At 37.1% G+C, this 137500-nt stretch overlaps 4 protein-coding genes across 9 annotated transcripts in view; 2 read left to right on the top strand and 2 right to left on the bottom strand.

Moving 5' to 3' along the window:
• Window positions 1–48987: 48987 nt before the first annotated feature.
• On the bottom strand, window positions 48988–62271 carry LOC106873477 (transmembrane protein 161B). Its single transcript, XM_014920863.3, has 2 exons — window positions 62205–62271; window positions 48988–50768 (listed from the first exon to the last, which is right to left on the bottom strand). Exon 2 carries the CDS (start codon window positions 50719–50721, stop codon window positions 49264–49266), a length of 1458 nt encoding a protein of 485 aa, XP_014776349.1. The 5' UTR covers window positions 50722–50768; window positions 62205–62271; the 3' UTR covers window positions 48988–49263.
• A 3725-nt stretch (window positions 62272–65996) lies between these two features.
• Window positions 65997–116151, top strand: LOC106873476 (armadillo repeat-containing protein 2). Of its 6 annotated transcripts, none has more exons than XM_089347756.1 (21): window positions 65997–66828; window positions 67309–67406; window positions 75898–76101; window positions 79526–79598; window positions 83405–83537; window positions 85316–85391; window positions 87077–87141; window positions 87676–87762; window positions 88092–88267; window positions 89378–89480; window positions 92728–92909; window positions 98341–98394; window positions 100065–100210; window positions 103384–103483; window positions 105724–105864; window positions 106861–107035; window positions 107175–107294; window positions 109189–109302; window positions 111496–111628; window positions 113873–114033; window positions 115823–116151. In XM_089347756.1, the coding sequence occupies exons 2-21, from the start codon at window positions 67396–67398 to the stop codon at window positions 116047–116049; spliced, it is 2481 nt and encodes an 826-aa protein (XP_089203882.1). In that variant the 5' UTR covers window positions 65997–66828; window positions 67309–67395; the 3' UTR covers window positions 116050–116151. The 6 variants fall into 6 exon arrangements, with proteins under 6 accessions (XP_089203882.1, XP_089203884.1, XP_089203886.1 ...); XM_089347757.1 differs by having other exon boundaries at window positions 66389–66828; window positions 92728–92900; XM_089347758.1 differs by lacking the exon at window positions 67309–67406 and having other exon boundaries at window positions 66216–66828.
• Window positions 116152–121706: 5555 nt separating this feature from the next.
• On the bottom strand, window positions 121707–130040 carry LOC106873478 (peptidyl-prolyl cis-trans isomerase-like 3). The gene is made up of 6 exons (XM_089347762.1): window positions 129906–130040; window positions 127553–127627; window positions 125793–125886; window positions 124839–124906; window positions 123437–123555; window positions 121707–121879 (listed from the first exon to the last, which is right to left on the bottom strand). Exons 1-6 carry the CDS (start codon window positions 129906–129908, stop codon window positions 121753–121755), a joined length of 486 nt encoding a protein of 161 aa, XP_089203888.1. The 5' UTR covers window positions 129909–130040; the 3' UTR covers window positions 121707–121752.
• A 1697-nt stretch (window positions 130041–131737) lies between these two features.
• LOC106873491 (protein CIP2A) overlaps window positions 131738–137500 on the top strand; it is a 57654-nt gene continuing 51891 nt past the window's right edge. The window contains exons 1-3 of the mRNA XM_089347755.1: window positions 131738–131784; window positions 135356–135473; window positions 136755–136914. Of these exons, the coding sequence (XP_089203881.1) occupies window positions 135372–135473; window positions 136755–136914 (262 nt within the window). The 5' untranslated portion in view covers window positions 131738–131784; window positions 135356–135371. The remainder of the gene's footprint in view (window positions 131785–135355; window positions 135474–136754; window positions 136915–137500) is intronic.

Genomic DNA, 137500 nt, shown 5'->3' with positions numbered 1-137500 from the left:
TTTAACTCAATGCTGTTTCAAATGCGTACACCGAGGTACGTAGGTATGCATTTAAATATTTGTTATATATCTGTGTATGTAAATCATCGTGTAATATTTTCGTGTGTATGTATGTATACAAATAATAAATATTGATTTCCAATTTTGGTACAAGTTCAACTAGTATTTGCTTTATGAACCCCGAAAGGATGAAAGGTAAAGACGAGCACGGCTGAATTTGAACTCAGAACATAAATACAGAACAAAATGCCGGTAAGGATTTTGCCCGGTGTGCTAACGATTCTGCCCGGTGTGCTAACGATTCTGCCCTGTGTGCTAACGATTCTGCCCGGTGTGCTAACGATTCTGCCCGGTCGTAGCATTTATATTAATAATAAATATTCAGATATATTTCTGAATAACATGAATTAAGTTCTTGTTCCCGGGTTTTGCATTTTAATATAAAAGGAGATGAGTGAAATATCAATTTACCAATCATTTTCCTTTTGTAGACGGTGATCTGGTCTCAGTTACCAAACCGCGGGTGTGTCATGTGATTTGCTAACTTACACTCTTCTTCGCGAACTAAATAGATTTATCAGCCAACTAAATCTTTTTTTCTCTTTGCTGACGAATGCACGCCTACACGAAACCTGAGATTTCAATGTCCGAGTAGAAATATCTGTCTATATCAGCATATTATGTATCAATGGTTTTACACGTGCATTAAACGTATATCTTGCATGTCTATCAGCTTACTATATGATGCGCTCCACAGGCAAGTACTGAATCTCCTACATATCAGCTGCAAAATACTGTGTATGTGTGTGTGTGGGTGTCTGTGTGTGTGCATGTGTTTATGTAAGTGCATACTCAGGTTTTTACATGTATATATGCATATATATGTACATATGTGTGTGTTACATTCACGCATATATACACATATATACATACGTATATACATATATACATACATCCATACAAATATATACATATGTACATATATGTTTGTATATATGTATGTATGTACGTATGTATGTATGCATGTATGAACAGATTCAAGATAGAGCATTATGTGAATAATATACACACAGACATACACAATAGGGTCATATTTTCTATCTATTATACATGCATAGATAATAGAATCATATTTGTTATTCATTAACTCCATGCAATGTTCCTTATTGAAATATATCTATTCAATGCTATAACAATGAATAGAGCCGAGATGTTAATGGGATCAACGAACAGAATAAAAAGAAAACCCTGTCAAGTCATTATTAATAGTTAGTTTCATGGTTATTGTGACAATAAATATAAATACAACCACCGACAACAACACTACAGCCATCACCGTCTCCGCCATTATCTTCGTCATCAATAACAAATAAACCCAAAGCAACAACACCAATAATATTCTCAAATCTCGGCTCAAGTCTCGCAATTTTGGCGAGTACTTTATTTTATCGATCTCGAAGGAGTGATAGGCAAAGTTGACATACACTGGTTAGGGACTTAGAACGTAAACTGCTGGAAGAAACGTTGTAAGCACTTTTTCCGGCAATCTAATGATTCTGCTAATCCACCATTTTTTAAACTGTCAAGAAATAAACAGGTGAAGATAGTACCAATTATTGTTGGGTCTCTGGGGACAGTATCAGAAGGAATCGAGAGGAATATAAAGGAAATGGGAATAGAGTGCTCTGTAGAGCTGTTGAAAAATATTTACCTCCTTGGTACGAGCAGAATCATCAGAAAAGTATAAGAAAGTTGAAAAGAATAGCAACGCTGAAGTGTACTTTCCAGTTTTGCGCAGGCCTGGGCTAGATGTAAGAAAATCCTGGGTAGCCCAATCGTCAGGATTCCTCACTTGACCTTGCTGACGTAGTCCAAAGGAGTGCAGAGCATTACGTTAGACCTGCTTGGTTGCAGGAGCTGCCGGAAGAGTGTCGAGTCGAACACTAAACCGCCTACGGGGCTCCACTCCGGATTTCTTTGAAGGTTGTCTCCTTTCCGTAACCCTGGATAGGGGCCCATACCGGGTACTGCCAGCCGGAGCCAGTTGAGCCTGGGATTCGTGTCAGGCAGGGCCGTCACTCCCTGAAGTACTGACGAAAATCGCTACCCACTACCTGATGTGTATATGTATATGTATATGTATATATATATATATATATATATATATATATATATATATATATATATATATATACATATATATGTGTGTGTGTGTATGTGTGTGTGTGTGTGTGTGTGTGTGTGTGTGTATGTATATATATATGCATACATATACATATACTACATATGTATATGTTTGTATGTATGTATGTATGTATGTGTTTGTATGTATGTATGTGCGTGTGTATGTATATGTTCAAACAGTTTCATATATCGTTAGTAAAATCAATGACATAAAAGTAGCGAACTTGACGTGGGGAGTGGAAAATCCAACGTTTCGGACAGTGTCCTTCTTCAGGAAATTTTGAAATGAGAGAAATTAATGAAAAACATCAGAATTATACGTCCTCCACGTTAAAAAAAAAAAACTTGGTGGATGTAGAACTCTCATTAATTCAAAATTATCCTGAACAAGAACACTGTCCGAAACGTTCCACTTTTTCTGTCCTCACTGCAAGTTCACTGTAGTCTTTTTATCAATTTACTACATCATATATATATATATATATATATATATATATATATATATATATATATATATATATATATATATGCTATATATAAATATATATATATATATATATATATATATATATATATATATATATATATATATATATATATATATATATATATATATATATATATATGTACGTGTGTGTGTTATATGTTTTATGAATATATACATATATATACACACACACACACACACATACATATATATATATATATACAGTGAGGCTGCGTATGTATCTGATTACTCTTAACAAATCATTCGTGTAGGTCGTTCGGCAAAAACTGAACGCTCATGAGTCGTCTTCGACCGGAGAGTCCATCATATAATGTACGTGTGTGTGTGCGTGCGAACGGACGTATGTATGTGCGTACGAACGAAAGTACGTACGTACGTATATATGTATGTATTTATATATGTATGTATGTAAGTATGTGTGTATGTATGTTTGAGTGTATGCATATATATGTATATGTGTGTATGTGTTTGTGTTTGTCCTCTCAATCGTTTAACAACTGGCGTTGGTCTGCTTAATCCCGGTTCCCTAGCAGTTCGCCAAAAGACACCGATAGAATAAGCACCAAACATAAAACGATAAGTACTGGGGTTGGTTTGTTTGACCAAGCCTTTGAGAACGCTGCCTCAGCATGGCTGCAGTCCAATGAATTAAACAAGTAAAACGTAAAACACAATAAGACTCTGTGGCAAGGAATGAAACAGTGAAGGAATAGTAATTTAAAATTGAGATATATAAATTAAAATTTAAACATATATCAGCAGATATTTAGATAAGGTGTATATTATTGTTGCATCTCATTAGAAAAACAGTGATGTTTGTATGAGCTGATAAGCGCAGAAATGCAAAGAGAAATTGAATGTATTTCAATGGCTCTTACGTCTCCATGCCAACAAGTTGCGTGCATGGTGTATATGATTATTAGTGTTCTAAAACAAACAAGACAGTAAATCTAGAACAGATTCACATACTTATAAGTGTGTAAAATTAATGAAAAAATAAATACAAATGTTGTCTATACAGAAGTTTACATTGATTTCCAAGTCGAACTAATTGCAAGTATGAATATTTGCACGTGTGTGTTTAGCACAGAAGTAAATAAATTGATTGAAGAAATTACGTATCACAAATTGGTTGATAATAAAAAAAAATTCAGTGCAACATAGATAATTCAGAGAGAAAGATGTGTCAAAGTAACCAAACGATAATCTGCCAATCTTTATGCATTGTGAATATTTAGAGTTAGGTAGCGCCACCTATATTTTACTTAACCAGATGGGGATTACTTTCTCAGATTAATAAGAAAATAGAGCTCTGACTGCTGCTTAGATACAAATCACAGGCAAGGTCATTCAGGTCTTCCTGCTTGATTCAGTGGGGGCACATTGTCCCTTGCTCCTGAATAAGCAGAGACATTGTCTTCAGAAGACATCAATTTGGCAGGAGAGATCAACTTGACAGGAAGATCTGAGTGGGAAACAGGTCTCATAGCTGAGGGAAGGTTGAGATATTTCATCTTTTTTCTAGAAGAAGCATTGAAACCTGTTATATTTGTTAGGCAAAACTAACAATCATCTGCATGGATTCGTGGCTCTCTCCAGACCATCGGGACAGCAAAGTTGAAGGCTACTTTCTTACCGTTAAACCATGCAGTTAGTCTATTGCTTGCAGCAGGGTTTACAACAGATGTCTGGGGCCCAGGATTTGTCCTGATCTCCAATTTTACAGTCAAAATAATGGAAATAAGCAGTTCTCAGGAGGGAAGCAATTGTTTGACACTGTTCAACTGTCGGGAAATCCCCACACACATAGCAGAATGAATTTGCCTTGTTGATGCATTCTCGGTGTTTTGAAGTGCCTGAAGCCGTTGTAGAGATATGTATCATATGTATCACAAAAATCTGGAAAACAAAATGAAAATTGCTCATATATATGGTTACATGAATTGTCGCAAAAATGTGATAATGTATATCTCAAAAACTAGAAGTGATGAGTGAAAACTGGTTTTGTATCTGAAATCAGCGACCCAAAATAAGGCTAGAACAACTATTTTTATGTTTATCTCAATTTCTCTGTAAACCGGTGTATGTGTATGTGTATGTGTATGTGTTCTTGTACTGGATTTTCAAATGTATGTTTGTGTGTAACTTTTAATAAATTTCAGTCTGCTTTCATTGCTGAGTCTCCCCCATTACTAAATATCCTGTTGGACAGTAACTTACCAAATTAAGCTGTTGATCGTAATTGCAAGCGACACGTTAAATGAATAAGATATGAATGGAATAATAAAGGAAATTAGAAGCTGTTATAAATGTGTTGTGTTAAATATTTGCGTGCGTGCGTGCGTGTGTGTGTGTGTGTGTGTGTGTGTGTGTAGAAGACGCAATAAGGGAAATGTTTGGTGGTTGTGAAAGGACAAACGAAATTATAATATGTCTAAAATAAAAGAAAATATTGAGTTGATTCAGATAAAGTTACTATAATAATAGAAGTGTTTGTTCGGTTCAGTATAATTATATCTAAGTACTACATACACCTTTGTATGTCAAAATCAGGTAAATACCGAATTTGAATTGCAAATTAGTAATTTTAGAATAATTATCACCAAAGAGATGGCATTATGTGTTCCATTATATGAAATGTTATATAAAGTATTTATTTTTATGCGCCCTTTTAAAGCCTAGCCAAGCTCCTATGGCGTATGTGCTCTCCCCGCTCCCAGATGGACGGGACGCTCGTCCATCGCAGCTTTACTCAAGAAACAGGAAGAAAGAGTGAGAGAAAGTTGGAGCGAAAGAGTACAACAGGGGTCGCCACCTACCCCTGCCAGAACCTCGTGGAGCTTTAGATGTTTTCGCTCAATAGATACACACAACGCCCGGTCTGGGAATCGAAACCGCGATCCCCCGACCGCGAGTCCGCTGCCCTAACCACTGGGCCATTGCGCCTCTACTATATAAAGTATGACTTGTGCAAAATGTACTGTATATTACAAAGTTGTAGGCATTAGAATATGCCGCTACCTTGTTATGTTTTGGGACATGTTCAGTCTTTGCTATTATTTTGGTTTGGTTCAGGTTCAGTCTTATGCCTTGTAGGATTTATGTGGGTAAATGCTTACTGCCTGTAACCTTAGGTATACACAAGTTTTCAGCAGTTTTTGAAGTGCTTAGAACTCTTCTGATAATCCTTGCTGTCCCTATAAGAGACACACTTTCTTGTTTTGGGTGCTCTACCGGGCATTCTATTCCAGTCTCCAGATATTTGTCTATATCTTTGCTTACTGTTCCCAACGCACCAATTATTATAGGCACAACTTTCACTGTTCTCATACTTCAAATTCTTCCCATCTCAAATTTTAAGGGATTGTATTTCTATCTTCATCCTCTTTCTTTACGATCCTGGAATCAAACGGCCAATCGTTTTGTCTGTTCTGTTATTTTCTAACTTTTTGTCCATTTGAATAGGAAAGTCCCACAAAATCTTACATTTCTCCGGCACTTGTACTCTTTCAACTCCATGATTGTAACATGAGTTTCCAGCTTCAAATCCCCATTTCTGGCACAGTTTCCGGTGTAAAACTTTGCCTCCATTTCTTTAATTTTTCTGGTGCCAACTAGGAGCATTCTTCCACAATGTGTGTCACTGTCTCGCTCCATGTTCCACAGGCTCTACATTTTCTAACACATTCTCTCCCTATATATTTTTCTCAAGTTGTTTGTCTTTATCACTTGATCTTAGGCTGCTACAATTAGGTTGTCTGTTTCTTTTTTTAATTGTCCTTCTTTTAACCAAGCCCAGGATTGTGTTCTACGTACGTCTTCAGTGACTCTCCAAAATTGGCCATGCAGGGGTTTCTTTTCGATCTGTCTGGTGCGCTCTCTTTGTATTCCATTCTTGTCCTTTTCTCCCATTACGCGCTTGATCACTTGTTCCTTATTTGCAGTCGTTAGTAGTTTTTCTGTGCTGCTCTGTAAATACTCTACTAGGCTTTTTCTTTCCATACGCATATATTCTTGTACTGCTACTAAGCCTCTTCCACCCTGGTCTCTCCTCAAGTACAACCTGTTGAATGGAGCCCACCATCCAAAAGCTGATATCAACAGTGCTGGTAGCAGCTTTTGGATGATGGACTCCATACGTTGTCAACAACTTTCTAGTTTTCTGTCAAGTTTCTTTATATCGTTTTTGGTCCAGTCTATAGTTCCTACTTCATATCTGATTAAGGGTACTGTTCTTGAATTTATTGCGTCAATAAGACTTTTGAATTCAGCTTTGACTGCAATAATTTTCTTACTCTCCTTGTGTACTCCCGACTGGTAATTTGTTCCATTTCTTTTTATTTCGTCTACTTCCAGTATTCCGAAGTACTTATATCACTGCTCTCATTGTTTGCCCGTTGTTGTTGTTGTTGTTGTTGTTGTTGTTGCTTTACTTCTCAGAACGTTCGGCCATTTTTGCTCTGATAGATTCTGTGAGACCGGACAGAAGTTTGCTGTCAGAGGTCACACATGGTCTCTATCGGCACATTATAAGCTTTGATACTTGGTTGTTAATTATTGTTGGAGACATTCATTCAACATCTAAGTACTAATCTCAAAATCCTAGATGTCCCCAGCGGAGCAGTTTTGGGGGTTTGCTCTGCTCTCATGTCAATCCCGATTTCTTTGACATATTTCTCCAACTTGGTTGTTAGTGCTCCGAGTGCCCCTTATTATTATTATTATTATTATTATTATTATTATTATTATTATTATTATTATTATTATTATTATTATTATTACTATTATTTATAGTTTCCTTTCATTGTAACTTTATTTCCGCTGCCTTAGTACCGGGCATCCTCCGGAGGCCAAAAGTAGGAAGGGCACATTTGTTTTGCTATGCATGCTAAAATTATCCCCACATTTATTCCATTTTAAATGGATAGTGCTTTCCGTAGTATATAGGCTGTACCCATCAAGGTTATCTTTTGTAGTTCACGGAGATTGAAGTTACCAGGGAGTTGCTTAATATACTTGTTTATATTGCTTATTTGTATTATTATTATTATTATTATTATTATTATTATTATTATTATTATTATTATTATCATCATCATCATCATTATTGAGTAAGAGAGCAGCGCACACCACCAAAGTGACACTGAAGTACAAATATTCGAGGTCCAGTATATCCATCATGACTACCCGTCTGATAAGGGTACACCAGGCATATGTACGTGACATGCTGACATTATGTCCAGATAAACTACGCATAACCTTGCAGGTGGGGCCCGGTTAGAATTTTCTTCAGGCCGTGTAGCCCATCCTGCTCAGATAATCCCTGATTAAGGGTTGTTTAAGGATATTGAAAGAAATATCATGTTTCCAGAAGTGCATTATTCAAACCCCAAAGAATCCCTCTCAGCACATGGCTATAATATTCTCCCACTACTCCTGCTCCTGATCAGAGATGCACATACTGCCAGTCACTAAGGGACAAGTAACTGACAAGCAAACCTGTGGTATCGAACAGAATATTTGTTGTGGCTCATCTTTTGTACCGAGACAAAACATATACATGTTAACACTTCCGATCAGTTAAGATCAGAAGCCATGAGCGCAACTGCCTGATATTGCATCAGGCGAGCTGGCAAAATCGTTAGCACGCCAGGCGAAATGCTTAGGTCGACTTTGCCTTTCATCCCTTCGGCGTCGATAAATTAAGTACCAGTTATGCACTGCGTCAATAAATTTATGGTTACTGCTAGACTTTTTGGTGCCGTCAGAGATGGGAGAAACATGTACAGCAATAAGAAATGTGTTATATATAATGTTTAGGTGTATAATGGAAACGAGATATAACATTCATTGCTTAAGCAAAATATCAATTAACATGGAATTGTCTAATAATTAAAAAAGGTCTACTGTTTGTAATAATATTGTGCAGAATATATATGCAGATTAATAGTGGGGGAAATACTTTGAGTGGGAACAGAACAAACTAACATGTAATTAGTCAGGAATAAGATAGATATGTCCGTAAAATCACAGATTAATTAAAATTGGGTTATTGTAGTGGTATTTGCTTGTTCAGTGTAATTATATGTAAGTAGTATATAAACTTTGGTCTAGAATGGAAGTTGCTTACATGTCTGGGTAAATATCGAATTTAAAGTACGGATGAGTATAGTTTTTAATGCAAAATAAATAATGCCAGATGGTGTTTGACTATGTAATATAGCAGTTACATTAAGTATATAAAAAATACATATGTATTTGGCTCAACTTTGTGATCTACAATAGAGATTGCTGTTGTAATTTCGATTGAAATTAATTTCTTAATTATAAGAGTAAATGAAGTTTCTGTACATTGTTCAAAATGTACAATTGCAAATGGATTTGAAGACAGTTGGTTAAACAATTGAGGTGTGTACCAATATCAACAGCTTTTATATCGATTATCCTCTGCGAAGAATTGATGTCGGATGTAAAACAGATGTAGTGTTTGTAGAACTTAATGATTGCTCGACAGTTATAGATAACTAGCAGAAATACCCGGCTTTGCCCGGGTTAAAGAGAATAATGAAATCTAAAAACGCCGTCTAGACTACGCAACCCTCAACTGTTAGTAGCTACGATACCATATTTCTACATTAATAACTCTCCAATCCATGCCAGCATGGAACATAGACATTAAGTGGAATGCTAGAAGAAAGTTTTCAACTCATATGTATATAAAGTAAATACACGTAATTCAGAAACACGTTTTGTGTATTTTATTTCGTAACCAAACAAACAGGTACAGATTATAAACAATGAAAGGCCAGTTTTGGTGATTCATTTGACAGAGGTAGTAGAGAGACAATGCGATGATATATCTGAGGTTGGATCTTGAAAGTTTGGATGAATGCTGCCTCAGTTAAATCTCTTGTGGTTCCAAATGATGTCATCTGTAGTACAGCGTCGTATTGTCTAATTTTGTTTTGCAAATGTTAGGAATCTTGGTCAGTTGATGATAACAGTTTCTTCAATAGCTCTGGAGGTTGGGGATTGTGGAATTGTTGGGAATGTTTTTAACTTTGGAGTTATATGTATTGCTTGAATTTCTTTGACATATGAAATATATGTATTTTCCCTGGGTTTGTAAAAGAGAGTTGTGTAGTTCTCGAGTTTTAGGTATTCACACAGACACACAGACACACAGACAGACACACATTCTCATCTTTATATATAGAGATATATATACACACACACACGCACCCAAACACACGTATATATATATGTATATCAATATAAATATATGAAAGTCAATGAAGTTTCGTAAAAGAAGGTGATCATGTACATACTTTCTTGCTGTTGTGATTATAACACCTCGTTGTAAACAATGTTCCTTGTTTTCCCTTGTGGAGCATATGCAAATAGGTTTTTTTTTGCTGCCCACTCTTGAGCAGTCAACATACAGTTGTCCATGTGAGAAGCAGGGCTCTTCCAAGAGAAGACCAGCTACAGACAGTGCTCATCTGTTATGTTCGGGTTAAAATTTCATCAACATCAAAAATATATGAATTTTCATGGGAGTTATGGCCGTTATGCATAGAATATAATTTCCAAATTGCAGACAAAATTTACAATCGATAGATGTCTTAGAACAACCAGTCTCTCATCTGGGAAGGTCTTGAAATCAATGTTACCAACTGGGGACTATGTGTGTCGCAGTGATAATAAAAAGACTCAAAGGAGGTCTGCAACGAAATAATTTTACTCAACACTTTGCAAGTGAATCAGTGGAGGCAAAGATGCGTCTCATTTACTTGACAATTTATGCACCACATTGCAGAAATCACAATGTAAGTATATCTGAAATGGTAGTCTTACACTGTTGTACCGTTGAATTACAAATAATGCTCATCTGTTATGTTCGGGTTAAAATTTCATCAACATCAAAAATATATGAATTTTCATGGGAGTTATGGCCGTTATGCATAGAATATAATTTCCAAATTTCATAAAGATCCATTCAATACTTTTGACGTAGTTTTGGATAAGAAAACAAATGACTAATGTGTGTGTTTGTGTGCATGTATATGTGTGTGATGGGTGTATATATGTATAGATATCTGTATGTATGTATATATATGTATATATGTGTACATATTACATGTACATCTATATATATACATCTACACATACGTATACATATACATGTATGCATATAGATCTATATCTATATATATATCTATACGTGTACATATACATCTATATGTATACATATACATCTCTCTCTCTCTCTCTCTCTCTCTCTCTCTCTCTCTCTCTCTTTCTCTCTTTCTCTCTCTCTGAAAGTATCTGTCATTACAGTATCGAAATGTGATTGTTTCAGTTAGTGGAATAACGTGTACATATACATCTATATGTATACATATACATCTCTCTCTCTCTTTCTCTCTCTCTCTCTCTCTCTCTCTCTCTTTCTCTCTCTCTCTCTCTCTCTCCCCCCCTCTCTCTCTCTCTCTCTTTCTCTCTCTCTGAAAGTATCTGTCATTACAGTATCGAAATGTGATTGTTTCAGTTAGTGGAATAGTTTCATTTTTAAAGTGAAAGTATTTGACATGAGTGTTTTTGTTTCACTTTTGACATGTAATACTTAAATAGTGGAGGAGATATTATGTTGCCGTGGGCTCGAACCCTGCAAGAAGTTAAAAACTTTTTTTGACTAAAACACAACTGGAACCTTAAGTAAGGCATCTGTAAAATTTGAATGAAATTGGTTGCGTAGTTCTCGAGTTTTAGGGACTCACACACACACACACACACACACACAGACAGACACACATTCTCATTTTTATATATATAGATTAACGTTTGAATATTCTTTTCTTCTCTAGGCATAAGGCCCAAAATTTTAGGGGAGGGGACCAGTCGATTACATCGACCCCCCCCCCCCCAATACGCAACAAGTACTTAATTTATCGACCCCGAAAGAATGAAAGGCAAGGTCGACCGCAGCGGAATTTGAACTCAGAACGTAAAGGCAGACGAAATACCGCTAAGCATTTTGCCCGGCGTGCTAACGTTTCGTATTTCTTTATTGCCCACAAGGGGCTAAACATAAAGGGGACAAACAAAGACAGACAAAGTCGATTACACGTGTATGTATGTGTAAAGGTGGCGAGCTGGCAGAAGCGTTAGCACGCCGGGCGAAATGCTTAGCGGTATTTCGTCTGCCGCTACGCTCTGAATTCAAATTCCGCCGAGGTCGACTTTGCCTTTCATCCTTTCGGGGTCGATAAATTGAGCACCAGTGAAGCACTGGGGTCGATGTAATCGACTTAATCCCTTTGTCTGTCCTTGTTTGTCCCCTCTATGTTTAGCCCCTTGTGGGCAATAAAGAAATATATGTGTGTAACTCTGACTGTACAGTGTGCATGTGTATAGCGTATGTTTGTGGGCGAAAGTTATGTCTCTATGCGTGTTGCGCGTGTTTATGACATACATATTATACGTACGTACATACATATATACAGACAGACAGATAGGCAGACAGACAGACAGGCAGGCACGTTATCCTATTATATACCTTAATATATATTAAAAACAACGTTTGTTTCCGTACAGACTTCCTTCCGGTTTCTCAGCATATGTACAGAAGCGGAATGACTTCAATTTCACATACACACACGTACATGCATAAATACATGCTCACACACACACATACATACACACACACATATATGTACATACGTGTGTGTGTGTGTGTGTGTGTGTGTGTGTGTGTGTGTGTGTGTGTGTGTGTGTGTGTGTGTGCGTGTATGTGTATGTGTGTGCGTGTGTGTGTCTGTGTGTACATACGCACGTAATCACAAACACACACATGCTTATTAAATCATTTTGACTGTAATTATCATTCCGAAATTTGAACAAAGTAATTATACGTTTAGTAGAAGGCAATATAGACTTGTGTAAAACTTTTGTGCAACAAGAATACAGATAATATGACATACGAATAATTATTCCTTAGTATTTAAACTCTACAGACACTGTAACGCTACTGTAGCATACATGCGTAAACTAATAAACCAAGCAGTGCTTCAAACTCAATCTCTGTGTATTGTGTATTGCAGGGTAACTTAGTATGCAAGCACTGATGCAATTATAGAATTAAACAATAGTAAAGGAAATCAATTTCAAACTGAGAATAACTTTAAATTTAATCGTGACTAAAATTTTGTCGGAACTTTTAAGAAGACGTCGTATGTTTAAAATTAAATATAAATAAGATTATATAGGCAAAATCATCATGACTTTCTTTCTTTAGCTTCTTTTTGCTCTCCTCTTATCTCTCTCTCTCTCTCTCTCTCTCTCTCTCTCTCTCTCTCTCTCTCTCTCTCTCTCTCTCTCTCTCTCCTCTCTCTCTCTCTCTCTCTCGCCCTTCCGCTCCATCGTAAACATGTCTAACAGCTGGAGCAATTACACGACTACCCCCTACGATTCATCTTGCAAATTCGCTTGCACGACCGTGTCTTCAGCCCCAACGAACTGATAGAACCAACTCCACATACATCAAAGAGATGTTTTAGGCTCACCTCAGATGGGAAGGCTACATAATCAATCTAGACAAGCCCAGAATGGCCTCAAAGATATTTTGCAGACGTCTAGATCAAGGCAGTTAAGCTCAGAGTCACCAAAATAGCGGTATAGGAACAATTTTTGATTGCAGCTGAAATAGTTCTAATTCCAGCCATATGAACTTGAGGCGATGGCTGTGATCTGATGTGAGTGGCGCTACCGATTCTTAAAAGTAGCGCGCAACTTTGAGTCGATTAGTACCTGTATGCTTTAAGGCAAGCTATGAAAGACATCGAAAAGCGTCTCTTCCTGCACATAACACCACTGTTCCTATCTCACTTGCAGTCTTATCTGTGCGTCTGACGTTTCTGCTGACTATCTATATTCTGTAAAGCCAAACTATGGGTGTGATACACTATTGGAAAGATGTCAGTTGATTAACAGAACTCTTTATTGTATGAGTTATTCCAAGTTAATGGATAAAGTTTGCCAACCGTATCCCAGTTAATGTCACCTGGGATACGGTTGGCAAACTTTATCAATTCCCTTTTTTTATGAGTCCTGTTATTCCAATTGTATTATTCCGGTCTTCATCATGTTTTATTTCGATCTCCAAGTTCTTGTATTTATTCAGCTTTTTTGTGATTGTACTGGAAGTATTTCTTTCGGAATGCATTTCAATGTCGATAAGTATACACTTCCTGTCTTTATCGTCCTTGTTCACCATGTCAGGTTTATTGACTTTTATCTCTAACAAGTGTAGATAGATATATGCCAAAAGATGGTGACGATCATTGTCGTCGGTGACCATGTTTAGCTGATGTTCTTGCCTCTTCTCAATTATCTTGATTTTGTAATGGCTGAATATTTTTCTGTTGTTTGTGAATGTATTCAGTCTTCGCTTATTGTTCGAGTTAATTTAGGATTAGTCTTATTCTTGACACAATTTATGTTGGTAACCAATCCTGAGTCAACTCGAATAATAGCGAAGACCGAATTCATCCACAAACATAACAAGGCAGCGGCGTACACGCGCAGAAAAAATATTCAATTATTACCATTGTTTCTTTTGTTTTTGTTGTTGCTGCTGCTACTGCTACTATTGTTGTTGTTGCTGTTGTTTTGCTTTTATTATTATTGTTATCATTATTGTTCGAGCTTTTAAATGTTACATTAGTTGACAGGGACATATTGGGGTGTGCGGAACAAGTCTTCTCAAATCTCATGAATCTTTCTTGGGATTCTTGCAGAATACAGGATGGCACTTTTCTCTAAGTCAACAATACTTCACTTAATTCCAGTATCCTTCAGCCTCTCAGGTAACTATTTGGATGTTTTGCCAAGTATACCAGTTACCACAGGAACAATTGTCACCTTTGTCTTCCACAATCACTTCATTACTCCTGATAGTTCTAAATTTTCTTAATTTATTTGGTATCCGCTCAATGAGTTTACGCAGTCTATGATCTTACTCTGTTTATTTTGTTTTCTTTGCTCACATCTGGTCTCCTTATTTCAATAGTATGGTCAGTCTTTGTGGAGAAATCCTATAAAATCTTGTAATTATAATTCATACCATTTTTTTTTTTTGCTAGTTTCTGCTACTCACACTCAGCTAACAACACTGCACAATTTTTACCAATGCAGTTATGCTTACGCTTATACTCTTTTTGCGCCAGTTTACTGCACTCATTCAAGAGATGGTTAGTACTTTCGCCTCTTCTTCCACAGATTCTGTGTTTGCTCTCTCACTGAATTTTATTAATCTTATTTTTATCAAGTTCGTTCTAATAACTTGATTCTGGGTAGCTTTAATTAGAGATTTAGTGCCTCGTTTCAATTTTTCATCTGTCACTCACAATCAGCGTTCATTACATCAAAATTCTTCGGTTTATTGCATTAATTAACCATGTAATTCCTTCTCTTTCCAATTGTTCGTCCTATACTTCTTTGAAACAAAAGAAACCTTTTGGAAAAATTGATAAACCGTTTCCCCTGCCGTTGAGATATAAGCCCCTAGGTAGGAGAGATAAATAATTTCCCCTAAACAGAGCAATGTGTCCGAAAAACGAAAACTAAAAGAAAAATTTTTAATTTTGAAAAAAAAAAACTAAATAAACTTAACAGAAAGCAATACATTAATAATGGAATTGCTGATCATGGAAAAAATGGGAGAGGATAGAGAAAAGGAAGAAAGAATCAAAAAAGAATGAAAAATTAAGAAGAAAAAGGCATTGAAGCATGCACATATGCCAACATTAGTGCATGAATTTCTGTGTAGTTAGTCAAATGAAGATGGTATGACTTAGTTACGTAACTGGATTATTCAATTGCTTCGTGAGAGAATGTTAATTCTTCGAAAAGCTCAGAATAAGGAAAGTTCTTTTTATTCTATATGCTAACATAAATCCAATTTTGAGTGTAACATTTGAAACACCTGCAATATGTAAGCATTTCGTGCTTATTCACTTTTAGAGTGCTACACTTGATAGCATAAAAACTGCACGGTTATATTAAAAGCACCCGAATTTCAGCAGCGTATATTCAAAACAGCTTTTAATGCATACAATCTTATGTGAGACACACCTTCGCATATGCGACCAAGAGTTAATTGTTTTCTTTTTAGATATTACACTTTTTTAAAGTGTGTTTTGTATGTCTTCAAATCCAGTATTGCGTACCTTTCAATTAATAAATTGTTTTGTTTACTAACGAAGTCTTTCAAATGCTTCTTTGTTGAATTCGGGCCGCACGGATCGTGGTATGTTACCTACAGACCTTGATTTTTCACCCCTTTTTCATTCAACTGTTAATCAATCTCCAATGTGCCGGTATATTCGTGTATTGAGCATCGAATGTGCCTCTCGCAGTTGTTATGACTGTCATTCTTTCCAGAAAGACATCACCATGCAAAGCAAAATTTTCATTATCCTCTCATCATTCTCAATTATCTGTCAGTGCCGATACTGCAACGATGGGATAGCAACAGTCGACAACCCTATATCTGGATGTTAGGTTTTAGTACATGTAGAGTAGAAATCAAGATATGACAGAGTGGACCATTTTCTACACTAGATAATGTGTCGGCATTATAAAATCAAAACTGCAAACAAATGGTAGAAGCACCTCCCTGAGGCTGTAACTGAGGTAGAAAATGTAAATATTCTTTGGAACTTCCCAGTATGTACAGACCGGACCATCAAAGCAAACAAACGAAAACGAAAACAATAAAGTTTGTTTATTGATTGACATGAGCATACCCTGTGAGCATAATATCTCGGCAAAAGAATTTGATAAGCTCAGAAAATATAAAGACTTGCTCATAAAAATCGAAAAGATCTGGCATCTCAACACGGTTACAATACCAGTGATTGTAGGAGCACTTGGAATGATCAAAAAAGGAACTGAAAATTATTTTTAAATGATTCCTGGCTTACCATCCATGCAGGAAATGCAAAAAAATGCCTTGACTAGTACGTCAGACACACTGAGAATAGCATTGTCGCTGTGAATTTTCTTTCTCTTTTCCATTTTATTTTCTTTGATTACTTTTTCATTTCTTATTTATTTCTTTTTTCTCTCTTTCTTTCTTCTTCTTTTTGTCTGTCACATGACTTTGTAAATGGACAATCTGGTGTGTTTATTTAATGGCCTACCAATGTATACAGTGCGTTTCTCTGCCCTAGGTGATAGGAAAACACTCAGCAAGAAATGGAAGCAGAACTGAAAAAAGATGATAATAATAATAATAATAATAATAATAATAATAATAATAATAATAATAATAATAATAATAATAATCCTTTCTACAAAAGGCACAAGGCCTGAAATTTGGTGGGAGGGGACTAGTCGATTATATCGACTCCAGTTCATAACCGGTACTTTGTTTAGACCCCAAAATGATGAAAGGCAAACTCGACCTCGAAGCAATTTGAACTCAGAACGTAGCAACGGGTGAATAATAATGTTACGATTAGTTAACCTATTAACTTATGGTATTTAATCATTTCTTGTTTTATTCTAAAATAATGAGTGCCTTTGTCTGGTTTCCTTTTTGTTTTTGTTTATTTTTTTGCTTTGATCTTTAAACTATGCACTTCCGTTTCGTTTGCATGCACACACACACATACACACACACACACACACACACACACACACACACACATATATTATCCTGCCCATACTGCTCTGGTTTTAATATATGCAGCAAGTTCAAATAAGTTCAAACACACACGCACGCGCGCACACACACGCGCACACACACACACACACACACACACACACATATGTCTCTGTGTGTTTGTGTGTGTGTGCATGTATGTCTGTGTGCGGGATGGGTGTGGTATATATAAATATATATATATATATATATATATATATATACATATATATATATACACCCCACCCATCCCATATATATGTGTGTGTGTATATGAATATATATATATATGTATATATATATATATATATATATATATATATATATATATATATATATATATGTATATATACACACACACACACACACACACACGCACGCACACACACACATATATATATATATATATATATATATATATATATATATATATTACCCTGCCCATACTGATGCGGTTTAATGTGTAGTAAGTTCAAATAAGTTCAAAGCTAGCTTCCATATTGCCGTCGAGGTAAGCTCATTTCCTTGCTATTTTACGCATTGGATTGCAGCGGAAATCGCTAGCGGTGATCCATGGCAACGCTAATGCAACAGCATTCATTAATATTTAACACAACATCCACCACCTTATTCACAAAATGTTATGCTTTAAATAAAGTTAATAAATCTTTTATCGCATTGTCTCTCGTTTTCCCAATTTCTCGCTTTCTTTTTCTCTTCCTCACTCCCCCTCTCTCTCTCATTTTTCTATTTCTTTATTCCCCTTTCTTTCTCTCTCCTTTCTATCTATCTATCTATATTTTCTACAGTTATGCTTGAGGACAGTTGAAAATCCATGACTGTCTCTTATGTTCGTATGATATGTATGTGCGCGCGCGCACACACACACACACACACATATGTATATATATAGCCATAGATGTTAAACTATAATCAGTTCAGCATAACCGTTGTGAGAAAGAGGGGGAGGGAGAGAAGGAGAGAGAAAGCTGTGTAATAAACCCCACCAACAAGCACACGCATAACCATACATATGCATAAGTACTTATACGTTGGTATATATGTTGGTATATATGTTTGTATATAGATGCATTTCAATGTACAAATACGTGTGACTCTCTCACTCTCTCTCTCTCTCTATCTCTCCCTCTCTGTCTCTCTCTCTCTCTCTCTCTCTCTCTCTCTCTCTCTCTCTCTCTCTCTCTATCCATACTCACACACACACACATACATACCTACATATATAGGAGACCCCTCCACTCGGTCATGAATGACCATGGGATTGCACCTAGAAAGTTACCCTCTGAGGCACAAGTCCAGGCAAGGTGGTTTAAAGAAGACCAGCAGTCGCACATGCATACCACCCTCTCCTCTCCACACCACTGATGTTTTCCAAGGGAAAGGCAAAGGGGCCGATACAGCTTGGCACCAGTGATATCGCAATTCATTTCTACAGCTAAGTGAACTGGAGCAACGTGGAATAAAGTGTCTTGTTCAAGAACATAACACGCAGCCCGGTTCGAGAATCGAACTTGCAATCTCATGATCGTAAGATCGACGCTCTAACAACTGAGCCACACATATATTATAAGGAGCACCCCGTCGGGTATGACGACGAGGGTCCCAGCTGATACGACAACGGAACAGCTTGCTCGTGAAAAGAACGTGCAAGTGGCTGAGCACCCCACAGACACGTGTACCCTTAACGTAGTTCTCATGGAGATTCAGCGTTACACAGAGTGTGACAAGGCCGGCCCTTTGAAATACAGGTACTACTCATTTCTGCCAGCTGAGTGGACCGGGTCAACGTGAAATAAAGTGTCGCCGGGAATTGAACTCACGACATTACGATCGTGAGCCGAATACCCGAACCACTAAACCACGCGCTTTCACACACACACACACACACACACACACATATATATATATATATATATATATATATATATATATATGTGTGTGTGTGTGTATGTATGTATGTATGTATGTTTGTATGTATAGTTGGAATTTACAAAAAAAAAATAAACAAAAGACGAAGACGAGTGTGTAAACAACAAACAGATGTATCAGTTTAACGCTCGGGAAGTGAGAATGTCTTTTACGTTTCGAGCCTACGCTCTTCAACAGAAAGGAAGACATATATATATATATATATATTTATTCTTTTACTTGTTTCAGTCATTTGACTGCGGCCATACTGGAGCATCACCTTTAGTCCAATAAATCCACCCCAGGATTTATTCTTTGTAAGCCTAGTACTTATTCTTTCGGTCTCACACTAACATCTCGGTTGTCAAGCGATGGTGGGGGAACAAACACAGACACAAACAACAAACACATACATACATACATACATACATACATACACACACACATACACACACACACACACACACACACATATATATATATATATATATATATATATATATATATATATATATATATATATATATATATATATACAACAGGCTTCTTTCAGTTTCTGTCTACCAAATCCACTCACAAGGCCTTGGTCGGCCCTAGGCTATAGTAGAAGACGCTTGGCCAACGTGCTATGCAGTGTGACTGAACCCGGAACCATGTGATTGGGAAGCAAGCTTCTTACCACACAGCCACTATATATAATAAAGACATATATTTAAATGCATGATATACATGTGTAGGTTATATAATCTTATGCCCTTTTACTTTTTCACTCAATGGACGGCGACCATACTGGGTATCACTTCATATGTGGGTGTATGTGTGTACATATATATATACATACATATGAATATATACATGCATACATACACACACACAAACACCCACCTTTATATATGTATATATATATATATACACACACACAAATATATGCACATGTATGCATGTTTATCTATACAAGCATCCTTGTATACATACATTCATGTCACTATCATTTATTTGTACGTGCACCACATGTGCACAAACATGTAATTACATACGCACGTTCACAAACATACGTCTGTGCACGTGTATGGGGCTGTTTGTGCTTGTAGGCAGTGCCATTATACACCTCTCTCTCTCTCTATCTATTTTTATTTCTCCTCTCTTTCTCTCTCTCTCTCACTCTCACTCTCTCTCTCTCTCTCTCTCTCTCTCTCTCTCTCTCTCTCTCTCTCTCTCTCTTACGTCTGTTCTGTAATCATGCAAACACAATTCAGGTAACTCAGAAAACCCCCAAAGTCATTTCTATCCATATTTACTGATTAACTGAATATTTAATACCATAGAAGAAATGACGCGGATGATAAGAATAAGAACCAAACAGCCAGCTTTTACGAAGCCACTATTCGGTCCGCTAGAAATAGCAGCTAAATACCCTTAAACCAAATCTTAAACCATCTTTAAATTGAACAGATTGTATAATGAGGTTCTAGAGGTCGACTTTGCCTTTCATCCTTTCGAGGTCGATAAATTAAGTACCAGTTGCGTACTGGTGTCGATCTAATCGACTGGCCCCCTCCCGCAAAAAATTCTGGCCTTGTGCTTAGAGTAGAAAAGAATTTCTAAGGCGGCGAGCTAGCAGAAACGTTAGGACGCCGGGCGAAATGCTTAGCGGTATTTCGTCTTCCATTACGTTCTAAGTTCAAATTCCACCGAGGTCGACTTTGCCTTTCATCCTTTCGGGGTCGATAAATTAAATACCAGTTGCGTACTGGGGTTGATCTAATCGACTGCCTCGCCTCCCCAAAAAATGTCGGGCCTTGTGCTTAGAGTAGAAAAGAATTTCTAAGGTGGCGAGCTAGCAGAAACGTTAGCACGCCGAGCGAAATGCTTAGTGGTGTTTTGTCTTTCGCTACGTTCTGAGTTCGAATTCCGCCGAGGTCAACTCGCCTTTCATCATTTCAGGGTCGATTAAATAAGTAGCAGTTACGCACTAGGATCGATGTAATCGACTTAATCCCTTTCCCCTAACTTTGAGGCCTTGTGCTTCACGTAGAAAGAATTATATTATTGTTTTGTATTATTCTATTATATTATTATCCAATTATTTCAGGTTTATCGACCTCTTTTCATGGGTTCTAAACATACAGCAGGCTCCTTCACCTTTATTGAAAGATTTAATATTTCAATATTTCCCACCTTCTTTTAATTTTCCCAATATTTTCCGTTAAAAAATAGTTTTGAAAATATCTTCCTTTTGCTCCCTAGAAACGTTGTTAATGTCATATTTTCATTTGCTTCTATCTATTTTCTAACTTAATTCTCTTTTCATCACAAACCACTGCATAATTCCAACCCGCTTTCATGGGAACATTAACCAAATTCAACTACAGAAAGCGTGTATAAGAGCTTTCTGTAGTTGAATTCGTACTCACACTTTCTCTCTTTCTAACTTTCCTAAATCATTATTCTCTTCTTCCCACTATTTTATTCACTCGTCGACTACAAACTTCCTCAACTGAACGACTTTATTTGAACTTCGCTTCCTTCACAACCTGGACTTTTTTTCTATTTCACTTACAAAAAATTCAATTCTCATTTATTGTATACTAACTCCGCCTTAGTTTTCTTATCCGATATCATATCCATTTTTCTGATTTTTAAAACTAACCATTTATTTCCTTTACTGAATATGCAAAGTTCATTTTGACAAAAACATTATTGCAAAATATCACACAATATTTTTTCATAAGTATCTTCTCTTGACGGAGATGCAATGGCCCAGTGGTTAGGGCAGCGGACTCGCTGTTGGAGGATCGCGGTTTCGATTCCCAGACCGGGCGTTTTGTGTGTTTATTGAGCGAAAATGCCTAAAAGCTCCACGAGGTTCCGGCAGGGGGTGATGGCGACCCCTGTTGTATTCTTTCGCCCCAACTTTCTCTCACTCTTTCTTCCTGTTTCTTGAGTAACGCTGCGATGGGCTGGCGTCCCGTCCAGCTGGGGGGAACGCATACGCCATTGAAACCGGGAAACCGGGCCCATGAGCCTGGCTAGGCTTTAAAAGAGCGCATAAATAAAAAAAAATCTCTTGACACTAATTATTTTCAGTCCTTCATATTGACAGTGTCCTTCCTAGTTCCAGGTTTAGCACTTTTAAATGACGAACAAGCTGAAACTTTGAAGTCAAGTCACTGTAAAACTTGTATGAGTTTAATAAACATATAGGCGCAGACGTGGCTGCATGATAAGTTTTCTTCCCAACCACATGGTTCCAGGTTCAGTTTTACTAGGTGGCTGCTTGGACAGATGTTTTCTATTACAGCCACTGGCCGACCAAAGTCTTGTGAGCTGATTTGGAAGACGGAAACTGAAAGAAGCCTATCGTGTAAGTGTGTTTGTGTGTGTAGTTGATTATATCAAATCCAGCATTTGCTTAGTACTTTAATTAATCTCGGAAACATGGAATTTATAGTAAATCTGGGCAGTAATTAAATTCAGAATTAAAACTAGCGGTTCCGAATATCACAAAGTATGAATCTACTTACAAATGCTAGCATCTGCATACGAAGCTTTCGATCGTGTTTCACAATGTAAGGCTTCTGAAAATTAAAAAAAACTACGTTGCTGTAAGTTGCAGCCTTGTCTAATAGCATGAATCAGAAGCTGCCTGTTAGGATGTTTCATATCAGTAAGTGTCCACACTGTTCTCTCTTCAACCATTTTTCTGTCAACTTGAGTGTACTTCAGAGCTCACTTCTCTTTCGCCTTCTGCTTCTTCTCTAGATTAATGGTTTTGTAGCTGTCACCTCTAACCATGTGTACTCGCATGCACATGACATCTCTCTCTCTCTCCCCCTCTCTCCTCTCTCTCTCTCTATCTCTCTCTCCCTCTATTAATTTACTTTATACGCACTCACACACATAAACACACATTGGTTGATTTATTTGTCTACATAAAATCACACATACATACATACATATATATATTATATATATATATATATATATATATATATATATATATATACAGATAGATAGATAGATAGATAGATACATACATACATACATACATACATACATACATACATAAATACATGCACAGGGAGAGAGAGAGAATGGGAAACATGTCAGAGAAAGACATATAGAACGAGGTATATATACATATTTATGTGCGTGTATAATGTTGTACATTTCTGTCATTAATGTTTTATTCTTGATGGGGTTTTCTTTTTTTTCCTTTATATTTCCACGCTTTTCCAGGCACTTGTTTCCACTTGTGTATCATTTGTTTGTTTATCTCTCCTCATTGCCTTAGACTCTTGTTCGTGCAATTTGTGTGATTTTTATCTTTATGTTATTGTATGTGTGTATGTATATACGTATGCAAGTATGTATGCACATATGTATATATAAATGTATGCATACATAAATATGCACATACATACATATGTATATATATATATATATATATATATATATATATATATATATATGCTTCGTTTTTGTATTTGGTTTGCAGGATTCCTGATGTGAATTCGTATGTTGAAACATATATTGTTGTGTCTGAGGAAAACTAACAGCCGATTTATTGTTCAATTGACACATTAAGCAAACCATTGGATAGTTTGTTGATAAAATAGAAAAAAAAAGTTGTATTGAATCAGTGCGTGTGTTTTTTCTAATTCTTATAGGCCCTTAACATAACAAGATAGACAGACTGACAGACAAACAGGCAGGCAAGCAAACAGACAGGCAGATGGACAGGCGGACAGACAGATAGATAGATAGATAGATAGATAGATAGATAGATAGATAGATAGATAGATAGATAGATAGATAGAAAATGAAATGAACGATATTCTTTAATGAAAATCACTACAATTGTTTCGAAGTGCGTTGGTGGGATGTTGTGTAATCATTATCATATACCTAATGTGAAAATGATACATTGCTTAAAGTATGCATTCTCACACTGAGTGAAATGACAGTAGAATCTTAAGAAGGACTTATTCAAATAATCACCTGAGGTGGTGCTTTTGCACTTTGGATGGATAATAATGATTACACAACGTCTAACCAATGTACTACGAGTGCAAAAATATGTCGAAACAATTATAGTGATTTTTTAATAAAGAATGTCGTTCATTCCATTTTCATTTATTTATCGATATAAACTCTACTGGTACTATGGAATTCCTAATATATATCCTGTAGCAAGACCCTTTCCATTGCATGATGACATCAGGTAGCCTATAATTGTGGACGAGCTTTGCATAGCATACTACAAGGTTTTTTTTTACCAGAATCTTATTTAACTGTATATGTTTATAATAAACAGATTCACACGAAGCAACGTTGAAAATAATTATATTCGCGTACAATGATATCAGAACTATCGTTCTGGTAAGGCTGTAAACGTAGAGTTCTATATACGCCGCTAATGTTGCGTTACAATGCATAAACGCATGCGTCCTACGATTTGATGACGTTATTCATAACCCAAAGTGGTTTCACACGTTTACTAAGCGAAGAAATTTCTCCTGAGACTATTTCCGTAGCGAAAGATCCTCTCACGTTCGAGCACACGTGAATATGTTAAATATCATACATATATATGTGTATGATATGTGGAGTGGCTGTGTGGAGGCGCAGGAGTGGTTTTGTCGAGGTGCACGAGTGACTGTGTGGCAAAAAGCTTGCTTCCGAACCACATGGTTCCGAGTTCAGTCCCACTGTGTGGCACCTTGGGTAAGTGTCTCCTACTATAGCCTCGGGCCGACCACAGCCTTGCGAGTGGGTTTGGTAAACGGAAATTGTAAGAGGCTCGTCGTATATATATATATATATATATATATATATATATATATATATATATATATATATATATATATATATATATATATATATATATATATATGTATATATATATATATATATATATATATATATATATATATATATATATATATATATATATATATATATATATATATATATATATATATATAGGTGAGAAAGTTGGTATGTGAAAGCACGTGGTTGGATGTATAAAAGATAATAAGAGTGAAAAAACTGCAGATGGAGCGAACACGTTACAATGAAGTAGAGAAATTTGAAAAGACAACACGAAACCGGTTATTTCTCAAAATACAACGTTTATATACCAAAAAGATTTTATAACATTTTTATAACATTTTTCTGACATAATATAAATATATACTTTAACCATGTAACACAAGCCTTCTGTAGTTTTTTCACTCTTATTATCTTTTATATATATATATATATATATATATATATATATATATATATATATATATATATATACATACATACATACATACATACATACATACATACATACATACACACATACATACATACAAACATATACATACATACAAACATATATATGTGTGTATGTGTGTGTCTGTCTGTGTCTGTATTTGCTCCCCCACCATCGCTTGACGACCGCTGTTGATGTGTTTACGTCCCTGTAACTTAGCAGTTCGGCAAAATACACCGATAGAATAAATACTATGCTTACAAAGAATAAGTCCTGGGGTCGATTTGTTCGACTAGAGGCGGTGCTCCAACGTTGCCACAGTCAAATGACTGAAACAAGTAAAAGAATGAAAGAATATGTATATGTATATATATATATATATATATATATATATATATATATATATATATATATATATATATAATAACGAAAGCGGCTATACGCAATACAAAACCAAAAAGAAAAAATTCAGTTGTCACCAATTGTGACTAACGGTACAAGGTAGCACCTACATTGCTAGAAATAAGAGTTGCAGAACCCTTAGAGCCGCAAGGAAGCAGTTTCCATACACTGAGAGGGGAGACAACCGCCCTATAACGTGCGAGATCTGTATACTAATCTAGTTTCACTTAAAATTAAAACTCATCAGTAGTGACTGCTCCACCGCTAGATGGTTTGGCTAAATTCTCACTGTCAGTATATAGATTTACCATATGAATCTATGGCTGATGCAGCAAAATGGTTACGTGAAAATTATAAACTAACGAAGGTGGCTATACGTAATATAAAACCGAAAAAAAAAACAGGAAATATTCAATCGTCAATAATTGTGACTAAGGAAGCTTTTTACATATGGCCGCAATCCAATGACTGAGACAAATAAAGATAAAATAACAATCTTCTAAGATTAATCCATAAGATCGTGAATGAACATACGAATAGAATAACAGAATAACAATCAATAACTCACAATGGACAAACATTTCCTGTTTTGCATACAGTAACTGCTACCCTGAAAATGCCCCCCAAATAAAGGGCCTATATATTACACTTTCTAATTTTGTCGCTGTTTTCGTCTTTCTCTTTCTTTCTTTCTTTCTGTCTGTCTGTCTCTCTCTGTCTCTCTCTGTCTCTCTCTCTCTCTCTCTCTCTCTCTCTCTCTCTCTCGTTTCTTTCCCTCCCTCTCTCTTTTTTCCTTACCCTAATACAAAACAATAACAGCAACATCAACAACAAACATCGAGACTTCCATACGAACTCATCTTTTAGACTTCAAAAACATATTCATCTTCCGTGAACTAGGTGCAGGTGTGGCTGTGTGGTAAGAAGCTTGCTTCCCAACTACATGGTTCCGAGTTCAGTCCCACTGCATGGCACCTTGGGCTAGTGTCTTCTACTATAGCCGCGAGCCGACCAAAGCCTTGTGAATGGATTTTGTAGACGGAAACTGAAAGAAGCCTGTCGTATATATATATATATATATATATATATATATGTGTGTGTGTGTGTGTGTGTGTGTGTATGTGTGTGTATAAATGTTGGTGTGTCTGTGTTTGTCCCCCCAACATCGCTTGACAGCCGATGCTGATGTGTTTACATTCCCGTAACTTAGCGGTTCGGCAAAAGATGCTGATAGAATAAGTAGAATAAGTACTAGGCTTACAAAGAATAAGCCCTGGGGTCGATTTGCTCGACTAAAGGCGATACTCCAGCATGGCCGCAATCAAATGACTGAAACAAGTAAAAGATGACACGCAAATTCGTGGATATATATATATGTATATATATATATATATATATATATATATATATATATATATATATATATATATATATATTCGTATGTTCATTCACGATCTTATGGATTAATCTTAGAAGATTGTTATTTTATCTTTATTTGTCTCAGTCATTGGATTGCGGCCATATGTAAAAAGCTTCCTTAGTCACAATTATTGACGATTGAATATTTCCTGTTTTTTTTTCGGTTGTATATTACGTATAGCCACCTTCGTTAGTTTATAATTTTCACGTAACCATTTTGCTGCATCAGCCATAGATTCATATGGTAAATCTATATACTGACAGTGAGAATTTAGCCAAACCATCTAGCGGTGGAGCAGTCACTACTGTCACGTTGCTCCAGTTCAGTCAGCTATGGAAAGGATTTGCGACATCACTGGTGCCAAGGTGTATCGGCCTTTGCCTTTCCCTTGGATAATATCGGTGATGTGGAGAGAGGAGAGGCTGGTATGCGTGGGCGACTGCTGGTCTTCCATAAACAACCTTGCCCGGACTTGTGTCTTGGAGGGGAACTTTCTAGGTGCATTCATGACCGAAGGGGTTCTTTACCCTATATATACGACGGACTTCTTTCAGCTTATGTCTACAAAGTCCACTCACAAAGCTTTGGTTGGCTCGAGGATATTGTAGAAGATGCTTACTCAAGGTGCCACGCAGTTGGACTGAACCCAGAACCATTCGGCTGGAAAGCAAACTTCTTACCAACGCATCGGCCGATCCGATAATCGAAACCACGACCTTGCGATAAGTACAACACCCAAACTACCAGGCAACGCACTTCCACAGGTATTGTATTACATGTATGGCATACACTTGAATATAAGGGAAATTGTTTGTTTTTAGCTTGTATTTTTTCTTTTTTTCTTTTTGTTTTGCTTTTTGGTTATTTTGGTTTTGTTATGGAACCTCAATAAATAAGGATTACATATTCATTCGTATTATATAACAATATATAATGACTGGAATGAATAACATCTCCGTTTTGGGATTGTTTCCGTTTGTTATATTTCAGGGAATTTTTTTTTTAATGAGAAACAAAAACAGAACATGCATTATTATAACCAAACAATGTACACGATGTATGTAGGTATGTATGTATATGTTTACGCCAAGACAAATAATCACTTTGTGTCACAAATCAGACAGCCAATATTTTATCACCATATTTTACAAATTACTCCATTTTAAATAACGAATGCTACAGGTATTTTTATGATTGATGGGGAATATATGGCCAGTGGTGTTGTACAAAATAATGAACGTGATGTGCTAAGTTATAGATAATATAATTTTACAAAAGAAAATAAAAAATGGTAACAAAATTATTTCGGTGTTTTGCTTCGTACATGAAAAATATTCAATCTTTCCATAATGCATTAATAGTATTGCTGTTGTTGTTATAATTTAGAATTCTTGATTAGATAAGCCAGAACATATAGCCTCACACACACCAACATACGTATGCACTCAAACAGCAACAACAACAGCAACAGAATCAACAATAAAACAATCTCATCTCTAGGAACTTTTGCATCAATCGTAATATTTTTCGAGTTAACAAATGAATACAATGTGTGTGGGAGGAGGGTGTTGTTTCTGCATGATGTCATTTTCATTTCAAGTGTTTTCAACATAAAAAGAAGCTGTTATATCGATAGATTTCGAAAAGGTTATCCTCAATTACGAAGAACTCAAAGTTACGTAACAGAAGAAGGATTCTTGGTGTTTATTTTCTTCTTACAACATGGACAGGTGTTACGACTCACTTTATCTGAGAAAACTTTCGTTATTGTATAAATAAATTATTGTATAAATAAGTGAATCGGTAAATGAATATTTCCTTCCTGATGGCTGAAGGTCGGGACCTCAGATAGTCTCTCTGAAATGAATAGGTTCAGAGGGCCCCGAGTTTTCTTCGGACCTGATTTATTGTTGAGGGCTGACTCCCTTACCTTTCGCTACTTCACAAGCACTACCCTTTTATTTTGGTTATTTTCTATAGCTGCTAATCCCAGAATGCCCACCTAGTTATCCTGCTGATGAGGCTGTGGATTCAGAAATACCTTCTCTTAGAGACATGCTTTAACAAAAGCTAAGTGAAGTTTCACTCCCTTGGTTTTCCAACATGCCGGACACTCACCTGAAATTTCTAAATCCCGGCATTCTAGCAAGATTCTTGTTGACGTCGTCTGTACTTTTGGTAGATATGATTTTGACCTACAGAATATCTAGCAGCCATACTCGACAGGTTCGCCTGCCAGACAAGCCTAGTGGAGGAGCCGGTTTAATCGCCGACGGTTTAGTCGCCAACGATTTAGTTGCTGGAATAGTCACGTGTAATGAGTTGTGCTTGACGCCATGTTACCAGTAGCGTTCGTGAACACTCTAGAATGAGTCGTACACTGACAGTTAACGTTAACCTAGATAAGGACCACGATCTGTCATGAACAAGTGAATGGTATAATACCCCTTTTTAAATAACATATATTTACTGACCGATTCTCTTATGAATACAAAGTTTAAAATGTGACAATAAATAGCCAATGTTATGAAAAAAGCAACAATATTACAAAATTCACTCGTCAATGTTTAGTGTCTTATCGAGTTGAGGAGTTGTTATTTGTGTTTTAAAAATTCCACATTACATCAAGATCAGATAATTTCAGCAGATAAAATCGAGTACAAGAAACCAGACATATTTGTAAACTGAATTAAGATGAGCAAAGCTTCAGCCTTCTTAATACTATTGGTTACTATCTTTTGAATATAGAGTAGATCTATGCCAACATGTCTTCTGGAAAGAAAGCCTCTAGGCAATGTTCTGTTTATCGATATTGGCAAGAGATGCCTTATGGTGATTTTGAGTTTTGACGTTGGTTTGCAATTCTGGAATAAAATGGACGGGGGCGAAATCTCACTTCTTTGAATAAGAATTATTTAAGCAGACAATATGAATACATGTTCGTAATAATGGTATGTTATAACAATCAGTACGATGCAGTTTAAGAGATTACAAGAAGCAGATCAAATGCTGCACCAGTGCAAATCCAAGAATACAGCTAATACATTAGATTTGTGACTCCCACTGCATTAAGTATCTTAACACGAATTCGACAGGGTGGAGAGGCAATATGGTGGACTGAGGATTTGGAAGACGGTACTGGTGCGAAATATTAATAATCTGCTGGAAGACTTTCTGGTCTCTATGTCAGTGGTTCTCAGTCTGTTTCACTTCTTGTCACACAGGAGATCAATTATAAAGTTACTGGTGGTCGAATACAGAGATGAAATAAATATATTACATAGTGGATCGCTGTCGTTAGACGAGGGGTATTAAATAGTTCGGTCAACAGAATAAACTTCTGGATTAAACGTATAAGTCTCTCTCTCTCTCTCTCACACACACTCTCACGGCCCTTCCGCCCTTTGCCCAGCGAAACATTCAGTATATGACGGATGGAGAAAGAGAGAGAGAGCTGCACCAGATGTATCCGGTTGGTACTCATCTATAGCTGAAAAGACTGGAGCAACGCGAACTGAAATGCATTACTCAAGAACACAATGACTCCGCGCTCCAAGAATTGAACCAACGACCATATGATTATGAGCCCAAACACTAACCACTAAACCAAATGCCTTCATGCATACATACATTCATACATAGGTACGACATACATACGTACGTAAGAATTACATACATACAAACAGAAAGACAGACGTATATACACACAATGCATACATACAAACATACGTACTGCATACATACAGACAGGCAGACATACATGCAGGTTTAGATGCAGACACGCATGCATAAATACATACATTATTAAGTTATTTACTTCATCATACGTCTACTTACAACAAAAAGAAGTGAAAAGCAGCTAAAAAGGCAGAGAATATTTCCTGTGGCTAGTATTGTACATAATTTAGACGGTAATGTCACGTTCCATTTGGAGATAATATCGCTGTGGACATTTGATACGAAAATATGATAGTATTTTTCATACTTGAATTGCACAATAGTCACTATTTTTCTCATCGTGCTGGCCTGAAGACATTCTTGTGTCATTCCTTTATTGTATATTAGGTAGTTATCTCCTTCTGCTTCTCTGTGGGAAAAGCCTATCTAAGTGCTTAGTAATGTTTCCATTAGAAGTTACTCTTCCTACCAATTTCATTTAACCGTCACTTTCTATCTTGCGGTGTATTTATGCAATGGCGTAAGACCTTCTGTTGTTAAGCCAAAAATTTCTTCGTTACATTTTAATTCAGCTTAAGTGATAGAGCTGCTCTGGGACTGCATCGAATGTATGCATGTTTGGAATAATTATTAAGATTTTCTCTAAAATTTAGCTTAATAATTATTCCGAACATGAATATATTTGACGCAATTCCAGAGCAGTTCTAACACTTAAGCTGAACTAAGATGTAAAGAAGAAGTTTTTGGCTTAATGACAGGCCTTGCGCCATTACGTAAATATACCACAAGATAGAAGACTGTGGTGAAGAAGAATTTTTTTTTCTTTTTTCTTTTTGAAGCACACCCTTTCAAATGACGTGTGGGAGAAGCGTTTTATGAAAGAAAAGAATTTGGAAATTTATGATCACTCCCACCCATTTCCGGACTGAGTTTGTCCATTTTTTTTTTTTTTTTTTTGCATAACGTCCTTTAAAACAATAGAAGTCTATTCAGTTAAACAAAATTGAAAATTTATGATTTTTCAAACCCCCACCTCCTCCCTCACTCAGTACCGATTTTTCCCATTCTGTTTCTTTTCTTTTCTTTTTTTTTTTTTGCACTAGGCACTTAAAAGTGATGGGAGAAGCCCTTTGGCAAAATGAAAAAAATTTGGAAATCGGCGATCGCCATTACAATTCCCACTTCCTTTATTCTCAAGTAGAAAATGAAACGTAATTTAAAAGCAATAGTGAATTTTATTATAATTTTTCATTAACCCTCATAAATCCAAAAATTTTGGCTTTTTCTTTTTATTTTCTTTCGAAATATTTTTAATCATAGTTTTAAAATACAGACAGTCCGAATCGGTAATTTGTTTCTGTGTATAATTACATATAATTTTCAGACGCAGAAGTATGTGATTTAAGGGAGATTTAGATGTTTCTAGCATATCCCACGACCACCTGGTACCTTTCTCGGGTTTTTTGGGGTTTTTTTTTTTTTTGTCACTCTGACACATATTTATATGGAATGATGATGCGGAAATAACGGTTTTGTTTAGCTCAAAGATGGTCTATCACTGGGGTTTAAACAACAACAACAACAACAAATTTGTAATTTAAATTTTTAACCCCATCCCACTCCAAGCGAGGCCATGTGTGTGTGTGTTTGTATGTGGGAGGATTGTGTATTAGAAAAAACACAGTTACTAACAGAAAAATATGCAATTAAAATAAGCTATTTTTTATATACCTTTTTTTTAAAACACTCTGACTCCCTAATTAAATTCCTTATACATAGAGAGAGTTGGATAATTACAATGAGAATCACGAAAAATGAAAGAGATAGACAAATAGAGAATGAGGGATCTTTTCTGTTGCTGTCACAGATATTGAAATTTTAACATTAAGTGAAAATTTCCAAATTTGGGATATTGATGTACTGTTGTGATTCATTTATTCCAGGAAAATTTCAGAAAATTGTTGCCGGGTGGGGTTTAAAGCTCGATCATTTTTACCCAATCAGGAAGCAGGATTTGGAAGCTTGTATTTTGTGCGTGATAGCTGAGTATCATAAAATGACAGTCTCCTGAATGGAATAATACTACTGTTGGTTAGACCTAGAAAGCTGCATTGCTTCCTGTCGGCCTTGACACAGGGCAGCAACATCAAACTCACTCATTCGCCAAATGCTACACATCAGAGGAGGTTTAGTGGAAGTATAACAAAGCAAACGGCAGTGCCCTAGCATGGCCGCAGCCCACAGGCTGAGAGTGAAAAAAAGGAAGAAAAGAAAAAAGAACAGACGTGTGTGTGTGTGTGTGTGTGTGTGTGTGTGTGTGTGTGTGTGTGTGTGTGTGTGTGTGTGTGTGTGCGTGAGTGTGTACAACGGCTGTCAAACACTTCGTCTGTGTGAATTCCTATCAGTGAAAGTCCAATTTTTGGTTACCAATTTCGACTCCTTTTAAATGGTAAAAGTTTGTTTCGTTTCATTTTTTCCCCTGATTCTATGTTTTGCTATTGGAACACCAAACTTTTGCATCCTTCCTTGTTTGTTCATTAAATGTACTTAATTCGGGTTATTTTTCTCATAGAGCTGCTTCTTCCTTTATTTTTTACTTGTTTCAGTTATTAGACTGTGCCCATGCTGGGGCACCGCCTTAATGAATATTTGTCTGGCACTTATTCTATCGATATCTTTTCCGAACTGCTAAGTTATGGGGACGTAAACATATCAACATCGGCTGTCAAGCGATGGTAGAGAGACAAACACAAACACAAACACACACACGAATACATGGATATATTCATATATATTAATATATACATATATACAACGGGCTTCTTTTAGTTTCCATCTACCAAATCTACTCGCAAGCCTTGTGAGTCGGCCCGAGGTTACAGAAGACACTTGCCCAAGGTGCCACGCAGTGGGACTGAACCCAGAACCATGTGGTTAGGAACTAAGTTTCTTACGACACAGTCACGCCTACGCCAAGATTCACACTCACTTTCGAAACAAAATTATGACTGTGAAAATGCCAAACAGAGAAATCAAACTATATTCATTTCCTTATACTCGGAGAGACCAAACTTACAGACAACATATCGGTGGCTGCAACTTAAAAACTAACAGTCTTTCACACACACACACACACACACACACACACACACGACTTCAGACTATATCGTACACCGATTGGTAAGGAAGTAGTCTTGTAATAGAAAATCTTCTAATGGAACTTATTGAGTTACAATGTAACGGTATATTAACATTCAGATTTCATGCAAGGCGAATATCTCTACTAGTGTTCTACGACGAATATAATTTTGGACACAGACTTTATATCAATTTGACAGTTCATGGCATCGACGTTCGATGACACTTATATTTCTGAGCGACTACTTTCCAAAATGAAATACACGAAAAGCAAGTTAAAATTACGAATGACTGGTGGCCATTTGTAAAACGTTGTGCTTCTGGCTTCCTCCAGTTTTGTCACTTGATGTAAAAAATCGAGCGCTAGCAACATCAATTATCATATTAATAATTAATGAGTCCGTTACAACATAAGCTTCAACTTTAAATGAAAGAAATTTAATCTAGAATTCTGTTTTAACTATTATTGTTGTTAGATAAGAGAGCAGTGCATGCCATCAAAGTGACACTGGGGTAAAATATACGAAGCCCAATATACTCATCGTGACTACCTGTCTGATAAGGGTACACCAGGCACATGTATCACAACCATATGTGCGCAACATGGTGATCTCATATCAAGATAAACAACGCATGACCTTGCAGGTGGGACCCAGTTAGAATTTTCTTCAGGTCGAGAAGTCAATCTTGCTCAAAAGGTCCCTGAATGAGGGTTGTTTAAGGATGATGAACGAAGCACCCATGTTTCCAGAGGCAAATTATTCAAACCCCCAAAGAATTCCTCTCAACACATGGCTATGATGCTCCTCCACTACTTCTGCTCGTGATCAGAGACGCACATATCGTCACCCATTAAGGGACATGCTCGATTGGTTAAGGTCAAGCAACTGACAAGCAGATCTGTGGTATTGAGCAGAATATTTGCTGTAGCCCATCTTTTTATACCAAGACATGGTAACATTTCCAATTAGTCAAAATCAGAAGCCATGAGTCAGTGCCTATAGTAGGTAGGATTATTATCATCATCATCATCATCGTCATCATTATTACCTTCATTTATTCATTAGAGTTTAGCACCTACACACGCACGCACGCACACACACACGCACACACACACACACACACACACACACACACACACACACACACACACACACACACACACACACACACACACACACACATAAAAGGTAAAAGACCCTTCGGTCATGAATGACTATCGGATTGTACCTAGAAAGTTACCCTCCAAGGCACAAGTCTGGACAAGGTTGTTTATGGAAGGCCAGCAGTCGCCCACGCATACCAGCCTCCCCTCGCCACGCCACTGATGTTATCCAAAGGAAAGACAAAGGGCCGAAACAGCTTAGCACCAGTGATGTTGCAACTCCTTTCTACAGATGAGTGAACTGGAGCAACGTGAAATAAAGTGTCTTGCTCAAGAACAGAACACACAGCTCGTTCATCTACTGAATGCACACACACACACACACACACACACACACACACACACAAAAGATGTGGCAGCTTAAAGCGAGAACTGTTCCTGTTATTGTAGGTGCCCAAGGTGTGATAAAAGGGGATGTCAAAAACATCTAGATAATATCCCAGGAGAACCATGTCTCAGAGAAAACCAGTACCTCATGATTGTGAGCTCGACGACCTAACCACTGACTGAACCACGCGCCTTCACATGTGTGTGTGTGTGTGTGTGTGTGTGTGTGTGTGTGTGTGTGTGTGTGTGTGTGTGTGTGTGCATTCAGTAGATGAATGGGTCCACCACAGACTTTGCTTCTAGCTTGTGAGGGAAAGACGACAACCGCTCCCTTGTCTAGTCATTTCGTTACAGCGCCAATTTTTGTAAGGGCTGAGGGGTAATTCTTTCAGTAGATTCCAGAATATTTACTGGATGGAAAAAGAAAACGATTTCATCTTCATCAAAGCATGCATTTTGCAAGGCGATTTTCTAACACAATTGTTCGTTATCATCAGCCTCTACTACGTCCTTTGCTCTTCCATTGTCATAAGTATATAAATAACGTCGGCTTCAGTCTGACAACATCCACCACCCCTCGCTACTCAACTACAACAATAACAGATGTAGATCGTTGTAAGGATATTGCGCTGTTTGCATACACCATCTCCGAAGATACCACTTTATATAATCTTGAGAAGAACGCTCGAGATATTGGTCATTATCCCGAAACCTCAAAGCCTTCAATCATGCCTCAATAACGGCAAAGAAACGAACGCTTCTAAAAATCGATAGACACCTTCGTATAATTAGAAGCAACATGACGTCTACAAAAGAAAACATGTAAAAGTTTGTCCCTCGTGGGCCTGGGTAGTTTTTCACAGCATCGGTGTTATCTTGAAAATTATTATCAGATGAACTTAGAGTTTCTCCTATGCCGCGGAGAAATCAGTGCTAGTGTACGAATCTGTAGCTTGGACATTTACCAGACAACTGGCGACAAGAACTGATGATGGCTATACACTCATATTGCGGACTGTTCTAAACATCTTTTGGAAAAACTATCCAACCAAACAAAAACTGTACGGCAATCTTCTTTCTATAGTTGATACAATTAAAGAAAGAGACATGTATTTTGTGGGACATTACTGATAGGTTGAGTAAAAACTCATTAGTGACACGTATATATAGACACCACGCCCGTCGTGGGACTAGACATGTCCTAAAAAACTATAATTGGCTAGCTTTATGCAGGTATGGCTTGTTGGTCATCTAGTCGGGATTATGATGGATGGTGTGATCAAGTCAAGCAAATCCGAGCAGGCTCGACCAGGGAATAATCCTTTGGCCTGGAGTTTGTGGGGAAGAGAAGAGTCGATTACATCGACCCCAGTACTTTATTGATACTTATTTTATCGACCCCGAGAGGATGAAAGGCAAAGTCAACCTCGGCAGAATTTGAACTCAGAACGTAAAGACAAACGAAAGTTAAATCAACCCTGTCAGGACTTGAACTGAGAACGTAAAGATAGGAGATAAAATTCTGTAAATCATGTCTTTCGATATTTGTTCCATTTCTGGTGACTCACTGATTCATTTATAATTAAGTAGTATAAATGCAATTTTGTACATAATGACTGTTCAAAATTAGAGTAAGATCTAGTTGGTTCGAGTTTGCAAACTAAAGGTTATTTTAGGCTGGAGACATTAAAGGAAATAATCAGTTCGTTTAGTCTGGGCTTTCTTTCAAAACAATATTTCGCTTACGGCGGACACATCCCGTCCTTTCAGCCACATTAATGTTCAGTACAACTGCGTTCAAACAAAAGCTCTTATCTTCATCTTATAACAATAGAAACGAGATAATCTATTAAGTTTATTATTTCCATGGAAACCAACTGCAATTTTGATTGAGTTATTATCATCATCATCAACAACAACAGGTAGTGAAGCTGTTCTGTCCTACGATAGTCATCATAATGAATTCATGTCGTTTATGCATGCAATGGTTGTCTACATAAAACATAATTGGTTGAATAGATTAGTACTTCTTCAATGCTTGATATTTCTCTTTAAGCGTCTCGGAAGGAGAGCAAATGACTTATGGCAATCGTTATTCGTAATTACCGAAGTTATCGTCTTTTTCATTCAAGTACAAGAAATACCAGGTGTAACTGAAGCCATTGTTGTTCCCTGTTTCTTAATATTAAAATTTATGGCGGTCTTTAGTCGTTTGGAGACAGAGTTTATGAAGTTAACGTGTATTGCTAATACTATACGTTGTTTGTGAAGGCACAATGGCCCAGTGGTTAGGGTAGCCGACTCGCAGTCGGAGGATCGCGGTTTCGATTCCCAGACCGGGCGTTGTGTGTGTTTTTTGAGCGAAAACACCTAAGCTCCACGAGGCTCCGGCAGGGGCAGTGGCGATCCCTGTTGTACTAATTTGTCCCAACTTTCTCTCACTCTTTCTTCCTGTTTCTTGAGTAATGCTGCGATGGACTGGCGTCCCGTCCAGCTGGTGGGAAACACATACACCATAGAAACCGGGAAACCGGGCCTATGAGCCTGGCTAGGATTTGAAAGGGCGACGTTTTTTTTTTTATCGTATACGTTGTTTGGTTATATAATAGTAATATTATATTCTGCGTCAGAACTCACTTATATCGCTGTTAAACTAATCCACTCTCAACGTTAAAAAACCCTTTCAGTATCCAGGCTGACACTGCTCATGTGCAATGTCCAGAAAACTTCTTTATTATAACTACCCATGCCAGGTATATAAATGTGTGTGTGCGCGAGTAACAGTTCGCAGTTGATCCACTAAAACACCAGTTACTCAAGATGTTATTCAAGATTAAGATAAACAGTAGATTTCTATCCGACATTCTTCTATCGTCGCAATATTTCGCAAAGTTTTGGGGTAAATTTTAATTTTTTTAATGAGCGCAGTGTTGTGCCGAAGTTGTGATATAAACCGTCGAGGGTTCGAGCTGAAGGACTGTGTCTAATGATTCGGTTAATAACATCCTTTAATCAGTGGATCATTGGGTTTTTTATAATTGGTTATTACAACACGTGGTTGCTTAAATATTTTACCTTGAAAATAGGTTGCTCTAGGTACCAAGCAGGGGAATGGAACCTGAAACTGTATGGTTGGGAAGCAATGCCTGCACCTAGGGGTGGCAACTGGAACGCTTTTGATCAAAGCAACAACAACAACAATAACAGCAATTCTTATAGGATAGTTTAAACGCAACCAGCCCTGCTATGCCCCACCTTCATTGTCTTTAAAAGAACCATATTTCATAGCATATAAGACGCCAACCACATGGTTCCAAGTTCAGTCCCACTGCGTAGCTCTATGGGTAGGTGATTTCTACTATAGCCTCAGGCTGATCGAAGCCTTGTGAGTGGAGTCGCATACATATATCTATATATACAGATGTGTGTGTGTGTGTGTGTTTGTGTGTATGTGTGTGTGTGTGTGTGTCCGTGTGTGTCCCCAACACCGCTTGACAACTGGTGTTGGTGAGTTTATGTGCACGTGACATAGCAGTTCGGTAAAAGGAACCGATAGAATAAGTACCGTACTTAACAAAACTACGTCCTAGGGTCGATTCATTTGACTAAGAATTCTTCAAGGCTGTGCCCCAACTTGGCCGTGATCTAATGACTGAAACAGGTGAATAAAAAAATCGGTGCACCAGCGAAGGCAGTGCTCCAGCATGGCCCCAGCCTTTGGCTGAAATCATTAAAAGAATAAAAGAATTTTTTTAAAACTCCACCCCGGGTCTTATATGCGAAGTTGGGCCTATATTACATGTTTTGATGACACAACAAAAAAAAACATTTTTCCTGAATATGCGTTGTTTAAATTGGGATGCAGTGGCTGAGTGGTAAGTAGCTTGCTTACCAACCACATAGTTCTGGGTTCAGTCCCACTGCGTGACACCTTGGGCAAGTGTCTTCTACTATAGCCTCGGACCGACCAAAGCCTTGTGAGTGGATTTGGTAGACGGAAACTGAAAGAAGTCCGTCGTATATATATATATATATATATATATATATATATATATATATATATATGTGTGTGTGTGTGTGTGTGTGTGTGTGTGTGTGTGTATATATATGTGTGTGTGTTTGTGTGTCTATGTTTGTCCCACCAACATCGCTTGACAACCGATGCTGGTGTGTTTAGGTCCCCGTAACTTAGCTGTTCAGCAAAAGAGACCGATAGAATAAGTACTAGGCTTACAAAGAATAAGTCCTGGGGTCGATTTGCTCGACTAAAAAGGCGGTGCTCCAGCATGGCCGCAGTCAAATGACTGAAACAAGTAAAAGAGTACGCTTGTGTATTTTGATTTGTTTTCAAATATGGTGTATTTGAAAATGTGCGGTAATAAACGATCCACAGTTGATCGTTTATTACCGCTGTAGACTTCGTTTCCATGAAGTGCAATCTGTAAACGAATCATCTAGGAAACGGCAATATCTCCATTGAAGCAAATGGTTACTATGGGAATTAATACAATAATTCTTAAATGCATTGCTATGCCTAAGGCGCAAGAAATCCTGTGTTTCGTGACAGATTCAACAGGATTAGCGTTCAAGATAACTTAGCCGGTCACCCATCTGCATACGACCATCGTGTTTTCTGTTTTGTGGACTGAAATACGTAGAATTAAGAGTTGTGTATGAAGATACAATGAACTGCTTGCGGTGGTGGTGGGAGGAGGAAATAAATATTGTATAACTTCTCAAGAATCTGAGATTAATTCTTTCAACTTTGGCCGTTGTTTTGGTGAGAAAATATTGCAGTCTTAACAAAAAGAAAGTGTACAAAATTTTCACGAAAAATCTTACACTATCTATTGTTAGATAGGTAAATAGGAAGATGTGTGTATGTATGTAGGTAGATAGATAGATAGATAGATAGATAGATAGATAGATAGATAGATAGATAGATATAATACATACATACATCATATATACATACATACAGACATGTATGTATGTATGTATTATGTACATGTATGTATATATGTGTGTGTGTATGTACGAATGTATGTATGCATGCATGTATGTATGCATGCATGCGTGTATGTATTATATATGTATGTATGTATGTATGCATGCATGCATGCATGTATGTATGTATGTATGTATGTATGTATGTATGTATGTGTGTGTATGTATGTATTTATGTATGTATGTATGTATGTATGTATGTATGTATGATGTATCAATGTATGTATGTATCTATGTGTGTGTATGTATGTATGTATGTGTGTATGCATGTATGTGTGTATGTATGTGTGTGTGCGCGCGTTTCTGTTATTGTATTTACTTTCTGAATTCATTGAAGTGCGGCCGTGCTGGGGCACCGTCTTGAAGGATTTCTTCGTCGCAAAGGTGAACCCCAGTATTTATTTTTTAAATGTATGTATATGTATATGTATATATATATATACATTCATGATATATACATAAATATATATATATATATATATATATATATATATATATATATATATATATATATATATATATATACATATATATTTGTGTGTGTATAGATGTATACATACATATATATAAACATATATATACACAAATATATAAATATACAAACATGCATATATATATATATATATATATCTATATATATATATATATATATATATATATATATATATATATATATATATATATAAATAAATAAGTGGCTGTGTGGTAAGTAGCTTGCTTACCAACTACGTGGTTCCGGGTACAATCCCACTGCGTGGCATCTTTGGGCAAGTGTCTTCTACTATAGCCTCGGGCCGACTAAAGCTTTGTCAGTGGATTCGGCAGACGGAAACTGAAAGAAGCCCGTCGTATATATGTATATCTATGTGTGTGTGGCTGTGTTTGTCCTCCTAGCATTGGTTGACAACCGATGCTGGTGTGTTTATGTCCCCGTCTTCTAGCGGTTCGGCAAAAGAGACCGATAGAATAAGTACTAGGCTTACAAAGAATAAGTCCCGGGTCGATTTGCTCGACTAAAGGCGGTGCTCCAGCATGGCTGCAGTCAAGTGACTGAAACAAGTAAAAGAGTAAAGAGTATATATATATATATATACATGTAAGTGTGGGTGAGTGGGTGGTAAAAAGTTAGCTTCCATCCATATTGTTCCGGGTGCAGTTCCATTTCGTGTTACCTTGGGCAAACGTCTTCAACTGTAGACCCGATCCGATTTTGTAGACTGAAACTGAAAAGAGCCTTGCCATATATGTACATGTAGTTAAAATTTATAGAAAAACAAAAGACGAAGACAGGTGTGTGAACAACAAGGAGGTGTATCAGTTTTACGCGCGGGAAAATGAGAAAGTCTATTACGTTTCGAGCCTACGCTCTTCAACAGACTGAAACAAGTAAAATATATCTACGACCGTATGCCACTATCCAACCCACTAGATTGACAACCTAAGGACACACCTACTTTAAATTTCTTAAATTCTGATATTTTCGATTAGAAATTTCACTTGTTGAGAATCTGTTGAATAATCAACAAGTTACGGCTCACTTGTTTATTTGGTGGCCTGGTGAGTTGGGAGTTGAGCAACCTAATACACTATCTAATTAATTGCATTATACTCCTGTCGCAATGAAAACAGATTCCTAAAGAAGCAATTGTAGCGACACCAGATAACTCATTCGTCTGCTTCAGGCATGGCTCTGTGGTAAGAAGCCTGCTTCCCAGTTACATGGAAGGTGTGTAGCGTGTGATCGTCGCAATGATACCAGCTCAGGGGCCTAAGTTGCAGAAAGTGTATGAAGAGCGGGTGTATGAGCCGCACACAACTGTACGAGTGGTTCAGACATTTTCAAGATGGCCGAAAAAATGTCGATATTGACGAACGTTCTTGGAGACCCGCAACCAGCAGAATGGAGAAATACATCGCAAATGTACTTGCAGCTGTGTGAAGAAATCATCGAACCACCATCCGTGAGTTATCAGCGGATGTGCAAATTAGTTACGGTTCAGTTCAGTCTATGATCACTGAAGATTTGGATATGAGACGCGTGTTTGCCAAGTTTGCACCAAAACTGCTTTCAGCTGACCAAAAAGACACTCGGGTTTTAGTTGCACAAGATCTCCTGGATTGTATAAAGAACGATGAAAACTTTGAAAACTTTGCGTAGGCCTCTGAACAGGTATCGCCAAGCTTTTGGCAAAATTTTATGCAGGTTCTCTGCTCAACTTTCTCTGCCATGGTCAATGCGACGATCACACGCTACACACCTTCCTTCCAAGCACTGCTGTAGCCAGCAGAAGTGAGCTAGAACGTTAAAACTTAATACGCATGCACAGCAGAGTGCAAGGTCAATCTGTGCCAAGCGGCTTCACTGTGCGTGCTTTAACTTCGTTATTATGGCAACAGTCCGGATACTTATTGATCAGACCACGTAAATATGTATATATATCATCGTTTAACGTCTGTTTTCCATGCTGGCATGGGTTGGACGGTTTGACTGAGGACTGGCAAGCCAGTAGGCTGCACCAGGGTCCAATCTGATCTGGCAAGATTTCTACAGCTGGATGCCCTTCCCAATGTCAACCACTCCGAGAGTGTAGTGGGTGGGTTTTACGTGCCACCGGCACGGGAGCCAGTCAGGCGACACTGGCATCGGCTACGTTCGGATGGTTCTTTTTTACGTGCCACCGGCACGGGGAGCCAGTCGGTCTGCACTAGCATCGACCTACACTTGAATGGTGCTTATAACGGGCCACTAGCACGAGTGCCAGTCAGGCGGCACTGACATCGGCCACAACTACGATTTCCATTTTGATTGCAATTTTACTTGACTCAATAGGTCTTCTCAAGCACAGCGTGTTGCCAGACGATTCAAGGGTACTTTTAAATGGGCTGATTATGCGACACTTGTATCGGCCACGGCTGTGATCTCATTTTACTTGCCGAGTTTTCTCAATCACAGCATATCTCCAAAGGTCTCGGTCTCTTGTCATTGCCTCTGTGAGACCCAACGTCCGAAGGTCGTGCTTCACCACCTCGTCCCATGTCTTCCTGGGTCTCCTCTTCCACGAGTCCCTGTCACTTCCAGTTAGTGTGTGACACTTCTTCACACCTTTATCCATACGCAGCACATAACCATATCAGCGCAGTCGTCTCTCTTGCACACCACATCTGATGCTTCTTATGTCCAACATTTCTCTCGGGGCGCTTACACTCTGTCGTGTATGCCCACTGACATCCACTGACATTACACATCCAGCAGATCATACTAGCTTCATTTCTTTCAAGCCTGGGTATGTCCTCAAGCCTGGGTATGTCCTCAAGGAGAACATTTTCTTTCATCAGTTACCCCCGTTTTAACACCGGCGTTTCGAAGAGTTGGGCAGGACGCATCGTTAAAACGGCTCTTCCCATGGACCGCAAATTAAACCTGTGCCATGGAGGAATGTAGTGGCGGACAAAAAACAAGACAGGAAAACAAACGGAAAAGGCTATGCGGCCAGACGTGAAAAATTATGTGTATATGAACGCTGTGAGGCACGAACTGAAAGTAGGGACGAAGTAAGTTCGCGTGTTTGCTCGGCGATAGCCAAGGAAGAAAAGGATTAGTGACCGGAAGCATGTGACCAGGCAGGGGTAAGGAAGAGAGAGAGTGAGAGAGTGGTAGAGGGAGAAACAAAGGGAGGAAGTAGAAGAATAGGTGAGCAACGAGAGAAAGAGAGGAAGAGAGGAATATAGTAGTAACAGAAGGAAGAACGAGAGAGATATGGTAGTAACAGAAGGAAGAACGAGAGATACGTAGTAGTAACAGAAGAACGAGAGGGGGAAAAAGTGATATATATATATATATATATATATATATATATATATATATATATAATTAATTCAATAATAGGATGAATTCTTTTATAAGAATTTATCAAGTAGCTAGCGTGAAAAAAACCTCATAAGGGAAAAATCCATCATTTATTCCCCAAAATATATTTATTTATATAAGGGCATTACTATACATGAATGCGTCACGCTAAAAGGGACTCCAAAGTCAAACTACCATAATAAACACATTTTTACCGAACGCGAGGAAATGCAACTCTCAAAGCTAACCCCTCAAGACACATGTGTCTTGACCATATTATACTGACGAGTAGAAGCTGCATAATACTGCAATAACTACGAAATCATGATCTATAATTTAGTCTGTTATATATATATATATATATTCCAGGCGTTGAAAGCAAATCCCTTTTCTTTTTCTTTTGTATTAAATTAAATCAATTAATATTATTCTAAACCATTTAATATTATTCAGTAGAGGTTCAGAACTCGTGTATAAAATTTAAGATAGCTAAAGCCATTAAGCTGCATCGTCAGTAATGAAAGTTACTTCCCTTGCATTATACAGTTAAACTGTAATTATCAACTCCAATTTTTCAATTACATAAAAACAAACTCCAGCCAATAAGTAATGAGCCTAACCTCTTTAATCGATACATCGCACTAGATGTTCTCCTCATACTTGCAATCTCCGTAGCTTTGATATTGTTAATGGTGGCTTAATGATCTACGCATTAATGGTTATATATTTTCAGAATAATTAAAATGTCTAGATACTAAAGCTAAAATATCTTACTTTGAAAATGAATTTAAATGAAACTAAAGTTCCCTTGAAGATTTTCAAAATAGTAATCGAAAGGCACTGAAAATACTGCGAAAACATATAAAAGAATCATATATTTTCCTCGTATTTCTTTTCTCCCTGGATTTATGCATTCAAAGTTGATTTAAAAGCAACAAGAAAGCCTTTACGCCTGTGATTCTCAAACAATTTTTTACCTATGGCTCCTTTTGGTCCTTATTCTACTTGGATGAACCTCCATAGCCATTCGATGTTTAAAAAGTTCTTTTCATATTTTTGTAAATAAATATTATCAGGAATTATTTATTAAAAAATTGTTAAAATGTTTTGTGTTATTGTAAGAGTATACCCAATTTATTACATATAAATTTTAGCAACGAAATCTTATATGGACCCCACCCACCAAGGATCATATGGCTCCTGGTTGAGAATCACTGTTTTACACGGTCACTTGAATTGGTAGAAATGGCAACGAAATCTCCTTCAAATCACACCCTTGATTTTACGTCTGCTGATCCATATTGTGTGGATACCTGAAAGAGAAGGTTTGTGTCAACAAACCGGAGACCCTGGTGCAACGGAAGGAGAACATCAATAGAGAAATCAGAGAAGTGGGGCCTGAAACTCAAGGATGTTATGGTGCAAGTTTTGGGAAGAACATAGGCGTGCGAAGCCGAAAATGGCTGCTATTTAAGCGATGTCATTTTTCATATGTGATGTAGTGGTGTTGCAAAATTTGACTTGTGAATATTAATGTCCATTATGTCCTTTATATTGTATCAAAATTTCATGCATTTATTTGTAAAGTTAAGGAAGTTATTGAAAATTGAAACCCATCAGTGACTTTTGGGACACTCTGTACTCGTTGGATTGCAGCCAACTTGTGGCACCGCCTCGAAGAGTTAAGCCGATCAAATCGACACTAGTACTTTGATTATTTATTTAAAGTTAGATACTTATTCCACAGGTTTCTTTTGCCGACAATTTACAGGGACGTAAACAAACCAATACCGGTTGTCAAGCGATGTGGGAACAAGTATAAACGCACACATGCAATATGCACCCATAAATATATAAAACAGGATTTAGAAACTTTGGTAATGTTGGATAATTCCTCTTAGGAACGATGAATCTCGAAGAAAATAAGGCTATAAATAATAGCGTGTAAATATTGGTTTGAAAGAAGTTGAGATAAGGGGCTTGGGCTTCCATACATTTTCTATCTACCAAATTCACTTACAAGAGATTGATCAGCAAAGTTATTATAGAAAACACTCGTTTAAACGGGCTGCACGAAGGGACTAACCCTGAACTCACGTGGTTGCAAAAAGAACTTCTTAGCAACACAACCATGCCTGTGTTTAAATATTGTATTAGCTTTACTAATATTTTCTTTTTTCGCCATGATATTGAACTTTTCAAATATACCTCTTCGTAGGAAAGGCTGCGCTGATTTGTAGAGGGAGAGAAATGATGTCGAATGGCGAAATATGCATTTTATAATGTGAATTTATAAAGGGAGTTAAAGTTTAGACAGTGTCACGTGACAACTTGCTGGGGATGCCTGTGCTGGAGCCTAGCAGCAGGTATTTAAAGGGAAATTTGACAAGACAGTCAGTCGGCCGCTGACACTCGTTAACGCTGCATCGAAGAGGCCAGGGAACAGAAGAAAGAAGACGTGCACTCAACACCAGAGCTGAAGACACCTCCGAAAGGTACGGGGGCCCCGCCACGTCAAAAAGGTAGAGGAGTAGGGGCCGAAACCGGACGTGGTTCCTCCTGATGATGTCTTGAGCTAACTGGATCCTATATAGGAGCTGTTGTGGTAGCAGACCATGAAACATGGTTGAAATTTCTCCATATAATGTGAATTTATAAAGGGAGATAACTCTTCATTCACTTTTCTAACATTTCATTAAATAAAATACGTGTTGATATGTGACGAATTTCATCATCGTTTAACGTCCGCCTTCCATGCTGACATGGGTGGGAATCCTTTACCGAAACATTACATTGTGCTTTTGATAAACATATAATGCATTGTTTGCTAGAGAGATGTCCTACAGAAATTTGCGCAAGCATATAATTTATAGAAAAATCGACATCCCAAAACAGACATACTTCTCTAATATATATTTAACCTATGCCAGCATAGAAAACGAATGTTAAAATTATTATATACATACATACATATATATATATATATATGACTCTACTGCTTCAGATCTTAAGTGATTTGAGGGTAAGAATTAAAAGCAATATCAATATATTAGAATCTGTCATCCAAATATCAATTCAAAATGTTTTAGAATTTTTTCCATCTTACCAGCCGGTTTCATTCCCACTGCATGGCACCTTGAGCAAGTGTCTTCTACTGTAGCCTCGGGCCGACCAAAGCCTTGTGAGTGGATTTGGTAGATGGAAACTGAAAGAAGCCCGTCGTATATATGTATGTTTGTGTGTCTGTGTTTGTCCCCCCCACCATCGCTTGACAACCGATGCTGGTGTGTTTACGTGCCCGTAACTTAGCGGTTCAGCAAAAGCGACTGATAGAATAAGTACTAGGCTTACAAAGAATAAACTATGGGGTCAATTTGCTCGACTTAAGGCGGTGCTCCAGCATGGCCACAGTCAAATGACTGAAACAAGTAAAAAAAAGAGTAAAGAGTATGTCAAGAAGTCAAACAAGTTATTAAATATTTGAATATTTGAAAAAGAGATAACATGACGAAATACAATATACCCAGTATATTCTGTAAAATGGTTGGTGTCAGGAAGGGCATCCAATGGTAGAAACCGTGCCAAAATTGGAGCATCCACTCAACACCTAGACTTACAGGCTAGTAATTCCAAATAAGGGATCAGCCCATGACAACCCATGCCAGTATAGAAAGCAAACAAAATGTTGTTGATATATCTAACCTATGTTGAGTTCAATTACCCAATATTTTTCAAGAGAAACATTAAGAGTTTTTTCATATATCTTATGGACCAGGACACAGCATCAGTGATGCTACCTGAGGTCATTGGATATTTGGGGTCATTCAGCAATTATACACCTAACCAGTATTGATCAAGTCCCAGTTTGTGTCCAATAGGCACTACTCCATCCAGGGTTCGCATTTAATTCAGTCACCTGTCACCTTCTGTCAACACATTTAACTTGACTCCCTTTCACTTATTGGCCCCTATGATGCTCAGCATGCTGCAAGTTCTGCTGAAAGGGATCATCTGTGAAACCCTCACATCCCACCTCAATGGATCCACATCTTGCTTGCTATCTTTTACTTCAACATAACTCCACCGGATCAGCATACACTGATCTCTTCCCCTCACCTCTTCAATAAAGTTCTTTCATGAAATGGAGACTTCTAACAGAACCACCAGCTTGAATGCTTCAGAGATCAGCACCACATTTGGCCTAAACGATGTTGAAGCAGACAGACACAAAACAAATGTAGTATTAAAGAACAATTGCTTTTGGATTTCAGTGTTCAAGATGTAACCAGTTTTTGCTTAAATTTCAACATGCTAACAGACTAGATTCAAATCAGACATAATTAGCTAGATCTAAAAACATACTGAAATGTGCTTATAAGAAAAAAGAAAGAAAATGAAAATAAAAGACCATTAAGAAAAAAATTGTTTAATAAGATTTTCACAAAAAAATGTTAGTTTTTAAATACAATATATATGAACATTTTTCATTATGTACATATGGCCGAGAGAGAGAAAAAAACAATTAAAAACATGAAATTATAACTTGCATTGAATTTTTTAAATTGTTTAAATAGTTCTTGAGCTGATCAATCTTGAAACACCAACACACACACACACAAACATTCATGACTTATTTTTTTTTTAGTTTCTTTTTTTGTTCTTTCTCAATGATGTGTAATGAAATTTTCATCCAACATTAGACTTTGTGTAGTAAAGAGTACCAAACACTGATGTGGTAAACCAAGCAGCTATAATCCACCAATTCAAAAACGACAGTAATCCACGATACCAAATGGAAGTGAAGATACCACGAATGTTTGCTATAGCTGTTGTCACCTGGGCGACAGGATCTGCATGAGTGTTATTCAACTGCGAAAGTATCGTCGTTGGTTTCATGATATGTTCTACACCTAAGATGCTCTCCCAAGAGTAATCACCCAAAGTCTTCAACAGAAACGTTAAGAACAATACAAGTAGAATTGGTGTGAAGTACTGAAGAGCCACAAAACACAGGTAATAGTAAACCCGAGCAATCATCTTCTGGATTTCAACGTTTGAGATACGGCCACTCTCCTTGTGCATAATTTCAACACGTTCATACGCTAGATTCAAATGGGACTGTAGATATGTACTCATAAGGCCAAAGCGCAACAGAAAAAAGACAGCTATAGCTATTAAGCGAGCTGTTTCAAATGCTGATTCACTCATAACTTTTACAGGAGTTCGCCAATGAAGTCCACATAAAAGATCTCGAGCCACTGGCTTCACCCACATTAATAAAATAAACATCGGAAAAACAAAACTAATGTAGAGCAATGACTGTAAAATAGGCTGACCTTGACTATAGTTTAGGGCATCAACATGCATCTTACCTAAACGAAGTCCAGGAAAAGTGACAAATGCTCCTATAAAGGCGCATAAAATAGCAAGTACTATTTTGAAAGTTAAAAGGCTTATTGGCCCCTCAGATCCTACCCCTTGTTCTTTCATGAAGACCATAGCGTTTTCTGAGAAATTTTTATAACCTTTTTCCAAGCCAAATTCCAAGTTATCTTCACTGACAATTAATACTCCCATTGCTGCCACCAAAAAGAAAAACGAGAAAGTGATGCAGAGAATTCTTTCACCCCCATCTTCGGTTTGAAAATAAACAGAAGTCTGCATGAGGAGGATTCTAAAACAGAACCCAAGAACCAACAAACACCAGAGGATGCTGACATTTAGCTCTGATCGAGATAATACAGAATAATAAATCTCTGTTATAATGTAGACAATCAAAGCACATAACGAAAAATCCATGAGCCACTGGAATTCACCAAAATAGTGCAGTGGTAAAAGATCTTTGGCTTCAACCTTGGCAGTCTCTAAGGTAAAAGAAACACTCCGAGGTACAGTAAAAGACTCTGTTTTTACTGATTCTTGGTTGTTATTCCGTCGATAATCCCTTCGATGCCTTGCTTTCGTTCCTCCTCCTCCACTCATGGGTATTCCAGCAGCAACCTTTAGTTCTTCATTTGTAGGATGGAGGTAACGTACCAGGCGATTTGACAGAATCCACCTCCCAAAAGAGTAATAGCGAGACAGTTTGTACAGAAATGTAAAAGCTATTAAGCTAAAAATCATCTGCAAACCAAGAACAGCCATGTTTCTAAACTTCCAAAACTTAACCAGCCAATGACATCATGGGAAATCTACAAAATAAAAAACAGGAAGAGAAGATACTTTAATTAACAAAATATACAATAATTGTATTTGGAAAATTCTTAACAGTTGAATAATCATAATATTGCATTGAGAAATTAAACATTAAATATACATGTCATTGGTAAGCCAACTTCTTGCCTTCCCAACATGGTTTTAGGTTCAATCCCATTACATGGTACCTAGAGCAAGTAGTCTTCTACAATAGCCCAGGGTGGACCAAAACTTTGTGAGTGGATTTTGAAGATGGAAACTGAAAGAAAACCGTTGTGTGTGTGTGTGTGTGTGTGTGTGTGTTACTGTCGCCTTGCCTTGACATGATGTGATAGTTGTAAGCAAGTGTCACCTTCATATAAGTGGTGTCCTTCATTTCCTAGAGAAATATTACCTTACTTGGAAACAGGTGAGAGACGGTGACAGGAAGGACATCTAGCCGTACAAAATTTGCTTCAACAAATTCCATCCAACCCATGCAAGCATTGAAATATGGACGTTAATATGATGATGATGGTGATACTCAATAAACGATTTTCAAAGTTTTTATATATACAACATACTGGTGTTCAAAACAGTTACATTAATTCTAAAGCAATGTTGTGAAATGGTGTAGAGAAGAATAGTCTTTTGGGGACATAAGCCTTTAGCATTCAGATTACTCAAATGTCAAATATAAAGCTTATTTATTCACATTGTTTTGAATTGATCACACATTATTTTGTAGCTTAGAGATTTTGATGATCTGAATGTTTATTTTTTAGACCGACATTGTAGCATAGGTATGAGAAGTTGAATCTGGCCAGTTTGAACATAAAACAAGATTTTTGGCCAGGCATGAGTTAAGACACATTAAAACATCATCATCATCAATTAGTGTCCGTTTTTTATTCTGGTATGGATTAGACAGTTTGAGTGAAACTGATAGGCCAGAGAGCTGTACCAGACTCCAGTCTGATTTTGGCTTGGTTTCTATGGTAGGATGCTCTTCCTAATACCAACAACTCCAGGGGTGGTGTGGGTGCCTTTTACACGTCACCTTCACAGGTGCCTTTTTATGGGTCACTGGTACTATCCATGACCCCGATGTCACTTGGTCTGACGAGTCTTCTCAGGCACAGTAAACTACAAAAGGTCTCAATCATTTGTCATCGCTTCTGTGAGACTCAACATACAAAGATCATGCTTCACCACTTCGTCCCATGTCTTCTTGGATCAGCACTGTTATACAGCTGTCCTCGTACATATGCATCACATAACCATACCAGCTCGGTCGTCTCTCTTGCACAGCTCATCTGATGCCCAATTTTTCTCAAGATGCTTACACTCTAAGAGTTGCTGAAGTATGGAACAAACTGCCGGCATCAGTTGTAAGTTGTCGGAGCACTGCATCTTTCAAAACTTCCATGCTTCCTGAGATTCACCAACACTACACATGATTTTCTCCCCTCCATACACACGTAAGCATGTATCTGACTCATACACTGTTCACTTACCAGACATTTGTACAATAGTTCATATGCTTTATACACTTCTGACAAGTTGTAGTGCACTTGAGCACTGTATACAATGATTTCCTTATTATTTTAATCAAATAACATCTATAATAATGTGATATATTTTATTAATGTATTCATTAACTAACTACCCAATTAATAATAAAACTGAAATTTAATACAACCAGTACACGTTGTTTAATTGGTAACGTGACCTAACTGACGATAGCAATCTCTCCTTAAAATACTAAATTGAAAGAATTATCTCCCTTAGACTGCTTTACATTTAAGACGGGAAGCAACACAAACCGATGTTTTTTTAACACATACAAAATTATATTTATCAAATATGTATAATTAAATACATATCAATAGGTGTGTATTACACACAAAGATTCATATACATTTGCATATATATTTTCAAGGAAACACACGGAAGAGAATTTTGTAGAAAATATAGAAGTTTACAAATCTGTTGAAAAAAATATTCCTTCACTAGAATCAATATAATCGAAAATGCTCGAAAAATAGCTCCCCGACATGAAAGCTGTCCAATGACAGAATATTACTTGTGCATAATCTTACAAGCTTGCAAACCACCCCCAGCCAACCGCTTCTGCTCACCTTGAATCTTGAGGGGCCACGTGGGCGACTGATTGCTACTATTTATCTTCTTGCAGTTCCTGTTGACCATTTTCTCTCTCTCCTAAATGCGTAGTTCCGCTACAAGAGCATTCTCTGCGCCACCCAACCCCTCTTTTCTCATACTTTAACCCCTCATTACCAAGCATAAAGCCCCTTTTCCACTTCCTCGGTGTTCGTAGTCTTCATAACTGCATGGTAACCTCAAAAGTGCTAGTAGCATGTAAAAAGCACTCAGTACTAACGCTGTCAAGTGGTTACCGTTAGGAAGAACATCCAGCCTAGAAACCATGCCAAAGCAGACACTGGAACACTGCTTGTAGTCCCATCGGATTCTTGTCAAACTATCTGGCTTACGCCAGCATGGAACAGGGATGTTAAAAGATGATGATGATGATAATGGTATCTTCTTTGACCTGTAAGTTTTATCATACCATGTATATACACTTCTTACTTCAAGTAACAAGTAATTGTATTCTATTATTACTGAATAAACATCTATTTTAGCTACTCAATTTGAGCAATAATTTGGTAGAATCATTAGAGCATTGGATAAAATGCTTTGGAATATTTCTTCCAGCATCTTATGTTCCAAATTCAAATCCTACTTATATCAATTATGTTTTTACTATTAAACTGACCCCAATCAAGTACTAGGGTCAAAATTTCATCAACTAACTTCTCTCCCCAAATTTTTGGCCATGTTGTATTTTGAGTTAATATCATGTTGAGGTCAATTTTGCCTTTCAACAAAATACAAAAACCAATCAAGTACTGGGGTCAATTTAATCAACTAAATTCTTTATTGATATTTCTGGGCTTGCACCTATATCAAATTCTGAGTTCAAATCCCACAAAATCAACTCTGCCTTTCATCTCCTGGGTTGAGTTGATAGAATAAAGTACAGTCAAGTAATGAGGTCATTACTCAATTAACCTCTCTCACCCAAATTTCAAGCTTTGTACCAAGGATCAATAGCAAAAAGAACCAATCAAATACTGGGATCACATTAATCTACAAACCTCTAACTCTCAAGATTTCTAGAGTTAAACCTATGTTAGAAACAATATCACTTACTCGACTTCATCAAATTTTGCAGTTGCAAAACAAATTCTGACAGGAGTGGCTGTGTGATAAGTAGCTTGCTTATTGGATTTGTATTGAACAATATTTTCAAGGGGTTATCGGTCGACGGGCGCCGGTGCCTCTCCCATTTCTATTCGCTTTTCGTTATCATCCTCATCACATTAATGTCTTTGTCCAGCCCGCAGCTACTACTCTGTGTACAGCCCTTGTGGCTAATTTCAATGAAATAAAGTAGCTTGCTTACCAACCACATGGTTCTGGGTTCAGTCCCACTGTGTGGCACCTTGGGTAAGTGTCTTCTGCTATAGCCTCGGGTCGACCAAAGCCTTGTGAGTGGATTTGGTAGACAGAAACTGAAAGAAGTTTGTCGTATATGTGTGTGCGTGTGTGTGTGTGTGTGCGTTTGTGCATCTGTGTTTGCATTTCTTTATTGCCCACAAGGGGCTAAACATAAAGGGGACAAACAAGGACAGACAAAGGGATTAAGTCGATTACATCGACCCCAATGCGTAACTGGTACTTATTTAATCGACCCCGAAAGGATGAAAGGCAAAGTCAACCTCGGCAGAATTTGAACTCAGAACGTAGCGGCAGATGAAATACTGCTAAGCATTTCACCCGACATGTTAACGTTTCTGCTAGCGCGCCGCCTTCATGTTTGTGCATCTGTGTTTGTCCCCCAACATCGCTTGACAACCGATACTGGTGTGTTTACGTCTCCATAACTTAACAGCTCAGCAAAAGAGACCGATAGAAGAAGTATTAGGGGTCGATTTCTTCGACTAAAGGCAGTGCTCCAGCATGGCCACAGTCAAATGACTGAAACAAGTAAAAGAGTAAAGAGAGTAAAGGCTGGATATAATTGTATTCACTTCACTGCATTCCTGTCTGTTATCAAGCTATTCTTTTCTTACAACGGTTCACTCTATTCTACATATTATTTCAACACATCAAGTAGATCAGTGTCCAAGAGAATCTGGTAGCCAGAAATTGTGTAGAAGGTGACGAGCTGGGGCAAAATGCTTAGCGGTATTCTGTCTGCCGCTACGTTCTGAGTTCAAATTTCGCCAAGGTCGACTTTGCCTTTCATCCTTTCAGGGTCAATTAAATAAGTACCAGTTATGCACTGGGGTCGATATAATCGACTTAATCCGTTTGTCTGTTTTTGTTTGTCCCCTCTGTGTGTAGCCCCCTGTTGGCAATAAAGAAATAAGAAATTGTGTAGAATCCTCTTACGTGTGTGTGCATACACACATATTCTTTTATTTGTTTCAATCATATGACTGCAGCCATGCTGGAGCACTACCTTTACTTGAACAAATCAACCCCAAGAGTTATTCTTTATAAGCCTAGTACTTATTCTATCAGTCTCTTTTGCCAAGCCGCTAAGTTACAGGGATGTAAACACACGCACAAACACATATATATAAATGACGGGCTTCTTCCAGGCTTTGATCAAACTGAGGCTATAGAAGACACTTGCCCAAGCTTCCACACAGTGGGACTGAACCTGGAACCACGTAGTTGGGATGACGAAATCAGTATCATCATCATCGTTCAACGTCCGCTTTCCATGCTGGCATGGGTTGGACAGTTTAACTGAGGACTGGTGAGCTAGAGGCTGCACCAGGCCCCAATCTGATTTGGCAGAGTTTCTACAGCTGGATGCCCTTCCTAATGCCAACCACTCCGAGAGTGTAGTGGGTGCTTTTACGTGCCACCGGCACGAGGGCCAGTCAGGCGGTTCTGGCAACGACCACACTCAAAAAGTGTTTTTATGTGCTATATGCACAGGAGCCAGTCCGGCAGCACTGGCAACGACCACGCTTGAATGTTATTTTCCAAGTGCCACCGGAACATGTGCCGGTAAGGCGACATTGGCAACGATCATGCTCGAATGGTGCTTTTCACAAAACAAAAATGAAATGGAACACAAAAAAAAAAATCCTTCTTTTCAATATTGTATCACTGCTTCAAGCCAACTAGTGCGATTATGTAGTTACTGAGGGTGCAAGAAATAACAATTCCTCTCAAATCAAGATTTACTGTTACAAATTGAAGAATACATTAACAAATATGGTCCTGGAGATAGTCCAAAAATACAACATGGCCACATCTAGAATGTCCTAGAACAAACTACTGATCATCAGTCTGCCTTAATGGCAGATAGATTCAGAGACTCAAAATTGATAATCTACAACAGCCAGTTTCACTAACACTAAACTAAAATTCAGAAAAGCAATATAAAACCAATATATTTCCGATCATAAGGGGCAGAAACATTAGCATGCCGGGCAAAATGCTTAGCAGAATTTCATCTGTCTTTACATTCCGAGTTCAAATTCCGACGAGGTTGACTTTGCCTTTCATCCTTTCAGGATTGATAAATTAAGTACTAGTTACATACTGGGGTCGATCTAATCTACTGACCCTCTCCTCAAAAATTTTGGGCCTTGTGCCTAGAGTAGAAAAGAATATATTTGCTATCATTAAATATTTTTTCATATTAAAATGGTTCTAGGATAGTATCCTCCAGTATAGCCCCGGGTCAACCAAAACCTAGAGAGTGAATTCAGTAGACAGAAACTGAAAGAAACCTAGCTGGCAGAAACGTTAGCACACCAGGTGAAATGCTTAGTGGTATTTCGTCTGTCACTGCGTTCTGAGTTCAAATTCCGCCGAGGTCGACTTTGCCTTTCATCCTTTCGGGGTCGATAAATTAAGTACCAGTTACGCACTGGGGTCGATATAATCGACTTAATCCGTTTGTCTGTTCTTGTTTGTCCCCTCTGTGTGTAGCCCCTTGTGGGCAGTAAAGAAATAGGTATTTCGTCTGTCTTTACGTTCTGAGTTCAAATTCTGCAGAGGTCAACTTTGCCTTTCATCCTTTCAGGGTCAATAAATTAAGTACCAGTTGCGTACTAGGGTCAATCTAATCTACTGGCCCCCTCCCCAAATATTTCGGGCCTTGTGCCTAGAGTAGAAAAGATTATCTTTTATTTGTTTCAATCATTAGACTGCTGGGTTTCTGACTTGGAGAACTTTGGTTGCAAAAAAAAAAAGATCCAGTAATTTTTTTTTTTGTTGAAGCCTTGTATATTGATGTCTTTTGCTGAACTGTTAAGTTATGGGCACATAAATACACCAATGCCAGTTAAGAGATGATGGGGGAACAAACATTGGTACACACACACACAGGGTGTGGTAGAAGGGTTGCCCCGATATCAAAGGTCAATAAAAAACAAACACATGAAGATGCATGTAAAAACTTTGTATTTCTATGAAGTTCAGTAAATGCCATTTTTTTTTTCTGTTTCAGGTAGTACCCACCATGGCCTGGAGTGGAGAGCATCATTTTTTTCTTGAATCTTCATGTGTTTGTTTTTTTATTAACCTTTGAAATTGAGGAAACCTTTCTTCCATGCTCTGTATGACTGGTTTCTTTCAGTTTCCGTCTACCAAATCCACTCTCAAGGCTTTGGTCAGCCCAAGGCTATGGAAGACACTTGTCCAAGGTGTTGCACAGTGGGACTGAACCCAGAACCATGTAGTTGGGAGGCAAAGGGTTTTATATCTCTTTGACTTAACATCACAACAGATGTAAACAAGCATCACCGTCATACAAGCAGTGTTGCTCATTTCCAATATTTTAGGAAAACATGTCTGGCCATGGAGAAATATTACTTTTGGTTGAAAACAAATGAAAATCAACAAACAGGAAGAGCATCCAGCTGTCAGAAATGTGCCTCAATGAGTACCACCATCTGACCAGTGTAACAAATCAAAACAATGATGATGATGATGTCTATACTAGAAAGGTGGACATGGACAGTATGAGGTCCATACCAATACGTTCTGAGTCTCAAAAACATCAATCACAAATTTTGGCAAAAGGCCAGTAATTTCGGGGAAGGGAGTGAGTCAATTACATCGACCCCAGTACTCAACTTTATTGACCCCTGAAAGGATGAAAAGCAAAGTTGACCTCAGTAGCATTTGAATCCAGAATGTAAAGATGGACGAAAATGTTGCTAATTATTTTGCCTGCCATGCTAATGATTCTGCCAGGTTGCCATATTATCTGAGTCATCATCATCATCATCGTTCAACGTCCGCTTTCCATGCTAGCATGGGTTGGACGATTTGACTGAGGACTGGCAAACCAGATGGCTGCACCAGGCTCCAATCTGATTTGGCAGAGTTTCTACAGCTGGATGCCCTTCCTAACGCCAACCACTCCGACAGTGTAGTAGGTGCTTTTTACGTGCCACCGGCACGAAGGCTAGTCAGGCGGTACTGGCAACAGCCATGCTCAAAATGGTGTATTTTACGTGCCACCTGCACAGGAGCCAGTCCAGCGGCACTGGCAATCAAAATTGGTTTTGTTTATTTTATGTTGTGTCGTGCGATATGATATGCTAAAGAAGTCTTGTTGAGTCCAGTAAAACCAATATCGTAGCTGTGGCCAGTACTCCCACACTGGCTCCCACACCAGTAGCATGTAAAAAGCACCGTCCAAACATGGCCGATGCCTGTACCCACTGACTGGCCCCCATGCTGGTGGCACGTAAAAAGCACCATCCAAATATGATCAATGCAAGGGTTGCCTGACTGGCTTCTGCGCCAGTGGAACATAAAAAGCACCCACTACACTCTTGGAGTGGTTAAAACTAAGAAGGGCATCAAGCTGTAGAAACTCTGCCAGATCAGATTGGTGCCTGGTGCAGCCACTGGCTCTCCAGACCTCAGTCAAACCGTCCAAACCATGCCAGCAGAGAAAACAGACATTAAGCGATGATTCAAACAACTACTCAGTCTCTTACAAAATCTTGATTCTAATCAAAAACATTTTAGCCCTTTAGCATTCAGATTCCTGTCAAATATATTATCATCATCATTTACCGTGTGTTGTCCATGCTGGCATGGGTTGGATAGTTTGACCAGGCTGGCATACTGGAAGGCTGCACCAGACTTCAGTCTGATTTGGCATGTTTTCTAAGGCTGGATGCCCTTCCTAATGCCAACCACTCCAGCAGTGTAATGGGTGCTTTTATGTGCCACCAGCACAGGTGCCATTTGCATGACACCGGTAACTACCACAACTGTGATTTTACTTGGCTTGATGGGTCTTCTTTTCAAGCATGACAATGCCAAAGGTCTTGGTCATTGCCTTCATGAGGCCTAACACTCTAAAGGAGCTTTTCACGTGCCACTGGCATTGGCCACTTTGCATTTGTGAGGCCCAACACTCGAAAGGTGAACGTTTGTTTATTCACATAGTACAGGATTATTCATACATTATCTCATAGCTTTGAGATTTTGATGATGTGATTGTCTGCTTTTAGAATGACACTGTAGGGTAGGTATGAGAGGTCAGATTTGGCCAGCTTGAACATAAAACAGGAAGAATATTTAGGTCAGATACAGTAGGTTTAAATGCTAAAGGGTTATATTGTTTTGGTGGGGACTGAATCAGGTACAATTCCTACTGTAAATACATTAATAAAAACAGACTGAGCTTTTCCAAGACACAAACTTGAATACAACATTACACATAAAATTTCTGTCTGACTATCATTATCATCATTATTTTAGTGATCACTTCTCCACGCTTGCATAGGATGCACAGAATTGGATGAGACATTTTCTACAGCTAGATGCCATCCCTGTTGCTAACCCTCACAAGCAGGGTAATATTCCCCCGCCCCCCATAGCCAGCCATATTCTCCTGGAAGACTGGTAACAAACAACACCACTTGTAAGACAGGGATGCTCATTTACAATTAGCATGTCACTATTTGCTACAAAAACAAAGGAGACACTTTATACAGTTATTTCGCATAAATCTAAGTAATTTCGAAACACTCTCCAACCAATTTGTTTTGCATGTAAACCTATCTTAATTATTAGATGTTTGTTGTATTATTATTCTTAAAGATAATCCTCTCACAGACAACAAAGCTCTACAGAGCAATACCAAATATACTTAACGTATATTTGGTCATAATAATTATGAAATATTCCTATAACCCATAGTTTTGCCTATTGTAATACATTCATAAGAACTCTCAAGAAACAATTTATTTTTTTTGCTTATCTGCAAATTATGGCCATGCGAAGAAGACTAATTAATCCCATTTTGTAAAAAGGTGAGAATATACATATTCTAAACCAGTCGCTGGAATTTTGCAAAGGAATTTGCTTCATAATCATTTGTGAAAAGTAATAAATAATCTTTTACAAGAACCAGGACAATGTAATTATACCAGTGTAGTACAATACTAAAAGGAAACAAACGGACATAATAACTACAGAAATCTCATAAATATCTTATATATATATATATATATATATATATATATAGACAAAACGGATACGAACCATATAGACGACATACTGGAATCTCTGAATGTTTTTAAAAATTCTAAAGTATGGTGTTTATTATTTATAAAATATACTATAAAATTGTAATTAAGTCATTTTAAATAGTCTTAGAAACCACAGATTCCCTCACTGGCCTATAAATATTATTTACAGTATGTGTGTGGAATTCCCGAAAGTCTAAAAAAAATTCTAACATCTGTCTGTAAAGCAGACGATAAAACGGTAATTAAATCAGTTTAATTAATGTTATGTAAAACAATCATATACTTGTAAATTTGATGAAAGTTGCATGTGAAATCTAGTGATAAATAAATAACATTGTCGTGCGATGTATTACACGATTTGGACACAATTCGCGACACCGATGTCCTTGTTGTCAGTACAAGTCATAAAGACAATAATTGAAACTAAAGGTTATATCTTATCATAATCGATCTATGGTATTTCGAAGGACCAAATTGAGATTTATATACAGAAAGGAATACATTAAAATTAACAGATTGTATATTTGATTTTAATATATAAGGATCGAAGATAAATTTTAAGGGGAAAAATATTCCGATGTGTACAAATAAGTTAAGGAGTTGGGTACTGAATAATTATGTAGCAAAAAATCCTTCGATTAATTGAAATTTTTCCACGCAGAAAGAGAAATAAACCAAATATAAAATAACTAAGCATGCGACTAGGTTTCGAGTTTTAACTGGATCCAGTTCAGTTTGGAAAAAAAAACAATAGGAATCCCTGTGCGACGAGAGAAATCAATATTGCAAATAAAGACTGCTACAAAAATAAGTAGCAACTATAAATAAACTATGTAACTGAGACGTTTTAGTCGACCAATGCCTACATTTGGCCCTAAAATTGGCGCAGGTTTAGTACAAATGTTGCGTTTTTTAACTGGGGCGAGAGGGTACCTTAATGTGACATCAAGTAAGCCTATGTTTGACTGCAAATGCAAAACTGTTATAATTAAAGCATTAATTTTGTAAAAAGGTTCAAAATATTAATCAAATGAAAGTAAACATCTAAATATTTTCAAATAGAATAAAAGGCACTACAGATTAAGAAGACAGAGATGCCGTGGCTGAAAATATGGCAAAAAAAAAGAGGAAATCTTTAACATTTTCACAGTAGCGAAAAATCTGATTATCTCAGTGTTCGAAATTGGTGATTGATTTATAAAAATGAAAACAAAATCTTTACTTTACTTTTTGATTCGAAAAAGGATGATATTAAAATCATATTTTCTTTAAGCTTGTCACTTTAATTTATTTATTTCGTCTCAATGACTCCAACATGCACTTTTTCAATCATAATTTTTCTAACTCTATAGATTTACATAATTACCATGTGAAATTAATAAAATTAGAATCACTGCAATTTATTTGACAGTGTAATATCAGCAGAAGGTGACCATCCCCGTAGACTAGCCACAGTTATTGGAATCTTTTAGTGCAAAGTAAAATTTTCGGCATCGGAGAAAAAGAACTATTCGGTTTCAAATCCTGCTCCTGCCTTTTCAAAAGCATGAACATCACAAATTCTCCAATTATTTCGGCCCTGTAAACTTGATACAGTGTTTCTATATTAGTAATTCTTCTTACTATTAATTTAATTAGCGTAAAAATTTGTAATTTGCACACAAATGTTAAGCGACAATACGTTTGATAAAACAATTAAGACATTGTTAAAAGCAACACTATTATTATCTTCTATCTTCAAACGATTCCACGAAAGAAAATTTCCTATTTTTAATTTCTGCTTACGAGGAGCAAATCATATAAGATCTAGAGAAACGAATAGAGAAGAAGTGAGTTTACCTGTGCAATATGATTCCACAGCGCACATGGCCGGTTTGGAGTTAAACGTTGAAGACCGAACCTCACTGAAGGTTAATACGATTCGACAAGGTTGTCTGTAAAAGCTTTTGTGATTCGTTGTTTCTCAGTGTCAGAGACAACGATATTATACACATTGCGATTTCCGCTTCCGATCTTCAGTTCTAAACAAGGATTTAGCTTTCGCTAGTTATTAATCCTTTCGTCTCTTCCACACTTGAGGAAGCTGTTATTATTGTAGAGATGTATATTTCAATCGTAGATAATCAAGTATTATCCCCTGAATTTACCAAATACAAACGAATATCATTTTTTTTTTGTGTGTTATTATTGCCAGCTGGCAAGAATCATCAGCAAGCCGGCCAAAATACTTAACGGCATTTCGTCCGTCTTTACGTTCCGAGTTCAAATTCCGCTGAGGTCGACTTTACCTTTCGTCCTTTTGGGTCGATGAAATAAGTACCGGTTGGACACTGGGGCCGATGATCTCGACTCACCCACCTCCTCTGAAATTGCTGGCCTTGTACTAAAACTTGAAACCATTTTTATTCATTATAAATATATTTTAAACATATAAATATATTGTTTACTATAAATATCGCCTGTTTGGCGATCTTGTCGAAAGATCGCCATATGTACGTTTTTTTTGTTTCCTTAATATCTTCCAATCTTTGTACTTTATTTTCTTTATTTTGCGCTTAATTATTTTATTGTACTTTGAAAGAATGGTTAAGAAGTTCGCTTCGCAATCACAAGGTCTCGGGTTCGATCCCACTATGCAGCATTTTATTCTAGAATAATTTACTGTGGTTTTGGATCGGTCCAAGTTTTGTAAGTGTAATTTGGATAGACGAAAACTGCAATTCAAAAGGTCCAACCTTGCCAAACAATATCCTTTTCTATTCTAGGTACAAGGCCCAAAATTTGGGATAGGGGGAGGGCCAGTCGATTAGATCGACCCAGTACGCAACTGGTACTTAATTTATCGACCCTGAAAGGATGAAAGGCAAAGTTGAACTCAGAACGTAAAGACAGACGAATTACCACTAAGCATTTCGCCGGGCGTGCTAACGTTTCTACCAGTTTGCCGCCTTACCTTGCCAAACAATATCATTCTGATTCTGTGAGAAGCTTGCTCTAAAAGAACAGGCGTATTTTGGGATAATCTGCCATTTGCACGACTGTTCAATAAGCAACGAGCATATAGTGCAGTTGGGCTATCAACTGAATACTTATCGTCGAAACCGACGGAGATTCATTTGCTCATCGCAGAACACTATTTTTGATATGGAAATAAATAAGGAAAGACAACTCTCATAAGTAAATATTTTCTTCAGATGTTCTCCAAATACTCGTTCCAAATAAAACTTTCTAGTTTAGGCAAAAGATCAGCAATTTTCAGGGGAGGGGGTAAGTGATACCAGCGACTTCAGTATTTGACTGGTACTTTAGCTTCTCGATCCTAGTAGGAAGAAAGGTAAAGTTGACTTCTGCGTTATTTGAACTCAGAACGTAAAGAGCCGGGCGAAATACCGTTTGCAGACACTAACGATTCGACCCGTTAGCACGCCGGGCAAAATGCATAGCGACATTTCATACATCTTTACTTTCTGAGTTCAAATGCCGCCGGGGTCTACTTTGCCTTTCATTCTTTCGGGATCGATAAAATAAGTACCTGTTCAGTAATAAGATCGATGTAATCGACTTAGGCCCCTGCCCCGAAATTGCTGGACTTGTACCAACATTTGGTAGGGTCGGACTTGTAGCACGTTTGGTGGGATCGGAACACTAACTGCGAGATTCCTGTTTTCACTGGCAACTCGCCTTGTAGAGATAACTGGTGAGGCTCGTGTGGGCGCTTGGCTGTTCCAGCGCATCAGCCCCGCCATCCCAGCGCCCCTAACTTTTCAACGCAATGTCGAGAATTGTTTTTTGTTTTTTTATAATTTTTAATTTTTTCAATTGTGTTCTCTGTTTTGTCCAGTTTTCTAGTTTGATTTTGTAAAACGGTAAACACTGTGACGGCAATAAAACCGCGCGTTATATTTACTTATAATACAAAATAACCCTTTCTACTATAGGCACAAAACCTAAAATTTTGGAGAAAGGGTGAGCCAATTGTATCACCCTAGTATTCAACTAGTACTTATTCACCTCGAAAGAATGAACGGCAGAGTTTTTCATGCGTATGACGCTGTGTGTGCAACTTTTTCGCGACAATACGTGTATGATCCTTCTTATTATGGCTTATACTATGAAGTGTATAATGCGAGAGGGGGGGGCTTCAGGATTTTTTTTTTTTAGTGTTGTCCAAAAGTTTCGAAAAAATACTATAAAGTGGGAAACGCGATGGAAAGACTTCCGCCCCCGCCCCCCATTTTCTCCCAAATTTGTTTATTTTTGTAATTCTTTTTTTTTTTTTGCCAAAAATCCCCGTTTTCGGATACGGAGGATCCGGAAAATTGCCAAAAATCGGTATTGTGAAAATTTTTCCCCTCCAACTTCTTCAATTTTGACTTTTTCCCCCCAACACTAACCCTAAAACCCTGACCCTAAACCTAAAACCCTAACCCTAAAACCGTAACCGTAAGAACAGAAATGTTTTGAAATTTTGTCCGAATCATGATGTCCGTATTTTTCTGCATATTTAGAAAAAAAAAAAAAAATCTTTAAAAAAAATTTACAAAGATTTTTGGAAATTTTTTTCAGAATCATAATCGCCGTATTTTTCTGCATATTTTGAGAAAAAAAAACTCTGAAAAAAGTTTAAAATGAAAGAAATGTGGGTGGAGGAGTGCTAATTTAGAAATGTCGATTTTTGCCAATTCTTCTGCATATCGTAATCCCCGTAATCGAAAAGGGGGAGGGTCGAAAAAAAAATTGTAAAAAGAGTGGTTGAGGGGCGGAAGTCTTACCAACGCGATTCGTAACAAATGGACACATTTTTATGTGTTCTTTGTTGTAGCAGACCATATGCATATGAAACAGTAATGCTGTGAAACTGCTGGAAATAAACCTTGGTCCCAACTTTTTTGGTGTCGGCTTGACTAGAAAGGGTCTTGTCCTGGCAACTAGGGCAATACCCCTGCATCCGCCACTGCAATGTGTTGAAGAGGTATAATAATAACGAAACATGTTTGCAGTTATTTCCCGTGCTTGTCGGAATTATAAGCCATTCATACATGTTAGTCTTTTCCTTGATGCATGTGTATTTCTTTTCAGGCATTTAATCATCACACATTAAATATGTTGTCACTAAACCATTATTTTTGGTGCAGGTGTCGTTTCTTAGCAATTACCATCACTGATTTATGGTGTTTTCTTTATCTTACGTTTCAAATTCAAATCTTGACAAAGCAAGCTTCCAGCTTTCTGGGATTAGTAAAATAGGTTGAGTCAGATATGTTGTTGTCGGACAGCAAAGAGCGGAAACAAATGCGACAAAGTATCTGGTCCGACACTTTAATATTCCACCCCTCTGGATTTTTACTTTATCGACCACCTAAGGAATAAAAGGTAACAAGGAATTGAACTGACTATCATAAGGAATACAGAAAGGCATTATACCCCGCTTCCGCCGATTCTACCAAATCACCGCTACTGGGTCATTCTAAGGCCAATAATATTGATTTCAAATTTTGGCAAAAAGCCACTTAAGTACCAGTGATTACACTGGTTGATTTATCCGAGGACTAGGTTAAAAAGAAATAAATATGTTCTAATAAAAATATATTATTGTCTTTCATTCATCTTCTTCGGCATCTTTGTGTGTGTGTGGGACAACAGTTGATTAAGTTAAAAGACACCTCTCATTCGCAATGTCTTCTTTATTACGTTAGGAAAGTCAAATAAATACAACTAAAAGCAGTTTAAAGTTTCGAGGGAATAAACAAACATTATTCTCAATTAGATTGTTGCTCAAGTGAATCTAATGACCCAGTCTTCGGCGACAATACTAGCAGTAGGATTTACTAATCCCTGTTAGCTGTATTCACTTGGCGAGAACTGAAAGATAATGAAGTACAATTCTACAAACCCAGTCGGTTCGGTAGAAGTAGAGAGAAAAAAAAACGTGTTTGTATATGTATAACGGATGTGTATATATGCGTGTGTACAGCTTATGAGCTTTCTTCGCTAAATGTATCGCTCCATTTTATTGGCTCGACGTTCTTTATGTTGATGTCGACTGCATGTTCAGACATAGGATCTGGTTTGAGTGGAATTATGGAAGTGGAGCTACTGTCACCGCCACCACCACCACCATCATCATCACAATTATTATAAATACTATTATTTATATTTTTATCATTCATTCGTCAACCAAATTAGATTTTTATTATTTTTTTTTTCTCTAGTCTGACATCAGCCACATAAAATTCTCAGTTGCTATAGAGCAATAATGTAAAATACTCGTTATCACCATTATACAACTTTATAATAGTTAGAAGAAAGTTTCTGGACGTTTAAAATCTTCATAAATTTCAATTTTTTTCAAACTTTATTAGTATTAATTATTAAGTTACCATTTTATTTTACTTTATTTTACTTTTTGTTTTTCTCCTTCGGAATTTGTAATGTCAGGAAACTGAACCCAAAACAAAAAAAGGTAAGGATTTCTGTTTTTATAACGTTTATTCATTTATAATGGTTAGTTGAGGAAGCTGACTCTACAAAATCGAAATACTCTCGTGTTCTTGTAACTACAACAAATGAAGAATGTTACCTTCTTTAATAAACTTAGAGGCCTGACTACATGCAAGCTTGGGGGAGATGAGGAAAAGAAAATCGGCTTTAAAAAACAAAAAACAACAGAACGGGTGGAGGAATTGACGTACGTTATTGTCAGGAATGTAGCACAAGTAAATGAAAGGGTCAGTCGCTTTGCTGAAAATGAGGGTCCCTAACTTGTGGTTCTCGAGCTACATTGACATCTCAAGTATTATTTTACTGACTTTTAAAGAAATATAAATATTATACCATTCGGGTTTATTTTTTCCTATGCTATTTTGGTCGTCCGCATTTATATTGAGTTCGGAGATTTATTTCCTGCAGTTGTGAAAATGTTGAAGGATTTTATTTTTATCAGCTCGAGATAGCAACAACAACAAAGCGTTTTACAGCTGAACCAAACACAACACTGTTGCCATTGAACAAACATATCAGCTGGAGAGCCATGGCGTGTTTGTATGTATCTCTCTTTCTCTCTCTGTAATTGTATGTATATCTCTCTACATGTGTGTGTATGTGTCAGGTTGACTCCCCTCTTTCTACATGTGTGTTTCTCCCCCTCCATCAGTCTCCCTTTCTGACTTTACGTGCTTGTATTTCTCTACGAGTGTCGTTCTCTCTCTCTCTATCTATCTATCTCTTTGCAAGTTTTTGTCTCTCCATTACATGTGTTTTTGTGTGTCTATTTCCATCGCTTTACGTTTGGGTTGTATGTGTCTGTCTATCTGTCTCCATGCGTGTGTGCCTTCCTCTCTATCACTCTCCAACTCTGTCTCTCTCCATTCCCCTCTTTCTCTCTCTCTACCTGAGTCTGTGTGGTCCTCTTCGCTGTTACTATAACAACCACCCATGGATTGAATGAAAGTTAATATTACTCAATTTTCTCTTACTATTTAGACCACACGTACACTCCGTCACACCTACGGAACATATCTACATATACACACAGGTTTTGTTTTGTGATGTAGTTTTTTTTTTTTTAAGCATCTTTAAACAATTATTGGAGATGTTTTTTTCAAACAATTTTGACATTCTGAGATGTTTGTTTTCTTGAAGAAGGAAAATAAGGTATAAAAAAAAAACTCAGATGTAAGACACACTGACCGATTCCACCAAAATATTCAAAAGTGAGCTCGAAATAACTTTATTTGCTTTATCTATTTAATTTCTTTACCTTGTGTAAAAAAAAAAATATTAAACTGAAATTATATATTTTTCTTAGCTAGTTCAAAAATGTCTTTTGTTAAAAAATATTCCATGCAAAAAGATGGGCTTTTTCTATTGCAGGATAGTCTTAGAGTTTCGGACGAACGGGGGGCTTAGGAATATAGGCGAATTATTTAAGGAATATACTTATCAATGAAATTATTAATGAATATTTAAAAGTTTTGACAAAAAATATTAAATATTCGTAAGTTTCCTTCTGTAAAGCAGATTATAATTGGGATGATATTCCTAAATATCTGAGTTCGCGTTCTGGATCAGAAAAGTAAGGCCTACCAGTTCACATTTTCATTATATATGTAATCTTTAGTCATGTAGCTTATTTCATTGCATTAATGCCCGTGTAAGGATATAAAAAAAGATAAGCATTATTTACTCGCATCTAACGTTACCATCTTTCATTACTTGCGAAAGTAGTAGCAGTGGTGGTGGTTGTAGTAGTAGTAGGGATTTGTGGGGACAACAGAAGTTAATATTTGTCATATATTAGGCAGTGATATAACTCCTCGTTTTCCTTGTTAAATAAAACAACAGATCTTTTCTATGTAATCTGAAGAAATCTTTAATAATATATGTCAGTAATATATGACTTTTTACATGGGCATTTGTAAGAATTTACAAGAAAATGAGAAGCTGTACATATCTCAAAAACATAGTTTTAGGTTAGGCCATTCGTAACCATAGATAGATGGATACAGATTTGGGGCTAATTCTACTGATGGAGTGTGGGAATTTGTGACGTTTGAGGAAATTAGCAACAGGAGTTCGTCTCAAAATTAGAATTCTCCCAGGACAGCCACTAAGTACAGGTATCTTCCACTCATAAGCACTCAACACATTCACATCATTAGATGTCCAAAATCGCTGTATCTCTCTCTCTCTCATCCATCCATCAATTGTTTTGGATGTTCTGTTACTTTCTTTATAACTTGTACTAATTTTTTTTCTTTTCAGTTTATGTTACACACATTCAGTAGATCATTATTAGTTTCTCTTTATTCCTCTCCAGTTTTGTGTGTGTGTGCGTGCGTTTTTTTTTTTTTTTTTTCACTGCTAGGATTCTATGCCATATATTTATGGCCAGCCTTAGTAATCCTAGTGCTCCCCAGGAAAGCAAAGTTTCGGTACTCTTTGAAATATAATTTAAAGATATTTTTACATACTCTTTTTACTCTTTTACCTGTTTCATTCCTTTGTCTGTGGCCATGCTGGAGCACCGCCTTTAGTCGATCAAATCGACCCCAGGACTTATTCTTTGTAAGCCTAGTACTTATTCTATCGGTATCTTTTGCCGAAGCGCTAAGTTACGGGGACGTAAACACACCAGCATCGGTTGTCAAGCGATGCTGGGGGGACAAACCCAGACACACACACACACACACACACACACACATATATATACGACGGGCTTCTTTCAGTTTCCGTCTACCAAATCCACTCACAAGGCTTTGGTTGGCCCGAGGCTATAGTAGAAGACACTTGCCCAAGGTGCCGCGCAGTGGGACTGAAGCTGGAACCATATGGTTCGTTAGCAAGCTACTTACCATACACCCACTCCTACGCCTACATGTGTATAACAACCACAGATGTAGTGACCTTGCTGGTGCCACATAAAAAAGAACGTCCATTACACTATGTAAAATGGCTGGCTGTCGGAAGGACATCACCCATAGAAACCATGCCAAAGCAGACAGCAGAGCTTGGTGCATTCTTCTGGCTTACCAGCTGCTGTCAAACCTTCCTACCCATGCCAGGGTGGCACATAAAAGCACCCACTACACTCTCAGAGTGGTTGGCGTTAGGAAGGGCATCCAGCTGTAGAAACTCTGCCAAATCAGATGATTGGAGACTGGTGACGCCTCCTGGTCCACCAGTCCTCAGTCAAATCGTCCAACCCATGCTAGCATGGAAAGCGGACGTTAAACGATGATGATGATGATGATCGTTTTTAGAAAAACATAAATCCGGAGAAGAAGCACACTCTAAGAAGTCTTGTGATCTGATGATACACCATAAAGTTAAACCCTTTATGGACAGGAAACCCAGGGTAACCCCATAAATCTGCCTTCACCAGGAATATATATAAACATATATACAAGTAAATGGACAAACAAAAGAAGGGCACTCAACCAATTTATTGCAAGTTAAATGAATGGATCAAAACAGTTTGAGTCAAGAGTCCCAACTGTTTTGATCCATACATAAAAATGATAAATTTATTTCTACATCTGTGGTTATTATAGACTTTCAAAAATATTTTTAAATTATATTTCAAAGAGTACCAAAACTCTGCTTTCCTCAGGGCACTAGCATTTTTCTATCTCTGAAATTTTTTTTTTTTTATATATACACATGCTGATATATGACCTACGTTGGACTCCTTAATCACATAATCACCGAACCTGGAACTTAACTATGGTCTATACATAGCACTTACTCAGCATTACCTGACACCTTTGGGTCTTATTGACACCATTACCTCTCTCTATCTCTCTCTCTCTCTAGATAGATAGATAGATAGATACACACACTTTTTTTTCTTTTTGGATGAAGACAAGTACCGTGACAGGCTTGATAATTGTTGAGAGATTTCTCTCAGCAAGAAGCCAATGGTAGCCTTGTTAACTCACAAATAAACAATATTTCTCCACCAATGTGGGCATTAAGAAGGCCATCCAGCTGCAGAAACCATGTCAAATCAGATTGTAACCTGGTGCATCTTACCAGTTTTCAGTCAAGCCGTCCAACCCATGCCAGCATGGAAAACAGACGTTAAATGATGATTACACACACACAAATACAGATATGTACACACGTGCAACAGGTTTCTTTTAGTCTCCATCTACCCAATTCACTCAGAAGGCTTTGATTGTTTGTTTGGCCCAGGCTGTAATAGAAAACAATTTTCCATTCCAAGGTGCTGCACAGTGGAACTGAATCTAAAACCACAAGGTTGCAAAATAAAATACTTGACCACACAGTCATTCCTGCACCTGCAATTTATAATATCCTGCTTATTGCACTTCATTATATGGACACAGTATGGCTGAATGGTGAAGAGATCCATTTTACAGTTACAAGGTCCCAGTTTCAATCCTACTGTGGGGCATCATAGGTGTGTCTCTTTTACTATTGCATCAAGTCCACCCATAACATGTGAATAAATCTGGGTAAATGCAAACTATATGGAAGCCTGTTGAATGGATTAAGTCTGTAACTTAGATGTACAGCCTTTCCACACCCTGTATCACTCTGATTCTATCTGAGAGTTACAATAATGATACACATGTCTGTGGAATACTCAGTAATGTACAATAAATTCATTATCCAGGGTCATCTTTGACTTTCAACCTGTCGGATGAAATAGTACCAGTTGTATACTGAGGTCGATGTAATCAACTAGCCCCCTCCTTGAAAATTTCAGGCCTCGTGCCTCTAGTAGAAAGGATTTTCACTTGGAAAGGGAAGTGCTCCCCCACCCCACCCCCAGCAATTTTGTTAAATGGTGGGTGAATGTTGCAAGAATGGTTCGAGTAACTGAACCTACTCAGGTATGCACCTGTAGGTTGACGGAGGACAATGTGAAAAGGGGACACTTGCCCAAGTGGTCAGGGTGATTGTGGTTTTGCAGTGTCTCCATGAGCAGCCCTTGAAAGTCCCCCTGTTTTGGGAAATTATTCGTTGTTATAATTTCATTTTGCTTGTTTTTTTTTTTACTTTCTACACATCTTTAATGTAATCCCATGTTGTATTGTCCTGTACCATCCCCTAATGATTTTTGGTAAACCATTAGTGATTAATAAAGAAAACTTTTTCCTTTTTTTATTTTATTTATTTTTTGGATGGGGGACAAGCTGGTAGAATCATTGGAACACCAGACTAAATGCTTACCTGCATTTCATCTGTCTTTACGTTCTGAGTTCAAATTCTGCTGAGGTTTACTTTGCCTTTCGTCCTGTCAGGGTCAATAGAACAAATACCAGTTGAGTACTAACCTTGGTTTGGTGCAGCTGACTAGCCTCTGCCCTTATATTTTCAGACCTTGTGCCTATTGTAGAAAAAATTATTAAATCAGCGAGCAAGTAATTCCATTGAACAACCAAGTCCCCTTCATCAAAGCTAACAGAGATCCATTTTTAACTTAGAATTCATTAAATAAAGTGTTTGATTTATTAGTTTCATGTTTTTCTTTTTTAATTTGAAGAACACAAACACATGATGTGTCTACTTCACTCAATTTACCTGTACTTTTAGCTGGCCCTTCTTTAGTATCACATTAACAATCCTCTATAGCAGAAAAGTATTGATCTCACAATATTTAATATGATACCAAGGCTCACCTGTGATAGTCTCTTTTTCTATAAAGACTATCGAGTTAAACTCTATATTTAAAGAGTCATGTAATCCAGAACTGGCCTTCCCATAAGGCCAGCTCCAGCTTACATAACTCTCCTTAGACACATACCTCATGTTCCGTATTATCTACAACATATCTTAATGTTTAATCAACAAAGTATAATCTGTCATATTTTTGTCAAAGTAGCACCACATTCTTCATGTTACAGCTTGCTTGCAATCTGAGATGTGGTGTGAGCATAATTAACATTAATCAGCTTTATATAAATAGAGATAGACTTGTGTTAGCTATACTTGTAGCAATTCTCTCCGATGTCCTTCCATTTTGCTCAAATACTAATGACTACACTATCACTACTGGCTCTACTTTACGCATTTTCAACAACATAGGGATAGGCATGGCTGTGTGGTTTTGGAGTTTGCTTGTTAACCATGTGACTTTGGGTTCAATCCGACTGCATGTCGCATTGGACAATTGTATTTTACCATAGCCCCAGGGTTCAAAGTCTTGTAAGTCGATTTGGTAGGTGGAAACTGAAAGAAGCTCATCATTTTAATAAAATGTTTGTGTCTGTTTATATCTCTCTCTTGACATTGTGTGATAGTTGTAAATGAGTGTTACTGTCATACAAGCAGTGTTGTTTGTTTCTAGTTTTCTGTGAGAACACTTTTGGTCATGGGAAAATATTCCCTTTCTTAGAAACAGGTGAGGACTGGCAATGGAAGAGTGTCTCTGAAAATCTGCCTCAATAAACACTGCCTGACCTTTGCAAAGATCAGAAAATGATTGTTAAAATGATGATGATTGATAGATAGAAGTCACCTAGTAATCCAGTAAATCGTTCAAATCTTGAACACTTATGATAGTGACATTCTGTTAACCCTGTAACCTTCTCGTTATCATATTCTTGTTGAAATGATGGGGCTAAAGTATGATAGAAGGGACCAGAGTAGAACAGCCACTACTAAGTATAATAGAAGGAGCCAGAGTAGAACAGCTACCACTAAGTATGATAGAAGGGACCAGAGTAGAACAGCCACTACTAAGTATAATAGAAGGGGCCAGAGTAGAACAGCTACCACTAAGTATGATAGAAGAGACCAGAGTAGAACAGCTTTCTTGCTTAAAGGAGCAACATGGTTATTCACATTTTAGAAGAGTGGGAAGGGATAAAAATAGTGGTGATGAGGTGTTTGAGTGGCCCCTCAAAATACAAGGCAAGTAGAAGTGAAGGGGAGAGAATATTTGTGGAGATTTTTATCCGCTTCATTTACATATCTTCAAAAAGTGCCCCTAAAAATCCTTTGCTACACCAACATTCGTCATATCATTAGTTCTTGCTGTTGTTGTCATTTTGTCCTTGAGAAAGATTCTTTATGTCTGAAGCAACATTATACAAAACAATAAAAAAAAACAATGAAATAAAGAAAATCAATGAAAATATGTGCAGTCAAAAATAGCTTTGTTATAAATTCTTTTGCCGTATAATAAATACTTGATCAACTTAGATTAGTTGTCAAACCTATTGAAGCAGGTTATATATGTGGTTATACTAAACTTGATTAAACGAGCCAAAAATAATTGGGTAGAAACACAATCATTTGGTTATTAATACAATTTCCCTGTACACTTTTCTATCTTAAATTGTTCGATGATAAGACATCATCAGTATTATCATTGTCATTATCACCATCTTACAGCCATTTCAAGAGAAAAGGCATGCAGTTATTAGTGTTAGAAAGGGCTTCCAGATATATAGAAACCATGCCAAAGCTGACATTAGAACTCATGGTAGTCTTACATCTCATCAGACCCTGCCAAATCATCCAGTCCATGCTAGCATGGAGAATGGACATTAAATGATTATTCTCCATTCAGATATGGTTTAGACAGCTCCTTGTTATTTTAGACACAAAGCAATTAAGACAGGGTTGTTTGTTGCTGTTTAACTTCAGGTCAGCCTTGTTCAAGCATTTGAGCCATAACCATCTCATCTTATGTGCAAGGAACCCATTGCAATGTTACCCAACATCATTTTTTTGAGATGGCAAGATGCATTTTGAAGGGGATCTAGCTGTTGTTTCTAGCAGTTCTAGCAACCACATAGAGACACCATTATTAGCTTATTGTATTTTATCATAGATTATCCCATGTGAGAAACTCTAAAGAGCTCTTTTTAACCTGTATCATTTCTTATTCTGAGTCACTGCCCTCCTGGACAGTTTGCCTGCAATGCACCTAATGGAATCTACCTTTCTGTCACATTCTGGTTTTTGGCACATTTTCTGTAGCTGAGTGCTCTTCCTTTCACTAACCATTTTACAAAGTGTACTGGGTTTATTTCATCATGCCACTGGCACTAGAGAGATAGCTATGTCAAAGAGGACTAAACAGTCCTCTTTACACTGCATCAGTTCATATTTGAAGAAACTGCCCTTTTAGATGAGCAGCCATGATATGGATTTAACCCTCTCGATACCATTCCATCTGCGAACACCCTTGGTTTTATTATACAAACCTCCTGTTTTAAAGTGATCTAAATTAAAATCTTCCATCAAAATTTTATTGAGTTGTCCAGAAAGTTCATGCCAATTTTCCAAAAGGTTCTTCTCACTCAAATCATGTGGTACCCAAACATCATAGCGATTTGTGTACCCAAGCGTTACCAGGTGCTCATGGACGACGGATTTTGATAGGTTGAGGCTTTCTGCCAATTCTCGGGTTGTGCAATGTGGGTTATTTTCAATTAATGACTTGATTTGGTCATCATCTGTAGTAGATGGTTTGCTTGATCGCTCTTTATCAATAAGGCTACAATCTCCAGCTCAGAACCTTGTGAACCACTTCTGTACAGTTCTTTCGGATAAAGAAACATTACCGTAAACTGCGCATATTTTTTTGGTTGCTTGTGAGGCATTTTTCCCTTTACGGAAAAAGAAAAGCATCAAGTGCCAAAAACGAACTTTCTTATCTTCCATTTTAAAGGGTTACAGAATTAACACAGGTTATAGGAACATAAACCTTCTTCCACAAAAAGATAGCTTAAACTCTGCTCTAAATGGAGGTGTAGTCAAATCCTATTTTATGGACTCAACCATGTTCTTAAATAAGTCGAAAGGTAAGCTACTATAAATCGATACAAACTTTCCAGACAGCCCAATATATTTATACTCCAAACACCAACTTGATAATAAAAAAAAAGTTATTTTACTAAATTCATTATATTTTTTTAATTAATTAAAATGAAAGTAATGTATTTAATTAGAAATATAATATTGAAAAGGTTAGCTTATAACACACACACCACATACATTACAATGTAAAATAATTTTTTAATTTTATTTTGTTTTTCTTTTGCAAAAACAGGATGGAAGCAAAAAATTCCAACCAATTTCCATTCTACCGAAATCTTGAGCATCGCCGAACTAGTGCTGATATAATTCGAGATGCAAAAAAGACTATACGGTCTTTATCTACAAAGAGGCCTTTTACACCTCGAGATGAGAAACGAACTTTGTTTGGTGAGATGAGCAATCGCAGCCGGGAAGCTCGACCTGCTAGTACCTACAGGTAATATTGTTAGTCTACGTAGTTGCTAAAAAAATGTCAATAGCTTTTTATTTTTTCAAAATTGGATCAATCAAAGATGTTTTGTTTTATTTGTTTGTTTGGCTTTTGTTGGGGTGGAGGTTTCAATTTTTATGAATTTGTGATGCACTAAAGATTGAATAAAAAGAAATATACTGTCACACTTCACATGGAAAATTACAAAAACCTGTAAACCAATATATGTACTTGAAGCAGCATTATATTAGAATGATGTGTTTATCGTTTATGGAATATGAGTGGCTGTGTGGTAAGTAGCTTGCTTACCAACCATATGGTTCTGGGTTCAGTCCCACTGCGTGGCACCTTGGGCAAGTGTCTTCTATAGCCTTGCGCCAACCAAAGCCTTGTGAGTGGATTTGGTGGACGGAAACTGAAAGAAGCCTGTCGTATATATGTATGTGTGTGTATATGCTGTGTCTGTGTTTGTCCCCCCAACATCGCTTGACAACCAATGCTGGTGTGTTTACATCCCCATAACTTAGCAGTTCGGCAAAAGAGACCGATAGAATAAGTACTAGGCTTACAAAGAATAAGTCCTGGAATCGATTTGCTCGACAAAAGGTGGTGCTCCAGCATGGCTTCAGTCAAATGACTCAAACAAGTAAAAGAGTAACCATAGAAAGCACTAGGGTTTTTATTTTTATTTATTTATTTATTTTTTGGATGGCTGATAGGGTTGTGTCTCAGAGAATCTGCTCTTGTGAGACTTTGTGTGTTTAAAACATGGCTCACCCTGAATGATGTCAGTGGACCATCAGACACTGACGTTTCAGCTTATGTGTCACCTCCTCAGTGACAGGCAGTCCTGGTCATTCAAAGCTTGGTTAGAAATTTCATTCCTATATAGATATTTTTTTTATTCTTTCAGTCATTAGACTGCAGCCATTCTGGGGCACCACCTTGAAGAATTTTAGCCAAACAAATTGACTTGGTACTTATTTTTATCCTTTTTCTTTTAAGTCTGGTGCATAGTCTATTGGTTCTTTTTGGCCAAACCATTAAGTTACAAACATAAATGCACCAACATAATACAAACATAAATGCACTGTTGTCAAGCAGTGGTCGGGGACAAACAGACACACACACACACACACACACACACACACACACACACACACACACACGACAGGTTTCTTGTAATTTCCATCTATCAAATCCTCTCACAGGGCTTTGGTTAGCTGGATGCTATGGTAGAAGACACTTGTCAAACGAGGTGTCATACATGCAACGTCAGAGCTGAATAATTAAGATAAAAGGGCTGAAACAAAATTAGATAAAGGGACTGAAACAAAAATAAAGGGGTTAGGAATCGCAACATTACACCTGTTAGTTTTACCCTTTTCATGATTCTGGAGTGAAACTGTGCCAGGGGATGGGTTTAACTTTTTGACTTTTGTAAATCTCCATCCCAGATTTGGGTCAGTAAGGTACAAGGCATAATTCAGTTGCTTATACTTTATCTCCAGTGAAAATTGGCTTTGTGCCTAGTTAAAAGAAATTACTATTTACACAAAGAAAGATAAATCATGTTCGTTTCTTTGCCTTTCTCTTCTTGCAATAAATCATTCTCTCCTCTTTGTCTTTTACTAACTCCATGTCTCTCCACTTGTTCTTCTCTCTCTATCATTATTGATATTCTGCTTTCTTATTTTACCTCCGTTTTTCATTGACCCCTCTCTCCCTCTCTCTCTCTCTGTCTTTCTCTCTTTCTTCACTCTCCATTCTCTTTCTCTTTACTCTTTCTTTCTCTCTTCACTCTCTTTCTTTCTCTCTTCACTCTCTTTCTTTCTCTCTCTCTCTTCACTCTCTTTCTTTCTCTCTCTCTCTTCACTCTCTTTCTCTCTCTCTCTTCACACTCTTTCTTTCTCTCTCTCTCTCTCTTCACACTCTTTCTTTCTCTCTCTCTCTCTTCACTCTCTTTCTTTCTCTCTCTTCACTCTCTTTCTTTCTCTCTCTTCACTCTCTTTCTTTCTCTCTCTTCACTCTCTTTCTTTCTCTCTCTTCACTCTCTTTCTTTCTCTCTCTTCACTCTCTTTCTTTCTTTCTCTCTTCACTCTCTTTCCCTCTCTCTCCCTCTCTTCACACTCTCTCTCCCTCTCTTCACACTCTCTCTCTACACTCTCTCCCCCTCTCTTCACTCTCTTTCTCCTTTTCTCATTACCAATTTACTTCTCCCACTTTTATTATGTACCTCACTAATTTTAGGTTTCTCCCTTATTGGTGTCATTTCTAACCTTCTTCACACTGTCTGCCCCTCTCCCTCCCTCCCTCTCTCAAAATCTTTATTTTTCTTATGTTTCTCTCTTTTACTCATAATCTCTGTGATATACTCTCTTTCTCTCTCTCTCTCTCTCTCTCTCTCTCTCTCCATGTACCTATTTTGTGTCTCTCTAGCTTGCTTTCAATCACAGATGATTGAAACAGAATCAAAAACTTTTCTCAGTAACAAATGAAAAAGAAAATAAAACAAATACTGTATGAGTGGCTGTGTGGTAAGTAGCTAGCTTACCAACCACATGGTCCCGGGTTCAGTCCCACTGCGCGGCATCTTGGCAAGTGTCTTCTACTATAGCCTCGGGCCGACCAAAGCCTTGTGAGTGGATTTGGTAGACGGAAACTGAAAGAAGCCCGTCGTATATATGTATATATATATATGTATGTGTGTGTGTATGTTTGTATGTGTGTGTTTGTCCCCCCAACATCGCTTGACAACCGATGCTGGTGTGTTTATGTCCCCGTAACTTAGCGGTTCGGCAAAAGAGATCGATAGAATAAGTACTAGGCTTCTAAAGAATAAGTCCTGGGGTCGATTTGCTCAACTAAAAGGTGGTGCTCCAGCATGGCCACAGTCAAAAGACTGAAACAAGTAAAAGAGTAAAGAGTAAACCAGAATGGTGACACAATTTATTGCAATTTACTGTTGCCGCCTGTAATGCAGAGGAGAGCAAAAATAAACAAATACATGGGCCTGACCAGCCACTATCAGTTTGTTCCAGTCATTCTTGTTGGGACCTCAAGTGTTGTTGGAACCCTACATTGCTGATTTCCTCCACAGAATCAGGATAATCGAGGCTCATCTGAGAAATGAGCCCCGCAGGGTAGGGCGGCTGTCACAGTAAGTCTTACTGGTTATTCTCTGCAGCAAAGCCTTTGCAATCACGTCTACAAGGCATGGTACAACCCATCACTCCCTCCCCACCATCTTCTGTTGCTTAATACACCTCTTTTTTCTTTTTTGTTTCCTTGGTAAGATAGCCATGGGAGGTGGGGGTCTCAATAATTTGGTCTTTTATTCTTTTAATGCTTCTTTCTTTCTTTCTTTTCTTCCAGTAATATTTTGTTAATTAGTATTAATGTAATTTATTATTTATATTGTCTTTTTAAGTATCGGCTCCCGTCATTTTGAAGGCTGGGAATCTCGGCCAGTCTCTGGAACCAGACTCTCTCCCATCAACAATGTAAGTAAAACAACAACAAATTATTATTTAAATGTTTATTCTTGCATTGCCAGAAAATAACACAAGTTGTTTGGGTTTTTTTATTTATTTTATATCAACAATAAATAATTTATTCAATTGAACTGATCAGTTTCTTAATTAAACAATGATAAAGCCACATCCCTCAATACTACACCCCACCCCTCATTTGAGGGTGTCTTGTCTTCAGAGTTACTTGGGGAACTCAGGTTGCTGGTGCCATCTAAAAAGTACCCAGTATACTCTGTGAAGTGGTTAGTGTTAAGAAGGGCACCCAACTGTGGGAAACAATCTGAAGCAAATGTTGGAGCTTGATGCCGTTCCCTGGTTCAGTGGCATCTGTCAAACCATCCAACCTATGCTATGGAAAACAGGTGTTGAATGATGGTGATGATGATGGTGGTGATGTTGAGTAAATTAAACAAGGTCCCTAGGTAGAAATATCTGATTTATAAACAAAAGAGTGGAAGGGAGTTGTCTAATATATGTGTGTGTGTGTGTGTGTGTGTGTGTGTGTGTATATGTATATATGTGTGTAAATGTATATATGTGCAGGAGTGGCTGTGTGGTAAGTAGCTTGCTTACCAACCACATGGTTCCAGGTTCATGCCTACTGCGTGGCACCTTGGGCAAGTGTCTTCTACTATAGCTTCGGGCCAACCAAAGCCTTGTGAGTGGATTTGGTAGACAGAAACTGAAAGAAGCTTGTCGTATATATATATATATATATGTATATGTATATATATGTGTGTGGGGGGGGGGGGGGGGGGGGTGTTTGTATATCTCCTTGTCTAGAATCTTGATAGTTGTAAAGAGGTGTCACCATCACACAAGTGGTGCCCTTTGTTTCCAGTCTTCCATGAGTAACATGTCTGGCCACAGGTAAATATCACTTTGCTTGAATATAGATGAGGGTTGGTGACAAGAAGAGCATCCACCCATTGAAAATCTGCCTCAACAAATTCTGTCTGATGCATGCAAGCCTGGAAAAGCAGTCGTTAAAGTTATGATAATGATATACCTATTGATTTATAACTTAGGTTATAAATTTCTGATGAGTGAAATAGTTCATTATATCGACACCAGTACTTGACCAGCAGCTACATATAGATTGTTCAAAATAAATATTCAATATTATGGTATTAGAATAATGTGTGTGTGTGTGTGTGTGTGTGATTAGTCATCATCATCATCATTTAACGTCCGTTTTCCATGCTAGCATGGGTTGGACGATTTGACTGGGGACTGGCGAACCAGATGGCTACACCAGACTCCAATCTGATCTGGCAGAGTTTCTACAGCTGGATGCCCTTCCTAACGCCAACCACTCCAAGAGTGTAGTGGGTGCTTTTATGTGCCACCAGCACAAGAGAAAGTCAGGCGTTACTGGCAACAGCCACGCTCAAATGGTGCTTTTTACATGCCACCTGCACAGGAGCCAGTCCAGCGGCACTGGCAACGACCACACTCGAATGGTGCTTTTTTTTTACGTGCCACCAACATGAGAGCCAGTCAGCAGCCCTGGCAACGATCATGCTCAAATGGTACTTTTAACGTTCCACTGGCACGGGTGCCAATCAGGTGATACTGTCATTGGCCACGGCAGTGATTTCACTTGCCTCAACAGGTCTTCACAAGCGTAGTTTATTGTCCAATGATTGAAGGGTACTCTTAAATGGGCTGGTTATACAACACTGGCATAGACCACAGTTATGGTCTCACTTGGCTTGCTGGGTCTTCTCAAGCACAGCATATCTCCAAAGGTCACGGTCATTGCCTCGCTAAGGCCCAATGTTCGAAGGTCATGCTTCACCACCTCATCCCAGGTCTTCCTGGGTCTACCTCTTCCACAGGTTCCCTCAACTGCTAGGGTGTGACACTTTTTCACACAGCTGTCCTCATCCATTTGCAACACCTGACCATACCAGCGCAGTCGTCTCTCTTGCACACCACATCTGATGCTTCTTAAGTCCAACTTTTCTCTCAGGGCACTTGTGTATGTATATATATGTATATATATATATATATATATGTATATATATATATATATATATATATATATATATATATATATATATATATATATATATATACATACACATATATATATATACTTATTTCAAGTTTTATAAAAAATTCGACATGTCATTTATGGTAAAACACTTGACGCGTAATCACAGAGATGTGAGTTCGAGTCTCATGGCTGGCCAGTAGCGTATTCTTCTGCAATAAATGGATAATTTATCCTGATCTCGCTATTTATAGCATTATCACGCGTTTGAGAAATAAATTTATTTCTGTTCTTACAATACATATCAACGCTTCTAAAAAAGAACAAACTTTGTTTGCTTACTTTGATCGTAAATTTGAATTTTACTACTCTAAGTTTATAAATAAATGTAGTTTTCAGGTGAACTGGACACTGAAACTTTCCAACATTATTTTTCACAGAAACTTATATGCTTTTCCTTCTGTGGTATACTTTTTTCTTTTTTTTTTAATTAGATCTTGTAGGTCATAAACTTCTTTATATAGTGATTATTGGTGTACTGTCTGTTTGACTTTTGTCTCATTAACATTCTTAAGATATTTATTTTATGCTTTCATTTTGAAAATTCACTCTTGCTTTTCAGTGAGTGATTTATAATTTTATCTCGAGATTTAATTCATTGCTTGACAAAGAGATTATAGTGTCTTGAGTTATAATACCACAAATTTGTGTCACTTCTTAAAGCTCAAGATTCCCTTTGGTATGGTATGTGTCGGCTTATATTTTAGGTTACTCACTTGTATGTTAAGTTGGTCACTTTTGATCAACTTACACAGCTGTAGTAGAACTCTTAACCCTTCAGCATTCAAACTGGTCATATCCAGTCTAAATATTCTACTTGTTTTATGTTCAAAACCAGTCAGATCCAGCCTCTTGCACCTTTCTCTCAGTATACTTCTAAAAATAAGCAATTGCATCATAAAAATCTCAAAGCTACATGGAATAAATAAGCATTACATTTGATAGATTAATCTGGGTCTTAAAAGGTTAATGGTATTGACCTCTGTGATTTAGGGAGATTATGTGCAAAAATCATTGAGTCATTTGACTGAACAATGAAAAAAATGTTATGGCTGTTAAAAAGGATTTTTGTCACATAGTGTGAGTGATGAGATTCAAATTGTCAATATTTTAGTCATTTGTTATTTTTGTTAATCATTGAGAATATTTTTTTTTTTTTTTAGTGGTTCAGGCATGGCTGTGTAGTCAAGAAGTTTGCTTCTTAACCACATGGTTTTGGGTTCAGTCCCACTTTGTGACACCTTGGGCAAGTGGCTTCTACTATAGCCCCTGACCAACCAAAGCCTTGTGAGTGGATTTGGGATTTGATAAATGGAAACTGAAAGAAGCATGTCATATAGAGTGAAGGCACATGGTCTGGTGGTTAGGGTGTTGCACTAGCGATCACTCACAATGTGTGTGTGTGTGTGTGTGTGTGTGTGTGTGTGTGTGTGTGTGTGTGTGTGTGTGCGCGCGCGTGCACGTGCGTGTGCAACCTTATCTTGACATCATGTGATAATTGTAAATGAGTGTCACTGTCAAAGAGACAGTGCCAGTCATTTCTAGTATTTGGGGAACAGGTGAGGGCAGGTGACAGGAAGGGCATCCAACCATAGAAAATCAGCCTCAACAAACTTCGTCCAACCCATGGAAAAGTGAACATAAAATGATGATGATGATGATGGTCCTCTTATTTGATTGTTTGAAGTCTAACACTTTAAGGTAAATATAATTACAGCCTCCTGCTTTAAACGCCGAATCAGAACCAAAATTCTTACCTCCAAAACCACCTCCTGAAGAATGTAAACATTCCGGTCACAAAAATATCCGTCCTCACACTAAACTAGTCCAGCCAGGCTCTGAAGGATCAGGTTAGAAATTCTAATTATATTTGTCGAATATTGCTTATTGCTTCTTTTTCTAGTTGTTGCTTTTTTTTTTTCTGCCGCTTTGTTATTACTAAGACATATTTACAAAGTTTTCCTTGCTTTTAATAAGAGAGAAAAAAATATTTTTGGTACATGTTTCAGCTGTGTGTTTAGCCCCTTGTGGGCAATAAAGAAATAAGAAATGTTTCAAGGTGGCTAGCTGGCAGAAACGTTAACACGCCGAGCAAAATCCTTAGCGGCATTTCGTCTGCCACTACGTTCTGAGTTCAAATTCCGCCGAGGTCGACTTTGCCTTTCATCCTTCCGAGGTCGATAAATTAAGTACCAGTTACGCACTGGGGTTGATGTGACTAAACCAGCAACACTGCCAAGCCAGCCTGGTGAGTGGACTGGTTTTTTGGACACCCTGTGGGATGGAAAGCAAGACATGTCAAGAGACAAATGAACTCAGAAGAGTCAACATTCATCCAGTTATGTGTGTGTGTGTGTGTGTGTGTGTGTGTGTGTGTGTGTGTGTGCAGAAATTTCTAGTTTAGTGCTCAGGTGCACATTTAGCCTACCAAGGTATGTTGGACTCTAAAGGTAGCTAACCCAGGAGATGAGAAACTTTCATAGAAAAGCCTGTAGTATGTTGCTCATTGAAATTACATCAAGCATTTGCTCCCACTGTCTGTTATCAACATTTCCAAAGTGTGTGGCTGGTATTACACAAGTCTTCACCATAGAAAATAAATCATCTGTTTGGTAGTCTAACAGTTATAGTAATGGTTGTTAGACCCTTGTTCATAAAAACCAATGGGAGAATCTACTCTGTGTGTATGTCTGTATACATACATATATATGTATTTGATGATGATGATGATGATGATGATACTGTTTACCTATTTACTATATTGCGTTCCTGGGCTGGGTAGTGCACTGTGTCTTTGAGCAAGGCACTCTATTTCACATTAGTCTACTCACCTGAAATGAATACCAGCCAGGTACTGGTGCAGCATCACCCTTTCCCTCCAGCTCTCACAACCTGGATATTTTACTGAGTCAAGGATGAGAAGGCTGGAGGGATATCTGCCTGTTTTTGACTAGACAGACACCTAAAACAACAAAACTATGGCACATACTACTGAGTCAAACTGACTTGAGAGAGAAAACTGGTTTTTTTTTTACATATTTATATTCTGTACATTTTTTTTCATTTTTCTCAACATCTGCTGATTATACAATTTATATTTTATTTATATATTCACATCTTTATTTTATATATATATATAGAGAGAGACAGACAACACACACACACACACACACACACACACACACACACACACACACACACACACACACATATATATACATATATATATATATATATATATACATATATATATATGTGTGTGTGTGTGTGTCTGTGTTTGTCCTCCCAGCATCGCTTGACAACTGATGTTGGTGTGCTTACATCCCCATAACTTACCAGTTCGGCAAAAAGAGACTGATAGGATAAGTACTAGGCTTACAAAGAATAACTCCTGGGATCGATTTGTTTGACTAGAGGTGGTGCTCCAGCATGGCCACAGACAAATGATTGAAACAAATAAAAGAATATTCCAAACATATATGATATACTATATATTATGATGTAACTTTGTTTTATTTTTATACATTTTTTCATTAAATATTATATGATTATACTTCGTTTATGATAAAAATGTGTGTTTTTAATTTGACCAACCAAGTTGTCTTTCATAATTCTTTACAATCTTCAGAAAAACTGAAAAGAAACAAGGAAACGAGAGATGAAAGAGACAAAACACGAGCCTCCAAGAGAACAACTTCTGAACAGTAAGTTGAAAGTCCTCTCTCCCTCCTCTCTCCCTCCCCCCCTCTCTCTCCCCTCTCTCTCCCCTCTCTCTCCCTCCCCTCTCTCTCTCTCCCCTCTCTCTCCCTCCTCTCTCTCTCCCCTCTCTCTCCCTCCTCTCTTTCTCTATCCCTCTCTCACTCTCACTTACTGTTTTTCATGTTGTGAACGAAGTGATGTAAGGGCAAACAAAAGAAATGAAATGAAAATTTTAAAAATAGGTGGATGTGTGGTAAGATGCTTGCTTCCCATCCACATAATTCTAGGTTCAGTCCCACAGTGTGACACCTTGGGCAAATGTCTTTTGCTATAGCCTCAGGTGACCAAATCCTCTTGAGTAGATTTGATAGATGGAAACTGAAAGAAGCCCATCATTTATAGAAGTGTGTGTGTGTGTGTGTTTGTCTTTGTGTTTCTGTTTGTCCCCCACCACTGCTTAACAACCAGTGTTGTTGCGTTTACATCCCTATAACTTAGTAGTTCAGCAAACGAGACCAATAGAATAAGTGCTAGGATCGATTCATTCAACTACAAATTTTTCAAGGCAGTGCTCCAGCATGACCTTAGTCTAATGACTGAAACAAGTAAAAGGTTAAAAGAATAAATAAAAACTTGCTGTATGTATCCTGGTTTTAGATACAATGCATCCCTGTGTGTCATGTGACTTAAAGGGTCAGCAATAGAAAGGGTATGCAGCCACAGAACACTGTCTCCAGTAAACCTTTCCAACATATGCCAGCATGGAAAAGCAAAAGTGGTGGTGGTGGTGATGGTAGTAGTAGTGAAAAGCTAAAGATCAAGTAACCATATTGTGCACATTCAGTCAGTGTCTTGCCTTAACAGTTGTCTTTCCTTCACCACACAAGTATTTCTAATGAGGGTTTTCATAGATGCTACATTAAATATGTTAGCACTAAGTTAACTATTGTTTTAAATGCAGATGGCATCATCATCATTTAATGTTCATCTTTTATGCTGGCATGGGTTGAATAGTTTGACAGGAGCTGGTAAACCAGAAGACTGCACTAAGCTCCACTATATGTTTTGGCCTGGCTTTTACAGCTGGATTCCAACCACTTTACAGAGTATACTCTGTGTAATTAACCTCAGTTGTCTGTTTAATTATATACTTTTAGTTATTCTAATTTTCATGCCTTCTCTAGCAAAATATTGTACATCTGCATAGATTCTCTCATCACTACTTCAGTAAGTACAGTGATATCTATGCTTTGCTAATGAAGTCTAATAAAACCAAAGCATGTCTAGAATTATCTCCTATATTTGCCAAAAGAGCGTAGCTCCAATAACAGACAGTCATCAACTATTGAAGAGGTTGCAGGAAGCAATGAAAATTTTAGAAAAAAAAAAGTAAATGAGTAGAAATTGAACTGGTGAATGTATTAATTAGTAAGGCATTAAAACAGAATGACTCTCCTCAGACACAACAAAATTAAAAGAATATTAGACAGTGAGCTAATTGTTATCTCTTTTTCACAGCATGGGAAAAGCAGACATAAAAATGAAACCAATTAAATACAAAGCACAAATTTTCCAATTCCCCATGAAATAGAAGAATGCATGGCTATAAATGTGAGAAAGTGTTGTAGTAATTCTGCTTGATAATTTTACATCTGATTCATTGATTTATATCAATTGCTTGTCATTACAGTGTTGTTAATGAAGGTGAACATATCAACCAAGATGGTTCTAAACAACATCTTGTAAATACTGACAGTAAGTAGTAATCTGTTTTTTACCCCCACCCCCACCACCACCACCATTCCCACTATAGTCATTATTGTTGTTTTTTCTGTTTGCTTTGTTTTCCTGATCAGTGTGTGAATGGTGAAGGTACAGGGCTTACTGGTTAGGGTGCTTGGCTCGTGATTGTAAAGTTGTGAGTCTGATTCCCAGCAGTGCATTGTGCTCTTGAGCAAGACACTTTATTTCCATGTTGCTCCAGTTCATTCAGCTGACAAAAATGAATTGTACCTGTATTTCAAAGGGCCAGTCTTGTCACATTCTGTGCCGCACTGAATCTCCCTGAGAACTGCATCAAGGGTACATGTGTTTGTGGAGTGTTCAGCCAGTTGCACATTAATTTCATGAGCAGGTTGTTCTGTTAATCATATTAACTGGAACCTTCATCCTTGTAAGCCATGGTGTGCCAGAGAAAATGTATTTAAAAGATTTTAATTTTTTTTAATAATTTTAACCTCTCAGTAAATTTATCAATTGCTGGCATTATTTATTTTTATCATTTTGCAGAAATCAATGAAGAAACTTCTGAAGAGTCCAGTTTCTTTGACCAGAATATCAATCCATTACTAGATAATTTATTTTACCACAAAGAAAGTAGGTATTTAAAATAATAATAATAATAATAATAATAGTGTTTTATATATAATTCATGTTTTATATATAATTACACATAAAAACAAAGATGATGATAGGCAAGCAAGCAGGCAGGTGGGCATAATAACCTGTATTCCTCTTACAAATGTGATAGTGATTTTTTTTGTCTTCATGAGTATAATTAAATGTTAATGAGATAATGATGTTTGATTTCTACTTGAGTGTAGTTTAAATGTTAATTAATTAATACAATATTAATTTACTCATAATCTTAATTATTCTCTCCTACTTATATTTCATCTTTTATCCATTGTTGTTTTTTTACGCAGAAAAAGCTGCGGACCAAATATGCTCCACAGCTGAAAGTTTATATAATTTACTGGAGAAGGAAAATTTGTTTGGCAGAAACTACAAACAACGTTCAACCATCTTAAAAGCTGTGTTTAAGTTATTGGATTTTGATAGTGCAGATGTGTTGCTTTCTATGGCAGAAATTATATTAGCCGTAAGTTTCAACACTTCTAAAGTTTTTTGAATTTTCTGAATATTTCTGGAAGCATAATGAAAATTCATGAAGATGAATCTGTCTGGTTATGTTTCTTCAAATCTTTAGTAAAGTCATATTTTTGTAATTTTATGCATTTACCTTCTCTTTTTTTTTTTTTTTTTTTTTTTCCTGATGATGACGATGTTTACAGAAGTAGACATCACTGATTAAATAATTTCTTAACCTGAAATATCTTTGATCTTTTAATTGTTTCAAACATTGAACTGCAGCCATGTTAGGTCACCACCTTGAAGAGTTAAATTAAATTTTGGGTTTTGTGTCTATAGTAGAATTATTATTATTATTATTATGATCACATCAGACAAAATGCTGACTGGTATTTCTTCTGACTCCTAGCTCTGTGTTCAAATTCTGCTGAGGTTCATGTTGCATTAATAATAATATAATGATAATAATAGTAGTTTCAAATTTTGGCACAAAGCCAGCAATTGTTTTAGAAGGAGGGAGCTAGTTAATTATTGTGGCCAATAAAAGAATTAATTATTATTATTATTCAATTCAAATTACGATGAAAGTGCTCGACTAAAGGCGGTGCTCCAGCATGGCCACAGTCAAAAGACTGAAACAAGTAAAAGAGTAAACAAACGAAGTTTGCTTTAGAAGCATTGAGATGTCTTAGAATGTTAAAGTGATTTTTTTTAATTCTTAAACGCAGGATAATGCTAATAATATAGCCTGAACAGGATAAACTACCCCTATTGTGCAGAAAAAAGTGTTTATTATATGAAAACTCATAGCTTATTTTGCTGGGTATTATGAAAAGTGTCAGCTGCAGACTAAGGTGACACTTGTTTACTGGTCATGTTTCAAGAACCCTGCAAAGAATTCATGCACAAGCAATGTTGATTTTGTAGGTGTTCTATCTTTACATTTGTACCAATCTTTTTCAGTTATGTTGGTGGTTGAGTGCTGGTACTTCCAAGTGTACCAATTACTATTGGTATCACGTCTACTTTATTATTAATCTTATTATTATTATCATTATTATTCACAGAAAATATGAAATTTATCTTCTTTAATATTTCTTCATTTTTACATTTTTTCTAGTTTCGAGTGACAGGCAAGAATCTCCTTAGCACCTGTAAATTGGTTTTCAAAGTCAGCCGCAATGAACAGAATGACCCCTTATTTTTGAAAGGACACATCCTCGGTATTATTTAAATTTCTTCATTTTTCATCATTCTTCCTCAATAGTTTAAATATATTACTAATAGAGATTAAACTCCTTATGCTGTTTTTAAACACAAAATTTAATGATTAATATTGTTAGTATTTTGTAATTATTTTATGAATTATAGTCATAATTATTTCATTGTTAGTCTAATATAGTAATAGTCTGAAGTGAGATGGTCTATTGGCCTTAACCATTATATACCATTATAGACCAACAGACAGGTAAACCCTTGTGTCACCATATTTCTATTAAAAAACACTGTCTTTACTTCAATTAATTTTGAAACTAATGAAGTTAGTAAAATAACTTCATCATAACTAAGCTGGTGTATATATATGTATGTATGTATGTATGTATGTATGTATGTATGTCTGGGTGAGTTGGTATTTCCCTCATTTTCATGGTGTGTTTTTGCTGACTGTGTCATTTACTTACAGTCCACCATGATAGCATGTCTTGACATGTTGCACAATCTTTGTAAACAAAAGGCTTGTTCGTATGGTGTTTGTTTCCAGTTCTCCGCATAAATGTCTGGGCTGTTTGTTGTTGGATATTAACTCACTTGGAAATATGGAGGTTAGTAACAGGAAGACCATTTGACTGTAGAAGCCTCTGCACCATGCTCTCATTTCATCCATACAAGCATGAAAAAGTAAACATTATAATGATAATACAAGAGAAAGTAATATACAAAAATTTTGTAAAGAAAAATTTTAATATTTCTACGTATTAAAAGAAGAGTATGGGTAAAATCACTAGAAGATTTGCCTAAATTCATTGCAGTAATATCATCTTGTCTCTCTAGGAACAGTGTTGCGTTTCTTGTTTTTGAAGCTGATAAAAATCAATTCAATCAATTATACACATCCTTTATGAAAAATGTGCTTAATCAGGAAAATAAAATCAATGCTTGTATATAATAAAACACCTAAATGTATATATAAAATAGATCATTGAATTACAAAGGTATTTGTTATGGCATATTGAAAAAGCAGCACTAGCTATTTCAGATAAATGATATTTAAATAAAGTAGTTGTATGGCTGGGTGGAGGAGTTTGTCTCCCCCTCGCAAACATAAGGACACAGGAAATGTGTCAAGGCCAACAGGAAGCGGTCCAGCTTCCTAGGGCTAAATAGCAGTAGTAGTATTCCCTTATTGGGACTGTCATGTTAAGTCGACAGTATACAACTATTTTATCGCATCACTAATGCTTAAGTCTCTCTGAGAGATTTAGAAATGTATTATTTCTGATATTTAAATATCATACAGGACAAGTATATTTAGTGTGAACAACTCCTTGAAACATTCCCCCCCCCCCCACCTTTTTGAAGACTACATTAAAGATAATGAAGGAAAAATTATCAAACAAATTAATCTTGAAAGTTATATGTTAATGATATGATTATAGATTTTTCCTGTTTTTTTTTACAAAGCTACAACACTATAAATTCCCAGCTGTTTCTGTTAACTCATTGTTCATGTATTGTATCATTATTGTCGTCATCATAATTCTAATGTGTTTCCCATGCTTGCTTAAAAATATAAGGATAAAAATTCTTCCTGAGTTGTATAGACTCATGAAGCTGGTTTCCCAATTTCTGTGGTGCATATATTCCCACTAGATGGAATGCCTGTCCATCTCAGGAATACTCATTTTTGCCTGCTGTGTGGACTAGAGCAACGTAAAATGAAGAGTTTTGCTCAAGAACGCAACATTTAACCACACTCTTACAATCATAAGTCTGACACCTTGACTTCTAAGCCACATACCTCCACCACATGCTCACTTGGGTTGGATAGATCTGCTGCATGTCATACTGCTATTCCTTATAGTCTTTTGTCATTCCATCGACAATGCACCGTAACCTAAGATTTGACCTTGCTACTTGTATTTCCCAGGTCATTCTCAGTCTTCCTCTTTCAGCATCTACCACTTTTCCCATCCATTATTCACCATCCATTCACATCAAGTGCCTTTATGTCTCCCTTTATGCCTTTAAATACGTAACCACACTTTTAGCTCTTCGCCTCACAATTAGCTTTTAGGCACACTCTTAGCTCTTAGCCACACTCTATTTAGTTTGTGCTCCATATAAGCTAATATGGTACATTGACCAACTCATGCATCACTTGTTTCTCATCACACTCCATAGGTCCTCCCAATTTAGTATTGATCTCCCACTATCATATAAAATCACTCTTCTTTTACATATCTTGCACAGTTTGTCTTCAACATAAAAAAGAGAAGCCTTTTTGTTGCAAACAGATGTAATGTCTCTTTGGATTACTCCCACCTCTTCCTCACTCTTGCTACTAAACTTTCACTGCAACCACCTCTGACATTTGTTATGTCACCTGATTAACAGTTCTACACCAAGAACTTTGTGGTTGTCATTTCATTTGTGCACTTAGGCTGGTGAGGGATCATCATGGTGCTGATTAATTCTTATGTGGAATAACTGGACTCTTAGACTTTGGGTTGGAGGAACATGTCTTGCTCGTGCATTTTATTTTTGACATGGTTTCTATAGCAACTATTGGTAACTACCAGTGTGCAGTAACTGTATATATAACATATGAAGGCTACTTGTGATAGGGAAGGTTATAGTAGGCTGGATCAACCCCAGTGTATAACTGCTATGTAGGGGAAAAAATGCAGAGTTGATACTGGTGATTGTGAAATTTGAACCCAGATGCAGGTATGGCTGTGTGGTAAAGAAGCATGCTTTCCAACCTTGTGGTTTTAGGTTCAGTCCCACGCTACAGCACCTTGGAAAAGTGTCTTCCACTAAATATCTAGGCCATCTAAAGCCTTGTGAGTGAATATGGTAGATGGAAACTAAAAGAAGCCCATTGTATATAGATTCGTATGTGTGTGTTTCCTTTTCTTGACATCACATTCTTGACAACATATTACAAGCAATGTTGCTCATTTCCAGTCTTCCATGAATACCATGTCCAGCCATGGGAAAATATTTCCTGGCTTGGAATCAAGTTAGTGTTGGAAACAGGAAAGGCACCCAGTTGTAAAAAAATCTACCTCAATAAATTCCGTCTGACCCATATAAACATGAATAAGTGGACATTAAAACAATAACGATGATGATGATAATGATGAAAGTAGATTAACAAAATTTAAACGCTGTGATGTGTCTACTGTTTACATTTACACCCCACAAATCATTATAATGTATTGTAATTAATGTTGTTTCTTATTTCAGCTCAGCTGCTGCAGGTGGTTCCTATATCAGATCCAGTGTCCTGTTCTGAAGCTCTGACATATTGTGTTGGAACTCTTAAGCTTCTGTCTGGTAACAGCAGCATTATGAAAGAACTTGTGCACAGAGAATGTATAGAGTTACTTACTTCTTTGTTGCAGTCTATCAACCTGACTGTAAGTATGGTATGTACTGATAATACAATTATATATGATCACACAGGTGTATTGTGACAGTAAATGTTCTAGAAAGTAAAATGACCACTTGATTACAAGAAACTTGCTTATAATTAACTGGTCCAATAATCAATAATTGGTGAGAACCATACAACAGGAAGTTTGTTCTTGACAAACTATGTCTTCAGCCTGGTTTCAATTATGAATTGAAGCCATTTTGCTTTGTTTGTGGTATTAATGCATTAGGGAAGGGCATAAATGTTAAAGTTTCTATTAAAATTAGGGAGAAACCATTTTGCCAGATGAATATGATTTTGGACTGTCAATTCAGAGATCTTAAGTTCAAACTCACTCCAGACATTTCAATGTCTGTATAGAATTACACTGAATTTAACAGCTCACTTCTCACCTAGCTGCTAAATTATGCATGAATACACTGGTGATAACTGGCATCCTATCCAAGAGTTTATTTGTTTCTCATCTGCTTTTAATGAAGAGTTTGACGCTAATCACTAACTCTTCATTTATTTTATACTAGCAGAAATACCCGGCGTTGCCCGGGTTAAAGAGAATAATGAAATCTAAAAACGCCGTCTAGACTACGCATCATCTTTATATATAGAGATGTATATACACACATGCACCCAAACACACGTATATATATGTATATCAATATAAATATATGAAAGTCAATGAAGTTTCGTAAAAGAAGGTGATCATGTACATACTTTCTTGCTGTTGTGATTATAACACCTCATTGTAAACTATGTTCCTTGTTTTCCCATGTGGAGCATATACAAATAGGTTTTTTGTTGCTGCTCACTCTTGAGCAGCCAACATACAGTTGTCCATGTGAGAAGCAGAGCTCTTCCAAGAGAAGACCAGCTACAGACAGTGTTTGACCCTGATATTTGTTTATGGACATGGCAAAAGTCACACGAAGGGGGAATTGTAGTCTTCTGAATGTAAAAGGAATGTCTGCTCCTGATGGAGTAAGAGGAATTCTTGGAATAAAGACGTCATCCCTTTTTGCACATTCAGAAAGAATGGTAGCCTCGATAACTTGTGACATCATTTTCTAAATAATGCTCATCTGTTATGTTCGGGTTAAAATTTCATCAACATCAAAAATATATGAATTTTCATGGGAGTTATGGCCATTATGCAAAGAATATAATTTCCAAATTTCATAAAGATCCATTCAGTACTTTTGACGTAGTTTTGGATAAGAAAACAAATGACTAATGTGTGTGTTTGTGTGCATGTGTATGTGTGTGTGATGGGTGTATATATGTATAGATATCTGTATGCATGTATATATGTATATATGTGTACATGTTACATGTACATCTATATATATATATATATACATCTACACATATGTATACATATACATGTATGTATAGATCTATATATATATATACATATACGTGTACATCTATATGTATACATATACATCTCTCTCTCTCTCTCTCTCTTTCTCTTTCTCTCTCTTTCTCTCTCTCTCTCTCTCTCTTTCTCTCTCTTTCTCTCTCTTTCTCTCTCTCTCTTTCTCTGTCTCTTTCTCTCTTTCTCTCTCTCTCTCTCTCTGAAAGTATCTGTCATTACAGTATCGAAATGGTGTACATATACATGTATATGTATACATATACATCTCTCTTTCTCTCTCTCTCTCTCTCTCTCTCTCTCTTCTCTCTCTCTCTCTCTCTCTCTCTCTCTCTCTCTCTCTCTCTCTCTCTCTCTTTCTCTCTTTCTCTCTCTCTCTCTCTCTCTCTCTCTCTCTTTCTGTTTCTCTCTTTCTCTCTCTGTGAAAGTATCTGTCACTACAGTATCGAAATGTGATTGTTTCAGTTAGTGGAATAGTTTCATTTTTAAAGTGAAAGTATTTGACATGAGTGTTTTTGTTTCACTTTTGACACGTAATACTTAAATAGTGGAGGAGATATTATGTTGCCGTGTGCTCGAACTCTGCAAGAAGTTAATAATTTTTTTTGACTAAAACACAACTGGAACCCTAAGTAAGGCATGTGTAAAATTTGAATGAAATTGGTTGCGTAGTTCTCGAGTTTTAGGGATTCACACAGACAGACAGACACACATTCTCATTTTTATATATATAGATTGTAATTTGTGAACAATAGTCATTAATTGGAACAACAGGCTTAATCACTTGTTTACTACAAGAGTGAAAAAAGAGTGTCTAACTCAATGCAGAACATATCACAAGAGCTTGCTGAGGACATGACAACTCTGTAGTGCTGATGCCACCAGTATACTCTATCTGTAAAGAGGTTGGTGACAGGAAAGACATCCAGCCACCATAGACCCCATGTCAAAATAGAGCAAGTTGTGGACCTCCAGTGCAACTGAGAGCCCAGTAACTCCATATAAGAACTGACATGGCTCATGATGACTCACAAACCTATGCAATGTGGAAAGCAGATGTAAAATGATTTGGATGATGAAGATGGTGAAAGATTTCATTCACAAAGCACTGGTAATATACTTTGATCAAAAGGTATGTGTGTGTATATAGAGGCTTCTGCATAGTTTTCATTTACTAAATTCTACTCACAAGGTACTGGACAAACTGAGGCTACAATAGAATATGCTTAACCAAGATGCTGTTCAGTGGAATTGAAACTAAAACCCACTTGCAAAACAAAGTTCTTAACCCTTTTGATTCCAGACTGTCTGAGACCATCCCTGGTCCTATGCTACAGATTTCCTATTTTAAAGAGCTTTGAGTTAAACCCTTCCATCAAAATATCATATCAATTCCAAGTATTTGCATAATTATGTCAGTTGTTTTAATGAAGTCTTCATTAATTTCAAAATTAATTGAAATAAAAGCAGTATATTGCAACAGGTATATAGTAACAGAAGGGTTAACCAAGACAGCATTTGCCTTTTTCTCTCTCTACTATATCTTGCTTGTAGATGTGAATCATTAAATATTATTAGTCTGTGAATTTATGGTTCTTCTCTTCATATCCACTCAGGAGGTTTGAAGTGTTGTCTCTGGGTAGGAACTCTATTCTTCATACCCCAGTTTACCTAACCATTGGAAGAATTGGAAGACATCGGAGAAAGTACATGTGATAGACTGGATTCCTAGCCAGAGGAATATTATTAAAACTATCTAATGTCCATTTTCCGTACTGATATGGGTCGGATGGCTCAACAGGCGCTGGTAAGCTGGAGGGCTGTGCCAAGCTCTAGCGTCTGTTCTGATGAGGTTGTAACAGCTGGATGCCCTTCCTAACAGCAAAGCACTTTACAGAATATGCTGGTTGATTTTTTTATATATCACTTGCACTAATGAGGTCACCAAGTAACTTGCAAGACAAGTCCCTTCAACTAAGGCAGGGAGAAGAATTGAGGGAAGCGGCTTTTATGTCAGGTGATGAGAGGTACGATAGAGAGTGTCCTGCTTTAGCAGAGATATATAGTAATATCAGCTGGCAAAGAGAGAAGATATATCACTTATTTGATTAACACTATAGAAATTAAAGTTAAACTTCATAGTTCATCATAATCGTTTTAACATCCATTTTTCATGCTAGCATGGGTTAGAGTTTTTTAAAGTAGATTTTCTATGAGATGCCCTCCTTGTTGCCAACTCTCACTTGTTTCCTGGCAAGGTAATATTTTCCCCATAGCCAGACATGTTTTCACAGAACACTGGAAACAAATGACACCACTTGTATGGCAGCATCACCTGTTTACAGCTATCATACAATATCAAGACAAGGAAATACTCACATTCACACACGTATATGTTTGCATACATACAGCAGGCTTCTTTCAGTTTCCATTTATCAAATCCATTCAGAATACTTTAGTCAGTCCAAGTCTATAATAGAAAGTACTGACCCATGGTGACCCATGGGACTGAACCTACAACCACATGGTTGGAAAGCAAACTTGTTGACCATACAACTATACCTAAGCCTCTTTCATGCAGACTTGTATACAATTCGTGAAAATAATTTTTTTTTTAAAGATAAAATAAAACAAAATACCTTCATTGAAACTTCACAATAAAATTGTCATAGGAAGTGATGTTTGGTGTCAAACATGATAGTACAATATCTATTTAATCAATAGTACTGTCTATAGTTGACAATTGGATTTTATTATCACCATAGTATCGGGTAAATCAGCTTTGTTACTCTAAGTACATTGTTTGTACATGTTATTAAGTATTGATTGTTTCACAGTTACTATAGAATGAAGTGAATTCAACCATAGTTAGTAAGAGGAAATAGAAGGGGGAAAAGCTTCCACCAGACCTTGAGTAATATAAATATTACGTATTAAGTCACCACCACTACTTCATTGGCCTGTTAAAGGTTTGATCTCTGTATTGCAAGCTGGCATAACCTGTCCACACTGTAAAGTGGTTGGTGTTCAGAAGGGCATCCAGCTGTAAAAACCATGCCAAAACTGACCTCGCTTGTGCTTGTCCTACATAAAAAACACTACTCACCTCACCTGTGTTTGTGCCACGTAAAAAGCACTAAATCCACTCTGCTGAGTGGTTGGTGTCAGGAAGGGCACCCAGCTGTAAAAATCTTGCCAAAACAGTCACAGAAGTCTGGCGCAGACTTCAGCCTGGACGGCTCTTGTGGAACCATCCACCCATGCTAGCATAGAGGACGTTAAATGATGATGATAGCATTTTTTTAAACATCAAATGGCTATTGAGGTCCAGTAGAGTAAAATGGAATCAAAGGGGTATATAGGCAAAAAATGGTTGGGAATCACTGCTTGTAGGAAAAAGGAATTGGTAGTGCTTGGTAGTTATCCTCAGTGGGAACCAGGAATGAAGAAAAGAAAATGCTGCCATAGGGTTAAGGTGGAGAAGGAGCAACACCAGTCATTGTATCAGCTGCTGATGTTTAACCCCAGGTCAGCTTTGGCTGAGCACAATTTATATCAAAAGCATTCTACTTGTGGCCATCCCAACATTTTGTACATCTTACACTACTTTGTTTTGTGTGTCGTTATTAAGATGGTATAATGTTATTTAAGGGAGTTGACAGCAGTTTCTAGCTGGTCAGGGGACAACGTGGAGGTTCTTTTGTCAGTAACAGATGAAGTAACCAAGTATACCTTGGTTATTGGATCTGTTTTTGGAGACAGTTGGTGAATAAGAGAGATGCATTGTCTATAATGTGTGTGTGCATTTGATGCATCCTACCTTGCGTACATGTTTTGTGTAGTGATGGCTGAGGAATAATTGATAAGTGTACTTCTCTAACCAGAGATGCATTGAAGAAGATTAAAGAATTCAGTTAATTCATTTTATTGATTTTTGTCTCAGTAAATACTTGTGTGTATGTTATTAATTTTAATTCGAAAAGAAAAAAAAAACACATAACTGTCCAATATAACTAGATTTTTGCTTCATCAATAATAATGTTGCTATTTTCAGGATCCATCTGTACCCAGTGCCAATAAAGAACAACTTGGACATTTACTAATACAGGTGAAGTGTATTATAATTTGGTTACTAATGTGTGTGTGTGTGTGTGTGTGTGTGTGTGTGCCAACATGGAATATGGATGTTAAATGAAGATGATGAAGATGATGATATATATAAGTATGTATGCACTCATCTCTGTTTGCATGTGTGTGTGTGTGTGTGTGTGTGTGTGTGGCTGTTTACTCCGACCAGTGGAATATATTACATTTTATTAATGTGTATGTGTGTGTAACCATTTATTAATAAAGATTAATCTATTGATGTGCATGTGGTGATACAGAAGAAATATATTTTATATATTTATGTATATACACCAGTATAATGTGTGTGTGTGTGTGATCTGGGTGAAGCCAACTACAGATGCAATAACTTCATGCACAGGCATTGCATGGACAATGGTCAGTGATGGTCTTCCTTGGTCACAAGTGGACAGCCATCATATATTTAAGTAAACCATAATATCTACTACTACTACTACTACTACAACAACAACAAAGATTGTTGGTCTTCTCTATTGTGTGTATTATGTGATGATGGACTGTTAAATGTATCATGACATTATGATGGATCAGACTTGTTTTATTTATTCTGACTGTGAAAAATGGATATAAAATGATGATGATGATGTATCAATAAGATCAATATAGCCGTGTCTGTGTGTGTGTATTGATTGAAATATAGAAATATGGCTTCAGTCTTGCATATAACAAGATCGATTTTTATCGTCACACTTCTGCTGTTTCGGTAAAATTAATAACTCACAAAAAAAGAAAAATAAGATCCATCCACCAAAGTTAACTTGAAAAGCAAACATGACACAGTGAAAGAAATCTGCAACAGTGAAGTCTTTCTCTGATATTCTGTAATAAGTATATTTACTATGGCCATTGCTTTGTAGTCTTCCTGTATAGAAAATCCGCTTTGTGTCTGCTTTATTTTGATTGATCGAAAGAAATCATTTTATGTATTGTTGTCCAGCCCCAAGTCAGTTCTTAGTGAGTAGGCTTAGGATTAGACATTCCAGCCATGACCATCCATGATTTTTGGTGGGTATATAGGACTACATTTAGTTCATCCTTGCATCATCATTCTAATGTCCACATTTCCATGCTTGCATGGGTGAGATGGTGTTTGCTAAGGCAGATTTTTTTTTACAGTTGGATGCCCTTCCTGTCACCAACCCTCACATGTTTCAAAATAAGATATTTCCTCATGGCCAGGCGTTTACATGGATGATTAGAGACCAACAATGCCACCTGTATAACAATGGTGCTCATTTACAGCTGCCATGCAATGTCAAAACAAAGTGGAAACACACACACACTCCTCGCCAGCTTCTTTCAGTTTCTGTCTCCCAGATTCACTCATAAGGCTTTGGTTGGTTCAAAGTTATAGTAGAAGACGCTTGTCTGAAACTGCATGGTGGCAAAGCAAGCTTCTTAATCACACAGCTTTGTATATGATTTATATCTATATACGTATACACCCACATGTATAATATAGCTACCAGTAATATACTTTAGTAAGGTGAATCAATTATATTCTCTATTACATTTTTTTTGTATTGTTTCATAGAAGAAATATATTGATAATCTGTTGTATTTGTTTCGTTTTTGTTTATTTTTAATAATTTACCTGTATTTTTTTCTTTTTTTTTTTTTGTATATAAATAGTTAACTGCTTGTCTACGGAATTTAGTAGATGCTAGCAGCAGCCGACAGCGACTTCTCGCTTGTGAGCTTATTCCAGCTTTGAGTACAGCTATGGAGCTTAATTTGGATGACGGTGACCTAATCCTTAATATATCCAGAATATACAGGTGAAAACATCTTTATTTTACCTTAATTACTGTTGAAGTGATTCTTAAATTTTAATGATTTCTTTCATACTTTAGCCACTCAACACTTGGCAAAACACCTTCTTCCTCAATACTACACCCGACTCTGTCAGAGGATTTTGTCTTGTGAGTTACGTGGAGACCATGGAAGAAAAAGCACCCTCTACACTCTGTAAAGTGTATGATATTAGGAAAGGCATCCAGCTGTAGAAAATTTCCAAAGCAGACATTGGAGTCCAGCCCATACCAGCATGGAATATGGACACTAAATGATAATGATAACAGCATTAGAAGTTTATAGTTAAACTATATTTTAACATTATTTACATTATTTACATTTGACGGATATTTGTCGTCATCTTGTTTGTTGTTAGCACAACGTTTCGGCTGATATACCCTCCAGCCTTCGTCAGGTGTCTTGGGGAAATTTCGAACCTGGGTTCTCATTCCTAACGATGTTACTATTAATATATTATTATTATTATTATTATTACTATTATTAATCAGGTCGCTGCCGTGAATCGAACTCGGAACCTTGGGGTTAGTAGCCCGCGCTCTTAACCACTACGCCATATGCCCGTAGGCTGGAGGGTATATCAGCCGAAACGTGTTAACAACAAACAAGATGAGGACAAAAATCCTTCAAATGTAAATAATGTAAATAATGTTAATAATTCCTCATCTCTTAAATATAGAACTAAACTATATTTTATAATGTACTAAGGTTTATAGTTTTACTTTTTTGAAACTATCAAAACACCAACCGATCGTGACCGATGCCAGTACTCCCTGATTGGCTCCTGTTCCGGTGGCATGTAAAAAGCACCATCTGAACATGTTCGTTGCCAGGCCCGCTTTACTGGCTCCAGTGATGGTGGTACATAAAAAGCACCAACTGATCGTGACTGATGCCAGTATCCCCTGACTAGCTCCTGTGTCGGTAGCATGTAAAAAGCACTGAACTTGATCATTGCTAGGCCCGCCTTACTGGCTCCTATGCCGGTGGCATGTAAAAAGCACCCACTACATTCTGAGTGGTTAGCATTAGGAAGGGCATCCTGCTGGAGAAACCTTGCCAGATCAGATTGGAGCCTGATGTGGCCTCCTGGCTTGCCAGTCCCCAGTCAAACCGTCCAACCCATGCCAGCATGGAAAACGGACGTTAAACGATGATGATGATGAGGAGAACGAATTCCATATTATGGCAAAATTTGCAGGAATGCAGCACTTGTGTAATGCTGAGTATGCCAGCAGAGTCAAAGAAAGGTTCTTATGTGTGGTAAAAAATAATATTGTAAATATTGCCTAAAATATCAAGTTTCATTCCTCTTTATTTTTTATTTCAATGAACAACCAGGATTAGTTGCTACCTCTCATTCCACACCAGATGGATGAAAGGAAAATAAATGAAATGGAATGAGATAATTACCAACCAATATATTGTGGTTGATCCAAATAACTATACAGCTTTTCTTCTGCAAAAAACTCTCATCTTCCACAGTCAAAAGGAATCAATATCGATTATATTAAATAAAGAGAATATTGATCTTAGGTAACTGGGCAGATTTTATTGTTAATAGTTCTTTGGGTTTGTAAAGATTTTGTGGTTGTTTTGTTTCTTATTTGTTCTGGGATTTTTTTATTTATTTGATAGCAATACATTAATATCTCTGTCCTTCTGTTTAGATCAATGAATCTCTAACTTTATAGCCCTTAATAAATTAAAACAGAAATTCATAACTCTCCTCTCCCTTTCTCTCTCTCACACATCGATTTCTTCATTCTGTGTATGTGCTTGTGCTATCCTGAATAACACAACAAAAATCATTCTTCGAATTTACATTTGTACCTCCCAAGAAGTTTCAACATATTACACACACACACACAAAAATAAAAAAAAATTACATAGAAGAATGATAAAGGAACACACAGAAACCTTGCACACAAAACACAGATATGTTCTTCCCTTATCCAGTGTTGTCCAAAAATCATAACAATTTCAATACGAATATGTTATTTCAATTAAGATCCTTAACATCCATGTTCACTTGTATCTTGTTTAAATCGTTTAATCTTAAATGGAAACTGGAGTATTTACTATCTTGGTAATTCTTTACACATTAATACAACAAGACACAAACTCCTCTCCCCTGCACCACCACCCCACCAAAAAGCAGGAAACAAACAAATGAATGAGCTTCTATGTAGTTGCTCGACCTGCTATCAATGGTAACCAAATCTCCCTCAAATTTTAAAAAAGAATGACACATTATCTAAAAGCTTGTCTGAAACAAAACTGGGATAGTTATTAGTAAGAACACGTTTATTCCTGTCTGCTCAATGTACACTTATGACAAACGTCTCTCAAGAAAGCTGAATTAAAATAATATTGATTGAATCAAAAGATTAGGTTTATCTGTTGAGATCAATGTGAGGTTTAAGGAACATATCTTTTACTTGTTTCAGTTATTATACTGCAACCATGCTGGAGCAGTGCCTTGAATAATTTAGTCAAACCAATCAACCCGTGTACTTATCTATTTGTTTTTTTTTTAGTCTGATACTATTATCGGTCTCTCTTTTGTTGTACCCTTAAGCAAACCAACACGGTAGTGAAATGATGATAGGGGACAAGCTCAAACACAAATACACATGCACCTGTGAGATATATACAGGTGCAAGAGTGGCTGTGTGGTAAGTAGCTTGCTTACCAACCACATGATTCCGGGTTCAGTCCTACTCCAAAGCCTTGTGAGTGGATTTGGTAAATGAAAAAATATAATATATATATAGATATATATAAATGCATGTATGTATTTGTTATTTGTGTCTGTGTTTGTTCCCCCACCATCGTTTGACAACCGATGTTGGTGTGTTTACGTCCCCGTCACATAGTGGTTCAGCAAAAAGAGACCGATAGAATAAGTACTAGGCTTACAAAGAATAAGTCCTTGGGTCGATTTGTTTGACTAAAAGTGGTGCTCCAGCATGGCTGCAGTCAAGTGACTGAAATAAGTAAAAGAAAGAAAGAATGTCTGAAAGTTTAGTGAAAGAGTGAAATCCATTTTTTAAAAATTAACATATCGCATTGTTATCAACTTATTTTTTTTACTAATTAACCCTATTTTTTTAATTCTCTTTTTCCTGTCTTCTAGTAAGATCAGTCTTCATACAGATTGTTGTACCGTGCTTGCTGCCCAGAGACAACATTATCCAGTAGCTTTGCGAGCTTTAAACAAACACATAATGAGACAGGTAAAATATATTTTAATGGTTCTAGATATTATATCTGTTTGGGGCAATAAAATATGTCAATGTAACCATCATCATCATCATTTTAACTACCCACTCTCCTGAAATTACTGGCTTTGTGCCAAAATTTGAAACCATTTTTATCATTATTACCTCCACCTTCGCTAAGTTTTCAGTTGTTTATTTATTTGTTTGTCCATGGACAAGATATCTCAAGAACGACTGGATGGATTCAGATGAAACTTTCAGGTATGTTTGGCCTCGTGACTGGCACAAACTGATTAGATTTTAAGATCAATCTGGTACTAGACAAGGATTCTGGATTATTTTTCCTGTTTTTTACTTAATTTTTGAGAGCAGTCAGGTTCATTATTAGTATTCTCGTTTGTGAAAGCAGTCGAGTTTATTTCAGATATTCTAATTTTAAAAATCATCTCTGGCTAATCGTTGAGAGGATGTTGGTGTTGCCTTGGTGAAGGTTTGCGCTCTCTGAGTACTCTTATTATTATTATTATTATTTAGATAGCAAGCTAGCAGAATTGTTAGCACATCAGACAAAATGCTTAGCAGCATTTCATTCATCTTTATGTTCTGAGTTCAAATTCCGCCAAGGTCAACTTTCCCTTTTGTTCTATCAGGGTCTATGAAAGAACTTATCCCCTCCCCCAAAATTTCAGTCCTTGTGCCTACAGTAGAAAGGATTATTATTATTATTCAGGTGGTGAGCTGGCAGAATCATTAGCATGCTGGGCAAAATACTCAGCGGTATTTTGTCCATCTTTATGTTCTGAGTTCAAATTCTGCTATGGTCGACTTTACCTTTTTCCTTTCAGGGTCAATAAAACAAGTACCAATTGAGTATCGGGGTCAATGTAATCAACTTACCTCCTCCCCTGAAATTGCTGGCATGGTGCCAAAATTTGAAACCATTATTATTATTATTATTATTATTGAGTGAGAGAGCAGTGCATGTCATCAAAGTGACACTGGGGTAAAATATACAAAGCCCATTATACCCATCATGACTACCCATCTGATAAGGGTACACCAGGCACATGCATCACAACCATATATGCACAGCATGGTGATCTCATATCAAGATTAACAGCGCATGACCTTGCAGGTGGGGCCCAGTTGGAATTTTCTTCAGGTCAAGTAGCCCATCCCGCTCAAAAGGTCCCTGAATAATGAATATGTCGTTGTTGTTATTATTATTATTATTATTCAGTAGTTTTATTTTTATAACGTGCTTTCACTTCACTACCGAGCGCAGCTCTGTGCGCCTTGGGTATGTGCTGTGGTTTGCTGTGGTGCTCTTATGTTTACTGTATTGAAAGTGTTTTGCGTAGAATGTGTGCAGTACCCAGTAGTGCAATTTTCTGTATGTTATATATATTTGTAAGTCCTGCTATTTTTGTTATGTATTTGTCTGAATATTTTTTTATTATACCTCAGGCACCTACTATGATAGGAATTGTTTCTGTTTTTAGATTCCACATTCGAGTTATCTCTATTTCCAGGTCTTTGTATTTTGAAAGTTTTTCCATTTCTTTTAGAGAAACGTTGTCATCTGCTGGTATTGATACATCAATTAGAAAGCATTTTTTTTCTTCATGATCTTTGACAACTATATCTGGTCTATTTGCCTTAATTTCTCTATCTGTGTGTATTGGCATATCCCAGAGTATGGTTGCTTTCTCGTTTTCTGTGACCTTTTCTGGCGTGTGTTTATACCATCTTTTTTCTGTTGTTATTCCATAATGTTGGCATAGCTTCCAGTGTATATAGGTCCCAGCTCTGTTGTGTCTGTGAATATATTCCTTCTTAGCCAGGACTGGGCAGCCAGAGATAATATGATTTATTGTTTCTTGTCGATCTCCACATATTCTACAGTTACTTGTTATATTTCTTTTCATTATGTGTTTTTGGTAATTTCTGGTGGGGAGGCTTTGGTCTTGTGAAGCAATTAAAAATCCTTCAGTCTCTGCTTTGCGTCCTGAGCTTCTCAGCCATTGCTGGGATTTTTCTCTGTCTATTTCTTTCGCATTTAGTTTAGCCCAGTATTTACCATGTAGGGGATTTTCTTGCCATCATTTTATCATGGTCCGTTGCTGTTCTAGTTTTAGTTTGGATTTCATTTGTTTTATAGCTTTTGTTGTTTCTTCTTTTTCTTCTTCGTATTATCGTTATTATTATTATTATTATTATTGTTATTATTATTATTATTATTTCTGTATTTCTAGGATGTTGTTGTAAGAATCTGCTTTGCTCTCGGCAACTTGACTGCAAAAGATGATACAGCTCGTGTTCAATTATTTGAAGAAAAAAACTCTTTGGCAACAATATTGAATGTTCTTAAATATTATTTGGATAAATTTTCTACAGTAAGATTTTAAATTATACAATTTTTTTCAAGCTACCTTTAATGCATAGTTTCACATAAAGATGACTTGTAAACAAATAAGTTTTAAACTAATAAAGCAAAGCTTTTAATATTTTGAGATTATTAATTATTCCTCCAAATAAGAAAGGAAATTTATTCTTGGTTTCTTTGTACACAACAATGATTGTCAGTGTTGTGGGTATCTAGTTCATAGGAAGACAGTCTATAACTGAATTTTTTGTGTGTAAACAACAAATGTATCAATTTATGGAGAGTTTATGATTGCATCCATAAACCTCAAATTGGTTTTACCAATCTCAAGCCGGTTTTACTTTTTCACAATTCCTCCTAAATTTCTCGGAGAAGATAAGATGTTGTCTTTTAATTTAAATAGTTGCATGTAGTTGTTTCCCCTGAACTTTATCTGCTTTGCTTATTTGCTAGAAGTGCAAGTAAGAGAAATTAAAATTGACTCACACAGTGAAACTGAAAATTGACCTGAAGTTTGTTAAACAGCCCCAACCAACTCTTATTTAGCAGGCTTTCAAAATGGAGGCATCAAACAGAATTTTTCATTAAATCACACGCTCAGTTATGGGTATGCTATCCTATGATTTAGAACTTAAAATACATCTTGTATTTGATGGTATATATGATGCATTTTATTTTCTAAAAAAATGTCTCAAAAACAAAACAATCAACCCAGATCCTATATATAAAGTTGGTTTTCCTATTAGCTTTAATGCACTAAAAGCTTTGTTTGTTCAATATGTGCTGCTGAAATTGGGGTGTGTCTTTTATGCCATCAAATATGTTAGCTTCCATCCTGATGTTTTAGTTTAATTTCTGATGATAGAATTAAATCTTTCACAAGAGACTGTATGAAAGAATGATATAGAAAACCTAGCATATTTTCTTGTAAGACATTTTATGTGAATATCATCATTTCAATGACATTAATTTACAAATAATAAATGGGTTTTTTTTTTCTTTCCAGTCAGATAAAACTAACCAGTCTCATAAAGCAAATAGCCAAAATTTTCAAATGGAAGAAAGTGTTGATATACTTATCAAGACTGTTCGATTGATTGCAAATTTATCAATTGGTGAGACCATTGGCCCTATTATTGCTGCTGAACATGATTGTGTCATACAACTTCTTCGTATTCTAGGTAAGTTGGCAGTCAGAAATACAATATACTTTTATTTATTGAGTGCTGGGGTTGATGTAATCGACTATCCTCCTCCCCCAAATTTCAGGCCTTGTGCCAAAAGTAGAAAAGCTTGTTATAATTATTTTTTTTTCCACAGATTTATTCTCAATTGACAAAGAAGATCTACTTGTTACTACTGTTGCTACCATCAACAATCTTTCTTATTACCACAGCAAGACCAGTGGTATATTGGCCAAACAATTAGACATTGCTAAATGTAAGTAATTGATTGAATATGTTACACTTTTCTCATTTTCATTTCCCAAACATCACTAGATACAAGAAATACATCTTAAATCTCAAAACATTCTTGCTTTAATCTTGCTAATATGAATGGATGATTACTAAGAGTATGTATATGCACATATATATGACTCTATATATATATGGTTCACTTCCTAACCATGTGGTCTTTGGTTCAGTCCAAATGCATGGCACCTTGAGCAAATATCTTTGACTAGAGCCCTGAGCCAACTAAAAGCCTTGTGAGTGGATTTGGTAACTGGAAACTAAAAGAAGCCTGTCGTTTGTGTGTGTGAGAGAAAGTTTGTATTTCTCTTGTCTTGCAGGTTGTAAACAATGTTGTTTGCTTGCAGTCCAGTACAAAAGCATGTTTGGGCGTCTTCACATGTTACTCAACCTTTGTAAACAGAAATCTCGTTTGCCATTTGATTCCAGTTCTCTGCTTAAACATGTCTGATCTTGTTTGTTGCTTAATACATTGAAAACTTATTAATCTCACTTGGGAACATATGGGAGCTGGCAACATATGGGAAGGATATCTGGCCATAGAAAATCTTGCCCCAGTGTTCTCTCTTCTGACCCAAGAAAATATTGGAATAGTATTTGTTTAAACAATGATGATACTGTATATAATTACTGATTATTATTTTTTTTAATTTATTTATTTTTTTTTATCCAAACATAAGGGTACACATTAATTGGGAGAGAAAAGTTAATTATATTTATTCCTGTACTTGACTAATATTTATTTTATGGAGTCCTCAAGGTTGAAAGCCAAAGTCAACCTCAGAGGGATTTGGGCACAGAATAAAAATTTCTCTAATAGCTCAAAGCATTTTGTCTGATACTTTAATGATTCTGCCAGTCTACCAATGTTTTAATTATTGACATCGTTATTTGCATTAGGCTTTTTAGTTCCTTATTATAAATTTCTTAATTTACAGTTTTTTTTAAAATTGTGATGTAAAAATAAACAAGTATAAACTACAGAGATGCAGTCGCACTCTAAGATCTTCAAATCTATCCAAAACAACCTTGCATAGGAGTGTTTCAGGAAAGCTGAAGCATTTGGTTTAACCCAGTAAAATATGATGCTTAGTTCAATGATAGAAAATAGAAAGGCAAAGTTGACCTACAGAGCTGGAAACTAGGAATATCTATCTATTAAATTCACTCACAAGGCTTTTGTTGGCCTGAAGCTATAGTAGAAGACACTTGCCCAAGGTGCCACACAATGGGACTGAACCTGGAACTATGTGGTTGGCAAGTAAACTTCTTAACCATTGGCTGTACATAATCTCATAATTTCCATTTACATTGATTCCAAACTTTATCAATGAAATATCAGGGATTTTTTAATTTTTTTATAAAGGTCTCAATTAACCTCTGCACACTCACTCAAGAGACTCTTAAAGTAGAGAAATGCAAATCAAGGAACTCACTGACAGCCTTTTTAGAGCATTATCTGATTAATCTTCTCTCTCACACATATACATACACTCTCACTCTCACCCTATCTCTCAATCTCACATACACCCACACAGAACAGAACTGAAATAGCGAGATGGATGTAGCATTAAATTATCAGCCTGTAGATCTTTAGTTCAGATTCACTGCAGGCATTTCATGGCTTATTTCAATAATATACTTAGTTTATCAGACAATGCTACATGGCATCCCGTGAAGAAGATTAAGGTCTCATCTGCTTAAGGTTTCTTCCTATTTACTTAAACACCTTGAGCTGTCAGAAGCAATTTCTTTGTTACATTACGTGCACACACGCACACACACATACATACATACCTGACTCCTATCTATACCTTACTATCTAACAGTTTTTGCTCTAGCGTCTCTTTTATATTTCACAGATTTGGTGAAATTATTACTGCCAGACCACATGGAAACTTTGATTGAAGTATCGCGAGTGTTTGGAAACTTAACTCACCAAAAGATTGTAAGAGACTTTTTGGCAGAACAAAAAGGTAACCTGTTTAGTATTTTATGAGTAATTGTAATCCTTGACCATTTAGGAATGGTCAAGGAATACATTTTTGTAAATATGAAATCTAAAGTCAGACACTGCTGAAGCATGGAACTACCTGCATCAGTTGTTAGTTGCTGAGACATTGCATCCTTTAAAACTTCCTTGCTTCCTGAAATTCGCCAACACTACACCTGATATCCACCCGCCTCCATACACATGCAGTGGCAGACTGGGTCTAAAAATATTGGTTGCCAGGAGACTAAGGAAGCCCACCCGCAATTACAGTGCTATCATTTAATTTTTTTTTTTTTAAGTATTCTTTTCAACTGTCTATAAACACAGCCAGGCTGAAATAATGCATTCTTCCAGGAGTGAATTTAAAAATTCTCAAACTTGAGGGGATGGGCCCTTTAGATACTAACATGGGCTCCATATATAGATTCTAATGGTGCAGGGGCCCACTTGCCATCAGGCAAGCTGGCAACCTGGCCAGTCCACCACTGCATACATGTATATCTTGACTCTTACGCTGTTCACTTTCCTGATTTTGGGGCATAATTCTATGTACTGCACATGCACCTTTGATGAGTCGTAGTGCACCTGAGCATTATACACAATAATTTCATTATTATTATTATATACATAACAGATTATTTTTTCCAACATAGCTTTGATTTTGATTAATAAAAATAAGGGTTAGTATGAAATGGGCCTGAAATTTAGGTTCCAGCATAAGTAGCGTTTATTTGCTGACTTGAAGGTCCTTTGTCAGTTATGACAGCAAAAGTCTCAGTTGATCCAATCAGTGGAACAGCTTGCTCATGAAAATAACATGCAAGTGGCTGAGCACTCCACAGATATGTGTACCATTAACATAGTTCTCAGGGAGATTCAGCATGGCACAACGGGACAAGGCTTACTCTTTGAAATACAGGTACAACTTAATGTCTGCTGGCTGAGTGGATTGGAGAATCTTGCTTGAGGACACCAGGAATTGAATTCCTGACTTTACGACTATGAGCCAAATAGCCTAACCACTAAGCCATGTATCTTCACCAGCACGTTTTTAGTACCTTTTTGTATTAGCATATTATACTATGAGCATCAGTCTTCTTTATTTCATCTCAAATATAAAACTATAAATCCATATGATGTCCAAATCTATTTTCATCCTTGGGAGGCAAAGTGGCTGAGTTCCTTTCGAGTGTTGGGCCTCATGGAGGCAATGACCAAGACCTTTGGTGTTATGTAGTGCTGGAGAAGACCCATCAAGCCAAGCAAAATCGCAGTCATGGCAGATACCAGTGTCATGCAAATTGGCACCCATGCCGGTAGCACGTAAACACACTCTGGTGTCAAACAAATGGCACCTGTATCAGTGGCACATAAAAGCACCCATTACTCTCTCAGTGTGGTTGACGTTAGGAAGGGCATCCAGCTGTAGAAAACTGCCAAACAGACTGGAGTCTGGTGCAGCCTCCCAGCATGCCAGCCCAGTCAAACCGTCCAACCCATGCCAGCATAGACAACAGACGTTAAATGATGATGATGATGATGGTTTCCATTTGTTTTTTATTTATATACAGCTGAGCTTTTGAATCAGACTCAGTATTTAACAAGTCACTGTTATAAACTGGATTACATCATCATTTCTTTCTTGTGTAAGACTCTTTTAACAGAAGACACTGTCCAAAATATTAGTTTCTCCACCTTATCTGTCAGTGCAGCAACATGCACCACTCAAATTTAATTTCTGAAGTGATTTTTACCATTGCAGATAATCCCTAGTCTATTAACATTAATGACTGTTCTTATTTTTAATTGATGTGCCATCAACAGCCTGGGCAAGACATTAAACTGCATCAGTGGTAAGGCTCCAGCTTCAAGCTTCAGGAGTTCATCTGTCTGTTTGCTTGTCTGTCTGTCTTGATAATAATGAATTGACAGAAACTTCAAGTTTCACATTTAAAGGTTTATTTAACCAGTCAATTCATTGAATAATCCTTAAAGGCAAAACTTACAGTACAGAACAACTCAAAATTTGCAATAAATTTTACTCCATCGTCACCCCATTCCCTTTCAGTAAATATGTCTTGTTGCTTTCCATAATTTGGTTAACAATACTAAATCTCTATCTCTCTCACACACACATGTATGTATGTAAATGAAAGAATATATTTGCATATTGTAGTGCAAGAGACCTTCATAGAATTATTAGATTCTGACAATCGAGAAGTTGTTTATATTTCTTGTGGAGTCCTCGTGAATTTCATGGCTGATAAAGAAAAGCGACCTGTACTGATGCAAGGAGGAGGCATTGAAAAGTAAGTGGCTTCATTCCAATTTTTGTTTAATGCCAAAAGAGCTGTTCTTTAACCCTTTACCATTCAGATTCATTTATCAAATGTAATGCTTTTTCTTATTCACACTGTTTTTAATTAATCATGCATTATCTTGTTGCTTTGAGATTTTGACGATGTGATGGTATATTTTTAGAATGACATTGTAGGGTTGGTTTGATAGGCTAGACCTGTCTAGTTTCAACATAAAACAGGAATATTTGGGCCACATATGGCCAGTTTAAATGCTAAAAGGTTAAAGCCTTTGTAGTTTTGTCACCAGCCTAAGAGATTCTGCAAAGACCATAAGTACTATTCCTTCTTGCAAAACCAGCAGATGAAATAACATGGCAATACTATAATAAAATGATTATTCCGAGTGGGATCACTGCCAGAGCAGTGGGCTGGCTTCTGTGCCGGTGGCACGTAAATAGCACCGTTTGAGCGTGATTGTTACCAGCGTCGCCTTACTGACACTTGTGCCAGTGGCATGTGAACAAAACATTCGAGCAAGGTTGTTGCCAGTACTGCCAGACTGGCCCTCATGCCGGTGGCACGTAAAAGCAACCACTACACCCTCAGAGTGGTTGGCGTTAGGAAGGGCATCCCAGCTGTAGAAACTCTGCCAGATCAGATTGGAGCCTGGTGCAGCCATCTGGTTCACCAGTCCTCAGTCAAATCGTCCAACCCATGCTAGCATGGAAAGCGGACGTTAAACGATGATGATGATGATGAATACATTAATAAATACAAGAATGGTTGTATGTATGGCCTTGTAGTTAAGAAGTTTGCTTTGTAACCATGGCATTGTAAGTTCAGTCTAAGCCTTGTGGATGAAACTGCATAGATGGAAACTGTATGGAAGCCTATTGAATGGACTGTAGCTGTAATTTAATGATCCAGCCTTGTCGAGTGGAATCTGCCTGAAAATTATGTTAAGAGTACAGGTGTCTCTGGAATACTCAGCCACTTACACTGTCATTTAATGAGTGATGAATGAACATATGAAATACTCAATTAGAGGGTTCATACAGTTATAATAACAATCATCATCATCATCATCATCTTTTAATGTCTGTTTTCCATGCTGGCATGGGTTGGACAGTTTGACAGGAGCTGACAAGCTGGAGGGCTGCACCAGGCTCCAGTCACCTATTTTGGCATGTTTTCTATGGCTGCATGCCCTTTCTAATGCCAACTACTTTAGAGAGTGTACTGGGTGCTTTGCGCATAGTGCCAGCATGGATGCTTTTTACATAGCACCAACACAGGTGCTAATAAGAACTGGCACCTGTGCCCAGCGTCGCCTTTCTGGCACTTGTGCCGACGGCATGTGTAAGGACTTTCGAGCGAGATCGTTGCCAGTGCCCCTGGACTGGCTCTTGTGCAGGTGGCACATAAAATATACCATTTTGAGCGTGGCCGTTGCCAGTACCGCCCGACTGGCCTTTGTGCGGGTGACACGTAAAAGCACCCACTACACTCTCGCAGTGGTTGGCGTTAGGAAGGGCATCCAGCTGTAGAAACTCTGCCAAATCAGATTGGAGCCTGGTGTTGCCATCCGGTTTCACCAGTCCTCAGTCAAATCGTCCAACCCATGCTAGCATGGAAAGCGGACGTTAGACGATGATGATGATGATGATGAATAGTTATGTTTTTAAGGGGCAGTGCCCATGGTCTTTGCCAATTCTCTCAAATCAGAGAGATGGGTGCCATTAGTATTCCTTGTAAACCTTTGTAAGTCAACCTGTGAGCAAGGAGGGAATTCCAGGGTGATGACATTTTGAGAAGAAAAAAAGGGCTGGGCTTCGGAATTAGTGCAGGGCCTGGTGGGAATTGGACATAACAAGGGCGATGGGAAGAGGAGGGGCAAGTGGAAAGAGAATACTCCAATTGGAGTTAGCATGACTACAACCAGCCCCAAATAGCAAAAGGCATTATAGTAGTAATGCAAGAGGCAGAAAGCAGAGACAAGACGCCTGTGTTCTAGGAGCTGGAGCAGTTGGGGCTTCATTTCTGAGTGTGATCCAAGAGATCCATGTGTGCAATAGCAGCACTGTGCTAATATTTTCCATAGCAATCATGTTAAGATGGCAATCCTTGATATTGTACAAAGTTCAGGTGAGGGCCACATTAGAACATTGCTCTCACATCTGAGACAAACACTATCTCATCAATGGTACAGAGAAGCTAAATGAACCTTCTATAATGTTTCCTCTTCTTCTTTAGGTTAATAGAAGTTCTGAGAGATTTTGGTCCTAACGACTGGCAGCTGGCTGGAATTGTGTGCCAAGTTTTACTGAACTACAGCCACAATATTGGCCCAGAACACCTCTATTTTGGTTACCAAACAACAGAGCAACTTGTTGAGCTTCTCACGGAATTTTTAGGTAAGAAATAACATTTGACTTTCTGTATTTTGTCCTGTAACTTAGTCATTCAGCTGTTGACATCATCGTCATCACTACTATTGTCATTACTACCATCATAATCACTGCTATCATCATCAATATCACTATCTATATCATTATCATCATCATTACCACCACCACCACCACTGTCACAATCTACTATTACTTCCACCATCATTACTATCATTACCATTTCTTCAATAACCACCACCATCATCATCATTATCATCCTAGCAACATCATTGTCTTCATTTGAGTTTTTAATTCTTTAATACTAAGAGTAAACAATCTCTGAATGGAATTATGGATTGTTGTTGAGTTTCACATCCATGACTTTGTATATATGAAAGATGCATTTTCCAGATGCCAACATGTCATGTTCCCAGATGTTTTAGTATCCATTCCCATCAGCTTAGGTGATGTGGTGGAAAGTATTCTTCCCAGTAACCTCAAGAAACACCAGGAATGAATTTGAAACAATGGTCTGTTAACAGATAGTCCAGCAGATCATATACTTTGCCACTAGTCAGTACAGCTACAGCTGTTATACCAGTTCATCAGTGTTCATCTTCATCTGTACTGGAACTCTGTTTCCCCATTCTAGGATTCTTATTCATTCTTCGAAGCAATGATGGCGACTATACTGAGGTATGGTCCCGAAACAAGGACACTAACAAAAGCTCTAAAAAAATTGGTTCAATAGCACTGACATAAGATTGCAATGAGCAACATTGAAAATGTCTTGGAAGAAATATAAAATTAATGCCAAACTTTATGGTAATCTGTCTTTTATAACAATAACATTGTGCAAACAAAGATGTTGGTTTATTTGAAATAATCAGAGAAGTAAAGATGAGGTAGCGCATCAGTTGTTGCTATGGAAACCTTCTCAAAGCAAAAGATTGAGAGAAGACTTCTCTTTATTTATATCAACCTCTACACACTCAGAGTAGTTGGCTTTAGGAAGGGCATTCATCTGTAGAAACACTGCCAAATCAGACTGGAGCCTGGTGCAGCCTCTTGGCTTCCCAGACCCCAGTTGAACCGTCCAACCCATACCAGCATAGAAAACGGATGTTAAATGATGATGATGATGATTGGTACAAGATACTGGGGAAAAAAATTGGAAAATGTGTTTGCTGCTATATTCGTTAGGAGTATCCAGGTTTTCATAGAAAGAAGGAAGAATAAACTGGGATTAATTCATTGACTAAAATCTTCTCCCTTACAAATGTGTAACTTTGTGTTAATGTCAGAAATCAATATTGCATTGATTGTTTGTGAGTTGGCAGAAATAATGGAACAAAAAAGTCTGACAGTATTTGTGTTCTTTTGTTCTGGGTTCTAATCCCACCCACCAGGATAATTTTTGTTTAGCATACCCTTAGAATCAACAAAATAACAATCAGTAATATTCACTAGTGCCTACTTAACAGTCTCACCAGTGTTGGTAGCACAGAACAAGTATTCAGTACAGACTGCATGGCATTAGGAAGGGCAGCCAGCCTTAGAGACCATGCTAGGGCTGACACTGGAGCTCAATGCAGCCTTGTGGCTCACCAGATCTTGTTAAACTATCCAATCATACCAACATGAACAAAAAAAGTGGATGTTAAATGATGACGATGATGATGATGTTCCTCCTCAACTGCAAAGAGTTGATCTTATTACTTTAGCTGAAAGAAATATTGTTTTATTGTCTATTTCCTTCCAGGTTAACCTTTTTACCCATCTTGTAAGTGAAACTTTTGATGTTTGAATTTTCCAGATGAAGCTAACGTTCACGGCTACATTACAGCCAAACCTGAACACACGGAACAAAGCTCAGAGACAACATATGAAGTTCAGAGTCTTATTATGGAAAAATGGGAAAACGAATTTTGTCCAGTTGCTGAAACTTTATTGCAGAGACTTAAATACCACCAATCTGTCTTAGAACCTCTTGAAGTAACAAAGGATCACTTTCCCAGTTCTATTAAAAGCACTAGATCATAGATCCACTTACATTAACTTTCATATTTAATCATGATGATACTGAAGAAAAAAAAAAATAATAATAATAAAAAAACCATTCATGTGAACAAATTCAACACTAAATTCTTGTTATCTCACTGTTAAACCGAAATAATCTTCATCTCTATCCACAAAATACTTGCTGTCTGTTCATAGCATGATAATCTCCTTTTGACGATTTCTTATAATTAACATCTAAAATGGCTTCTTTGCTTGACAACATATTTCCTGTCATCTGATTATATGTCCATCGTTGATTTTTCTCTAGGTTCTAAAAATACCTTTTATTCTCTTTCATACTTAGATCAAATACCTAAAACTGTATTATTATCAACATCCAGAGAAAGAAAGTTCATAATGGTTCTTTATAGACAGACACAATACCAGGAAGCTCATTAGAATAATGTTGTCGATGAAATAGAGAATTTGAAAATTACTCAAGAATCAATATGAACTTTCACTCTCTGGATTCTCTTGGTTTTCTGGTATAATTACTGACATTACATTGATATTCTATTAATTGCTCAGATTTGTATTATTGCCTGATCAGTTCCATTTCAACATTAGTGGGAGGTAACTGGATGTAGGAGATATTCTAGCATGGGATGGCATTATGATAGAATAGCTTTTGTTGCTGGTATTTAGATTAGAATAAAGAGCAGAGATAATAGAGCATGAGAATGAATGCTTTTCTTAGCCCTGACTTTAAATCTAATAGTTTGTCTTTGCTTTCCATTAATAAAATATGTACAAGTAATATACAGGGTTAGTTCATATAAGTACTCTAGTGTTCAATAATTGACTTTGTATTTGTGTAAAGAGTTCAATTTTATTATTTGTTGTAAAAAAGATTTGTTCACTCATTAATCTGAGAAAAAGGAATGGGTAGTTCTCGTAGCCTTTACTATTATTGTCATTATTTTACATTTAGAAAGATTTATTTTGATTGAAAATGCTTTGAGAAGACCAAATATATGCTTAACCAGTCTTTGAACCACAAGAGTTATGCTGCAGAGCCATATTGTGTCAGGGGAGATTTGTGAAGGACATACATCAAAACTAACTGAAGACTAGAAAAATGTGGATAACCAGGTGAGTTGTTTTCTTACAGGTTTGTTTGTCATTCATTGGAAGGAAGCTATCGGCAGGAAAGAAGTTTAAAGAAGCAGTTCAGTAGGTGGAGGAGAATTTGGCATGTTGTTTAGTAAGGGGCCATGGAAACAAGATTTGGTGATATTCTAAAAAGTAGGAGAGGGAAATACATTGAAATGATTTTAAAGGAATGAAAAGCTGTTGTAGAATAGACAGAGAGAGGATGCAGTTCAATAGTAAGTTGGTGAGTGACATCTTGCCTCATAAGTCTTTTATTTAGATATAGTCTGAAATGGAAATGTATGTGCATGCATGGAGAAAGCTTGCATTGAAACAGTTCTTTTCATTAGAAGTGAATCATGGACAACAGTGACAGAAGAGATAAAGCCACTCTCTCTCTCTTCACAATCTACCACAAAGAATTTATAATGAATGGCTAATTGCAAAGGACATGGGATTTTTTTAGTATTTTATATTCTGAGAGATTAATTTTGATTAGAAATGCTTTGAGAAAGATATACTATTGGCTCCTCTTTTGAACCTAAAAAACGAAGCCTTCTGTGACCAATATATCTGTTGAAATAGAATATAGCTCCATGATTCTATGGCCACTCAGAGTTATTTTTGTTCTATTGTATATAAATGCTGATTTGTATAAAGAAGGAGAGTATAGTCAGTTGTATCACTGGTATTTTCTTTTTGCTAATTCTGGTGGGATTTGAACTCAGAAAGTAAATAGGCATATTTCAGTGGCATAAGATATTTTGTCCAGCACTCAAATCATTCTGCTATCTATTTCATATATATATATATGAGCAAGTCTGTCACATTCTTGAGTTGGAGGTCTGTTGGCCAGAATACAATATGACAACCGCATTGTATTCTGGCTAACTTCCAGTCTCCTATAAAACAGAAGAATGTAGTAAACTTGGTTTACTAGGAAGAAATTGAAGGTTCTGGACTGATTGCTTACTTTAATCTAAATAATAATAATTATATACACTCTGCCTTTTCTATTGAGTACCCTTTTTTTGTGTTTGTCATCACTAACATGACATACTACATACACCCATGCACAAATATAAAACTTTATTTTGTATTATCTTGATTATTTGTTTCTCTTTCTGTCTCTCTCAAACACACAGCTATGTGTGTGTATATACAGAATAGAGAAAAAATTGTTTAATTCTATACATTCTGAAAATTTTTAATTTTTAAGAAAAGGAATTTATAGTGAAATATACTTTATGATTAAGAAAACCTGGTAGTTTTGATTTTCTAGATGGACTTAATATCTACTATAATAATACTCTTGTGTTTTGTTTTTCTCCGTTACAACATATGAATGAGAAAGGAAGGGGTGATAGATGAATAAGGAAGGAGTGATGGCAAACTGGTGGGGTGGTGAACAATCAACGCTGAAAAGAAAAATCAAATAGCATTTCAACTCTGTGTGAGTATATGTATGTGCGTGTGTACAATGGAAGTATGTGAATGTATGTGAACATTGACTAGTGTATTAATTTGATTTACCATCCATATTTATATATAAAATACTTGAAGTAGCCATCACTTTTGACAGCAAGGGGCACAAGTAGACATCACTTTTGGGGTCAGCTAGTATTTTAAGAAATTATTATTTTTTGTGACATCATGGATTCCCTGGGGACATTCATTTTCATGTTGGAATTGGGTTTTTTGGCCCATTTTAGCTCTGAATGGATTTGAATTCAGTGCAGTCATCCAAATTAAACCTTTCCATCAAATTCCCTGTTGATTTATCTTCCAAACACTATCTTAATAACAAAAGTTCCATTAGTTAATTCTTCATTGTTATAAAAATTGAAATAAAGGCTGTGTTGTGTGTTATCAAGGAAAGCTAGTTTGAAAAATAGCATTGTATATTGTAGTTAGGTCAGGCGTCTGTAACACTGAATCAGTAGAAGTTGCAAATGAATAAGCTAAAAAGTAGTTATGAAGTATATCAGACTATGAATATTGTTATTGTATTGTCTCTCAGCATTCTGAGTTCAAATTTCACAAGGACCAGCATTGCCATTTGTTTTCCCAGTGCCAGAATACAATGCAATTCATATGATTAGTTATTTACTCTCCTTCCATTTTTATCCTTTGTTAAAAGAAATCAATTATAAATAATTATGTGATTAATTAATTTCATGTGTGTATGTTTATTGATGAATTATTTTGAAACATTTGTAGAAAGTAATAATTCAATTATATATAACTGGATTTATATATGTATATATCTATAAATATATGTAATTTATCATTTCTGTAAGTAGCTCAATAGATATATTTAATATTATAAAGTAACTTAGCAAAAGTTCAGAATTTATATTTCATATTTGTTATTTTATTTCCCCTCTTCCTCTATTGGCAAGAATGACATGGTCTTTGTTTTTCACAAACATATTTACAGTTGGACACACCTTTTTTTCATTGTTATCCACCCATCAATGTAATTGGGGTGGAATATGTATTTTTATCAGTCAATCATAGTGCAGCATCTAATGTTATATATCTTGGTACACAGAATAGCCATTGCAAATGACAATGATATCAGTAATTCAACACTAAGTCCAGCCATTCTGTTAAATCTTACAACCTTTACCAAAGACATATTACATATATACATATCATTTCTTTATTATTATTATTGTTGTTAACTGTATTAATCCTTCCATTTATTTTCAATTTAAGCCATCTGTGATTGTGGAGAAATTCCGTCTTAATTATTATTTTTTCTTATGTCACACCTAGGGTTCCATTTTTATATAATATATATACAAATTCTTTGTAAAACATTAATTCAAAGTGTATTAAACGTTAATAAAAAATGCTTATAGATATAATTATATGTTGAAGAAGTATTATGAAAACACCCCCATCTATTGAGGAAATGCATGAAAATTAAATGTTTACATCTCGTGGAAGCTGTGTGTTGGCATTGTTTTTTTTATTTGTTTTGTTTTAGTACTAGTCCTTCTGATGTCATCTTTCTCTCTCTCTCCAGTCTCTTCTTGTCATCTGAACAAATACTCTCTCTTTTACTTGTTTCAGTCATTTGACTGCGGCCTTGCTGGGGCACCGCCTTTAGTCGAGCAAATTGACCCCAGGACTTATTCTTTGTAAGCCTAGTACTTATTCTATCGGTCTCTTTTGCCGAACCGCTAAGTTACGGGGGGGATGTAAACATACCAGCATCGGTTGTCAAGCGATGTTGGAGGGACAAACACAGACACATAAACACACACACATATATATATATATATGATAGGCTTCTTACAGTTTCCGTCTACCAAATCCACTCACAAGGCTTTGGTCAGCCCGAGGCTATAGTAGAAGACACTTACCCAAGGTGCCACACAGTGGGACTGAACCCAGAACCATGTGGTTGGTAAGCAAGCTACTTACCGCACAGCCACTCCTGCGCTTCTGTTCACATTCCAGGGTATTGATTAATCTCAGTATTTACATCAATTTCTAGTCTCACTGCTAGCATCAGTCTCCTCCACCCAACTCTTCTCTTCTCTTCTTAGATCTATATATCGTAGCTGAGTATAATTCAACTTTTATCAAATATTTTGGTTTCTCTTTACATTGTCCTGAGTACAAGGCACCACCACTCCTTTTATGGTACCACAACAGAAATACAACAATCTAAAGTGGTTGACAAATGAGCAAAGAATGAGTAGGAATCAAGGGTCCCTTTATTCAACCTCTCAAGTGTTGGTACCATGAGAAAATGCAGTTAGTATACACTTTAAATTGACTGACGATAGGTAGAGCATCCAGTCATTAAAACCAATTCAAGTGACAAGTATGAGAGCCATGTCACTTGCTGCTCCCAACAGAAAATGACTGACCATGATGACCTGTTCAACTCATCGAGGCATGGAAAGTGGCCATAAATTGATAATTCTTTCTGGTGGTCAGGTTATAGCTAAAAAGGGGACAGGAGTGGCTGTGTGGTAAGGAGCTGGCTTACCAACCACATGGTTCTGAGTTCAGTCCCACTGCATAGCACCTTGGGCAAGTGTCTTCTACTAGAGCCTTGGGGCAACCAAAACCTTGTGAGTGGATTTGGTAGACGGAAACTGAAAAGAATCCCGTAGTATATATATACATGTATGTTTGTGCCCCCACCATCGCTTGACAACTGGTGCTGGTGTGTTTACATTCCCGTAACTTAGCAGTTCGGCAAAAGAGGCCGATAGAATATGTACTAGGCTTACAAAGAGTAAGTCCTGGGGTCAATATGCTCCAGCATGGCCGCAGTCAAATATCTGAAACCAGTAAAAGAATAAAAGAATATCCTTGAACTCTCCATGAACTGAGTTTTAAACCCAGGCTCAGTTACCCAATGACAGCTATTATGTTTATTCTGTTAATACACTCTGGAAGCGCATGAACATCACAACTCCTATTTACATCACCTTTTGATGTTAACAGGGCAAATCCTTTGAAGATGCGTACCTCTTGCCAGGAAAGGTGAGGCTTACTAAAAGTTAACTACACCAAACAGCTTTACAAAATTAAAGGCTTTATTGTTATATTTACAATGAAACGATGTTACGTTGCTAATGGGTTGGCGTGAATAGTGACATTAATTATCTCTATATCATTCAAAGGACGAAAATTCTTTTCATTCACGGGAACTTTCTCCATTTCATCCAAGGTTTCAAAGCCATCAATAACTCTGAAAAAAAAAAAAACACAAGTCATTCTTGGTAAATGTTATAAGGCAGTGGTAAGCTCCCCTCCTGTTCCCACAAGTCTGCAACACAGTTCATTTGTTTCATGTATTAAAACTAACTTTGAAGAGGCCTGTGTTGATCATCATCATTTAATATTTGTTTTCCATGCTGACATGGGTTGAACAGAATGAATTCATAAAAGGTAATGAGACGTTTGGGCACAGCTGTTTTGGTGCCACTTACCTGACATACTGATTCAATGCTGATTTATTTGACATCAGGCATTTTAATGTTCCTCTCATTTTCCCCTCTCTCTCTGTGAACATATTTCTCTTTAAGGGCCTCACAGAGGCAATGACAAGAGACTGAGACCTGGCAAGTAAAATGAGATCGCAGTCGTGGCCAATGCCAGTGTAGCATAACCAGCCCATTTGAAAGTACCCTTGAGTTGGCAGGCAAGATGCTGTGCTTGAGAAGACCTGTTGTGTCAAGTGAAATCGTAGTCATGGTTGATGCCAGTGCCACCTGCTCCCTGTGTCAGTGACGCATAAAAAGCACCATTTAAACGTGGTCAATGCCAGTGCCCCCTGACTGGCTCCCATGCTGGTGGCACGTAAAAAGCACCCACTACACTCTCGGAGTAGTTGGCATTAGGAAGGGCATCCAGCTGTAGAAACCTTGCCAGATCAGATTTAGCCTGGTGCAGCCTTCTGGCTTGCCAGTCTTCAGTCAAAATGTCCAACCCATGCCAGCATGGAAAACAGATGTTAAATGATGATTGATGTACCTCTTTATGTGTCTGAGGAGAGGAAAAATGTTCATATCAATCGTGCTTAATTCATAAATTGTAATGTCATTCTCTCTACTGTATGTGTGTATTTCTGTGTGTGCATGCATGTGTTTGCCTCCAGTGCCAAAACGGGTTGAATGTCAAGTCAGTTGTACCAAACCATTAACCTCCAAATAGCTTAACCCAATCTTCTCATTCTATTATCAAAAGCAAATACAGTAAAATCAAAAAAAAAAAAATCATGTTAGTTGACTATTTGGAGAGAAAGAAAACAAAGCCCTCTCATGCAAGCATGAAGGGCTCTGCCTGAAAACTTAGATGTATTTGGGTTTAAGTGATACCAGGGATCAATTCTTATCCAAGGAGGTACAATAATAATAATTGGTAATTATTAATTGCAGAGGAAAAACACTGGTAGTAGAATGCAGCTGGTTCTTATTGCCAAGTGCATGATCACTTGTCCTAAGAAACCCAATTCTGTTATTTAATAATGCTCTTGCATCTATATTATAATGACAAATATACTTGACTAAATTAATACAAACTTCACACATCCACTGGACCAATACTTGACTACGGTTTCTGTAGCAGTTATCAGACAAAAAACAAATCTTCCTCTTGGATAAGATACCAGTTTATAGAGATGATTTTCCCCCAGAAATTCAGTTACACCACCATCTTCTCTTGAATTTTGTGAGGTTGTGTCCAAATCAGAAATGAATATTACTGTTAATATACAATGAAATGAAAATAAAGTGAAAGTTTTTACCGTCCAAAAACTGTGTATTTCATGTTCAAATGTGGTTGCTTATTATAAGTGATAAACCATTGAGAGCCATTGGTGTCTGGACCACTGCTAGCCATGGATACTATGCCTCGTGTGTTGTGCTAAAGAAGGAAGGAGATATTTTTACATTTTAACAGTAATTTCTTTCAAAGCCATTATTATTGTTGCTGTGGACAGGTAGAAGCATTAAAGTATCAGAACAAAACCTTGCAGTAATACTTCCAGCTATTTTTGTCCTGAGTTCAAATGCTTTTCATCCTTTCAGGGTTGATGAAATAAGTACCAGTTGAGCACTGGGGTTCCTATAATCAACCAGCCCCACTTCAAAAAAAAAAAAAAATTCAGGCCTTGTGCCTATAATACAGGGTGGCCACAAAGACTGGGTACATGGAGTAAATAAAATCATAACATAAACAATTAAATATAAGAAATAATAATTTCTTAAAGTATGTGTGAATCCCCATGTACCCAGACTTTGTGGACACCTTGTAGTAAAGGATGGCTAAGGCAGAATCATTAGCATGCCAGGTGAAATGCTCGGTAGTATTTCGTCTGTCTTTATGTTCTATTTTCAAATTCCGCTGAGGTTGACTTTGCCTTTCATCCTTTCTGGGTCAACAAATTATGTACACTGAGGTCAATGTAATCAACTAGTCCCCTCCCCACAAAAATTTCAGGCCTTCTGCCTTTAGTACAAAGGATTATTATTATTAGTGCATGCTAATTTAGTTAGTCATTATTATTATTATTACTACAACTACTTGGGAAGTAAATTGATGGAATCATGAGTGGGGGAAAAAATACCTTATGGTATTTGTTCCATCTCTTTACGTCCAAATTTCAGCTCCTACCAAATTTATCTTTGTTTTTCATCCTTCCAGGTTCCAAGCAAATAATAGCAGCTGATATACCGTAAATTCTCGAGTATAGTCCGTCCTTGAGTATAATACACAGGGGATTTTTAGGGGACTGTATCTCCGAAAAACCTAAATCTTGTGTATAATACGCACCCCTTCTCTAACTTGAGTCAAGGAGGTCTATATAACGTCCTTGGTTTGTAAACATATATACAGTAACATCCTTTATTATTATTGTATATATATCATAATGCAAACGTGTAGCTTTTTTGTGCACTTTGTTTGCAGAAAATAAAGAAATAACAGTAATAACATCAGTGAAAAATAAATACTAAGTAAATTGCCTTTACATATTTATCACTTAGAAAATATTTTTCATTTTTAACCTCGTATATAGTACACACTCGGGATTTTGACCTTTAAATTTTGGGAAAAAAATGCGGATTATACTGAAAGATTTACAGTACTTAGAAATATACTAAGAGAAGGTTTAGATACAAAGTGAAGGAAAATATCAAACAGCAAACCTTTAAACTGTCTCGGAATTCATCTTCAAATTTTCCGCCCCATATACTAGTACCACCTTTGCCTGTTCCTGTTTAAGAAAATAAAATATAAAAATATCAATTAATTTATTAGTCTGAACTAGTATCATCATGAATAGCCTACAAAATCATCAATAATTTCCTCCACAGAAATGTTGTGTGTTGTAGAAACAGGAAACTAGAGAAGCATGTAATAAAATGTGTGTTACTAATGCAATTGTGGAGGCACAATGACCCAGTGGTTAGGGCAGCAGACTCACGGTCATAGGATTACGGTTTTGATTCCCAGACCGGGCGTTGTGAGTGTTTATTGAGCTTTGGTTGGCCCTAGGATATAGTTAAAGAGGTCTGCCCATTTTAAGTGATCATGTGATGGAACTGAAATTCTTAAAAACCAAACAACCACACCTGCACCTACAATATCATCATCATTATTGTTTACAGTGTGTGCTCAACACCACATTGATGGATAAATATTCTTTATTTGTGGATTAACAAGTCAAGCAATGGGTTCATGCAGATTCTTCTCCACACTACAAATAAAGTATACATATATATATACCATCAACATGTAGCATTCGTTTTTCCATGATGGCAGGAGTTGGATGCTTTGACAGGATCTGATAAGTCTCAGGGCTGCATCAAGCTCCAGTGTTAACTTTGGCATGGTTTCTACAGCTGGCTGCCCTTCCTAACATCAACTACTTTGTGTACTGGGTGCTTTTTTTTTCATGCTGCCAACACTAGTGAAGTTGCTGAGAAATTTGCAAGACAAAAAAAGAACAAAACAGAAAAGAAGGATTGTGTATGTGTGTATAACACCTGAATATAACTGGAAAGTAGGTCAATCATGAAAGTATTAAACACAAAAACATGAAAAGACAAAATGAAGCACAGAAGAAAAAAAAATATTTATTCTGTTCACTTAACACTAACCAGTTGGGTCACCAGTTTGAACCATGAAATCTTTAATGTTCCGATGAAATATGCAGCCATTGTAGTAGTCTTGAGCACATAAGGCTAGAAAATTCTGGAAAAGAAATATATTTGGAAAAATAATGGGTTTTGTTGAAGCAGGATAGAATGAAGTAAAATAAACTGACACAGTAATCTACAATGTTGAGAGATAAAGTGCCTTAATAGATCATTCTTTTCTATGACAAGATATGGATTGTACACTGCATGTTGATGGAAATCTTTTCAATTATGTGTTGCTCTACAGAGTACAGTATTCCATAGATATTTATAGTTTTAATATAACTCAGATAGAAACAATGTAGCAGTGTTTGACAAGGCTGGACCTTTGTATTATTAATGCGGTTCATTCATTAAGCTTCCACTGTGTTTCCATATATTCAATTTCACTTACAAAATTTGAGTCAACCCAAGGCTATGATATAAGACACTCACACAAGGTGCAATGCAATGAGATCAAATTCATGATAGCCCAGTGAATTTAACAACTCAATCATGACTACACCAATGGCAAAGGAACACAATAATTACCAGCACAAATTCAATATCTGGTTCTGTAAACTGTACCATCTTTGAAATCAGTTACACAAAAATAAAACTATATCGATATGAGATACATATGAAACACATATTTAAGCAATGAGAGGTAGAAGTCTAGAGAAAAAATTCCTGCAAGATAAAAATATGATACCATGGAGAGGAGACTTTAAAGTATCATGTGCCATGGCTGGATTTCTCTGGTTCAGCCTCTATATGTAACAAAAGTTAAAGAACCAGTCATCACTAGCAAAGGAGTATGGCTTGATAACATATCCCATGCTTTTGCTCATTGTTTAGGTGCCTATATAACTGAGCAGACATAGACGTCCTCTCAAGTCTTCAAGCGCCCTACTTTTTGACTCAGCAGCACAGCCAGGGTGTTACAGTTTGAAGAGGAGAAAGCTGCACCAGCACGCAGCTAGTACACATTTTCAACTGAATAGACTGGAGCAACATTAAATGAAGAGCCTTGCTCAAGGACACTGTGCTTCCTGCCGCAGGAATTGAATCCATGAGCCAAACACCCTAACTACCAACTCATGCATCTTCACTTAACAAAGGTAGTTTAACCCATTAGCATTTAAAATGGCTATGTCAGGCTCAAATATTCTACTTGCTTAATGTTCAAACCAACTAGATCCAGTCTCTCACACCTACCCTACAATGTCAATGTAAAATGGCCCATTTAAGAGTTCCGTTCAATTGTCGGGCAATATGTTGTGCTTGAGAAGACATGTTGAGTAAAGTGAAATCGTTGTCATGGTCGATGCCAATACTGCCTGACTGACACCCATGCTGGTGGCACATAAAAAGCACCATTCAAGTATGGTCGATGCCAGTGCCACCAGACTGGCCCACTACACTCTCGGAGTGGTTGGTGCTAGGAAGGGCATCCAGCTGTAGAAACCTTGCCAAATCAGATTGAAGCCTGGTGCAGCCTCCTGGCTTGCTAGTCTCAATCAAACTGTCCAACTCATGCTAGCATGGAAAGCAGACGTTAAATGATGATGATGAGATCATCGAAATCTCAAAGTTACAGGATAATGCATGATCAATTCGAAACATCAATAAATTAGCCTTACATTCAACAGAGGAGTCTGGATGCTAAAGGGTTAATGAGATTTTAATGAGCAGGCATGAATTTACAAATAAATTGTAATAAATCTGAAAATTATCTTTACCTCACAAGCTTTAGGAACTTGTTCACAGAACAGTTCAATCTTAACTGGACCGACATCAGTATGAACTGTAACAGACTGCAAAACAAAAAGAATTCATTGAATCTTCAACATTTAAGTTTTACCACCAACACCATCACACACTTATATTCAGATTCTGGTAATAAATTGTTCGTGGAGGCGCAATAGCCCAGTGGTTAAGGCAGCGGACTCGCAATTTCGATTCCTAGACCGGGCGTTGTGAGTGTTTATTGAGCGAGAACACCTAATGCTCCACGAGGCTCCGGCAGGGGATGGTGGCAAACCCTGCTGTACTCTTCCACCACAACTTTCTCTCACTCTCGCTTCCTGTTTCTGTTGTGCCTGTAATTCAAAGGGTCAGCCTTGTCACACTGTGTCACGCTGAATATCCCCGAGAACCACGTTAAGGGTACACGTGTGGAGTGCTCAGCCAATTGCACGTTAATTTCACGAGCAGGCTGTTCTGTTGATCGGATCAACTGGAACCCTCGACGTCGTAAGCGACGGAGTGCCAACAACAACAATAAACAGTTCAGCAATTCATCATCATCATTTACATCTGTTTTCCATGCTGGCATGGGTTAGACAGTTTGAGAGGAGATAGCCAACCAGAGAGCTGCCCAGGCCCCAATTGCCTGTTTTGGCATGATCTCTATGGCTGGATGCCCTTCCTAATATCAGTCACTTTACAGAGTGTACTGGGTGCTTTGATGTGGCACTGGCACAGGTGCTTTCTACATGACACCAGTACAGGTGCTTTATATGTGACACCAGCATGGGTACTTTATATGTGGAACCAGCACAGGTGTTTTACAGGTGGAACCAGCACAGGTGCTTTCAACATGGCACAGGCAAGTGCTTCTTACATGACATCAGCATGGGTGTTTTTTACGTGACACTGAAATGGGTGTTTTTTACCTGGCACCAGCACCTGCAAGCCCTACAAGACAGGGACCTTGAATTATTATATTTTCTGTTATTTAGGTGTGTAAAATTTCTCCTTCTACTCAATGTTTCAGTAAACAATATTCCAGAATTAACCAGTAAAAGGAAAAGATTCCACAAGAATTTGGTTCGTAAATGTTTGGTAAATGATAAATTCTTTGATGAACAACACGTTCCAACTTTGGAAATATGCATACAACAATTCAAACATATTTCACAGTTTTTAAATTCTTCAAAATAATTATCTTTCAAATGTTTATAATTACTCAAAATATATCACCTCTCAATTAGATTTCAAACATATTACTTCATTCAATAAACTGTTAGTCTATATATATCTCTCACGATTACAGGTGAAGAGAAAGAGATTGACATTAATGTCTTAAAAAGGGGGGCGAAATTTTTAAAATAATGATTTCATGGGAAAGGAAAAGGGGAGGGAAGTGGAGGAGGGACAAAAGTGCTTACAAAAACGCTTGAAATTTTTAAAAGTAATATAGTCTCAGAATCGTAATTTCGGTTGTAGGAAGCAGGGATAAAAAGATAGAAGAAGATGAAAGACAAAACGGTTGGAACTTTGAGAGACAACTATTCCAAAACTCCGCCAAAAAGGGCATGTGGACTAAACACATGAAACGTATTGCTCAGAATATCGACCCTTTCTTCTTGCAAATTATGGCCATATATTTTGGTGAAAAGTCTCGAGTGAACATGGGTAATTTTAAGACCCAAAAAAGTTTGGGAGATTATATCGACCCTTGTGCTTAAATAACCAATACTTATTTTATCGACCCAGAAAGGATGATAGGCAAAGTCGAACACAGCGAAATTTGAAATCAGAAAGTAAAGACGGACGAAATGTCGCTAATCATTTTGTCCGGCGTGCTAACGATTCTGCCAGCTCGCCGCCTTAACACAGTTTCTAATAATACCTTGTAAGGATAGAATGGTAAACACTTTCAGGCCTGTTTTTCACCTTTAAAAAGATAATTAAATATCTGCTTGGATATTATTAATACAAGTCAGGTTTTCAACTAGATTGCATTATAGTTATAGCAAAAGGTACGCATAAAATACAGTTAAGAAAAAATAACGGTTAATGTTTAAAGAACAAAATTAACGGCCAGGTTTCGATTCGTATTTGTAGCAATTTCACATCAATTAATTCGCTATTTAATACCTTTTTACCCCTTTCAATAACGCATGAATACCGCATAATCTTCCCAAACCCGTCTTATGTATTAATACTCATGTAAGGATTCAAAGTCTTTTTACAAACACTTATCAATGGGGTTATTTTGTAAATAAGAAATTGATCCCTCAATGTATTAAAAGAGGTCCTACCTAAAATTAAATCACACATAAAGCAGGAATGCAATTTTATACTGACCATGTCTCCAAAACGTGATTTAAAGTTAGTGCTTTCGTTTCCTGTTGTTTATTTCCAATAATTAGAGGGAGATAACTGCCCAGTTGTGCCAGACGTAACTAGTTTATATTTTATTAATGTTGTATTAAATAGTTATGTCTGGCATAGCGGGTTTCGTCGGGGGAAAAAAAGAGAAAATGGTCTAGCATCCAATGTCAGATCTCGCTCCTCACCATCAACATCGCCATCACCCTCGGCAACGCTGCAAGCGTGCTGGCGTGTCGCAATAGCCTCTAATGGAGAGGTTTCCCAGTGCCCCCAACTTTTCAACCCAAGGTGGTGAATTGTTTTGGAGGTTTTTTTTTCCTTTTTCTCAATTGTGTTTTCTGTTTTGTCCACTTTTCTAGTTTGATTTTGTAAAACGGTAAACCCTGTGAAGGCAATAAAATTATTTCAAACGGCAGTTGGCATCGCCAATAGGCATAATTACAGTTTAGTGCCCCCATTGATTCTCTTTCTTCATAACCCTTAAAAATTCTGTTTTGTCTGCAGAAATTCATTCTCCTTTAGTGCCTTATAATTTAATACACTCACCGGTAAAATTTCCACTCATTTACTTAGTTATTTTTCTAAAATTTTCGTTGCGTCTTACAACCTTTTCAATAGTTGTTGACTATCTGTTAATGAAATTCTGCAGAAAGTGTAGATTATGTTGGTAATATTTCAAACAGAAAGCACTTTTAAGGGTTGATATATAGTTTAAGACCCGGTCACGAAAACAGAAAAAACCCAGCGTATTAGGTGTAAAACAAAATGTGTAGAAAACGAATATAAAAATTAAAATTTGCGCAAACGAACGGGGAGGGGGAGAGGACTTAGGAAAAATTCACAAGATCCAATTTTTCCCTCCTAACTTTTAGGAAAATGGATATATATTAATGAAATTAAACGCCCTCAGACAAAAAAAAATATACAAATATATCAGAGAGGTGGTTTTGACCAGACCAGGCTTTAAGAAAAATTCTTCAAGGCGGTACCCCAGCATGGCCACAGTCTGATGACTGAAACAAGTAAAAGGAGATAAAAACGAAAAAATAACTAAAAAATATAACCGATGGGGTTTTGCCCACTTTCACACTTTAACTACGGGGATTTTGTCCTAGGGTTTTTTATCCGGATCCCAATGGACACACCAGCTACAAGATTTTCTGGACCTTTGTAGCTGTTATATTTCCTTTGGAACTAACTATAAGTTACAGTTCATTTCCTAACCGAAATTAAATTTGTGTTTATTTCTTAAATAGCCGCTAACTTTCTCCGACTAAATAAAAAAATTAATAGGGGTTAATCAACCGAAATCATATTTCTTGAACAGAAGTTAACTTTCTTCAACAATTTTCTTTCTTTAAAAGCGTCGTTACGCCCTCTATTTCTTCTATTATGATTCCATTTGCATCTTGACTGCCTTATTAGACTATGTCGATCTGTTTGGTTAGCACCTTCTTTCCAGTTGTCAATTCCAGGTCTTAATGGGAGAAGTCGTAAGTTGTTTAGTCCAGTATTATCTTCAATTGCTATTTAAAAATTTTTTTCTTCGTTTCTAACACGCTTTTTATTCCTTTTTTTTAAATTCTGTTGCTATTGACGAAAGTAACATTTTGTTGGAAAGGGTGGAATCATTTACCGGAATTACACTAATTTCTCTTCTATTTTACCATAAAAATTAAATACAATATTTTTTAACGTTCAATGTACAATAAGCTTTAATTTTATTTGTAAATTATTGAATCAATATGTTAATCGTAATTAAAGTACACCATACGAAACAACGGCTTTCAATAATATTATAAATCAACAGCGCGCAATTTAAAAGTGAATTTGTGAGAATCATTCATTGTCGGTAAGTTTACAAATGTTTGTTCATCCTTCTTCAATAATCATCGTTATTTATTTAACATCGTACAGGAATACTATATCTTTAGTAAATCACACTGGTTTTTTTTTAAACCGTTGATGGCGGAAATTAGTTGTTTATTTAAAAGTTTGTTTCGCTCTAAATTCCGCCAGAAAGTTAACTTTACAAAAAGCACCAAATTATAAACATTTATCATGTAAGACAAGATGATAATGTTTAACGTTCATGCCTTTCTGAAGAAAAGGTTATTTGTGTTTATTGCAATCGTTTCATTGTTCCAACATTTTCTAGCGATATTAAAACATTTCAGAGTTGCACAAGTTTGACAAGTTGATCAAAGATCAACTGTTGAAACAAACATTTACATCTTGATAGAATCACGATAACAATTTGATATCCATAGAGAAAGATTTTAAGTAGTTACTCAACCTCCAAATAGCTAAATCTCTCTCAAATTACACCTTACCGTCTTAAAAAGGGAATATACTGGATAACGTAGATATATGTTTTTCTCTCAATATTCAGTATTCTTTATTGTTTACTGTATCATTGCTATCCAGTAGACCCCCCCCCCCCCTCTAAATACCCAGGTTTTCACACATCCCCTCCCTCACTCTCTACTCATGCTCCTTTGGCAATGCCCTGCCACTTGTATTATGATTTCCGTACATCATCTCTCTCTCTCTCACTTCGGATTTAATCCACCCTTTTAAATTTTGGAGTCATCTAACAATGAATTAGGGTTTTCATCTTGAAACTATATATAACCATTCTTTTTTAAGTAACAAGTATTCAGTGGAGGAAGTTTTCCTTTTCGCATATTAAAAGAAAGTGCAACTTTTGTCATATTTGGTGCCACGTTTTACAAAATTCTCCAGACATGTTGTTGTTGACACTCCGTCGCTTACGACGTCGAGGGTTCCAGTTGATCCGATCAACAGAACAGCCTGCTCGTGAAATTAACGTGCAAGTGGCTGAGCACTCCACAGACATGTGTACCCTTAACGTAGTTCTCGGGGATATTCAGCGTGACACATTGTGATAAGGCTGGCCCTTTGAAATACTGGTACAACAGAAACAGGAAGAAAGAGTGAGAGAAAGTTGTGGTGAAAGAGTACAGCAGGATTCACCACCATCCCCTGCCGGAGCCTCGTGGAGCTTTAGGTGTTTTCGCTCAATAAACACTCACAACGCCCTGTCTGGGAATCGAAACCGCGAGTCCGCTGCCCTAACCACTGGGCCATTGCGCCTCCACTCTCCAGACATAGAATAGCATATCTCTCTTCTTTCTATTGAGTAGATCTTCAGCTCTTGATTGCTTCCAGGAATCTTTACCTTCAAGGAACTAGATTTTAGATTTGACTGATCTCTGCATATTTTGGAAAATTACTGTCTTTTTCTACTAATGTTGGGTATACCAGAATTGAGTTGCATTTCAGGGAGAGGGAGAGTAGAATCTTACTTTTGTACATTGTCATTGTAATCATTCTACTTTTTGATTTAAAACTTCTTATCCAGCCAAATTTCTGTTTTGGCTTTTTTTAACTTTCTTATGGCTCTTCAATTAATATCTTGGCTGGAAGACAAAATTCCTATCATTAATGTACCTAGATCCTTCACTTCAGATTTTTGGGGGGGATTTTTTTTTTTTTTTTCTTTTTTGTAGGGGTTGTTTGGTCTTATCAGGTGGTTTGTAGGTTTCTTATGTTTGTTTTCTGTATCTATGAAATGTCTTGAACCATAGAGCTGAGAATAAATCCATTGACTGTATCGAAGGTTTTCCAGCTGATATTTCAGGCAAACAGTCTCCTTGTCATACATAGATTGAGAAGGACAGGGGAGAAGTGGGTTTCTAGGTCCCTTGCATTTATTTTTTAGGTTTGAAAACTAAAGCTGGATATCTTTTGACCATATGTCAACTCAATCAAGACTGCCTTGAAGCAAAACACTATTACACATTCTTATGTATTATATATACTTTTTGTATTATTTGCTAATAGAAAGACAGCAAGCTGGCAGAAACATTAGCTGGGCATAATGCTTAGCAGCATTTCGTCTGTCTACGTTCTGAGTTCAAATTCCGCCGAGGTCGACTTTGCTTTTCATCCTTTCAGTGTCGATAAATTAAGTACCAGTTGCATACTGGGGTCGATCTAATTAACTGGGCCCCCTCCCCCAAAATTTCGGGCAAAGAGCGAAGGGAAGTGTTGCTCTTGGTCATGGCTGACGCAGAAGAGAGTGTTGCTCCTTGGTCTGCTGACACAAAAAAAGAGGAAGAGATAGGTAGTGTTCTCTGTTATAAAGACTATGGTCAGTAATGTAGGTAAAACCTTAAACAAAGGACTGACCTTTCCTTGACCAGCACAGGTTCCAGGGCGTTGAGTGTTTTTTCATAAATCATCTACTATAGAGAGGATTTCCCACTCGTTTTGACAAGCAACAAGCAGGTGGATTTGGTTTCAAATCTCAGGAAGGGTGAAGCGAAGTACTTACCTTCTAAATCACAAAGCAAACTACTTAATTACACAGCCATGTCTAAGCTTTTGACGAAGTAAATTCATATTCAATTCATCATCATCATCATTTAACGTCCGCTTTCCATGCTAGCATGGGTCGCACGGTTTGACTGAGGACTGGCGAACCAGATGGCTACACCAGGCTCCAATCTGATCTGGCAGAGTTTCTACAGCTGGATGCCCTTCCTAATGTCAACCACTCCGAGAGTGTAGTGGGTGCTTTACGTGTCACCGGCATGAGGGCCAGTCAGGTGGTACTGGCAACGGCCATGTTCAAAATGGTGTTTTTTACATGCCACCTGCACAGGAGCCAGTCCAGCAGCACTGGCAATGACCTCGCTCGAATGTTTTTTCATGTGCCACCAGCACAGGTTCCAGTAAGGTGACGCTGGTAACGATCACGCTCAAATGGTGCTATTTACATGCCACTCGCACAGAAGCCAGACAGCTGCTCTGGCAAGGATCATGCTTGGACGGTACTGTTAGTGCTCCACTGGCACAGGTGCCAGTCATCGAATTTGGTTCAATTGCGATTTCAGTTTCACTTGCCCTAACAGGTCTTCGCAAGCAGAGTTTAGTGTCAAATGAAGGAGAGGTTGGCATGAGTGCCAGTCATTGAATTTGGTTCAATTTCGATTTAACAACTGAAATTATCCATCCTGAAATATCAAATATTAGGACACATAAAAAAACTGATTGGAGAGGATAAAATTATAGAGAGAGTAATTTTTTTGTATTGTTTCCTAATTTAGCATTTAAAATGGTCATATCAGGCCCAAATATTCTACCAGTTTTATGTTCCAACTGGCCAAATCCAGCCTCTCACACCTACCCAAAACAGTCATTCTAAAAATAAACACCCACATCTTAGAAATCTCAAAGTTACAATGTAATTAATGGTTATTCAAAACAATGCGAATAAATAATCAATACATTTGACAGAATAATCTGAATGCTAAAGGGTTAATGCTTGATAAACTTATTGAATTGACACGCTCAAGGAAATTTAATTTGGCATTTTACATGTTATTTTCTTATAGCATCTGGTCTGCAACCATGGAAACATCTGCTTGTATAAAAGCTCTTGTGTTCGCCACCACTCACTATTATAATAACAAGACTGACTCAACCCTTGTGCACTTGCAACGTCAATTAGATGTAAGTAAGGTTTTACAAGTTATTTATACACTCATACCTACACTTTTTGGTAGATATTTATTACTATACTTTTCTCACTTTGGTGGCTTTCAATGTATTTTGAACAAATCTAACCATCAAAACTGTCAGCAGCCATTCATTCTTCAGGTAAATCACACCTTTAAAGTGAAATGATTGTAGTTGTAAAAATTTACCCTGTTTGTTTTCAAATGAAAAATAACACATTACTGGATACTATAATTTTATAAAATATTCAAATTCAAAACATCATCATTATCATCATGGTCGTTTAACGTCTGTTTTCCATGGCATGGGCTGGACAGTTTGATTGAGGGCTGGCAAGCCAGAAGGTTGCACCAGGCTCCAATCTGATCTGGCAAAGTTTTTACAGCTGGATACCCTTCCTAACGCCAACCACTCCGAGAATGTAGGGGTGCTTTTTACGTGCCACCGGCACTAGCAACAATAATGGCTCAAATGGTGCTTTTTACATGCCACCAGCACGAGACCAGTCTGGCGGCAGTGCTATCTGATTTCTTTTTTCCACTTACTGGGTTTGGAGGAAAAGGCAATGCCCTTGGCCTATACAGGCCCTCTGACTCTGATGGTAGTAATACTGCTAACAGCCTGCTTAAGCTATTGCAAGTTGACACCAGGAGTGAGTTCCAGAGGATCTGTGCATAGTGGTTGGTGTGGAGCTTGGTGGTGTGGGAGGAGAGATGAATGAGTTATAAATGCCTGAATGGAGACCAGCCAGTTCTAAGGGGCAGAGGCTATTAAAATGATAGTAAAAATGGTTGAGAGAGAGGCGAGAGTGTGCATCCGGTGCATGCCTATTAATGACTTGAGAAATGTTAATCAACCAAGTGTCTTTCTCTGGGTGTTGGCAGGGATGTCTGTGTCCAGCAGCTGCTGCAGCGCCACCTGGTGTGGGAGCACTATTCCATTATAGGCCTCACCTGAGCTTTGTAGAAATTCAGTGATTGTATCTCTTAATTATGACTGCATCTTTGAGATCCAGTCCTAAATAAGTTAAGGATGATAAGGGATTTGTTTTGTTTTGTCTTTGCCCTCTATATAGACGACTATGCAAGCCACCATTACTAACAGTTCCAAAATGAAATATAGGTTTTTCTGTAAAGGAGCACAAAAGTTAAGATACTGCTAGTCTTCAATCATCATTCATTATTCACTACCTTACACCACCATATCTCTTACACTTGTTAACCAAATATGAACAATACATACGTTCTTCAAATTATTATGTGCATTTGATTTCAGGTTATGATAGGAGTTACAGACCAACGGTCAAACAGTAAATATTTCCTTCCACCTCAACTGGCAGCTACAGAATGTCTGACTTGTTTAGTGGATGTTTTATCGGATCCCAGCACTGTACCACATTTGTCGCTGAAATGTATCCAATTACTTGGTAACTTAGGTGAGTAAACAGTTCCGCAACCATACAATGAATTTGATCAGATAAAATGCTTAAATAGTCTTGACTATTAATTCTGCCATGTAGGGAAACCATTGGGCCGGCGGATTTCCAAGATATAGCCCACCAAATCATCACAGATCCTCCTCCATGTTTAACAGCTGGAAGGAGGCAGTCTGGGTCAAATGCTTCTTTTGGCTATCTCCACACATATACTCGGCAGGTGGTCGGAAATAAGGTAAAGGATGACATGTCCAAGAAAATAATATTCTTCCACTGCTCTAGGGACCAATTCTGTATGTTTTTACTCCACTCTAAATGCTTTGCAACGTTTGTTTTTGAAAGTAGTGGTTTTCTGATTGCAGCCCTCCCATGAAATCCGGCTTTGTGCAGCTCCCAATGAACAGTCTTTGATGAAACTAGGTTCTCGAGGTGGTCATTAAGCTCTGCAGTAATTTTGGGAGCTGTACTTTTGTGATCCTTTCTAACAATTTGTGTAAGAGTCTGATGGTCCCTATCTGAAAGTTTTGGTTTTCTTCTGGAGTTTTGTTTCAACAAGGAGGTTTTTCCCTCTTTCTCGAAGGCTGTC

Source organism: Octopus bimaculoides, chromosome 2 (genome assembly GCF_046866305.1).
Source record: "Octopus bimaculoides isolate indiv1 chromosome 2, ASM4686630v1, whole genome shotgun sequence".
Classification (NCBI taxonomy): domain Eukaryota; kingdom Metazoa; phylum Mollusca; class Cephalopoda; order Octopoda; family Octopodidae; genus Octopus; species Octopus bimaculoides.
The sequence above is the reverse complement of the archived record's forward strand: the minus strand, read 5'-3'. Positions and strand labels throughout refer to the sequence as shown.

Excerpts from the sequence above, each read along its gene's own strand:
- LOC106873477 (XM_014920863.3), bottom strand. The coding sequence starts at position 50,721 with ATGGCTGTTCTTGGTTTGCAGATGATTTTTAGCTTAATAGCTTTTACA.
- LOC106873476 (XM_089347756.1), top strand. Across the intron at positions 87,763-88,091 it reads TTTATTTTACCACAAAGAAA|AAAAAGCTGCGGACCAAATA; the intron begins GTAGGTATTTAA and ends TTTTTTACGCAG. Across the intron at positions 100,211-103,383 it reads AATATATCCAGAATATACAG|TAAGATCAGTCTTCATACAG; the intron begins GTGAAAACATCT and ends CCTGTCTTCTAG.
- LOC106873478 (XM_089347762.1), bottom strand. Across the intron at positions 125,887-127,552 it reads AAGTTCCTAAAGCTTGTGAG|AATTTTCTAGCCTTATGTGC; the intron begins GTAAAGATAATT and ends TTTCTTTTCCAG. Across the intron at positions 121,880-123,436 it reads AAATACACAGTTTTTGGACG|AGTTATTGATGGCTTTGAAA; the intron begins GTAAAAACTTTC and ends TTTTTTTTTCAG.